This window comes from Mustela lutreola, chromosome 2 (genome assembly GCF_030435805.1).
Source record: "Mustela lutreola isolate mMusLut2 chromosome 2, mMusLut2.pri, whole genome shotgun sequence".
NCBI classification, from domain to species: domain Eukaryota; kingdom Metazoa; phylum Chordata; class Mammalia; order Carnivora; family Mustelidae; genus Mustela; species Mustela lutreola.
The window spans coordinates 197199199-197343377 of NC_081291.1; the positions used below are offsets into that span (position 1 = coordinate 197199199).

Genomic DNA, 144179 nt, shown 5'->3' on the forward strand with positions numbered 1-144179 from the left:
CTTCTCCCCTCCAGATACCCTCAGTTTGTCCCCTATGATTAAGAGTCTCTTATGGTTTGTCTCCCTCTCTGATTTTGTCTCTCTTTATTTTCTCCTTTCTTAAATTTCACATACAAGTGAAACCGTATGATAATTGTCTTTCTCTGACAATTATTTTGCTTAGCATAATACCTTCTAGTTCCATCCACCAAATACTTATGTTTAAATAGCATATTTGAGAGTCCGAATCCATGGAAGCAGGAACAAGAGAGAGGCAGAGAAATATATGGAAGGAAAAATGACCCAAGCTGAGTTCTTCAGTTGGCCACTGCTATGACTGATGAGTTGCTCTGTACTATGGAATGGCCTGAGAATCCACATGACACATGTCTTGGAATCATCTGCTTAAAGGGAAAAAAAAAAGGAAATAGTAACACATCGGGTTCGGTCTCCAAATAGCCAAGAACTGTTCCATGTACCCTGCAGTTCTTGTTACTCGGCTTCTCTTTCTGTTAGAGGAGCTCTAGAATAGGATCAAGGGACACCTATCTCAGGCCTGAAGGGAGGTACTGTGGGTCGCCTCCGTAAGAAATTCATCAAAGCCCATGACTAGATGTTTTGGCAAGTTTTTGATATTCACGAATTTCCCTTCAGGTGGAGGACTAAGCATTTTGGCCTCAGCCACTAGCAGGTTAATTGCCAGCTGTTACAGCTCGGCTCCTAGAGACTTAAAAACCAATGGAAAGTCGTTACATCTGCTCAGTGAGGGGATACACTCCTGGAAATTGGGGCTTAAAGTGCAGCTTTTCCTGCTGCAGTGAATGGGGAACCCCAATGCAGTATATCCAATGTCAAGTAGTGACGAAAGTGTGCCCAGGAGTGCCTTTGGAAGTTCTGCTTGGCACTTCATGATCAGATCTAGATATTTAGTATGTAAATTCATTCTAAAATCATTTTTTTTAAGTGATGAGCACTTGTTAAAACATGTTAAGGCAAAGATTAGAAATAAAAGACTGATCTGGTTTGCCTGATAATGTTTACACTGAACCTAGTTCTACATTTTATGTTCATCAATTGTAAAGGAAAGTTTATTCTTTTTTTAATTTTTTTTAAGATTGTATTTATTAGAGAGAGAGAGAGAGAGTGTGTGTGTGTGTGTGTGTGTGTGTGTGCACAAGGCAGGGAAGGGCAGGTGGAGGGAGACACAGACTCCTTGCTGAGCAGGGAGCCCTATGCAGACTCAATCCTGGGACTTCAGGATCCTGACCTGAGGCGAAGGCAGTCGCTCAACCAACCGAGCCACCCATGCACCCCTAAAGGAAAGTTTAAATGGAGGGAAGATTCTCCATAACCTGCTTTGCAGATGGGGATACAGATGTGGGCCAAAGGGGGCTGTTGAAAGCCTTCTTTCCTCTCATATATTATGAAATTATGCTTTGAATTTTTGATATCTCAAATGAGAAGAATATGTCAATTGTGAGCATTTTCTATTTAAGGAGTTTTGTTTTGTAAAGAGGATTGTCTATTCCTGATTAATAACATCTTGTATGATTTTTAGGTTTTCTCCGGACTGTGACCATGTACTTGATTTACTGTAACACTGAGCAATGATTTGATGGCCATAGTTCCATCTTGCTTTTTTCAAAAGAACCCTAACATCCTTTTCTATTCTTGTACTTCGAATCACTTGGCTTAAAGCACTTTCTGGTATGTTCTTGCGGTGTTAGAGTCAGTCCAATTTTTCTTTGTTCAACATGGCTTTATATAAAATACCTTGTTTCCCCACTTACTCTGCTCCCCTTTTTCAATTATTATGGATAATATGACTCAATCTAGGCCCTTTCAAACCCTGCTTCTGTTCAACAGGAAATATATAAGGTGATGGAGTCCAAACATTTTGTTCAATGAAGGCAGGGTCATTTCTATTGAATGCCATGTATGGGAGTCAAAAAAAGGAGGCTTCCATCCTTCCATGGCTTCTTTCAACAGATTGTTGAATCATAGCATGCATAGAATGCTATTATTCTGGGATGCCTGTGTGGCTCTACTGGGTAAACTTCCAGTTCCTGATTTGAGCTCAAGTCATGATCTCAGGGGATTGAGAGGAGCAGGCTCCGCGCTCAGCAGGGTGTCTGCTTGAGATTCACTCTCTTTAAATTTTAAAAAATTTAAAAATTTAAAAATATATATATATATTTTTTAAATTAGATCAATCTTAAAAAAAAAAAAAAAAAGAATGCTATTATTCTCTGTGTGTGGGATATTATAAAATGTAAAAGACTTGAGTCCTGGGAAGTAAGCAAACTGATGTTGCTAACCCCATTTTGTCAAGGAATTTGGGTGTGGGAAATAACCAGCGGGAAAGCAAGTAGGGAAAGAAAAATAAGTAGGAAGACTCCAAACAGATGTTCAACACAGCAGGAGCTAGCATTGCAGACCTGGGATCCAGCCTGTAAAAAGAAAGTGTGCAGTGGCTTGCATTTTGAAAAGAATCCCAGACAGGAAAAGATTATACTTTGTGGCAAAGACACAACAGGGAGACCTAAATGAGATCATGACTATGTTCCTTGTGGAACCGCAGAGAAGAATTTGGGGTTAGGAAGCCCATTAGCCAATGACATGCCTGGCAGCGGTACTTAGCTACTGCCTGGGCATTCGTGGTGGACTGTGTTTGTGTAGGTAGCTTATAAAACTCTGAATTGCCCTTTTCATTTAGCATCTTTTATGTAGAAAATTATTTACACTGCAGTCTCCTTTTCTCACATTTCAGACACCAGCTATTTCTTAGGTTATAGTAATTGTATAAGAACAGAAAATTAACTGGTACAACTCATTTTCAGGATTTCCTCACTTTTAATTAAACCTAGCATCAATATTAGAAAACCCACAAGAATAAAATAAAATAAAATTCCTTTTGCTAGTAAAATGGATTTTCAAAGACTTTCAAGTCCCTTGAGGATTGGAAGCCCGGAAGACATGAAGTCTTATCGTCCTGTATGCTAGAAAGGGCCAAATACCATGTGGGAAATTTGAGAGTGTTCTGAACCAGCAAAGGAAAGCAGCACCCCTCAACAAAAATAAATAAATAAATAAATAATAAAAATAAAAACAACCTCTCATCTACTTTGCAGTGAGAAAACTATCAGTCTCCCACTCAGAGTGCACTTCTTTGTGGTCATACAGAAATACAATTCCAGGTCCCAAAGGAATTGAGTTCCAAAAAGGGGTTTTACAGGAATCATATCACATGTGAGTTAGGTTCAAAATCAGGAGGTTGATGTCTAGGTAAAGAATGTGGAAAAATAAGGTCTAGATGAAAACAAACAAGCAGTTCAGATTATCAGAGGAGAAAGTCCAGAGAACAGGGGAAGAAATGCTTTCTATGTTGGACCATGGGGATAAAATGATAACTTGTCAAACTGCTTACTAGGTGATCAAAAAAAAAAAAAAAAAAAAAAAAAAAAAAAAAAAAAAAAAAAAAGAAAAAGGAAATTCTCTGGCCAAGGGCAAGGAACCTATCAGACCTATTACTAGACCAAGGGATGCTATGGGTTTCTCATTGCTCTGAGCATGTTCTTGACCCACTCCATTTTAATCAGCATCTTCCTTCTCTGTGTTGTATTTTATTTATAGAGATTATCTCTGTTGGAAGATTTTGAGGATATTCACTTACTGCTTTATAGATTCTTTGTTTCTTCATCTTTGAATGTGAGTTTCATAGTGGTTACCATGGAATGCTTATGAACAGGGCCCTATACATTGTAGTGGTCCAAAAATGTTCAATAAATGGACAAAACGTGAAATGAATATTTTGCAGGAACAGTCATGCCATAGCATCATTGTTGCATCATGTTCACAAGTGAAACATAATGTAAGATGCTATTGTTGATTAAAGCTCAGATGCGTTCAGTAGACAGAGAGCTTGGGAATGGAAGCCCTCTGACAACAGCCCTGTTTATGGTCATGCACAGTGAATTTCAATTCATTTTGTGAATATAATAAGGATGGGGTATTAAATATAACTTTGGCATAGCCTTCCTCAGTTGACACATTATGACTTTTGGTGGTTCTTTTTCTCCCAGAAGAGAATTCATTATGGTTAGGGCTAAAGTTAAGGAAAAGTTGTCCCACAATGTTTGACACAAAAGTGTTTGAACTTTATGTCTAACTTTTCAGAAACAGTAGCATGCATTCTTTCCTTCCCCAGTGAAATTACCATGGAATTGATATGGTATATTACAAAACATACAACCTGGGACACGTAGGTGGCTCAGTTGGTTAAGGGTCTGCCTTTGGCTCAGGTCATGATCTCAGGGTCCTGGGATTGAGCCCCACATCAGGCTCCCTGCTCAGCAGAGACTATGCTTCTCCCTCTCTCTCGGTGACCCTCCTCCCTGCTTGTTTGTTCTCCCTCTCTCAAGAAAATATGAAAATAAAAAACCAAAAAACCCCAAAACAAAACAAAAAAACAACCTTTCTCCAAAAACTTGGATATTTCTATATAACTCATTTTAAAAATGTGTTCAACATGAAGGGATTATTTGGATCTTGAAAGTGTTTTCAACCCAAACTCATTTGTTCCATCAGTCCCTTGGATTCCTTCAAGAACTCTCTCTCTCACCCTTTCCCTCCTTGAATTAGAACCAATGTTTTATATCTAATGTCTTCCAGATGAGATATACATTGCATGAGGGCAAGGACACTTTCTAGTTCATTCCCTACTTCGCCTTCAGTGACATGGTGAATGCACAACAATGACAAATTCCAGATAAATGAAGGAGGAGCTAATGGGCTGTTTAAAGCTATACTTCCTGGAACATCTGGAGTATGGTAGGGCTCAGAGTCTGTGTCTTCATTGTGTGTTTGGAAATCAGTTTTTATTAGTTGTTTTAGTGGGGTCATAAGCTTTTTAAAAATTTAATTCTAATTTGATTCTTTATTTCCAAAGTAAACTATTGCTGAAAGCTTATAGTAGTGTCTATCCTCCTTTCCCATTACCAAAAGCTTATTCGACACAGAGATCTTCCTTTGGAGATAAGAAATACCACCTTTCTTAGCTTTTCTGGTACTGGTATTTTTCTTCCTAAGTAGTATACAATATTGTTTGATTTTGATTATTAACTTTTTTTTTTAAGATTTTATTTATTTATTTAATAGAGCAAGTGAGCAGAAGCAAGGGGAGCGGCAGGAGGGAGAGGGAGAAGCAGCCTCCCCACTGGGCAGGGAGCCCAACTTGGGCCTTGATCCCAGGAACCTGGGATCATGAACAGAGTTGAAGGCAGACGCTTAACTGACTGAGCCACCCAGGTGCCCCTAATTATTAACTTTAACCATTATCCAACTCTTTCACAGTTTGGCAATAAAGCCACAGTCAATGTTATCTTTAGTGTGACTAAGGCAAACACTATTCGCTGTTGAACCAAGTAGCATGTTGTATTTATACTGCATTCCTATAGAATTTTCCCTGGAATTAATAATCTTTTTCTACTGTTTTCTCAGTTTATCTTAAAATTATAGCTAAGTCATCATATACTTTCTAGTAGCTATCTAAAATATTGCCTCATTCAAATCCCCATGAATCCAAATCTGTTAATCTATCAATTTCTTCTTCATCTTTATTTCCACCGGAAACTTCTCTTCTGGGGTCTTCTGTCCAGTCTGGAAGTGCTCTGCTCTGTGAGCAGGCTTCTGCCCAACTATCATCTTGGATACTTTGCAGTCTTTGGAGAATTCCTTTTGCTCCTCTCCATTTTTGATCCCTCCATTCTGGATTGGTTTCCTGATTATGGGTCTTCTACCTTCTTGGTTTATCCCTGGTTACAGATGGAATCTACCATAGCTTCTGGAGAAACAGAGTATGAGAGATGAACATTTTTGAGACACAGCATTTCTTAAAATGCTTATGTCATTTTTAATATTATATGTGGGTGATAATGTGTTTGGATGGAGACTACCATGTTGGCTATCATACACATTAAAAATTAGAGAGCCACCTGGGTGGCTCCGTGGATTAGGCACCTGACTCTTGGTTTTAGCTCAGGTCATGAACTCAGGGTCATGAGATCAAGTCCCAAGTGTGACTCTGCACTCAGTGGTGAGCCTGCTTGAAATTTCTCAACCTCTGCTCTTCTCTCCATTTGATCATGTGCTCTCTCTTTTTAAAAAAAAATTTGAAATTCATCACACTGCTCTCCTCTCCCATTCTATGTTGCTTTTAGAAAGCAAAAGCAATTTTTATTCCTGATATTTTTGTGTGTACCCCCTTTTACTCTAGAGGGTCTCTTCTTTATTCCTCCCCCTTTTCATGTATAGCTTCAGGTACTTGATGGTAGATCTTTTCAAAATGGAGACTTACATCCTTCAGAGGTGGGAATTTTCTGGTTTTCTCTATGGAACTCCTGTTAGTCAGATGTTGGGCCTCTTTGCTTAATTATTTTTCTTTCATCTTTTCACTCTTATTGGTTATGTGTTTGCATTTTTGATCTTCCAATTCTTTTGTTGAATTTTTATTCAATTTTTATTTATCTATTTCTTGTTCCATGAATGTTTCTTTTTATGCCTGTTGGTTTTGTTCCATGGGTTCAATACTTCTCTTATCTCTCCAAGGATATTAATTACAGTATTTTTTCTTCTTCCTGAATTTGTTTTGGTTCTCTTCTCAGTTTAATTTTAGAAGCTTTCAGTTCTTTGGTTTTGTGTCTAATTAAGATCAAGGCCTTAAAAATTGAATAGGAAGTTCTGTGGGTGTGGCTTGTGTTTCTGCACTGCTGAACCTCCTGTGTTAATAACCATGACTGACTGGTCAGCTTCTACGTTGTAAAATCCCCAAATGTCTGTTCCTCCTGGGATTTTCTGCGAAGCCGTATAGTACAGTATATTTTCTGTTACACCTACTGGTGGAAATTGACATGGCTACCAGCTTTCTGGAATTTGGTGAAATGGGAAGTCTCAGATCGAAAATTTATTAATCCAACTTTAACTTAATTCTACATTTTCCCCTAGTATGGTATCTTGCTCTCTGCTGTGGCCTATGCCTGCAGGTGTGCTAGAAGAGGGATAGTCATTTGAAGGCTCTCAGAGGGAATGTGGACCAGGGATGTGGGATTAACTGATCCCTCGGTGTTTATTCAAATACTTTCCTCAATCTCTTCAAATTATTCTTAGTAATTCCAATTTCTAAGGCTTTCTGGGTTGTCAGGGACCAATGAGTTCGTAGATGCACATGCAAGATTTTACTCCTTCCATTCATCTAAGATAGTCCTCTGTGTCCTTCAGTCTTTAAGCATGATGGCTTGGGATTACAGATATCTGACTGATTTTTTAAAAAAAAAGATATCCAATTTTCTTGTTTTAATCTATTTGTTTTTGTTTTGTCTTCATGGATTTTAGGGAGTTGGATTTTGAGAGGAGAGGTGATAAAAGATTCTCCCAACTCGAAATCATAAATCTGGTGATCAAATTTTGAGGCATACATTCTCTTTATTATAAAACTTATCAAAATGTGTCTTTAAACAGAAACAAGAAAACAAGAGAAGGAGACAAACCATAAGAGAGTCTTAATCATAGGAAAGAAATAAACTGAGGGTTGCTGGAGGGAGGTGGGGTGGAGGGAATGGGATAACGGGGTGATGGACACTGGGGAGGGTATGTGTTGTAATGAGCCCTGGGCATTATGTAAGACTGATGAATCACAGACCTGTACCTCTGAAACAAATAATACGTTATATGTTAATTTAGAAAGAAAATTACTATTAATTGGTACTTGGCAAAAATATCATAAAGTAAATTAGAATATTTCTAGTGTTTGCCAAAAGCAAACTTGTCCTATTAGGAAAGTCAAGAAAAAAAACTGATGTCCAAACATTTCTGGTGGGTATTGAGTCCGTGTAGAGAAAGTTAAATAATCTTTCTGGTTAATGTTATCACATTATCCTGCACTAATGCCAGGTTCCCCATATAAGTAAGTGCCTGCCAAGATAAACAGAATGTTTACATAGGGCAGCTAGGCAACTCTCACCATTGGATATTTCTGGTAATACTCAGAAAGAGGCTTTTTTTTTTTCCCCTCTATTCTTCATACAGACTACTGACACCTATCCTTAAAACATTACATTTTATAATTATTTGGGTGAGGAAGGAACAAACATTCAGTGCCATGTATAGTACTGTGGCTTATGCATTATTATTGTTATTATTATTATTATCTCCTTATTTGTCAGATCTTTGTTACATTTAAATTTATGCATTTTTAATGAGCTTTGAGGGAAGTACCTAGTTTCTGGATGAAATTAAAGAGCTTCCCATTATTTACTTGAATTATTTCTGGAAAGAGTTTCACCTGTGGCTGCCCACATTCATTTTATGATTTCTATATTTTATATTTTTATTTTTTTCTGAATTTGTTCATAATTCTGCACATAAATCTTTTTTTACCCATATTCTATGGTAACTGCACACTCAGCATTGTGCAAAATCCCCATTGCTCATCTTCCTACAAAAACAAGGAATCTTTGTATCTAAAGGGGTCTTAAAAGAGCTGGTCAGAGTTCAAAACTAAGCACAAGCCCTCACTGGACTTTGATGAAAAGCCCGAAAACCCCCATTTTTGTCTAAGCCGCAACGTGAAAACACACACATACACATACACCGCAACAAATGCACGTTTCTAATCACTGCACGTTCTCCGACTTTTGGAACAGAGCTGCAGGAACAATGATGAGTTCTTCTGAGGCTCGTTGGGGCTCTATCTTTAGCACCTGCTCCTGAGGTGAGCCTGCCAGGCAAGAAGAGAAGGTAGGACTGATTCCAAAGTGTTAGTCCTTGGCCAGTCACTAAAGTTGCAAACCCTCAGGGTGAGCTGGAACCACAGATGCACGTTAGAGGTTCATCCCTGCGTTAAAAAAAGATTCTGTGAAAATAGTGGCTGGTCCTGAGTCCAGCAAGCATGGAGAGCAAGAATGATAAGTTCTCCATTTCTAGCGACTTTATAAATATAGGACTTGCTTACCACAGACTGCTGACCTTGAATTCCCTTCTTATGAGTATGTTTGTAATTCTGAAAGCAGCCTCACGAGGCTGGGGGACTACTCACAGGGTGGCTATTAATAAGCCGTGCTCTGAAAGTTGCAGTAGTCCAGAGCGTGCAGACAGGTGTTTCATTGCAATACAGTCACAGACTGCTGAAGAGGTCAGGTGCATAACGTCCACAGCTTTGTGTGAGCGCGGTGGAGTGTGGGTCTGTGTCCCTGTGAGCACACACACTTGTGTCCACATGCACAATCCCTTCACACATGCTTTGAAAGTACTTGCAAGATGTGCATTTTGTAGTAAGTGATGCTCATTTAAGAGTATGGTACAAAGGAAACCAAAACTTGGTTTCCAAAATCATTCAAATTTTCCTGTGTTTTCAGCAATGTCAATGATGCTACTGAATAAAATAACGTTAGGCCAGTGTATTTTTGTGGCTGATGTTAGAGTCAAGACCAGCTGTCTGGAGGGAAACAACATTTGGGTTGCTATTTAGACTGAGTTTATCTCAAAATGTAGGAAAAATAATATAAACTCAGTTTACCTCCTAAAGAAAGTCGGTCAATAGCATCTTCACACCTAGAGAGGTGGGTTTTCAATATTTAAAAAACTGTTGTCCAAATTGCACATTTCATAATCAAATAGAGACGGAGGACCAAATATTTTGACATAATGCAAACATTCGCAGTAAGGATAAATGGGTGAGTTTTGTTTTTTACCCCGATTTCATGTCTGGATTTATAACATTGCCTTCCATTTTATTTTTCATTTCTTTTATCTCTGTTTTTTTTTTCTCCTTCTCTCTCCTGCCCACCATTGCCTCTCAGTCATATTATGTAATTAAATTCTAATGTGAAGAGCATCTTCAAGAAATTATATCCTATGGCCTTTCTTAAGGTAATTCAAACTTTTCAGTGGCCAAAAAAGAATCGTAGGCTAAATTTATGTATGTTCCCAGAGACAGGGAGAAACTATTTTTTTCTCTGTCCCCTTCATGAGACATTTAAACGAGTGGGTAACAGGTGCTACACGCCAGGAACACACTGTACCCTGAATATTTTTGTAAGAAGCTGTTCACTCTGGGGAAAGCATTTCATTTCTAAGTCCTAGCAAATACCACCTGTGCTTGGTCAGTCACTGGTGCCATAGATACATCCTCGGTGATGAAAAGGGATTTTATTGGACTGTGGGTAGAATTGTTTCTTCAAATACTTGGTGGGGGGGAGCTGATAAATTACACCTACCATGTTGGATAATCACCACACGTCCTTGGGGACAAGACATCACACACGCACTGTGAGCAGCAGGAACAATGCAAGATGGAACAGTGTATGAAACTTGTGTCTTCTTTTCTTCTGGAAAAAAGTCTTTGCTTCTACTCTTATGAGATGTGAAAGTTGGTTGTGCCAAGATGATGGTGCTCAAGGAGGAAAAGAAAATAAAATTTGAGATAGAAAGAAGAGAATATTGTTTAAGAGGATCAAGGGAGGCAAACCGACCTGTTTCTTGCATTAACCTCAGAATTAGCAGATAACATCTCATGGACTTGGCTTAATAAAGGCAATTTACACAGCACTATGGATAAGAAAAGAGCCTCAGAGACAATATTTGTAAGCCATAAATTACTAATACATATGTACTTATGATGAATAAATTATTTTCCAGTATGATGAGCAGGATCTTGTTTTAAAAAGAAAAATAAAATCCGGGTTTTTGAAGGAGGATTAACTCCATCTGCCCCTGAGGTTACATATTTTTTCTTAAGTCATTTTCATGGCCTCGAGTCTTAAGTACACTAATGGTTAGAACTAATGTGCTCGGCCATACCCAGCATCATTGTACCCCCCCCCCAGACCGAGCTGGACTGTGATTCATATCAGTACTTGAAGAATTTCCCAAGCCTGGCAAGGTCCTATTCTCCTGCTCTACCGTCTCTGTCTCCCACCACCCTGGGTGTGTGAATTGCTCTCCCGGTCCAAAAAGCACCGTGCTGGGTTTATCAATTGAAAGATCAAATCACTTCTCAAGAAGAACTCTACCGAATACCACCTGTGATTTAATGCTCTCTCTATCTACATGCTAGCTTTTTAACAAAATTATGCCAGTTGACCACCGCCGCATAGATTCTGACTCGGAAATTATTGGGGTAAACTCGATGGTGGGGAGGAGTTTGGGTTAGTGACAGCGGGTTCACACATAATACTGAGACCTAAAATCAGAACACTCCAGGCCTGACCCCCAAATTGTTCAGCTTATATTTTAAAATGTGTATTTCCTGGAGCCTTGAGGAAATTCCTACTTACATGTTTCATCGTAACTAACATTAAATTCGTCTCCCTCTCCACTTGGACCTGTTTTCCTTTTTACCTAATCCACTTTGTCAAGGATATTGTTATCCTTCTAGTTTTCAGGGCAAGAGGCCAGAAGTAGGATCATTTTTGCTGCTTCTTGCCAATACTCTCTATGTCCCAACTTCTATCAAGCCTCACATTCTCACCTTTTTCAAAGATTAGCTTAGATGTACTCCCCCGTGCGCGTGCCATTCGCTTCTAAGCTCCACTGGGCTTTCAAATCCCACCAGCTGTCCACCTCCAATCCCCAGCACACATTCTCTGCTTTCAAGGGGCCTCTTTGCACTGGCATTACACTCTGTGAAGGCTTATCCTGCTTCTGGAGCTTTCTTTATACTTTTCTTCTTGCCTGAATTGTCCTCCCAAATCTGACCCTAGATCCGACTTCCCAGATCTCTACCCAGATCTGACTGTTGCTTTTTTTTTTCCTTTTTTCGTTTTCTTCTTTTTAAGAGACAGCTTGTGTTTCAAGGGAAAGCTTAGTACACTCCAACACCAGACACGGCCTGAAGTCAGGGCAGCCGGGATGGGTGGGTGATTCCCAGGGAGCCTCGCATGGAGAAGAGGATGAGGAAGGCCACCATCAAACAGAAGGGCCCCCTGGCCTCAGAAAGGGCAAAGCCCAAAATGGCTTAGAAGAGTTGCTGCTTAAGAGATGGGCTCCAGGCATCGCCAACAATCAAGCTGCCGAACACTGTTCCAATGCCAGCCCTGAACCAGCCACACCAACTGTGGCAGCTCCAGCACCCATAAACTTGGCAACTGGGTCAATGTCCCAGGAGACAATACCAGACTGGGTGTCGGGCCATTGGAGTGGAGAGCTGCTGTTTAGATGGGATCGCTGGTCTACTCAAGAGGCAAGCAAACACAGGCCTGATTGCACCCCTGGTACAATGGCGGATCAGAGCCAGAGGCTTGATGGAGCTGTTGATCTGCCCGTCTGGGTCTGCATTCCTGCCGCCCCATGCCCCTGCTTGGACCCTGGAACTTGCCCAGCTCAAGATGACTCTGACAACTTCCTGTTGTTACCAATTCCTTTTCCACTCAACCTAAACACCGTGGTTGAATCACTTAAATGCCCCTTTACCAGCCCTCTCAATTTCTTTCTTATTTTGTCTTTTTTCTTTTTTTAAGGCATTATCCACCCCAGCCACCCTCATGACGATATGCAACCAAAGATTAATCTACCCTTCTACCCATTCTTTTTATTTATAATCATTCTTTCTCTTTACTAGTTGTCTCTGAACATTGACATTCATTGAAATGGGGTTGAAGAGGACAACGGCACTTGAAGCCAACAGGCCTTCCATACCGCTGGGTAATTCTTTCTCTTGCCTCTGATTATGACTCTTACATTTCTTGTTGCTGCTCTGCAGGTTTTTTACATCCTTCTTCATAGCACTCATGCCATTTGCATCTTCCTGACCCCCAGGAGTTCACTCTATTCTTCAAACTGAAGAGCGACTGTTCCAAGCAGCTGCCCTTTCTCCCTGGCACCCTAGCCTGACCATGGAACCCATCCTGAACCATCTTCCCTCCTGTCTCCGAGCAACGTATCCCTTTGCCTTCTCTCTATGGCATTCTTCCCCATCCTCTAGGATATTGGTTATCTTGTTGTAGTTATTTTGCATTTCTTTTGCTTTTTTTTCCCCTGAATCCTTCCTCCAGAGTATATCGATGTGATCCAGTCTCCCTCACCCTCAAAAATGTTTTATCTTATGCCTATGATCTGGCTTCCTCTCTCATTAACCTACTGAGATTTTTCTTTCTCTGACCACAAATGACCTTCTAATGGCCAAATCACATTTTGCTCTCACATTACTGGATTTTTTTCTGCAGATGCTGATGCTTGATAATGTGTCTCCATGGATTCTGAGTACTATTGTCTCTTGGTTTCTATTGATGTACTGTCCTTCTTCCTTCCCTTTAGCCCACCCATTGCACTGTAGGGTTTGTTTCCTCAGTATTTAATGGATACTCTTCTGACATCCATTTATTTTCTTTAGAGTCCCATCTTTACCCCAAATTGTATCTTCTATTCCAAGCTGTATTTCCGTATGTAACTGACTGCCCAATCTGTATATCCAAGCCTCTCCCCATGTCGTTCCCTTCAGTCTGTTAGAACCTCGTCTTAAAAAAAAATTTTTTTTTTTTGGTCTCATATCATTACCTCATTTAAATATCTCTGGTGTTTATAGGATTAAGGTCAAATTCCAGCGGGATGGGAAGCCCATCAGTATCTGGGCTCATATTCTCTTCAGGACTGTATAGTGTTCTTTAGCCATACTAGAATTCTTATCATAATCTTTCTTTCTGCTGTATTTGTGTTATTAGATTTTTCCCTTCATGAAACATATTTCATGACTATGTATAAGACTATATAACCCAGATTGAGAAATACTAATATCTGACTTTTTTCAAGATTATTTTGTTGGTATCCTGGAACAAAGATATACCCTAAGAGAATCAGTTTTTGTGGGTTTTTTTTTTCCCTCTAAAAAAAAAAAAAAGTGATCATTGTCAAACATCCTGAAAACTTCAATATGAAGTAAGCAATAAGGTGCATCTTTGAACCGAGTATTGGAGAAAAGTTTTACCTTCTCAGGCCTGGCAACTTCCAGGAGTGGGTTTGACCCGGCATCCTAGGTTGGGTTTCCACAGTTCAAACTCTGATGTGAGAGGATTTGGGTGAAAGTGGTTTATTGAGGGGAAACTGGAAAGGACACAGGAAAAGCAGGATGTGTGAACAGGAAAAGCTGAGCAAAGGTATGATTTCAAGTGAAGTGCAAGCCAGGACTTGATCCTGTGGGTAAAATGTCCCTCACACAATGTCCTTCCTGGAGGCAAGGGATCTGAAACTATGTCTACTTGCAGCAGCCTCCAGTCACTGGCTGCAAGCTGGATGAAAGTGGGAGCACTGAGGATTTGTGAATTCCAATTCTGCTTCCGTAGCCAAAGAACAATTGTCTGGGAAACCTGCAAGTGCAGGTGGTTAGGAGTAAAAGGCAGAGCTGTGAATGCACATTTAGAACTGGCAACAGAAACATGGAGAACATGAATAATCTCCACTATTCCTCGTTATAGAGAAGCAGAAAAGGAGTTAATAATCACAGAGCTTGCCCTTTCCACTGCAAGCAGCAGGAGTAGAAGAACAGAGAAGTGACAGCTTTTGGAACAAGCATCTTTTAAGATTCCTGGACTCGATTCCAACATGTGTAAGGAGGTATGTGTGTGTTGGAGAGGGGGTGTTTCCCACACACAAGACACCAAGCAGTTTCCCGGCGCTAGAAAGGATATCCACGAATTCAACTCAATTCCAGCACTTTCTACTCAGACACAGCATCAGATTTCATAGGTTAAAGTTCAGTCCTATAAGACTGACCCTTCTTCCCAAATCAAATGCCGGTCACAAGCCCCAGGCGTTTACCTGTGCTTCTAACTAACTGGCTATAGACTGGCTGTTCCAGTGACTTTGCTAGAGTTCCATTAATTTGTTAGAGTAGTGCATAGAACTCAGGGAAACAAGTTTCCATTAGGTTCCATTAATTTGCTAGAGTGGTTCACAGAACTCTGAGAAACAAGTGTACCAGTTTATTAAAGGATAGGATACAGAATACAAACCAACAGCCAGATGAAGAAATACATAAGATGAGATCCTAAACAAAGGGGTTTCTGTATTCTGGAGCTTGGGACCCCCAAGAGTAGAAGATCTCTGAAAAAGAAAAAGAAAAAAACAACCTGAACTGTTGGGTTTCTATGGAGGCTTCATTACATAGTCATGTTTGACTAAGTCATTAGTCATTGACTGATTCAAGCTCTAACTCTTCTTTCCTCCCAGGGACCTAGGGGGTTGAGTTTGTTGGAAAGTTCCAACCCTCTAATCGCATGGTTAGTCCTTCTTACAACTAGTCCCCCACCTTGGGTGGGATATGGAAGTCACCTTCATTTGTAACAAGATCCCCACCGAAGACCAAATATACCTGAGAAATATCTTTTTGGCTATCAGATTACCGATATAAATACAGTGGTCATAAAACAGTATGTTGCAAACCAACTTCTGGAATGTAGCAAATTCTCCCAGCCACATGTGGTCATGCCTAGTCCCACTAGCAACTGAAAAGATGTATAAGACCTTGGTCTCAAATAGAGGAAGCATCGTGGTCACTGGCAGGCCAATGTGTTCAGCAGAACAGAGACTTTCTGAAGGTCATTAGTAGTAGAGCAAGAGCACTGGGACAAAATGAGCAAGCCTGAGATGAATGGCCCAGCAGAATCATTTCAAAATGCGTGCAGAACACTATCATGGGAAACTTACAAATACTAAGATATGGAAAAGACATTTTGAGTAAGATCAGTCAGTAGAATCTCTGGAACAGGTTAGAATTTTGGCTGCATTCTTTTAAAGTCCTGGTGACAGATGAGGATCACTGGGCTCTAAACCTCCAACAACTGTGGGTAGTTAATCCACCAATGATCCAGGAGATGGAGCAATATTAGCTCATCTTCTCCTTGGGCTTTAAGACCCATGAACAATTTCCCAATTTGAATGAACTCTTTCCGACCTCCCCTAACTTCATTTTCTCCCTGAGTACAAAGAGTACTCAGTTACTTTAAAAAAAAAAAAAAAGATTTATTTATTTCTTTCAGTGGTGGGGGGAGCGTGCATGAAGGGGGAAGGGGCAGAAGAAGAGGGAGAGAGAAACTCAAGCAGACTCTGAGCTGAGCAGGGAACCAGACATGGGATTCGATCTCATGACCCTGAGATCACACCTGAGCCCAAACCCAGAATCAGATGCTTAACTAACCGCATAACATGAAGGTGCCCCTCAGCTAATTTTATCACAGAATTTGCTGCACCTACTGTGGTGGTCTGTGTCTGTCTGACCCAATAAATGCCTTCAGGAAAAGACCTATTACTCATTTCTGGTCCCCAGTATTTAGTGTAATATGTGGCAAATATTACAGTCTTAATAAATGTTAGCTGAATGTATAAAGTATGTAGACCCCTGTTTTTCATCCTTTTGGGTGGCAAAAAAAAAAAATCAGTGAGGGGCTGATAAAAGCTATGAAACTTTTTCCCATAAATATGCACAAAAACAGAGAATTTTATATACACTAATCTAGGAGAACTGTCTTAAACAGAAAAGAAAAATCATAGGTTCTAGGGGAACCCATGTCCTTCAAACTCAAGACCAATAGTAGAGGTCCTCCAAATTTTTTTAAATCCTGGTGTGTTCTCTTACAGTAAATCAATGGAAAACTTAAAATCAGTGTGAGCATTAAGGATTTAGGAGCTCGCTTCCAAATTACATGCACCAGCTACTTTGGAGGAAGTTGATAGGAATTGCAATTAGTGTGAAGTGAAGCATTGATGGGAGCCAAGCAAGAAAACAGAAGAGAAGGAAATGAACAGACCTTTTAATGAACAGAGAAAACAGGCAGAACAGGCACATTTGGCCCTGAAAATGAATAGTGGAGGGTGACAGTATTTTCCCTCAGTTTTAAGTCACATTCTAGGCCACCATTTGACTATTGAATGAATCATATCTAAGATAAACTTAGTAGATGGAGGCAAAACCTCCTTCTTAGAGATTCAAGCTTTTTTATGTACCCCTGGGAGCTCTGAATCCCCATTTCATTCCTCTAGGCTTAAAATGTTTTTACTTTCTAGGTGTTGGCTGCAGAGCCATGAGATTGACATCATTTATATAAAGAAATAACTTCCAATATTCATGTTCAATGCATTCACATTGCCGATTTTTGAGTCACTGGGTGGTCTGTTAAACCACCCACTTTATCATTACACTTTGATGAAAGCGTAATGAGATATTTTGCACATGTTAAGTTCTGGTGAGTAATTATCGATGAGCTGATTGTTGATTGAAAGCAAATTTAATGAAAGAGGTATCACTTTATATACTTTATTTCTAATTTTGAGAAAGCTTAAATCTTACCTTGTCTATGTCTCTCAGTAGACCACCCTGTAGTTTTTCTATGCAATCTGAGATTTTACCCTGCAGTTTAAAATGCACCCTCAGCTAAATCCCTCAGGCAGAATTAGGCAGCATCCAGTTAGCCAGATAGAAGCAAATTTCAGTAAACAATTATTTAATGGTAAATTGAAAATATAATCTACCAAATAATAACTATACTTCTCCTGGCCACAGAAATTCATTCCTTCTGTTTCACCATGTCCTTAAAATTTCTAAATATATGGAAAAAGTGGAAGTAAAAAATATTCAGGTGGGCAATAATAATCTCCTTGACAGTTTATTTAAACTTACCTGCAAAGATGAATTGAATAAAAATCAATTTCTTACCATCAGTTGTCATTTAATTGTTGTTAATGTGCTTTTCATATATATTTGTTTGAAGTATAATAACGTTTTAAGTTTCTGATTGTTTATGATAAAGTAGTACATTTCCTTGATTCAAGGACTCAAATATTTCTGAAATTGGGATGCAGTTTACCATCTATATGGATGCATAAATGTGAAAGTTGTCTTTAAATTGATGATGCGTTGTTCAGTTGATGAAATCTTAGAATGGAGGAGATGTGGTAAAAGAAGACTGTGGGTCTTCTAAAAACATTTCTCAGAGATGGTTTCTTTTAGCAGTTAGTCCACAGCTTCTATGTTCTTGATCCACTTTCTTCTTTTATTTCCCATCAAAATTAATTGGGGGACCTGGATGGCTCAGTTGGTTAAGTGTCTGCCTTCAGCTCAGGTGCTGACCCTGGGGTCCTGGATCAAGCCCCACATTGGGCTGCTGCTTTTCCCTCTCTTCCTGTCCCTCCCCACTGCTCCTGCATTCTCTCTTTCCATCAAATAAATAAATAAATTCTTAGAAAAAAAGAACTCACTTGTTCAGGAAACAATTAAGCAAAGCTTTCTGAGAATGGGGTCAGAATGAGATATATTTGGCTTTCTAATTCTGTAAGAAATACATGCATTATCAATTGAATCAATGTGAGGAGATGTTCCATTGTCACTAATTTACAAATTTGCTTTAGGAAATCACCTTCATACCTGGCAATGTTGCCAAATGGAGTCAGACTGAAGTACTCATATAAAACTTTAAACTTTCAAACAAGATCAAGACCAGAAAGCTTCGTTTTAGCACCTGGTCACACTTTTCCTCCAAACATAAATCTATTTGTGTTAGAATTGGCCAATTGTGTTACAATTGGCTTTGTCTCATTAAACTGTATTCAAGTGAAAGTATTTTATCAGTGATGAAAAATAAAATGTTATGTCAAAGTTACTTAAAAGGTGATGGGTGGAATGAAAGTCATTTCATGAAACAATGTGAAAAATGAAAAAGCTCTCTTTGATCATAGTTCATAATTGAAGGTTATTTCCATTTCCTAGGTAGTTATTTTGGCAATTAAATCAACTCCAAAGTTTTATCTCTAAAAAAATTAATTGTATGTTGAAAAAGTGAATTGGGATAATGTACTCTAGAAAGGTTAAAAGAGGTTATTCCAAATGTTATTTCAGTAACATTAGATTTGTTATCATATGCAGAGAAGTTTAAGGTATTAAAAAAGTATAAGATGCTAAAAATGTTCTCTGTATGGAAAAAAATACTTTTTAGTTTTATTAGTAACAATTCTTCTGAGTGAATAAATTTATTACTCCAAACTACTTATTTAAATTCGTGTTTATGAGGGTGATACCAGTCAATATTGCAATGTATCACATTGTTCATAAATCTCTTTTGATTTATAGATCCCTCGGGTACCGATATTTATATTGTTAATGCTTTCTTGGAGTATAACTGATAAAAAATTGCATAATTTAAAATTCACCAGTTGATAGATTGTACCACAACTCGATGATGCTCTGTTCACTTTTTTTCCCAGTCTTTTTTTTCTCTCCCTGCTTCATTTTGAATAGTTTCTATTGCTGTGTCTCCAAGTTCACTAGGCTTTTCTTCCATAGCATTTAATCTGCAGGAAACCAACTAGTGTATTTTTCATCTCACACATTGTAGTTTTCTAGAAAGTGTCTCTGTACATTCAGTTTGGGTCTTTTTAAAATAATTTTTGGGCCTTAATTCAACATTTTGAACTAAGGAATATAATCCTAATTGTCTTAATACCTGTGTAAGTTAATGCTAACATCTGTATCAGTTCTGGGCGGGTTCAATTGATTGAACTTTATCACTGATTGTATTTTCCTGCTTTCTGTGCTAATCATCTTTGATGAGTGGCAGACATTGTGGATTTTATCTTATATGATGCTGGTTATTTTTGTATTCCTATAAAAGTTCTTGAGTTTTGTGCTAGGGCATGGTTAAGTTCCTTGGAAGTGGCTTGACTTCATCAGGTCTTGCTTTTAAGAATCATTAGGTGGGACCAGAGTAATGTTTACTAGGACTAATTATTCCCCATGACTGAGGAAGGGGTCTTCTGAGCTACCCATGCCCTGTGACTTATGAGGTTTGCCAGTATGGCTGATGGGAACATGTGCCATTCCAGGCCCTATGTGAGCACCAAATGCCATTCAAATCTTTTCAGATGATTTTTTCCGAGCCTCAGGTAGCTTCCTTGCATGCCTGTGCTGGTTAATACTATGTTGAATGCTACTTGGGATGAACCCTCTGCAGACTTTTGGTTTATTTTCCTGATACATCTCTATCCTCTCCTGTCTTATGGCTAGTGAATTCAGGCTGCCTTTGTCCCTCCAGACTCTATCCCTCTGCCAGGTCCTCCTGGGCCCTCTCCCCTATCCTGCAGCCTGAGAACTTTCCCAAATCAGTAAGTTGGGGTCTGTTATGAAGCTCATCTCTCCAGGATCACTTCCTTTGTTGCCTGATGTCCATTGTTAATTCACATATTTTGTCCCCTCTTCTTCTCCTTTGGTTGTTTTGGGTAGGAGAGTGAATTCAGTCCTTGTGACTTCATCTTAGCCAGAGGTAGAAATCTACATGTCCATATCATATACACACACACATCTGTATATATGAATTCACATATATACACATATATATGAATTACTGTATTCATTTTATATATATATATATGTACATATATTATATGCATGTATATCTGAGTACTGTATTATGTTTTAATCCAAGCAAATATCAACTATGAAATTTTTAGGGGAAAGTACTATTATAGACTTTCTAATCTTATAGGAAATATGATCATGTATTATCTTTTTTTTTAAAGATTTTATTTATTTATTTGACAGACAAAGATCACAAGTAGGCAGAGAAGCAGGCAGAGAGAGGAGGAAGCAGGCTCCCTGCTGAGCAGAAAGCCTGATGCAGGGCTGGATCCCAGGAACCTGGGATCATGACCTGAGCCGAAAGCAGGGGCTTTAACCCACTGAGCCACCCAGGTGCCCTTTATCATGTATTATCTTGTTCAAAAGTTTTGTTTGGATGTTTCAGTATGACCTTCAATATGAGGCCTTCAATATGCTTTCAATATGAGGCAATATTGAAAAGCATGAAGGTGGTTTACTATATTATGATATAAAAAATTACTACTCTTTTTCTGTGCCAAGCCCCTATCCCAGTGTGATGGGATAAAAATTGGTATATTATTTTGACCAGAAGAACTTTAGTGATTTTGAAATTTTTTCAGTTTCTTTCCTATCCTCTCAATCACCTTTTTGTTCAATTCTCTTCTTCAAAGGTACCAAGTCTCCTTTATAATAATTTGTTATAGTTATGCAAGAGAATTTGTTAAACCTTGCCCATTTTAGGACATGGTTTCATAGGTCCTCAATAGACTTTTTCTAAGAACGTAAGGACTACTGGAAGAAAAAAGAAATTATTGAAAATAAATTGGAAAACATTTCAGTTATTTTAGAAATGGCCTCTTTATATAAATCATTTCTCTGTGCCACACACAAAAGATATCTTTAATAAGGTGCTTGTTCTTGAGAATCACTGTTAGAGGATACAAAAAAGATTCTTTCTCAAGAGTGGTTAAGTGGGCTTCTAGGGTTTGATAATAAAAGCAGGACTATTCATGCATAATAGAATCAGACTTTTTTTTTTTTTTTAACTTGCCTTCCTTTGCTATTCTGGACAGGTGTTTCCATAGTGCAATTTAAACTACAAAAATGGCTCATAATTGCCAACACCTAATTTAACATTCTGAAGCTAATCATAAAACAACCTCCCCTTTCACAGGAAAGACAAAGTCTCAGCTGGGCTTTAAATCCTGATTATATGACAAGGTTCCAATTGAAATTTTAGCTATCAACCAAGTGACCTTCAATGACCACAAGCTGGGAAGCTTGGTAACTAATCTAAACACATCTCGAGGCAAAAACCCCCACCTCAGCGTTAGTTTCCAGACTCTTGCATTATTCACTTCATGAAGAAAGCAGAATATGAAAAGCAAATGATTGTAGCAACCTTCAACCCTCAATTCTTGAAAGGCCAACAGCAAGCTGTGAAAATATTCCCATAACCCTACTTCCTGTGTGGGAGTTTAGGACACTGATAAAATGTTTATGTTGTCAGCCCACGTGTAGCAGTCAGTAATTCCTTCTGCTTTTAAGAAAGAGTTATTTGAAAAAAAAAATCTTGCTCATATGAAAATAAAAGAAATCCTGCACTCATAGCCACTTTCAGATCATAATAAAGTCACACTTAGTTTTTTTTTTTACTTCCAATAATCCTCTTCAGCAACTTTCAATTCGAGAGCAGCTTTATTAATAATAATTTTATGTAAAGTTTTTCTTTTCTTCATAAAAAAATTCTCCCATCACAGAGTTTTCATCTTTTTTTTTTTTTTTTTAAGATTTTAGTTTTTTATTTGACAGACAGGGATCACAAGTAGGCAGAGAGGCAGGCAGACAGAGAGGAGGAAGCAGGCTCCCTGCTGAGCACAGAGCCTGATGCTTGGCTCCACCCCTGGACCCTGGGAACATGACCTGAGCCAAAGGCAGGGGCTTTAACCCACTGAGCCACCCAGGTGCCCCCAGAGTTTCATCTTTATGACTTCTTTTTCAATTACATTAAAAAGCAGAATCCTGGCATAGTGACCTACAGTCCTGCTGGACAAGAAATACTTTACTCCTATTTTTAAGTAAGATTGGTAAACCCGCTGGCTCTTAATTGCTAAACTATAAATTTCTTGAGGGTGATCCATTTTTTAAACCAAGTTTGTATTCTCCAAAGCAACCAGCGGGCTGCTTTGAACAAAGCTAACACTATTAAACATTTGTTGAATAAATGCTGGGCTTTACTAATACAATGAATGAACGAATTGATTTTCTCTATGGCTACAGTGATTATGTCCCTGAGATTTTTTTCCCCTGATTTGTAACTTTATGTCTATAAAATTTTGCCAAAGGCTTATGATTAAATCACACTTAATTATACACTGAACAAGGTGTCTATCCTTAAACTGAATTCAGTTTTGCATTCAATTGCTTTTATATTGAATTCAATAACATTTTGTAAAACAAAACAGGAAATACCTCAAAAAAATCTGTATCAAGTAAAGCAGTGCATCTGTAGGTTTTATTTGGGTATGCTCAGCCTTTTTCTAATATAGATTTTGGCTGACTTACATAAAAAGACTTATACAGTAGTTTTATTGGAATAAATTAGAAGACAGAAGGTTAAGAATAAAAGAAGATACCAACATGCCAACCACAAAGGCCAACACGGTGGGTATGATCATACACAAAAATTGTCTGTATGTTTCTTGGCAGTTAAGCCAATAAATAAATAAATAAATAAAAATAATAAAACCTAGAGAGAAGAAGAAGGAGGAGGAGGAGGAAAAATACAATGGGTTACATAACTCACTAAGAGAAAAGAAGAAAATTTACTACTGTCTCAAAGAAGGCACATTTTTTCTTGGTACTAAACTCAGAGCAAGTTCTCATGTGGGTCTTAGGTAGGGAACATTGAGTAATTTAATGGACAATGTCCTTATACCAATTTCACAGCAAATGCAGAAATGGGCCTCATGTGGCTCTTTCTTGTAAAGGCCTTCAATAAAAGTTGAAGGCATAATATTAAAGCACCAGGGAGGAAGACAGTTCTGGGAGGGACCCAGCGAATGAGATGCCAGCATGTGTTCAATCCTGATCCAAAGGTAGAACTTAGGATGCCGGCAGTTGTAAAAGGCTTAAACTGGTTCTTTGCTGAAGTTTCATATTTGTTAGGAGCTGGAAGCAGTGGATTCTTTGAAATAACCCTCAGTGAGGGTTTTGAGGTTTTGCTGTTTATGGTTAAAAATAGTCTTGTAAGATTTAGAATCTATACAAGGAAATGAAAGACTAATATATAATAAAAAAATTCCAAAACCTGAACCAGTGTTGGGGTCTGAGTCTCCTCACGCCACAAGATGGTGGGATATGAAGGGGTTACTCGATATGGCAAGCTTCTTAGTCTTTTTCATCCTTGTAATGGCAGGGTCAAGTTAAACTCTTTGCACTAAGACTTGGGATAAATTCCCAAAGATTTGTTCCATAAGTCAACAATCTCTTTAAATTCTCAACTTGAGATTTCAAAATATGTACACATTATTATTCCATTAAATGTTTGTTTTATTTTAATATGAAAATAATGACAGTATCAAATGCTGATGAAGATGTGGAGAAATAGGACTCTTATTCACAACTGGGGGGAACATAAAATGGTACAGACATTTTGGAAGACAGTTTGGAATTTACTAATAAAACTAAACACATTCTTATCATATAAACCAGCAATCACACTTCTAGATATTAACCTCAAAGGAGTTGAAAAGAACAAAAAGTTCCACATGGATATTTACAGCAACTTTATTCATAATTGCCAAAACTTGGAAGTATCTAAGATATCCTTTAGTAGATGAATAGGTAAATGAACCACGGTGCATCCAGACGATGGAATGTGATTTGGCATTAAAAACAAATGAGCAATCAAACCATGAGAAGACATGGAGGAATCCCAAATGCATATTACTATGAAAGAATCCAAGGACTATATACTGTATGATTTCAATTGTATGATTTCAATTGTATGATTATTCTGGAAAAAATGAAAGTATGGGGATGGTAATAAAATTAGTGGTTGCTAGGGGTCAAGGGGAGAGAGGAATGATTAGGATTTTTAGGGTACCAACAATGCTCTGTATGATACTGTAATAGTGGATACATTAGCCCAAACTCGTAGAATGTACAACACCAAGAGTGAACCCTAACGTTAACTATGGGCTTTGGGTGATAATGATTGGTTTATTTATTTATTTATAAATATTTTATTAATGTACTTTAGAGAGAGAGAGAGAGTTTGTGGTAAAGTGGGGGACCCTCCCCCATAGGGAGAGGGAAAGAATCTTAAGCTGACTCCCTGTCAAGTACAGACCCTGATGTGGGGCTCAATCCCACAATCCTGAGGCCACGATCCGAGCCTAAATTAAGAGTCAGATGTTCAATCAACTGAGCCACCCAGGTGTCCTGAGAATGATGTGTTTAAATGTAGATTCATCAGGTATGACAAATGTACCACATTGGTGGTAGATGTTGATAATAGGGGAGACTATGTTTGTGTGAAGGAAAGGGATATATGGAAAATTTCTGTACTTTCCATTCATATTTGCCATAAACCTAAAGCTCTTCTAAAAAAGTGTATTTTAAGAAGTGTGTTAAATAAACTGTAAGAAGAGATAAGCCTTGTTTATAGACCAGCTTCGAGTACTGCCTGCCCACTTCTCCAATCTGAGTAGCACAGCCAGAGACAAGCCAGTAGTTGTACCCTGAAAAAATGTCAATGCACGCTTCCACGCATCCACTACAGCCCTAAGTGAAACCAGTTAATGTTGTGAAGAGCTGAATTCTGAGTATCATCATCTCCCAAAGTATTTTGCCCGGAAATATCAGTAGAAAATAACTTAAACAATTGACCTGCTGTGGGGATTTGAATGAGTCCCACAGCTTGAATGTCCATGAAGATAAATAGCTTCACTTTTTTCAGATACGACATTGAGTCCCTCTTGCTGATAATAGTGGATGAGCAGGGATCTGAACCAGTCAGCTTGACTTTAGAATCTTTCTTTTAATGTGTATGCTAAATTGATTTGAGATTATTCTATTTAAAATCCTTTGGTTCTATAATCTTGAGTTACTTCAAGTCTCTATGTGGCCTAGAACCTTCTTTGTAAATGTATCTGGGCCAAAGCTGTCTCAGGGTCAGACTGTAAATGTGCAGCCATTCTTGTTCTCCTTTAACACTCTGTTTTATTCTCTCCACTTCAGTGACTTTCTCCAGAGCTCATGGGCTTTTTTTTTTCTCCTGACAACTTTACCTCAGGTCTGTGGCATCATGTCCTCTGAGACACGTCTTGTGTTTCCATGATACCTTTCCTGCTTTTACTCCTCACTCAGGGCTTTACCATATATGTTCTGAGAGGAAATCGTGGACTAGCTCCTTTTTTACCACAGGCCATGCCATAATTTCTAACCAGCCTTGTGGTCAGTGCCCTGATCTGGTCTTGTCAGCAGTGGCTGGGAGAACTGGCGTTCAGTGGGTGGAAAGCAGGGTTATTCAAGAAATAATGATGCAGGCGAGATGTTTCCCTCTAAGGGGAATGTGTGTGACAGGCTTTCTCAGACTTGGCATGTCCACTACAAAGCTGAAGCAGATGTTCTATCATTCTTTTTTTTTTTTTTTTTAAGATTTTATTTATTTATTTGACAGAGAGAGATCACAGTAGGAGAGAGGAAGGGAAGAGATCAGAGAGAGAGGAAGGGAAGCAGGCCCCCTGCTGAGCAGAGAGCCCGATGCGGGACTCGATCCCAGGACCCTGAGATCATGACCTGAGCCGAAGGCAGAGGCTTTAACCCACTGAGCCACCCAGGCGCCCCGAGATGTTCTATCATTCTTTTGAATTTCTTTGAAGAGCCTGGTTTGTTCCATTACTGTGTGTCCCTTTTCAAATTTATCTTGTCAAGTCACTATTAACTTATTTATATGGGAGGTGACACTGCTTCAGTGGGTATCTTCAGTGGCTTGTCCAGGTCCCGAAAGTTCTTAATCGGTATCAAAAAAAAAAAAAAAAAAAAAAAAACCCTCTGGATTTCAATGAATGAACACTTGAAAGCATTTTCAACTGTTAGAATGCTAGCGTTAGTATGAGTTTTCATGCTGGCTTACTCCTTATATACTCAGTTTCTAATTTAAAAAAAAAAAAACAAAAGAGAAAAAAAACCTCTTTGTTGTGTGAACTTTTCCCATTTTCCAGACAGCTATAATTTTACATTTTTTCTCTCTGGTTATATTCTGAGTTCACAAGGACCATCCCTACACTCTTATCTCAGATGGTCTTTGTTTCTGTTCTGTGACACACCATCACTGTCACCCCTTCCTCCCTCCGCTGCCATCTCTACTGGTTTCAAATGCCTGCTGTCCTTCTAGTTTTTCCATTTTAGTGTTTCACATCCACTGAGGTATGTGTTAATTTTGTATAGAAATAACATTGAGGGCGCCTGGGTGGCTCAGTGGGTTAGGCCGCTGTCTTCGGCTCAGGTCATGATCTCAGGGTCCTGGGATCGAGTCCCGCGTCGGGATCTCTGCTCAACAGGGAGCCTGCTTCCCTCTCTCTCTCTCTGCCTGCCTCTCTATCTACTTGTGATTTCTCTCTGTCAAATAAATAAATAAAATTTAAAAAAAAAAAAAAAAAAAGAAAGAACATTGAATTTGCACACAGACAAGTCAGTCATAAGAATGAGATGAGTGGTTTTGTCTAATACCTATTAGACAAGTCTTCTGTGTTTTGGAAGCAATAGTTTTTTTTCACAGTTGCTTTGCTTTTGTTTGTGCTGACAGAATTTTACTTTCAAGCAATGAAAAAAATAAGATTAAATGTGTATGCTTAAATCTGAAACTGTTTTTCAGAAAATGATATACAATTATAGTGTGTTTTTTTAAACCAAAACCTCATGTTAAGAGGATTATCTTTTACAAAAAAAAAGTTGTTGATAAAAGTTCTAGAGGCTACATACTTGGGAAGCAAATACTACTTCTTTCATGGGAAGAACAATGTATAAACTTATGTCAGCTTTCCAGTAAAAACAATGGTTATCTTGCTGATATATTGGGTGTAAAAGACTCTATGGAAATACTATATTTCTTCTGGAAACATACTTATTTCCTTGAAAAGTTTCTTTACAAGTGTTCTCTGTCTTGTCACTTGAGATAACTTTTTATTATACTAAACACTTTAAGTTGTGCAATTTTGACACAGCAAACTCTAAGAACAATAACCAAATGATGTGTGATATTTGCTTGATTAGTTGGTTATCTTGTATTGCTACCTTGCTGGAACATTTAAAACTACTCTTTTACTCTCAAGACTTCAATTGCCATGGTGTCTTACAATGAATCTTCAACACCTATCTTAAAATATATTTATAGTACATATTTATTTAAACTAATTACTTATATAACTATATATATAATTATATTATAACCAAAATATTCATCTTTCCTCTTTTTTGTGAGGTGGAATATATTTTTTTGTATGTCTGTATCTTAAGACTTACTAGTTTGTATAACTAAATCATTATTTGCCAAAAGATTACAATTTCAAGGGCATTACTGATATTTCATATGGTCAATTTTATATAAAAATGTGGTCAATTTTAATTTAAAATTAAAACCACTTTGGAAATTCTGTCATATGTAATACATTTTAACAGTGAATTAAAAAGTAAGAGTTTAAAAAACACATTCTTTTTGAAATAGGAAGCTATAAGTGAAATCACACACATCACAGCACTAGTTTATAATAGGATGCCCTCATTTTAATTATTTTCAGAATATGAATTAAGCCATTATAGGTGATCCTTTTAAAAGTGGGCTCAGGAAAGATGGGAAACATTTTTATAGACTTAGAGAAAAGGGATGTGGTCATTTGGAAACACACCATTAAAGACTTAATCCTAGTCACAATATGGAAAAGGCAATTGTACAGACCTTTCCAGAAGAAATACAGAGGATGTGAGGTCAGGAAGGAGAAGAGAAAGAGGTTCAAAGCAAGGCACATCTGGGATTGTTAAGAACAATCAGAACCCATAACATAAAGAAGACAAAAGGTGAATGTGCCTCAGTGCGTTCCACAGCCATCTGGCTCAACAGACTTTAAATATTGAGCAAGCATTGTTTCAAAGACTTCTTTTTTCTCTTTCTGACCTCAGCTACTAGAAAACCAGTTTATACAAAGTCAACCTTTTTGTGGCATCCCCATTAATTCAGGAGTAGTACATTTAAAAAAAAAATTTCCAGCCTGGGATAGTCTTAACTTCCTACTCACTGGCTTCTCTATGTCCAAGACAATTGTCCAAGACAATTTTAGTTCCCTAAAATTACAGATTGTCATCCTACAGTTGACTTCACTGAGAAAATGTGGCGATTGTCCCATAAACAGTAGGCATTTTAACCCCTGAACAAATGATTAAAACAAATACACAACTAATTTTTTTTTTTGATATTCAGGATGAAAACTGAAGTATGTTCTTTTTCTTTTTCTTTTTCTTTTTTTTTTAATTTTTTATTTTTTATAAACATATATTTTTATCCCCAGGGGTACAGGTCTATGAATCACCAGGTTTGACGTATGTTCTTTTTCTAAATCTATGAAGAAAAATGGTCCATTTTCCATGAGAAGAAAAATGCAAATTCTTCTTTTAGTAAAAGAAAAGGTGAATCAAATGTATGAGAGTATCATACATAATTAATAATTAATAGATTTATATTTAAAATAATTAATAAATTTATTTATAGCATAGTTTCAGATTTACAGAATAACTGAGCAGATAATACAAATAATTTGATACACCCTTTTCACCCCTCACAATGTTCCCTGTTATTAACATCTTGCATTAGTGTAGTTCATTTGTTACAGTCGATACCTATTGATGCTTTATTATTAACTATAGTTTATTATTTACATTAAGATTCACACTTTGTATTGCTTAGTTCTGTGGTTTTAACAAGTACATAATAATATGAATCCACCATTACAATTTTTTCCCCTCATGTCACTCTTTTATTTTTATTTTTTTTATTAACATATAATGTATTATTTCACCACCCTACAAACTCCGTATTTCACCTACCTATTCATCATCTTCCTCTATCCCTTCAAAACCGTGATGACCGCTGACTCTATAGTTCTACCTTTTCCAGAATATCATTTAGTTGATATCATAGTTACAATCTTTTCAGACTGAATTCTTTCACTTACCAATATGCTTTTAAGGCTACTTTATGTCTTCATAGTTTTATAGTTCATTTCTTTTTATCACCAAAGAATTCTTTAAATATGCAAAATTTCTGAGACCAAATATAGCACTGGAAAATAAGGATACTTAAGTATGTATCTTTAAGGAAAATTGAGTATCAAAAAGTTGTTTATTTCAGATGCACAAGTAATTTTCAAAGATCATTAGGCTCAACAAAATTATTTTTTGTCTGCAAAATGTATTAGCCTCATTAGATTTTCCAGTACCACTAACATGTTTCTAAGTCATATTCAATTCCTTTCTTACCCATCTGTAATACTTGGACTATCTGGTAGGTTCCATAGGCTGTTATACCCCATTCATCAGAAGGATTGGCCAATAATCAATATTCCATGTATCCCCAAAGCCATGAGAATTGGTCCGCCTCTTCTCTGTCCTTCTGTATCACTTCCTTCCCTCCTCTTCACACCCCTGACTTAGACATTAATACTCTAATACATAAGAGAATTTTGGGGGTGGGGGATGAATAACTATGAATAACCATGAAACAGTAAGACATTTCTCTATGGCTGTTTTCCCTTCATCTCATCTTATCTGTGGTTGATGATCAGTTGTTTTTAGAGTTCTCCACAAATATAAATTTCCACTGAAATGGAACACACAGGAAACTAAACAGAAAGAATTAGAAAAACTGAATTTTTCACTGAATCTGATGTCTCCTATTTATAGATACTCTGGCATAATCACTTAAATGAGCATTTTTTAAGGCCAGTGTACTTATCATAAAAACTTATCTGACTTGTAATAGAAAAGCATTAAAAATAATCTGATTTTCATGTGCTTATGATCGAAACTATATACAGTAGTAGTTTTCGTTTTCATTAATGGGAACCAGGTCGTTATACAAGTGTTTCTTGAACATATGTTTGAGAAAACCATTGTAATGATCTAGGCAAGGCTGCTTTATAACCACCAGACTGGAATAAATTTAGTATCCTAGAAAATATAATTGAATAGTGTAATTAAAAGTTCATCTTTCTTCTAAATAACTTGCTTAAATAGAAAGACATCTTGTAAAATGGCTTAGATCCAGTATTTTTGCTCTGCTTCCTTTTTCTAGGAACCATATTGATTGTAATTTTAGAAATAAAGCTATTTAAACAAAATGAATTAAAACAATATTAAGAAGGTCATGCACCTATTTATAAAAATCAAATAATCTGTTAATTAAAAAGCACAACCCATTAGTAACGTTGAAGCTTGAAATTTCCATGGTAACAGTTAAAAAAAAAAAAATTAACAGCACACATTTTATTTACTTTGAAAAGAGATAGATCCAATAAAACAGGCTGATGACCCAAAACAGGGTGGGTTTAGAGTCATATGTTTGGGTTAGTAAATTGAGATGTGTCAGCAAGATTGACAGGGAAAGTAGACTTGAAGTTCCGGTACATCCCTCTACCAGTCATGGCTACTGCATTGAGAAAATATACGTAATGTTAAGTAATCTACTTACGTTTGTTACAGTCGTAGTTTTCGACATTGCTACACAGGCAAACACTCATTAATTCACAAATACAGCATTGCCTCCATAGTATCACACCTGTTTCCCCTCTGCAGGAGTTGATTGTTAGGAATGTTGCATTTTCTCTCATCTTTAGCATTACTTTTAAAGACATAATTCCCCTGGCCACCCAGGGCGTTTTCAAATTTTCCTTGTCCCTTCCCTTTTTATTTTTTTTTTTATTTTTATTTTTTTTTTTAAAGATTTTATTTATTTATTTGACAGAGAGAAATCACAAGTAGGCAGAGAGGCAGGCAGAGAGAGAGAGGAGGAAGCAGGCTCCCCGCTGAGCAGAGAGCCCGATGCGGGACTCGATCCCAGGATCCCGAGATCATGACCTGAGCTGAAGGCAGCGGCTTAACCCACTGAGCCACCCAGGCGCCCCGTCCCTTCCCTTTTTAATCCCTTTATGCATTATAAATAGTGAATAATAGTTTCCTCTATTCATCTATCCTTTCCCCCCCTTATTTCCGGTTGGGCCGGATACGAAATCATTGTCCTCCTCCCCTTGATACCTGCAAACTCTGCTCGTATTCTGATCTGATCTGACCCAAATTCTTGACAGTCAAGTGTACAAATAATTCAACATATATATGTCTATCACATGTATTCTCAATGTTTGTTTATCAGTAATATAAATGAATATCAACAAATCAATGATGCCTTATTGTGGAAAAGTCATAAATGTAAAGAGATGTAAGTTCCTTCGTAATCTGGGCTCTCAGGAGGCATATGAGTTATGGGGGAGATGTTATGAATGTAGATGAAATTAGAGCAAACAACATGGGCTCTGAATAATCAATGTTTAGAGTGTGGTGCAGAGCAAAAGAAGAGAAGCAGAGAAGGGCAGAAGAGGGAGAGGCTGTTCAGCACTGGACGATTGGGGTAAGTCCCGCCGAAGGAGGTGGGCTTTCCTTTGGGTCCTAGAGAATGGGTGAGATTTAAATAGCAGGAAAACAGGAGGAAAAGGAGTTCTCAGAATAAGCACAGAGGGAGCCTGGACAGAGAGAGTGTGGAAGTTCAAGATGTCTTGGGGACACTGAAGAGATGGGAACAGAAAGTTCATGTCAGGCCTGGGTGAGAGATGAGCTTGCAAAAACAGACTGAGACTGGATTCTGCCAGATTCTCTACATCAGGCTACATAGTCCTAGTGATGAGCCTCAGACGATCATTTTGTTGGGTTCTTGGCAGGAGAATGGGTTATCCTTAGGTAGGTTAATCAGACAGTAGTATGAAGGGGGCTTTGCCAGGGAAAGATTGGGGAACTATGAAGAGGGAATTGCTGAGAAGCGGTGAGGAGGGGACGGTCTTAGCACTGATTAGTCTTAGTGATGTTGAATTCCAGGTGAATGACTAAGCAGTCAATTCAGGTGGAAATATCCACTTGAAAACTGTTTTAGGAGAGAATTTAGATTTAGAATTCATTCCAATTAGGAAAGTTTGACCAAGTTCCTCTCCTGCCTTCAAGGTCTAAAATTAAGCCATTAAAGGTAATGGCCAATTGAACAGATGACAGCTTTGAGGGTGAAAAAATGTAAAGGACAAAAATTGGAGAGAGGACTGAATCCTGAATCTAATGTTCTCGTGGGAAGAGGAATCATTAAACGAAAGAATGAAGTTGTGAGAGAAATAGGTGGACTAGAAGAATGTAGCCTTGTTGAAGTTATGCAAAAAAGGGATTGATTGACCCAGTAATACTAACATCCACCTGTCAGAGACTAAGGTAGCACATTTGTTTCATCATGATTTTTCACTACATAGTTCACACATCGCTAGGAAATGCTTCATGTAACTGAATATACTTCTCCTCTGCCAACAAGTATCAACATACCCTGTGAACTGTTGCAGAGTGATTTATAATGTGAATAAGACGAGGAAAATGTGTTTTCCTCATGCTTGTGGATACCCGTCAGTCAAAATATTCAAAAGCGTACCCTCAATGGCATGAAAAACTCTGGAGCCATGTTTTCTTCTCTTTCGTATTTTGCTAATTTCAGAAATCAGCTATTAATCACAGAGAATACCACAAAACGTGATCATATCTTTTTTAATCCCTGAGTCCAAAATGAGAATTTGCTGAGGCAATGCTCTGTCCATGCATGCCCGGATGTAGATTTGCTCATGATAAGAGTAAGGAGTCAGTTCTGCAGAAGGGCTGCTCTTGGTACTTTAGCTGGATGCACCTGTGCAAACTAGAACAGAGGGAAAAGGTAGGAAAAGTAAGTAGATTTGGATTCTGCAGTACTGGAGAGTGTGCAGCATGATAACTGGAGTTGGCTCCATTCATTGTCGTCCAGAATAGAAACCACTGTAGTAATCCATCAACCCTGGGAGTGCAATGTACAATCCTAGCTAAGGAGTAGTGGCTTCTCGGAATAATGTATTCATCCCTTAGGTTAAAGGTAAGAATGAAAAAATTGCTGAGGTTAAATTACCATCACCTTGCCCTGATGACTTAAAATACTAGAGGAGGGCTGTTATTAGGCATCTCTCCTGCTAACATTGCTGAATCCAGTTGAGAATTTGGGAGGCTTGTTACATAGCTAAAGCTATCAGTTCAGCTCAGTTGGGAGAATCCTGGACCAGTTCCAGTCTTTCTTCTGCCTCTGGCTTAGCTGCATGATCCTGAGCAAGTCACTGGACTTGCTACTTTCCACCGATGTTCTCGGGAAAGAAAGAGATGTGTCTATTCTACGGTGAGATACAGGAAGATTCTTTTAAAAAGTAGAAAACACAGTAGGAACAAGTCATTTTCAAAAGTGTTCCTGGGTTTAGGAAATACATACTTACTTTCCTCCAAGTTTATTTAAGATCAGTAATTAAGAATATATATTTTTTAAATTTTGTAAGAGCTCTTCAAGGAGAAATTTGCCATTTCTGGAAAATGAATGTGGTTCCAAACTTGGAATCATATTTTTAGACACTGCAACCTGGTTTCTCACCAAATGTCCACAGCTTCCTACTGGACTTTTCATGCTTTTCACTTTTCTGTTGTTGTTGTCTTTTTTCTTCCTTTTGGATTCTCTTTCTCTCCCTCACTCCCTCTCTCACTCTCTCCCTTTCCCCTCCACCATCCCATTGCCTCTGCCTCCCCATCTCTATTGTAGAATAGTTCTTATTTTCAGACTACAGAGGTTCCTTGTCTTATCTTTTTTTTTTTTTTTAGATTTTTATTTATTTATTTATTTGACAGAGAGAGAGATCACAAGTAGGCTGAGAGGCAGGCAGAGAGAGAGAGGGAAGCAGGCTCCTGCTGAGCAGAGAGCCCGATGCGGAGCTCGATCCCAGGACCCTGAGATCATGACCTGAGCCGAAGGCAGTGGCTTAATCCACTGAGCCACCCAGGCGCCCCCTTGTTTTATCTTTAATGATATGTAAAAAAGTACCCTTTGGAATTAATTCTGAAGAGCAGAAATCACTGTACAATTTTATGAACGGCAGGTCCAGCAAAGACTAGTTCAGATGAAGTGAATATCACACTTAAATTACCTAGAATTTAGTTTAGGACTGAAAACTAGTAGGAATAGCATCATTTTGTAGTACATCCAGATTTGGAAAGGATTTTTTCCTTTTTTAATCAGGCGATAGTTACTAATGACACTGATCATAGAAAATGAGATTTTGGCATAGAATATAATAAATAGTAGAAAATGTCAAAACTTCTGAAAATCTGCATCAGTCTGCTAACTACAGAGAGTTCATCAGAGTTAGCAGAGATTTGGAAACTTTGGAAGAAAGTGTATTCTTTCCTAAGCAGTACAAGCTATACCCCTGAGGGAGAATATTGGTTAAAGAGATTTAAAATTGTATGATTTGTGGAATATTAAGCAAACCTGACTACAAGGTGATCTGTTTTCCAAAGAGAAGATCCTAAAAAAGGCTTTTGTTTTATTTTGTTGTGCTTGGTTTTCCAAATCACATACATACATTTGGGGATGTAGCTTAAAAAGCTATTTATAAAATTTAAAATTGTATTTGGACACACAATTTTAAAATTGCATATTATTTAAATGATACAGTAATGAACAAATGCTACTTTTTTCCATGTTCTCATTCCCTGAAGTAGCTATATTAAAACTTATCACTTGCATGAGTAATGCCTGAATATAAATAAAAGGGTTTTTTGGAAATTATCCTTCAGAAACCAGTGTCTTTATTATAAGTGCAACCACTTGGTAGGTCATCTAAACCAAAGAATTTATCACCTTTCTATCCAAGTTGTTGGAGATATCTCTTCTACATCTTATGCAGAAGGTGGCCATTGGAAATTTTACCCTAAGCCACAAATATCCATTTGATAGTCATCATTTCAACAACTTAATCATTAATACTTTACTTTTGAAAGTAAGAATAATTATCAAGTATGCATACATTTGTTTGCCATATTTTACGAAGTTAATTCCATCATTAATTGAGTTATTTTGGGTCAGTGTACCTTTCCCAAATAGAATTTTATTGTTAAAATAAGAGAATTCCATTTAATATTTAAGATTCTATTAGATGACTTTCTTGTTTCTGAGGAATAATTTAAAAAAAAAAAAAAAAAACAAAAAACACCTCATCCTATATTCAAGTATACATGTTACTTGTGTTTTTAAGTGACTGGGTCTATTGAGGGTAATATAATCAGGATAACATATTTGAAAAAGCATATATTCTCTTCTTGTTAGGCAATTTCAATCCCTGTGGTTAACATTGCCATGGAGAAGGTAAGGGTAATTACTCAGACCTAAAGCAGCAGCAGCATAGGGAAGCTCCACCAACTGGAAGAGGAAGTGGGATGACCTGACTCCACAGGAAGGTGAAGAAGAAGGTTAAGAGTGAGAGGAGGAAGGTAACAGCTGGAGTAAGCAAGGAGAGCTCTCTTACTCCTCTCATTTGCATAAAACCCAAAGACAGAAGGGCATAGAAACATTCATATAAGTTTTGTGGAGTCCTAGACATGTCCTAGGGATGTTCTCTTTCAGAGAAGTTGTCTCTTGGGAGCCACAGTCAACATGGCATCAGGCAGTAGAATAGAAAAAGCCAAGGAAGGTGATCTGAAGAAAAGCTTCACAGAGATCTGTGCACTTCAGGTGAGAGTGAGAGAAAGGAACTCAGAACTCTACATGGAAAGGAAGAGCCAAGAGAACCCAAAAATCTGGGGTCAAATTTTATTGGCTAAAGCATGTCACATGGTCATATCTAACATCAAGGGTACATAGAAGTGTCCACAAGAAGATGTAGGAACAGTTGGTGAACAGTGCTAATGGCCTCCATAATTTGTAAGCCCTCTGTAACTCTGCATTATGGTTTCAACATGGACAGGATGTGAGAAATAGAAAAGATATCAGTGGCTAAAATTTCAGCATAATTAATGTTTACAGTTTGTGCCACCATATTCTTACATTTTTAAATAGAACAGCATCGATTATTCAAAGTTCAATTAAACTAAGAGAATTCATTTTAGATCAGGAGTTGGTGAACTTTCTATGTGAAAGGCCAGACAATACATTTTTTTTCAAGTTTTGATTTAAATTCCCGTTAGTTAACACACAATGTAATATTAGTGTCAAGTATAGAATTTAGTGATTCATCACTCACATATAACAGTCAATGCTCGTCACAGCCAGTACCCTCTTTAAAACCTATGACCCATTTAACCCATCCCCCCAGAAACTCCCCTTCCTTTCTTACATCCTATACAAAAATAAACAGATAATAAATATTTTAAACTTCGCAGATCACGTGGTCTCTGTTGCAATGACTTGATTCTGCTATTGGAGTGTAGAATCCAGGACAGCTGATAGGCAAATGTATGGGAGTGGTACGTTCCCATACATCTTTACTTAAGGACACTAAGTTTGAAACTCATAAAATTTTCATACATCACAGAATATTATTCTTCTTTTCGTTTTTCTTCCAATCCGGTAAAAATATAAAAACCATTTGTAGCTTGCAGACTATACCAAAGCAAGATGGTGGGTGACACTTGGCATCAAAGGGATCTTATATTGAGAATTGAAATCATACAAAACTATTGGAAGGAATGGAGGAACAGTCCTAGCTTCAACGACCAGGAACAATAAGCAGCTCCAGAAATTACTCTACCTTTGCCATGAGCAGGAAAACCACTATCACAAATGCAGAGAGCCGAAAAATCACGAATCTGCTGCTAATTGTGCTGACTTCCTAGGCTGGAGTCTCAAGCTCCTGGGCCAGGAACCAGAAATCTGCCACTGCTGTTCTAGGAAGCTGCTGAATCAGGAATTCACCCACCATGTTGGGAAGTCTCTGCCATAGCTTCCACCTTGGCTTAATCCTTGCCAGCAAAACATAGGCCTCAGACTTGGCTTTTGCTTACACTTGATTCTATTTCTAAACATTCCTATATGCGCATGGGGGAACCCAAATCATATCCTAGCGCCCAAAGAGTCTGAGAAATGGTTTTAACCTTCCAGCTACTGCGTGTTAGCAGTGGGTTTAAATGGATGTTTGACAAAACAATTAAAGGTATGGAATACAGCCCAATGACAGGGAGGTGGACTCAATTAAGATGACTTCTCTGGCATTTCCGAAACCTTCCATGAGCTCTTAGGAAGACAAAGTCCTCTGTAGAACTCTCCCAAAATAGCATAATGGTAAAAATGATTGTATACATCCTTTCCCCACCAGTACCACCACCCCCGAACAATCACTTACTCCCTCCCACTGAACTGTGAATTTTCCACAGTTGCACAGAGATTTGTGTCATCATGCTTATGGTGGCCCTGTTTGAAATAGCAAAAAAAAGGGGCTTTTTAATACAGAAAAGGGGAAAGATTTTGGTGTAGACATGTTATAAAACAATTAAAAGAGGCGCCTTTGGGAGGCTCAGCCAGTTAAGTGTCTGCCTTCAGCTCAGGTCATGATCTCAGGGTCCTGGGATTGAGCCCCACATTGGACTCTCCAGCTCTACACCGGGCTCCTGGGAGCCTGCTTCATCCTCTCCCTCTGCCACTGGCCCTGCTTGTGCTCTCTTGCTCTCTCAAATAAATAAATAAAATCTTAAAAAGAAATTAAAATATGGTTATAGATACTGGCATGGAAAGAGGTCCCAGACAGATTATAAACAAAGAGTTCAAGAACAGTTTATGAAGTAGGATCCTACTTTAGGAAAGATAATTTTTAAAGTGCATTATTATCTTTATGGATTAATTCTCATCTTAAATATAATCCAAAGGTATAAATAGAGTTGATAGAAGAATAGAAAATAGGAAGCCAACGTTCTCTATAATCCTCATCTCCTGAGATAACCTGGATCAGTTTTTTTTTAATGTATATCACTTTTTTTTTTTTGTACACATACAAAGTTTGGATTACATTTTTAAGCCAATTCAGTTTTGTTTGAGATGCACATTTTTATTTTTAGGAATAAAATTTGTTGTGTCAGGGCTATACTACTTAGGGATTTTGTGGCACTCTGAATTTCATTTTTCTACCGAAAACAGCCATAGGAGGCCACTGATTCCTTCATAGATTTCCTTTCTCTTGGCTCACATATAGGACTGACTTGTTTCATAAATGTGGGTTCAGTTTTACACAATTTTATTTTTTTTATTTTAATTTTTTTAAAGATTTTATTATTTACTTCATACAGAGAGAAAGAGCATAAGCAGAGAGAGTGGAAGAGGGAGAAGCAGGCTCACTGCTGAGCAGGGGGGGCAGGACTTGATGCCAGGACCTGAGATCATGACCTGAGCAAAGGCAGTCGCTTAACCAACGGAGACACCCAGGCTCCCGTACACAATTTTAAATTGTAACATGTTTCGGAGGCTATTGTTTTCCACAAGAACTGCAAAGTGCTATTATTTGCAGTGCAAATATGACATTTAATCAATCCAAGACAGGCAAAGTACTTGTAAACATTAAGCAAAAAATTTATGATATATCTCTGGGAAGCACTATATTCTGCTAGGTCCTGCTCGAACACTTGCGTAGTTCTCAAAATATAAGACTTCTAGACAAAACACTTCAATTTCCTATTGTTGAACAAAAAGAGAATCTACATAAAATAAGTGTAGGAGCTATTTCCATCATCACTTAATACCTTCCTGAGAATATCTCCATCATATCTCTCCCTGTGTGCATGGGTCCGTCATTGCTTTACATGAAGCAAACTATAAAACATATGATAGGTTTATCAGTTCTGCTACTTGAGCAAAAAATACATAGATGAATAACCTGTCTGTAACTAACTATAAAAAGTATAACGTCCAATAGCAAGTAAGTCTAGAGGTAATAAGACAGTTAAAGTAATTATAGCTAAACCCGACTAATTTTGAGTAAGTGAAAGGAAAAGAAAGCAAAATGGAAAAAGGCTGAACAGTCAAAAGCATCTAAGCAGTGGTTTTCAAACCATTGGGCCTTAGAACTTCTTTATACTAAAAAAAGCATTGAGAGGGGCCCCTGGGCCGTTCAGTGCGTTAAGCCTCTGCTTCAGCTTGGGTCATGGTCTCAGGGTCCTGGGATCGAGCCCCATATGGGGCTCTCTGCTCAGCGGGGAGCCTGCTTCCTCCTCTCTCTCTCTGCCTGCTTCTCTGCCTACTTGTAATCTCTCTCTCTGTCAAATAAATAAATAAAATCTTTAAAAAAAGAAAAATAAAAAGCATTGAGAATGCCCAAGTAGGCCTGCCAGATAAAATATAGGATGCCTAGTGAAATTTGAATTTCAGATAAACAATGAATAATTTATTAGCATAAGTTCATCTCAAATATTACATGGGACATATGTATATTAACAGTTATTGATTGCTTATCTGAAATTCAAATTTACTGGGTGTCCTGTAGCTTTATTTACTAAATCTGACAACCTTACCCCATTTGGTTATATTTGTCAGTGCTTTCCATATTATAAATTAAAACTGAGAATTTTTTTTAAAATCTGCATTCATTAATTCATTTTAAGATAATAGCAAAAGACCTATTGCTGAAACCACAATTTTATGAAAAATAATTACACTTTCCCTAAAAAACAGTGAAAGGGTTGGAATGGTTTTACATTTCTGCCTATCTCTCTGACATCTAGCTTAGTAGAAGACAGCTAGACTCTCGTACTAATTCTCTATTGAATCTCTTGCACTATGTTGCCCCATTTAAAGTATTCAAACAGGGGCACCTGGGTGGCTCAGTGGATTAAGCTTCTGCCTTTGGCTCAGGTCATGATCTCAGGGTCCTGGGATCAAGCCCCGCATCAGGCTCTCTGCTCAGCAGGGAGCCTGCTTCCCCCCTCTCTCTCTGCCTGCCTCTCTGCCTACTTGTGATCTCTCTCTGTGTGTCAATTAAATAAATAAAATCTTTTTTTAAAAAAAAAGAAAGTATCTGAATAAAACATGGCCTCATTCAGATATATAGTTTAGAAAAAGGAATAGTATTTTAATGCCTCTTTGGATAACTATGGATATTCTCCTTTGATCTATACCCCAAATCCATAACTGATCATTTCCTAGAGGTTGGTTGCAATAAGGAATCAGAAACTACAAGAGTTTTTCATATTGTCACAGTAAAATCCATTTATCTGTCTAGCTCTCTGAATGGATATTCTATCCTTGCCATGTGACATTATGGGGCATTAACCATTTGGGAAATGATTGGCTTACCGATATATGTAGTTCTTTCAAATGATCTTTGTACAGTATCAAGAGACAACATTGGTTAATATTACCACCAATCACCTCAGAAGAATCTTAAACATTGAGAAGCTATTGGGTTCAAGATGGTAGATTTATGTTTTCCCAAATACTAATTATAACTTGAAAATTCAAATTGTGTCATTGACAATAGATCCTAATAGTTTTTTTTCCCCTAAAGTTAACGGACACATTTTGTTTCTTTTCAAGAAGATGTTTGCCAGAGACCCAAGTCTGAACAATCACAGTCAGTCATTTTCTCATGTAGAGATGGTACTCTTGTTAAAAAAGCATCTCGTTCAGTTTGCAACACAAACATTTTCCTTAAGACCACCATCAGACTTAGGCAGAAGTACTTTTGTGTATACTTCAATTTTCACATCATGATATTAAAAAATACGTTTTTAGGGTAGAGATTTAATTGAAGTAATGCTTAATCAAAGTGATTCTTAAGGGAAATTGGCTTTCTTTCTTTCCCGCACGGGTATGTGATGGTAAAGACTACAACAATCCCTTGTGCAATTTGGTGCCTTGATTCATGCCAAGGTGCCAGGACCATCGCTTTCTCACCAGGTGTTCTGATGTCAGCCCAGTGAAATGGCAAATGGCTTCCTGGTATTATTATAAATATAGTTATGACTTTGTGAACTTCCTGAAAAAGTCTTGGGAACCTGTAAAGTTGTGCATACCAGGATTTGAGAACCACTGCTTAAAACAACAGCAACAAAACTGTTCTGTTTTTAAGACTACTTTAAAGAGTAGGTAGTTATAATACACAACACTAGTATTTCTATAGACAATAAGTAATGACCAAGCCAACATAGTTTCTTTAACATTGACCACCCAGTCATTTTCTTCTTTTCATAAGAAGATGCCCTTCTTCTCTTTTACTTTTATAAAGATTTACTTTTTTTTTTTTTTTTTTGAGAGAGGGAGAGCATGCGCACATGCACGCAGAATGGAGGGAGAGGGCAGAAGGAGAGACAGAAAGAGAACCCCAAGCAGACTCCTGCAGAGCCCCAGGCGGTAGGCTAGATCTCATGACCCTGAGATCATGACCTGAGCGGAGCCCAAGAGGCGGACGCTCAACCAACTGCCCCACCCAGGTGTCCCCAAGGTGCCCTTATTTTCTGTAGCTTCAGTTTACCCTCTCCGTCTGTTAAAGTACCACCTTCTCATTTGGTCCTCTTACATGTCAAAAATTCCTCTCATTGGCATCTATGTCCAAAATAAAATCACATATGAGTGCGAGGAAAACCTACAATGATTCAGGAAGGTCTTTCTTTGCTTGGAGTTGCATACAATTTAATGCTAGCCATGCCCCAAGGCCATAGTGATGTCGCAGCAGCCAACCGACTCTATGGTTAAGTCTCATCATCCCCTTGCTTCAAAACTTGTCCAGTAGCCTTATTGTCCTGATGAAGTACAAATTCCTTAGCCCAGTGAATATGTTTCTCACATCTTGGTCTCAATCCAGCCTTTCTTTTACTTTTCTTGTTAACTTTCAAAGGGCACATGTGTATGCGCGTGCGTGCGCGCACACACACACAGACACACACACACACACACAACTTGGCCCAAGTACTTTCTATTTCCTAAACGTAGTTTGACTTATAAGCTTCCATGTCTTTGCACATGTTCTCTTTTCTGTCTCAGATGTTCCCTCCAAATCCTCATTTGCCTGGCAAATTTCTCCCCAACCAAGTATTTACTTAGAACTTGTCTTCTCAAGGAGGCTCTTCATGAACACTTTTTCAAAAAATATCATCCCCTTCAACATTTCATTTCCTTCTTCTTTGTTTTGTCCTTCATTCTCACTTCTGACATGCAATACAGAGTACTTACCTTGATCAATTGCTGCCTTATACACTAGAATGCATGTACCACAAAGGCAGAGATTTTTGCCTGTATTGTCTGCCATTATATTTTCTGCCCCTACTGGTACTTTCCAAATATTTGTAGGTGCTTGATAAATATTTATGGAATGAATGAATGATTTCAAACTGCATCTCCTCTGTTAGCCCCCTCCGCCTCAGTAAGGCAATTGAATTGCACTTTTCCCTCACTCTTTTCATGATACATACAGCATTCTACTATGCATCACTTGGTTTTGACCTTACTTATTTTTAAAATGTGGTGTTTCTACCAGATTGGGAAACCCATGCCATATATTACTTGATTCATTCATCCTCAGCTGTTGGCACATGCTGACACATAGTAGGTGTTTTACAAACATTTGTTGAAATGAAACTAAGTGGAGCTCCATGAGGCAGTTAAAACGAAAAATGTAGAATAAATTGAAGTTTGCATAAAACGGCATGTTTGATACAAGCAGCTATTTTAAGTTTAAAAAAAAAAAAAAAAAAAAAGGTACTGAACGGCTCTAAAAATATGGCCAGAACTACTATTTCCACCGAAACTAATGGCACATGCAAATACTCCTTTTTGTGTTAAACATGGTTGATACTAAACTGGGCTTTCATGAATCAAAAGTTTTCCAGAGATCCTGTCTCTCAGTGCCAGGGGTCTCCTCTGCTTCAGAAGCCTTCTATCCCTCTTGTTCTCTTACTCCCTCCAGGAAAGAAATTCTGATCTGACTCAGTTGTCTTGTTGCTTCATAGAGCTGTTTTCAGTCTTCGATTTCTAATTTCTTTAAGGGATAGCTTTCTCGCTTTTAAAGAATTCAGATAGCAGCCACCTTGGGAAGGAGATATCTGTCAGGATCTTTCTTCTATTAACCCACAAAGTCATACCATACAAAGGTTCTTTTTAAGGGTGAATCTGATTTATTCCATTGATCAGTCATGACGAAATGTTTATATCTTCTCATGGCATTATCCACATTATAATGAAAAAGTAGACTTGAGAATGTTACCCCAAGGTTCAAAAAGCACCCTCGTGGTTCAGTTACATGGTTAACCCACGTCCTTCAGAAGGTAGAGAATAGATTGCGGGAGTGAAAGTAGGGGTGTGGGGAGATTGGAGTGCAGAAGGAGTAGCTGAATGAGCCCTTTGAGGACCCAGAATGTTCCGGAAGTTTGAGAAGATGGAAGAGTACTGGAAAGAGTTCAGAGCCCAGCAGCCTGGGGCCAAAGTTCAAACCCCTGACCTTTTATTTTCACATGTGTCTGTGGGAAAGCATCTACAATGAAGATTGAAATAAATAGTTTGACCCCCGTCTTGATCCTGATTATGGAAACAGGAGAAATATAGTGAAAAAAAAAAAAAGAGGAAAGTGAAAATTTAAGGTTTGACAGTATAAAATTAACAGTCATTTGAGTAAACTCTGTGTAGTTTGTTGGCTTTTCATATGATAATAACAATGTGCCTATTACTAAATGTGATTTATTAACCACTATAAACTTTAATTTGATTAGAATTGCTCATGCTTGCAGAGTCTACCATTAATAAACAATGTTGTAATTGGCCCACAACTTTAAAGAACAGGCAAATTGTCACAAAAGGATTCGTACTTAATCACCCACACCAGATAAAATTTTAATCTTTTGTGGGAAATGTTACCAGTAGAAGAGGGCATGTATGCTACATATAGAACTTCCATATGTTGTCTGCATTTTATGATGCCTGGTAAAGTATTTCTGGCTGACCTTACTGATCTGGCTGATCCTTAGGTTTCTGTGACTCAAGTCCTTGAGAATACATACCTATGTCTAAAGTGGTTTTCTAAGACATCCTCGTCAGAGTCAAAATATGGTCTGTAATATGACCTTTGTTATCCACTTCATTAATCTGAAATTGAAGATGGGAGGCTTCAACTTCCAAATATTTCTCATGTATCTTTTGATAACTTTTACCATCAGAAATGTGTGGTGTAAAATGTAAGTTCTGTAGTCAGTGCTAATATTGGCATGGTGTGTGACAGCGCTATTTAAATTCCTTATCAAGAGAGTAAATGCAGCTTTTAGAGAACATTAAAAAGGTGTTCACATTTTCAGAGACTAGTTTTCAACTGTGAACATGTCTGCTGGTACAATAATGCTCGAGTTCATTGGTCCATCAAGCTGTATCCTTCTGTCTGAGGCAGCTTTTCATTTGCATATTGACAGAAAGGATGACCTTCTCTTCTGACCTTTTAACCCCAGTGAAGCTAATCCTGCCTTTACTTAGAAAAAGGGGGTGGGAGGGGTCCTCTTGCTTCAATTGTTTTCCAAATTTAAGAACAGGGCTCTTGTTATTTTCACAAAAAATAAGATAATTAGCACAATTAATAATCACCAATTTGGAATTCCACAAAATATCTAACTGCTTTGCTGGGCTGTATAAATGTTATTAAAATCAATTGTCATGGAAGTAAAAGAAATACATGAACAGAATTAATTGCCCATCAAATCAATAAACTAAAATGCAGTGGTTAAATAAGGCATTGCCTTTTACTAAATCAAACAACTTGATTTTTCCCCAACAGCCTTGGAAGACTATTGAAACCAGACATAAACTAGCTGGAAAGCTTACTTGTGGTTTAGAATAAAAGGCCAAAATCCTTCCCATCTATCCCTGGTGATTTAACCTTTGGAGCTCATAATCTGAAAGAAGACAAAATGCCCCAGAAGAGACATAGCTGCTGTCATCTTTGGTGTATAGTCAAGCAAGATGAACTAGATATAATGGAAAAGCTTGGAATCTTTTCATCTATAATAAGAGAAACATAGCCACTGAATGTTACTGCTTCTCTGAGCATCATTGTGGAGTTTGGCAAATGTCCACAAAAGCTGAGTTTACTTAATATAACTAATAACAAATTTATGCATTAACAATGCATTGATTTACAAAAAGGGAAAAGAGAGTTGTTTTATTATCTATCATTGGAAAAGATATGTTTTTACAAAACTGCTGTAAACTTCTCTCATTATTTTGATTAATTTGACTTTCTGGTGGCTCTACTGAGAACAATTCTTTTATTTTTAAGGAACTAGGGTGCTGTTATTAAATATATCAATCAATATCAGAGAGCATGGAAATAGGTAAAGTGAATTTTAATTTATTCAATTCAACACTCTTATTAGGAACAAAAATACACATTGCTTCAAAAAAAAGTCTTACATTGTTTCTAGGTTTGGATATTTTATAAATGCAAATCAGACATTTATATGTGTTGACAATTTATAGATTTGACTGGAAATACTTGGTTTGGAAAAATTCAAAGAAAAGCTCTGAATTAAAAGATGGTTAAAATATTTGTAACATAGATCACTCATATAAGCAAACTCAATAGATAACTATATTTTCTTTTTTCTTCTTAACACTAAATGTCCGAAATTTAAACAAACTTTAAATTAAATTCTGTCTTAACTTCTGCCAAAACCTCACTCAAAATTAAATTTCTGGAAAGGCTTTAATGGCAAATATTGATTGATTAAGCATCCCCTTCCCCAATTTTCACAGTGCTATTTTATATTTATTAATATAAATTAATTGTCGTCTCTTCTTGCCCTCCCTGAGATAGTTCGTATCTTCCCTTCCTTCTTTTTTTTACTGAGGCATCTACTTAAATAAGTCTTTGGAGCACTTTGGTTATTTACTTATTTATTTATTTTTAGCACTTTGGTTATTCCTAGATATTTTTGGAGACCACATTAACAGATTAAGACTAAAAAAAGTGGCATTTACTAAATTATGCCTCAAGACAGCAAACCAATTCTGTCTGAAAGAGAATAAAATCATTTTTGCATATAACATTCAAAACTGATTTTGACTGCTATTGCCACTTTAAATTTGATGATTAACAAGTTCATTTTTGTTCTTGAACTTTCTAGAAAGTAGATGAATCATGTGAACTTTTAAGTGTTCTTTAACTTTTATTTGGAAGTTACCACTTAGTACAATCGTGGAAAGAGAACATTTTTGTGTTGGTAATTATGCTCATTTACCACTGAATCTAATCTCTGGGAATTGAAAATAATTTTTTTCAATGAATATTGTATTTGTTCAAGATATTAGAATTTGAGAAGAGCAAAATTCTGTGAAATGTTCTAATGTATGGGTACATATTTATTATTCTGCTGATAATGGAAGATAGATGTGTTTGCACTTCTTGCTAAAATTTTGAGAATTCTAATCATATACCCTGCTTATTATGTTCCTTCATTATTAAACTATGATCACTGAAGAACTTGAACTTGAAACAAGGCACTTACAAAGTGAATAACAATTGGTATTACACATATCCTGTCTTTGCTTTTGATCCTAATCACTCTGAGCTTGGGGTTGCATTATGAACAAGTAGATTCAGAATTCAAAATCCTAATGCGGTAAAAACTAAATCACATTCATGTAAAATGGAGATGTTCCCAGAACTTTATGACCAGACATGTGGAAGTTTGCATTCTTGGCTCTGATATGCAGAGCTCTCTGTAGAACGAGCAGCAGACAGATGATCTCTCTGTAGAATTCATTGTCAGAAAATTATTAGTTGGATAGATGATACTGTTCCCAATCTTCCACAAAACTGAAGCAATTTCCTCAGTGCAATGTGCATTTTCATGAGTCTGCTTTAAGTTTCATTCTGCAGCATCAAGGAGAAACCTTATGAGGTATTTCATGTAAATCAAGAAAACTTTGTGTTTTACAATATTGCAATACATACCAATAGTCGGTATAGGAATATAGCTCTTGGAATAAGAGTTCCATTTATTTAATATATTTGAAAATCAACTGAAAGAAATCTCTTTAATCATGTCTTGCAAACTGTGTTAAAATCTATTGTTTTTATTTCTTAATAAAAAAGCAACGAGGTTCTCATTCTTAAAAGTTTAGAAAACACAGAAAAGAACCAAGATAATAAAATTCAACCATCATCTGTGACTTAAAGATCACTACTATTAATATTATGTTACTATATTCTGGAATTTTTCTCTATATGTACAGTCTATAGACCCTCACGCATCCATATTTGAAGAGGAAACTGTAAAAACTGGATATTTGTGATGAGTTGGATTCATTTAGCATTTATTCTCCTTTCTAATAACTCCTGATTCCTTATTTCAATATTACCTCACTATTGTGTATAGTCTTGGCGGGATCATAAATCAAAAAGCCTTTTCCTCCCCCAACCAAGGACTGGCAGTTGGCCCAAAATGGAACAATTAATCTCTTCCTTCCAGGACTTTGGATCTTAAGTGAAGTGACAGAAATATGGGTGGGATGGGGCTGGGCATAGAAAACATTGGCACTCCTTTGTCTTGATAGACAAGTTGGAAAGATAGCTAAGTAAATCCCTGCTCTATTTCCAGTCCTATCTGTATCTTTCCCTGTTTCCTGGACTCCTCTGTCTGGTCGTTCTTACCTGTGCCATCTGTAAGTGCCTGAGACAAAGCTGGTTTTTGTGTTTGTAGCCAAAGAACCTGATCCACGGAGTACACAATTTTATAAACTGTTAATTTTGCATCCATATATTATGACTATAAGAAGTGCATATATACTTGCCATAGTAAACTCTGTGGTGGTACACATCTTCAGACATAAATATTTATGTGCATTTCTTTTTCTTTTTTTCTTTTTCTTTTTTCTTTAAGATTTATTTTATTTTATTTTATTTATTTAACAGACAGAGATCACAAGTAGGCAGAGAGGCAGGCAGAGAGAGAGAGAGAGAGAGGAGGAAGCAGCCTCCCTGCTGAACAGAGAGCCAGATGCGGGGCTCGATCCCAGGACGCTGGGATGGTGACCTGAGCCGAAGACAGAGGCTTTAACCCACTGAGCCACCCAGGCGCCCCTAAAGTCTTCTTATTTCTATTGATCAATAATCCCAAAGAATGGTTATGCCAGGGTTGGTTGCCTGGTGGCTCAGTCAGTTAAACATCTGCTTTCAACTCAGGTTATGATCATAGGGTTCTGGGATGAAGCCCGCATTGGGCTCCCTGATCAGCTGAGAGCCTTCTCCTCCCTTTCCTCCTATTGTTCCCCCTGCTTATACTTTCTCTCTTTCTATCAAATAAATAAATAAAATCCTAAAAAAAAAAAAAAAAGAATGGTTAACCCAGTTATGAGAATGCCACTTCCCTATACTCCTTCCAAAACTATCCTTATTTAATATTGCAAATTTAATAAGAAAAATATTTTATATTTTAAATTTGCTGTTCTTAATTATCAGTAAATTGAGATTTTTGCATCTGTTGTTTGGCCATTAAAATGTCTTTGTTGAATCATTACTTGCACATATTCTTTACTTATGTTTCTTCCATTACTAAATATGTTTGTACCTTATTTATTTGTAGGAGCTTTCTATATATTAAATACATGAGCCTTTAGATTAAGCATGCTGCAAATATTTTCATAATTTGTTATTTGACTTAATATTTTAAGTATTTTTTGGCATACAGAAATTAAATTTTTAAATACCTTTCTTAATCTTATTTCTTTATGTTTCTATCTTAAGAGCTGATCGTAAGCCTTCTTCACACCCAAATATATAAATATTCACCTTTATCTAGTTGAAACAAGGCTAGCTTATTTTAAAAGATTTTATTTATTTATTTGATAGAGATCACAAATAGGCAGAGAGGCAGGCAAAGAGAGAGAGAGAGGAGGAAGCAGGCTCTCCGCTGAGCAGAGAGCCCGATGCGGGGCTTGATTTCAGGACCCTGAGATCATGACCTCAGCCAAAGGCAGAGGCTTAACCCACTGAGCCACCCAGGTGCCCCAAGGCTAGCTTATTTTAAACGTAACTATATTTTATACACATTTTAAACCTACCTTATTTTAAAACTTTATTGTACTTGCAGTAATTTTTATATATTATATGAAGTAAGAAATTTTTTTATCTGTTATGTTTGTTCTTTTTTTTTTTTAAGATTTTATTTATTTAATTGATAGAGATCACAAGTAGGCAGAGAAGCAGGCAGAGAGAGAGGAGGAAGCAGGCTCCCCACCTAGCAGAGAGCCCGATGCAGGGCTCATGACCTGAGCCGGAGGCAGAGGCTTTAACCCATTGAGCCACCCAGGCGCCCCTGAAGTAAGAATTTGATTGGGTGGTTCAGTTGATTGAATGGCTACCTTTGGCTCAGGTCATGATCCTGGCGACCCGGAATGGAGTCCAGAGTCAGGCTCCCTGCCTGCTCAGTGGGCTGGAGGGGAGGGTCTGCTTCTCCCTTTGACCTTCCCCCCCAATGCTTGCTCACTTTCATTCTCTCTCTCTCTCTCAAATAAATAAATAAAATCTTTAAAAAAAAAAAAGATTTTATTCTTTCTAGATGGTAATAGAATATCCCAGTATATATCCATTGATCAAATGTCGATCATATGATTTAAATAATCATATTTTAAATACCTCCTTTATCATATAATGCTTTATTACATGAAGTGTGATTCACAGAGGAGGAGCATTAGAATCACCTGGGAGTTTTCTAGAAATGCAGGATCATAGACTCTACCTCAGATCTACTGAATCAGAATTTGCATTTAAATAAGATCTCCAAGATTTGCAGGTACCTTGTTTTTTTTTTTTTTTTTAAAGATTTTATTTATTTATTTGAGAGAGAGACAGTGAGAGAGAGCATGAGCAAGGAGAAGGTCAGAGGGAGAAGCAGACTCCGCATGGAGCTGGGAGCCCAAAGCGGGACCCGATCCCAGGACTCTGGGATCATGACCTGAGCCAAAGGCAGTCGTCCAACCAACTGAGCCACCCAGGCATCCCGTGGTACCTTGTTAAGAAGCACTGGTTTCACTTTCATTCATTCTCGAGTCATTCACCAAGTAATTCATTTCCTTTTAGTACAACCTCATTATTTTGTTTTAATGACTATTTTTTTCTTCTTCGGTCTTGAGATAAAATGTCTAATCACATGGTCAAATTCCAGAAAGGATTTCTTTGTTTGTTTGTTTGTTTTTTGGAGCTGCATTGACATGTCATAGATTTGTAAAAAACGTGTTCAAGAAGTATACTTCTATTCCTAATATGCTGAAACTTTTTTTGTTTCCACTAGGATTAGATCTAAACTTATTGAGAGCCATTTCAAGATCCATTGCGATGATTACAAAATTTTTCTTTGACTCTGATGAGACATATTACACTAAGAGATTTACAAATAGTAAACAACCAATACATTCCTAAGATAAAATCTGACCATAGTTTTTTAAAAATAAATTTTTATAGCCCCTAGTTTTTTTAAGATTAAAAGAATTATAGACAAGTAAGATGGTTTTGTGGAACTTTTGTGGGGTGTGTGTGTGTGTGTACATTCATGTGTATGCCATTATTGCCAGATTTCATTGTCAGAGTTATTATGGCTTGGTAACATACATTGCAACAATTTTCATGTTTTAATATGCTTTCTCCAGCATTTTATTATGAAAAAATTCAAACATACACAAAAGTATATAAAAATTGCACTTGAATGCTTGTACAGTAACTACCTAGGTCCTGCAATTAATATTTTTATAGTTGCTTTATTCTCTATCCATTCATATTCCTATCCTTTTACCTATATTTTAATTTGTTACTTTTCTGCTTTTTGAAATAAGTTTCACATATCAGTACACTTCCCACTAGCTATACCAACATCCATTTTACTAAGGTTCAATATTTGTCTCTTTCTCCTTCTGTAAAATTTACACACAATAAAATCCACAAATATTTTCTTCTCCTTCTCCTCCTCCTTCTTCTTTTTTAAATTAGGCTCCATACCCAGTGTGGAGCCCAACAAGGGGCTTGAACTCATGACCCTGAGATCAAGACCTGAGCTGAAATCAAGACTTAGACACTTAACTAAGTCACATAGGTGCCCCAAGATGCATAAATCTTTCTCATTCCATTCAGTGGGTTCTGACAAATCCATACAACTATGTAACCAAATCCCTCATCAAGATACAGAAGATTACCATCACCTCAGAAAGTTAACTCTAGTGTCTCTTTTAAGTCATTCTCTGCCTGTCCACAAGAGGCAACTGCTACTCTAATTTTCTTTCCAACACAGATTTGTTTTACCTGTTTTAGAATGTCACATAAATGCAGTCATATAATATGTACTCTTCTTTTTAAGTCTCCCTCATTCAGCAAACATTTTAGAGTTTCATTCTTGTTGTTTTTTTATCAGTAGTTTAATTTGTAAAATTCCTAGCTAATATTTTGGTTTTTTGGATATGGTACAGTCTGTCCGTTCTTCCGTGGAGAAACACATGTTCTCTTTCTACATTTTCACTAATATGAATAAAACTTCCATAAACATTCTTGCAAAGTTTCTTTGTGGACCTGTGTTTTCAATTTCTCTTGTGAAATACTCAATATTTCTGTTGTGAAATACATTCTGAGTGGAACAACTGGGTGATAACGTTTAATTTTATAAGAAACTGCCAGGTTTGGGTTTGTTTGTTTGTTTTTTTTTTACCCCAAAATAGTTTTTTTATATTTTATCTTAGTAGTTGTTTTAATATTTATTTCCTTGCTAGCAATATATAAGAGTTCTAGAAACAAATCTTCACTGACACTTGGTGTGGCCAGTCTTTTTAACCATTCTGGTTAATCTGTAGTGTTAAACTGTTTAAGGAATTAGTATTGGATATGAATTATATGTCCCTTGGAAGTTTGAGGAGTAAATTTCCCCAGTAATGACTTGATCTAACATTTTTTAAGTCAATTTTGGAGACAATTTGGACATTCTTGCGTAGGTGTTGTTTTCTTAACTCTTGTTGAGATATATTTTGGTAATTTTTCTTTTCATGGAAAATTATAGTTTCAATCAATTTTTTTAGTTTATTGGTATGATTTGTACATTTTATACTCACAGTTTAATCTTTATTGTATTTACCCTATGTAAATTTTCAATTTTTCCTTTCCATAGCTAAAGCCAACTAGATTTTTTTCTCTTTTCAAACATAATTTTAAAATACTCAGTTTTTTCCTTCATTAAAAGCTTTGTTTCACCTTCATCGTGTTTGTTTTACTAAACCCAGAGTATGTATACTCTTACCTTTTGTGGAACAAAATATCCTTCAAATTTAGAAAATAAAATAAAATACTCAGTTTTATACTCATATATCCATTATACATTATAAATTAGTGGCTATGACCACTTGTTTCCCCGTTAAGAGACCAAGTTTGTGTCTATACTATTCCTAAATATATGACCTGGAAAAATTTAAACTTTATAAATCTATCTTTCATCATCTATGATGAGAACATAGCTCTCATGTAAAAGCACTATTGTATTACGTGAGATCAATCTCATAAAATAGAGTGCTTTGCAGGGTTCAGTAAATATTAATTTCGTTGTGACTATTTTTGTTTTCTTGTTCATATGTTATTTATTTTGTCTTTAGCTTCATATAGTTTCTCCTGGTTTATTTTTTCTAGAATTTTGAACTGGGTGCTTTGTACATTTATTTTTTGTTTGTTACTAAAAACATTTAAGTCTACAATTTTATCTCATCTTATACATTCTGGTTGCCACTCATTTTTTTAACTACAATACCTATTTTAATAACCTCCTTGAGAAAGACTGGGGAAGAGATGGTATGAATTATAACCTTTATTAAAGTAAAATAATGCACTTCCTTTATTGTTTACCTAATATTACTTCATACATTTTCCTTTCAACTCTTTACTATATTTTTTGTAGGTATGCTTTTGAAAACATCTTATATTTGGACACTTTTACTCCTTTTACTTAAAACTTCTAAACCAAGCATTTATCTTTTAATAGTTGAGTTTAATTCATTTATATTTTTGCCACAATAATGTATTTATTCTTTCTGCTGTTCTTTATGCTTCTTATTGATTCCCTTAATTTTCTTTCTATTTTTTTAAAAAGACTTATTTGTTTATTTATTTGTCAGAGAGAGAGAGAGAGAGAGAGAGCACAACCAGGGGGAGCAGGAGGCAAAGGGAAAAGCAGGCTCCCCACTGAGCAAGCAAGGAGTCTGATGCTGGACTTGATTCTAGGACTCTGCGACCATGACCTGAGCCGAAGACAGATGCTTAACTGACTAAACCACCCAGGTGTCCCTCTTTCTTTTTTAATCTTTTACTGAAGATCTTTCTTTAGTTGAGCATATCAGATGCCTCAACTAATGGTATATTTATTCATTGCTCTTTGAGGGGTTCTATTTGATTTATTTTATTTTCCCTTTGAAACTTTAATCACTAATCCCCACTTGGTCTTTATAACCCAACAATGACTCTCATGTCCACATTATATGTTTTTGCAAAAGCATGTGTTTGTAAATTAGAAAGGGATGTTTTTGGCTTAACAAGGTTTAGGTAGTGTGCTGTATATTTTATGTGCATGTATGGGCTTTAATTTATAAGAATAGTAGATCTTACTCTCTTTCCTACCTTTTTTTAAACACATTTTTAAACACATGTATTCATCCTGCTCTCTGTATATTTAGTTCATGGCTTCTGAAAACTACATATTATTCCATCATGGTCACCAAAATTTAAATATCTGTCACCTAGTGATGGATACAAACAAATCCACTAACAGTTTTTGCTTTGTTTTTTTTTTTTTTTCATCGACTTATTAGAGAGCCTTTGGAATATGCTTCCAAGAGTGAAATGCTATGTCATAGTGAATACATATTCTTAATTTTAGTGAGTAAGATCATATTGTTCTCCAGGGGGCCTATACTTGTTAACACTTCAAGCAATAGCACAATAGTTTTCCCACATCCTGAACCAATGTTTGGTATTTATTTGTGTTTTATTGCCAATCAGAAAATCATTAGCTGTCTTTTCTTTTTTATTTAATTTGCATCTTTAAAAAAATTTATTTATTGTTTTAGAGAGAGAGAACACAAATGAGGGGGAGGGTGGGGAGCAGGAGAGAATCCCTAAGCAGACTCCCCACTGAATGCAGACCTATTTTGGCATTTGATCCCACGACCCATGAGATCTGAACCAAAATCAGAAGTCAGAAGTTTGACCAACTTAGCCATCCGGGTACCCCATAAATTTGCATTCTTGTGAACACTAAAAAGTTTGAGAATTTCTTCAAACATTTGTTAGCTACTTAGGTTTATCCTTTTGTGCATATTCTATATTTTTTGTCCATCTTAAAAAAAAAAAAGGTTTCCTATCTTTTTATTGTCAATCTGTAGAAATGCCTTCTTTAGTTAAGATTAGATAATAATCACTTAATAGTTTAGGATTCTAAGTATGTCTTCTCCTGGTCTATCACTGGTATGTGGAATGCTAATTTCTTCTTCCATGTATTTCATTGCACAGAATTCATCAGTTTGGGGTGTCATGATTTTGTGGTTTGTGGTTTTTGGCTCTAGTTTAAGAAACTTTCCTCCACAATCATAATTTCTTTCAGGTCACAATCATAATTTCTTAATCTACTATTTGTGTTCTGGCTGACCTATTACATGTAAGTTTTTATTTCTGTGAAGTTTGTTTTTCTCTCTGAGTTGGTTTTCCGACTAAAGCAGTTACTAAATAAGCCACACTTCCCTTCCTGGCTGACAATGCCACCTTTTCTGGGCATTTCTGCTCTCTATTCTGTTTCACTGGTTGCCTGTTCTAAGCCAGTATTTCAGTTGTCATCACTATGTCTTACTATCTGGGAATGCAATAAATCCTAGTTTGCTGCTTCTTTCCCCCTAATATTGCCTGAGTTCCTAATTTGCATTTAGAATTACATATACATGTAGAATAAGTTTGTTTAATTTCTCAAAAAATTTTGGTCATGTTTTGATTGAAAATTTGGGGGGACTTGTAGGTGGGGAGAACTCACACCTTTAACAAATGAAATCCTTCTATACAGAAACATGTCATCCTCTTCATATAATCATCTTCTTTATGTTCTTCTACAGTTTAACTCATTTCTTCTTTGAAAGAGTATGGACTCTTTTTGATTTCATTCCTTGATAGATCCTGTTAATATTAGGAATTGCATCTTCCTTCTTTCTCTTTCTCCCTCCCCCATCCTTCCTTCCTCCCTTCTCTCCTTTTTTTCTTGCTTGCTTCCCCACTAGTTATTTCTAATTTAGATTAATGTTATGGAATTTTGAAAACTGCTCATTCATTTGGCCCGTTACTTAATTTTAATCCCTGGATTTTATAATTTATTGATTCTTTGGGGTTTTCCATGTAGTTGATGACATATCTTTTGTAAAGAATGATATTTTTACCTCTTCCCTACCAATACTCACAGTCTAGTCTGTGTGCATAGGACTAAATGCAGTGGAGAATTATCTAGTGCTATATGAAACAGTAGAAATGTAATGATCTTCCTTCTCTTGTTTTGGTCTCCCAGAGATGGCATCTAAAGTTTCTGTCTTAATGTGATGTTTTCTCTTGGATTTGTTACATTGTCTGTATCATGTTAATCATACTTCATTTTATATGTGATTTTCTGAGTCTATGTCAAACATAGTGAAATTTCTGTAATAATCTTTCTGCATCTATGAAATAATCACATGACTCTTTCTTCTGTAACATATTAATGGGCTGAATTAGACTGACAGATTTTTTCCTGAGGTTAAAATAGTCCTGTCTTCTTAGGGTGAGCCTTCTTTATCATGATAGGTTAATGTTGTTATTATTTAACTCTGGATTATATTTAGCTATTATTTTAATTAGAGCTTTGTATTTTTGTTTAGAGGAGTTATGGGCCCATATCTTTCTTTTTTATGTACTATCATTATCTGCTTTTGAAATCAAGGTTACAGTAGTCTGTCAAAATGACTTGGTCACTGTTTCCTCCTTCTTTATTTTCTGAAAGAATTTGTAATAAAATATGGATTATTTGTGCCTTAAAATTTTGATCAAATTTGCCTGTAGAATTCTCTTGGCCAGGGTTTCTTTATTTTAATGGGAAGAAAGGGAAATTGATTATTGTTCAATTCGTTATTAATTTATTCAAGATTGTATTACTTTTCTGCTAGTTTTCACATGTTATAATATGCAAAAGTCTGTTTACTATGTGATTCCAAATGTATTAGTTTATAATTCTTTCTGGCATTTTATCATATTGTAAATTTCTTTTTTGATTTGTAGTTGTTTATCCTCTTTCAATCTTTATTTTAACATGCAGTATAGCACTAGTTTCATGTGTATCTTATTTTGATTTTTAACCTCTCCATCATACCATTGTCTATAGTTTAAATGCAAGTAAAAAAACCACTTCTGGTTTTATTTTCCTCTTCATTTTTCCTTCATTCTTTTGGTTTGTTTCAATGTCATAGTTTTCTGTCCCTTTCTCCTTATTTTTTTTTTTAAGATTGTATTTATTTATTTGACACACAGAGATCACAAGTAGGCAGAGAGGCAGGCAGAGAGTGGGGGAAGCAGGCTCCCTGCTGAGCTGAGAGCCTGATGCGGGGCTCCATCCCAGGACTCTGAGATCATGACCTGAGCCCAAGGCAGAAGCTTAACCCCCTGAGCCACCCAGGCACCCCCCTTTCTTCCTATTTTATGGGTATGATCTGTTGCTCTTTTTATTTTTCCAAATTGTTCAGCTAGTCATTTGCCTATTCGGTTTTTAGTGACTATTATTTTATGATAGCTTACTTAGCATTAAATTTTCTGCTAATTACTGCTCTGTCGTTGTTCTGTATTTTTATTAACATTTTCTTCTTTGCATTAAAAAAATTCCTTATAGGTTATTCTTTAACCTATGGATTATTTATTGGTGTCTTTCAGCTTTGCAGATATGTGGTTTTATTTTTATTTTTATTTATTTATTTTTTTTTAAAGATTTTATTTATTTATTTGAGAGAGAGACAGTGAGAGAGAACATGAGAGGCGAGAAGGTCAGAGGGAGAAGCAGACTCCCCATGGAGCTGGGAGCCCGATGCGGGACTCGATCCCGCGACTCCAGGACGGTGACCTGAGCCGAAGGCAGTTGCTCAACCAACTGAGCCACCCAAGCGCCCCGCAGATATGTGGTTTTAAAAAATATTCGTTTTTTTGTTAGTTAGTTAGTTTGTTTGTTTGTTTTGTTTTGTTTTTAAAGATTTTATTTATTTATTTGACAGAGAGAGATCACAAGTAGGCAGAGAGAGAGAGAGAGAGAGGAGGAAGCAGGCTCCCTGCTGAGCAGAAAGCCCGATGTGGGACTCGATCCCAGGACCCTGAGATCATGACCTGAGCCGAAGGCAGCGGCTTAACCCACTGAGCCACCCAGGCACCCAAAAAGATATTCTTCAATTACATATTTTTAATGTATTACATTGTGATCAGGGAATATAACATCTGAAGTGGTGGTTAATCAGAACTAAATGATACAGTTTTTCTTTTTTTTTTTAAAGCATTTTTATTTATTTGACCGAGAGAGAAAGAGAGTACAAGCAGGTGGAGTAGCAGGCAGAGAGAGAGGGAGAACCAGGTTCGCCACTGACCAAGGATCCCGATGCAGAGATAGGTCCCAGGACCCTGGGATCATGACCTGAGCCAAAGGCAGACACTTAACTGACTGAGCCATCCAGGCGCCCCAAAGATACCCTTTTCTTGGAAAATAATGCATGGACTATTTTTCTATTTGAAGAGAACTGTGCATTTTTCTTATTTTAAAAAGTTTAATTTAATTTAATTTCTTTTCAGTGTTCCAGAATTCACTGTTTATGCACCTCAGCCAGTGCTCCATGCAATACATGCCCTTAATACCCACCACCAGGCTCATCCAACCCCCCCACCCGCCTCCCCTCCAAAACCCTCAGTTTGTTTCTCAGAGTCCAAAATCTTTCATGGATGTTACCCACAAACAGTGGAAGAGGGTTCCCCTTTCTGCAAATCCTCTCCAACACACTTGTTTATTGTCTTGTTAATTTTGGCCATTCTAACTGGTGTAAGGTGGTATCTCAATGTGGTTTTGATTTGAATCTCTCTGATGGCTAATGATGATGAATATTTTTCATGTGTCTGTTAGCAATTTCTATGTCTTCTTTGGCGAAGTGTCTGTTCATGTCCTCTGCCCAATTTTTTTTTTTATGTGATTATCCTCTTTGTGTGTGTTTGTGAGTTTGAGGAGTTTTTTTTAGATTTTGGATATCAGCCCTTTGTCGATAGTGTCATTTGCGAATACCTTCTCCCATTCCCTGGGTTGCCGCTTTGTTTTGTTGACTGTTTCCTTTGCTGTGCAGAAACTTTTGATCTTGATGAAGTCCCAAAAGTTCATTTTCCCTTTTGTTTCCTTTGTCTTTGGGGACATGTCTTGAAAAAGTTGCTGTGACCAATGTCAAAGAGGCTACTGCCAATGTTGTTCTTTAAGATTTTGATAGGTTCCTGCCTCACATTGAGGTCTTTCATCCATGTCTTTATCCATGTATCCATTATCTTTGTGTCTGGTGTAAGAGAACAGTCAAGTTTCATTCTTCTACACATAGCTGTCCAATTTTCCCAACACCATTTATTGAAGAGACTGTCTTTTTTCCACTGCACATTTTTTCCTGCTTTGTTGAAGATATTTTGACCATAGAGTTGAGGGTCCATATCTGGGCTCTGTACTCTGTTACCCCGGTCTATGTGTCTGTTTTTGTGCCAGTATCATGCTGTCTTGGTGATCACAGATTTGTAGTAAAGCTTGAAATCAGGCAACGTGATGCCCCAGTTTTGTTTTTCTTTTTCAACATTTCCTTAGCAATTCCAAGTCTCTTCTGGTTCCATACAAATTTTAAGATTGCTTGTTAAAATATCTATACTGTCTAGAGCAATCTATACTTTCAAAGCCATCCCAATCAAAATTCCACCGGCATTGTTCATTTGTGTGAACCTTTTACATATTTTGCACAATATATTTTAGCTCATAGATTATTTAGTTTAAATCCTTTATAAATTGTTTATTTTTACCTATAGATCTATGCATTTCTGAGTGAGACATTAATTTCTAACTGCAATTGCTCATTTATCTACTTCAGTATATCGGACTTCTATACTATATATATATATATATATACATATATATATACACTCATATAAATTATATTAGGTATATAGAAGGGGGCAGTATGTTTATATTGTTAGGTACATATATTTTGATGATCATTATATGTTCTTAACTACTTTTCCTTTGCCAGTATCTTTGTGATTTAGTTGAAATTTTTTATTAAATTATATCTTTATATACACCTTTTTTAATTAAAATTTGTTATCTTTACTTTTTGTTCATATTTGACCATTATATCTGTTCCAATCCCTTTATTTTCAGTCTTTTTTGCATATTTTTCCAAGTATATCTCTTATTGATAGCATTTTACTGAATATGCTTTTTAAAAATACAATCTGAGAATCTGCCTTTTGATTTGAGAGTTTCAACTTCTTATACGTCTTTTTTACTCTATTAATATCCACTGATCCTATCTCTCTCAATCTCTATCAAAATCTATCATTTGATTACATCTGTCTGTCTTGTCTTACAAGTAAAAATGGGTATAAATTTACATCACCTTGGATTAGGCTATGGTTTCTTAGATAGGCCACCAAAAGTATGAGCAGCAACAATACAATAGATAAATTGTACTTCATTAAATTAAATACTTTTGAGGCTGAAGTGACACTACCAAGAATGTGAAAAAACAATCCACAGGTTGGAAGAAAATATCTGCAAATCATATATCTGATAAAGGTCTAGTAATTAGAATATATAAAGAATGCTTATAATTAACAATAAAAAAGACAAAGAATTCAACCAAAAATGGGCAAAGCATCTGCATAGACATTTGTAGAAAGAATATATGAAAGGAATGAATAAGCACATGAAAAGATACTCAGTATAATTCATCACTAATCAAAACACAATGAGATACTACTCCACACACTCTAGGATTGGCAATGATAATTTTTTTAAAAAGAAAAAAAACCACAAGTGTTAATAAAAATTTAGAGAAAGTCAAATGTTAATACACTGCTGGCAGGAATATAAAATAATGCAGTTATTGTGGAAAATAATTTTGTAGTTGCTCAGAAAGTTAAACACAGAATTAGCAGATGCTCCAACATTTCCACTCCTAAGTATATACCCAAGGAAAGTGAAAACATATGTTCTCCCCAAAACTTGTGTACAATGTTTGTAGCATTGTTCATAATAACCACAAAGTAAAAATAGCCTAAGTGTTTATCGGCTGATGAACGAATCAACAAATATAATATGTGTCTACGATGGAATATTATTCAACCACAAAAAAGGAACACGGTACTATTAAATGGTACAATACAGATGAACCTTGAAAACTTTATGCAAAGCAGAATCCGCTAGGTGCAAAAGGCCACATGTGAGAACAAACAAATCCTCACACATGGAAAATAGATTAATGGTTGTCAGAGAATTGTTTATGTGTGGGTGAGGTGTGATTGGGATGGAAGTCTAATAGATATAGGGTTTTGGGGGGCTGTTAAAAATGTTCTGGAATTAGATAATGGTGATTATACAATGTAGGGATTGGGCTGAAAATATTTAAATTGTGAATTTTGTGTTATGTGATTTATATCAATTTAAAAAACTTTTAAAATATGATTAATTTGTGTTGTACAATTATTTACACCTTCCTTCACTATGTCTATTACTATTATAAGTTACTTAAGAGCTAGAGTACCCTTTTATTTTTAAGAATGGCCCTTTCTCAAACACACTACTTAAAACCAACTCCCTACAGTCTCATTTTTCATTTTCAGAGAACAGCTTTTCAATCTCCTTCTCATATAGACTCCTAGTTCTTTAAAGATGCCACAGATATATGTACGCTTCCTTTTAAAAATTAAGTGATTCTAAGTATCTAAGTATTTATTTTTCTGAACTGTTATTGATAAGTGCCTAAATGATTTGCAGTAAAATGTTTCTTATCTAGTTAGTTACCAAAGGTGCTATGAAAATAAGAGTCCTACATAGTGATGGGATGACAGGAAGCCTGTCATTTTCTCCCATTTGATTAAGAAAGAGATTCACATTTTGAATTCCTAAAGATATTATAAAAAGAAAAGAAAAAAGTTTTAAACAATTAAGATGTAAAAGATAAATATTGATTAGTAATAGTAACTCAACTTTACTCATTTTAACTAAGGTAGAGTTTCTTACTTAGAGACATCAATAGTTAAATGTATTGGGGTAAAAGTTGGAAGATGGTAAAACTTAGCTCAAATTCTGACCCAAGGGTATCTACCTACCTGTCCACATATTGGTTCTTTCCTTTACCCAGAAAAGACCTAAGGCCAATGAGATGCATCACTTTTCCAGGAAGGAGCATGCCACAGTTACCCCTCATTGTCTTGCTCCCTTCTACTAACTCTATTCAGTCCAGCAGTTTAGGGTGCAAGCTCCCCACTGAGCAGAGAGCCCGATGTGGGGCTGGATCCCAGGACCTGAGATCATGACCCCAGCTGAAGGCAGAGGCTTTAACCCACTGAACAACCCAGGCGCCCCTCTTTCTAACTTTTTAGCATAGTCAAGCCTTTTGGACTCCATTTTCCATACTGTGGCTGGAGGGAACTCTTGAAATCATAAACTGATCATTTCACTCTGCTCACAGCCTCCAAAGGCTTCTTCTTCTTCTTGAGTTAAAGACCAAATCCCAGCATAGTTTGTTCTCTAACCTACTTCTCCTGCACCAATTTAACACTTTACTCTCTGTGTTCCAACCTCCCTGACTTTCAGTTTTTAGGTGAATCATGCTGCCTCCTGCCACAGGACAATTACCTGGAATTTATTCTCATTCACTCAATAAATATTTGAGAGTGCCCTTTTCCCCTAGTTAATTTCTACTCAACCTTAAAATCAAACATTCTTTCACTCCTCAGTGCAAGCCAGTTTTCTTTGTCATAAACCCCTGTTCTTTTTCTTGAGAGCCTATAGGCAACATTTGTAATTGTACACTCTCCAGTGTGATTTTATGATGGTCTGTCACCTTCACTGGTCTGTAAAGCTTTGGATGATCAACAGTCATGTCTATTTTTACCTCCTCTGTGTGTCCGTGTGTCCAGTATCCAGCACAGTGCGTGGAAACTAATAAATGGTCTATTACTACAGCTTACATAAAATGTTCATCAAACAATACTTTGAATATGACTTAGATTTTAGAGGGCCATTATTATATTTCTAAAGTCATATCTATGGTATATATATATAGTATGGTATTCCTTTGTGAGAGGATTCTCCTTTAATAAGTTTCGTGGCTTATTGTTAGATTTCTAGAAGTAAATGTTTTCCTGTCATCTGTGCTCTCATTCATGCTTCCTTTGCCACACTAAATCTTGCACTGTGGGTTTCTCACAGAATGCAATGTTTGAGATCATGTATTTTCACTTTATGTTTCTCATTTTAAAGCCAATCATCTTAAATTTCTTCTATAGATTTCTAACCTGAACTTTCACTAAGAAAAAAAAGTGCATATCTGAAGAAAAAGAAAAAATGGCAGTCTTCCTATTGAAGATTCTTCATCCAAGCTAGACATATAGAAATATCCTCTCTCCCTCTGAATTTTACTTAGTCATAAGTTTTTAGCTTGAGTTTCGATTATAAGAGCTGACAAACATTTAATGCTGAGAAAAATATGAATGGCTGTTTCCAAATAGCACACTGTTCTTTGGGAAAGATCACTTAAAATATCAAATTTATTTCAGCTCCATTATCAGTGGATCTGAAAGTCTCCTTTGAGTCATTCATCTTTGGGATCATTGCTTTGATCTATATATTGGCATTTAGACAGGTGCGAGAGATGGACAATATCTTAAAAAAAATACACATGTATAAAAATGCACCCATTATATACCTACTAAAACATTAATGATAAGGGAAGTAAATTTAATGTGTTCATTTTTATAAAAACTTTAAAGAATTCATGTTTAATTAAAAGTGATATATAAATCATGCTGTTTGCTAGCAGTATTGACTGTGCCATTCCCATTCTGCCAAACTTAATATAAAATTAATTGTTAATTTTCAGGCCAGTGGCCTGCTCTTCAGCAAGATATATGCTGATTGTTTAGACATGAGTCAGTGAAATACTAAACTTCATAATTGAGGTCTCTCTGTGATGCCCTGAAGTAATTCTCAAGATTTGATACTACTCTCAGTATATAAGTTTACTCTTTTAAACACTGAAAAGAATGTTTTGAAATATAACTTTCAAGACATGTTAGGCATCAAGTCTATTTCACATTCAGTTGAATGGTTACTATTTCAGTAAAGTGCACTCAGCATTTAAGAGTAGTGTGACCTCGTAGGGTGGCAACGAATGGCTTATCTTTTGCACAATCACACACAACTGTGGACCAATCTAAACTTTTCTCACTTCATAATACTCTGGGTTAGTCTGACCTTACATAAATAAATATAGCATTTCAACAGCCTTTCACACGCCTCTTCTGGACAGAACCTCAAGCTGAAACAGCCACCAAACTCCAAAGTAAGTGATGATTAACTTAGGGAGTGCTTGGCTTTATCTTCAAGGAGGTTAACATGACCTCGAATAGCAAAACGATATTACTTACTGATATTGTATGCATTTCATGCACTGTTAGGATAATGGCTATTTCATTTATGAAGGAGGCTAGACTGAAAAACCTGACCAGTAAATGTTTCTCTGACATTGTCCTCCTTGAACCAGAATCTCCCACCTTACCGAATTGCTTTTTATTTCTATTATTTCTATTTCTATTATGTTTTTGCTTGGTAATAAGGCACACTGAATCTTTCATTACGTAGAAATACAATTCCTTTTCTCCAGATAAAGGAAAAGCATTATTTTCTGATATTTTTACCCAGTGAGGGACAGTACAGAGACCTTATCTTCTCATATCTCGACAGGATCTCCACAGAACATTTCAACTCACTTAACGAGGCTAGTGTCCGACCTTCTCTTATGCCAAGCACATTCTGGCCTCTGGGCTCCTATCATTCTCTATCCTAGGATATCTTCTTTCCCCCTGACATTTTCCTCTCTGCTATCTGTAGATATTCAACAGTTTTCCTGATTTTCTTTGTACCTCATTATCATGATGGACAAAGCCTATATTGGGAAACACCACCATAGCTGCATGTAAACAGAGTTTCTTATGCTTCCAGAAATTCAGCTCTCAACCTCCTCATTTATCTTTTACTCAGGAAATCAAGTCGGAATATGAATGAGAATGTAGTTATTACACACCATAAATTCAATCTATTGTTTTTGATGAAACAACTGGCAAGGTTTTGTAAATTATTTTTAACAGCAAATCATTTGTAGCCCATGTCATAAGTAGTGCATCATGACGTTGGTTGGCTGGAAAGCACTGACCCAGTCAAATTCAATCCTGCTTACTTATTGAGACCCAAGTCAAATCCACTGTAATGCAGAATATATCCATTCATTTGTGTATTCATTCACTGACGATTTATTCATTGCTTAGACCAGACAGTGTATAGGGTTTTAGGTCTATAAAGGCAGATGGAAAAATTCCCATTCTCAACACAAGCAGGCTGCACTCCCAATTCCCCTTCTGGGACAGATACTTTTCAACTTTTGAGTCGAGCTTATATAATACCTCAGAATCCTTCTGAACACAGATCTTCAAACAACTACTAGCAATCTATTAGAGAGGGCTTAGAGGTAGATATTTCCACTATAATTAAACAGACAGACATGTAAACAAATAATTAGTAAAATGTCAGTTGTAGAGTCAGGTAAATAGTATCAGAGCAAAACTTTAATGCCTACTCATTAATTTAAAACATACAGTTTTTGAAGAGCACCATTAGATTCTGTGCGCGAGTCAAAGAAATAGTCTCTGGCTAGAAAGATGAAGAATTTAGAAAAGGAGATAAAATGCTTATCTGAGCAACAGGAGTACACAATGAATACCCTTGTAGGTACAGTCTCCATTTATTACTTCCATTTTCTCTTTTCCAAGTCATTATTTAATGCTACCACACTCTGACTTGTGACTTATACTTGGATCTCAGTCTTGCTGGCACCAGCAATCACCTACTATTTCCAGGTACCAAAAAATAAATAAATAAAATCTTTAAATCCTGCATTTTATTGGATCTTTTTCACAGAATTTCATATTGTAGATTATGTTCTTTTTGAAAATGGTTCCTCTGTTTCTAAACACTGTACTTCTGGTTTCCCTATTAATCTCTCTGACAATTTCCATTCAGTCCTATGTTTTGATTTTTTTTTTTCTTTCTGCTCCGGATATTTGGTGTTCTTTGTGATTTTCCTGTGCCCTCCCCCTCCTCTTGAAATATTATACTTGGTATATTTTCTCCAGTGTCAGGGTAGCTCCCCGAATAACTCCAGTAGGCACCATTCATTTCACAGTCCAAGTGAATGATGTCTCTAGCATTGTACAGGGCAAAGTCTGTGTGGCTGAACACCTACTAGCAATATGTCTCTGGTCTAGGGACTCCAGTCTTCTTTCCTGATTTCTTGCCATGGTGGATTTCTTCAGTTGCATGAATTAGCCACACGTTCAGTTTTACCTATATAATCACACTCAAACCTATTTCTCCAGTCCTGAAAACTCCAAAGTTCCAGATTTGTGTTTCTAGTTTTCTACCAGACACCTCCACCTGGAAATTGTAGAGCTTCTCATTTAGATCATATTCCAAGCTGTCCCCACCATCTAAGTCTTCATACTTGATCCTCATACTCTATTAATATTTTATCAATGAATGCCATCATTCATTTAGTTCCTCAAGCTAGAAATTTAGGAGCCAGCTTTGACTTCTCTCATTTTCTCCATCCAAATCCAATCAATCATTACGTCTTGTCAAGTCTAACTCTGAAATCTTTCAAATCTGTCACTTTTTACCCATTCCTCCATATTTTTATGTATAGAACACAAATGACCTTCTCCATCTTTCATGTGAGTCAGGCTAGCCTTAATGAGCCTCAATGCCACTTATTTTTTTATGCCTATCCACTCTTTTGCTTATTCTCACTATTTTCTGAAAACCCATTTTTGCATCCATTGTTTTCTCTACCTGAGTGATGTTTCTTAACAAAGTCTGAACACAAAAATAATTTCCAAGTTTCAATTAAAATGTTTCTTCCTTTAAAACTTTCACTGATCTTTTCCTAGTCTGATTCTCCTTCATGAAATATTATTATCAATTCTCTTCTGGTTTCCAAGGTGTTTTATTCATGTTATTAGTAAACCTTTGTTAATAATCACTATTTGCAAAATACTTGTTATTTTTTATTAGACCATAAAATCCTTCAGATCAGGAACCAGAAATCTTACTCATCTATGTATCTTTAGAATATAGATAAGTGAGTAACACATAGAAGATACTCAATAAATTTGGGAAGGGATTAAACTGCTCTCTTTTATTTTTTTAAATTCAATTTATTTTATTTTATTCTTTTCTCTTTTATTTTTCTAGAGAGAGAGAGAGAGCATACACAAGTGCTGGGGGTTGGTGGAGAGCAGAGGGAGAGAGAAGAGAGAATCTTAAGCAGTCTCCATGCCCCCTGCAGAGCCCTACACAGGGCTCTGTCTCACAACCCTGAGATCACGACCTAAGCTGCAATCAAGAGTAAGGGACTTACGCAACTGAGTCACCCAGGTATCCCGAAACTGTAGTCTTAATATTTAAAGACCTGAACAGTTTTTTTTTTTTTTAATAATACTAGGTAATTCTTATTCATCCCCTCAATTTCAATTTTAATGCAAAAATGTTTGGGAATGCTATTTATAAAAGTAAGGGGAAATTGACAAAAAAAAAAAAAAATTCATGTATAGTTCCTGAAACTCACAACTGCCATTAAGCTACACAGTGATTTGAGGTGGCATTGCTCATTTTGTCTGTTTGTAACTCTTAATAATTATAAGGACAGAAAGGTGGTTTTGGCTCTTGCAACTTGACTGACTTCTATTTTATGCTCTCTCTTCTTTGGCTCCACAATTTTGAAAACAAACTACTCAATAAACACTATTTATGTCTTAAATATACTTTGTAATGAATAAATAATATTTATGAACACACATATCTTTTGTTTATCAATCCAGCCTATTATTTTGTCCCTGAAAATGGATGAGGAAAAATGGATCAGTTATCAATTCCAGGTGTTTCTGGAGCACAATGCTTTTCTTCTGCTAAATCTAGATTTGCCCTCATTCTGCTTGTCAAATTCTGCTACTTGAACTTTCAGCCTTTCTCAACTCAAATTTTGTTTGTCTAGGTCTTCGACTTGATTCAGTTCTCATTCTACCTTTAAGCAATATTTATACCTTTCGCAGTTTTTTCTTTCATTTCTTTTATGCAAGTAGAGTTCAAGGAGATGTAGAAGAAAGATTGAAGAGAGATACCTGTCTCTTTGGGCACAGAGTAGAGGGGAGAAATGTAAAGAGTGGATCTGGAGGATCAATGGAAGGTAGGCAGCACAACAAGTTTGAAGGACCCAAGGAGGCCAGTGTGTCTGGAATTTGTAGTGTAAATGGGGAAACAGCAGGAAATAAGAACAGTGAAGTACAGCACCAAATCATGTAGGGTCTTGTATCCATAATATGGATGTTGTAGTTTCTTCTGAGTGATCTGTGAAGCCACAGCATGCTTCTGAGCAGAGGAGATGGCAAGGATACAAACAGGAAGACCATTGGGGAACTGTTGCAATAATCCAGGTGAGAGATGGTGGTGGCTTACACTAGAGGAACTGTGAACGTGGTGGTATGACTCGGGTCAGACTCTGCATGCATTTGGAAAGTTGAACTGTCATAGTTTATTTATGTTGATTGTGAGAGGAAGAGAGGATCATCAAGGAGGACTCCAGAGTTGGTGACAGATAGAATAGAGTTGCCATTTATCAAGATGTGAAAGACTTCAGAAGTTGTAGGTTTCAGAAGGTTCTTAGGCATCTCAATAGAAATGTCATATGGGAACTTGAAGGAGGTTGGATCTAGGAATATAATGTTGTCATTGGTCAGAAATAGAAGTTATATAAAGCTATGGGACCAGGTGTGATCAGCCTCTTTGTTGATTAAGCATAACTGAATAACAGTACCCTAGCGCTGACTCCTAGGTAATACTAGCATTTAAATTTTAGTAATGCAGGGAGCATCCAGCAAAGAACACTGAGAAGAATATGTTACAAAAGGATTCCATTGTGCATTGAGTATAATTGGATGGTATAAGTTGAAAACAATTTGAGTCGAAAAAAAAGCCTACACTTATAGTGAGAAAAAATCAGAATATGAGAGTCACTGATATATTTCATTATTGTGGGAAAATTTAAAAGGGGTAGAAATATATCTGATGACATTTGGGTGGTGATTAGGACATAACTTTGGTATTATTATTTTTGAATAGTATACTCAAGTTAGTTGTTATTACTACATTATATTATATTACATTATTTGTTGATTATTCAACACTTTTTACGTAATTTTTGAAAAACAGTTTGATCAAGAAAATATCTTAAACATAACCTGACTCCAAAACTGTATGTATGTATTTACTTTCATTTACTAATTAATTTACGTTCATATTACTTACCACTTTTGACAATAGGAAACTATTCAGAGGACTAGTTCTAAAATTGTTCACGTGTATCCTTAAAACAGAATAAAGGTTGCAAAGATATTTTCTTGTAAGTAACAAAGAGCATTTATAAGATTCTGCCACTTCCCAGGATATGATAAGCAGAATAATAGCCTTTAAAGATATTCACGCTGTACTCCTAGGAAACTATGAACAGACTACCTTACATAATAGCAAAAGGGACTTTTCAGATATGAATAAGTTAAGGACTTTGAGATGAGGGGGGATATCCTGAATTATCCAAGTGAACTCAGTGGAATCATTATGAGTCCTTAAAAATCACAGAACTTTTCTGGCTATAGTCAGAGAGACGTAAAGTTGCTGACTTTGAAGTAAAACCCCAGGTTGGGCTCCATGCTAGGTATGGAGCTTACTAAAACAAACAAACAAACAAACAAAAAAAACTTGCTGACTATGAACATGGAGAAAGTGGGTCCTGAGTCAGGGAGTGTAGAAGCTAGAAAAGGGAAGGAAATAGATTCTTTCCTAGAGTCTTCAGAAAGTAATAAAGCCATACCAACAACTTGTTTTATCTTAATGATATCTGTGTCAAACTTTTAACCTAATGTAAGATATTTACATTATGTAAATATGTAATATGTAATATAGAAATGTAAGATATTTAATTTGCATCATCTCAAGTTATGAAGTTGGTGGCAATTTGTTACAGCAGTAATAGAAAATCTAATACATAATGTCATGATTTAAATAAATTTTATCATGTCATTTGAATGAAGAAACAACCACAATGGTGAATTTTAAGATTTTTTTTTAAATTGAGAAGCAGTTTCCTTCCTCATGTTCAAGTGCAGATGTGTCAGCAACAGCCTGAACTCTTATCCACTATACCCTACTGTCCTAAGACAGAGATATTTATCTTGTAGAAGAAGGAACAGAAGCTCAGAGATGAAATACATTCATAAACTCACCCAAGTAATCAGAATGTTCCCAGTCCTAAAACCCATCTGCAACCCACCCCTGCACATTGCTTTAAAGGCTTTTCAATATTCCCTTGTCCATATATGCTTATAAAATTCAAATAAGCCTGGAAGTGGAATGGTTATTCACAATTTCTTTTTGACTGCCTGATTTCCTCTTGGCCTTCTGCAATTAGGAAGTGGGTACATTTGCATGGTCATCTTAACACAAGAAAGGAACAAACAAATATAGTCTAATCATAGTAGCCTGCTGAAGTCAAAAAAAATTGTTTGGCTTCTGAGAGCTTCTGCATTTCATAAGCAAAAAATTTTAAGGAAAGAGTAAAACCAATGATTTGCTGTTAAAAAAAAAAAAAAACCACATATCAGCCATGTTGAAAGATGACAATCAAAACAATCTTCTATATTTCCTGTCCCTTTATTTTTTGCTAGTGGGGGAGGGGAAATGATCAAGGCATCAGGTGTAAGTTTCTCATAAAACTAATTAACAGTCCTTCAGAGAGCCATACTCTCTGAGTATGAAGAAGACAGAAGCCTCTGTCTTCTGTCCAGTTACTGGAAGGAAACTGGGTGACCAGGTGGTTTTCTGGTACTATCCCTTTGCCAAGGGCTGCTGGAACTTGGAAAAAGACTTTAATTCCCCTCTCTTCCAGATCCTCAACCTTTCAACCCATGTTTCTTTTAGTCCTCCTAAGCCTCCTTCCCAAGGCTAGATCTAGATCATGGAGAATCAAGTATAAGGCAGCATGTTAATACTACCTCTTGAGTTCTCAGGTTCAAATTTGGTAAGTTGTAGTACAACCTGGCTATCTTGCTTTTGTAGTAAGAAGCCTAGCTCATTTTTATTAATGGATAATGGACTTACCTAGGAGATGTTTGAGGAATTGCAAAGATCAACCAGGGTCCATCTCTCTTGGCTGTGTCGTTTACTGTTCTCCCTGGTGGAAGTGGCTTGTATTTCAGCAGGATTGTTAATTTCCTGCATCTCAGGAGCATCCAAAGTTCAATGAAAGTAGCTGGAAGTGAGGCATTTGACAATAAGGAAATGAGAATATTTGTTTGTTTGGGCTACAAGGCAAGTTCAAAGATGGAGGCTTTTGTTTTCTCTAACCATGATGAGTCGCTCTGGTTTCATGTCGAACATCAGGGTTCCATGCAGGATGTAAACATTTCCTGCTGGCCAAGTCTGTTTCTATAATGGTAACCCCATAGGTTCTGTGCTACTTGCACTGTAATTGTGCCAAGAGTTCTTGTATTCAACAGGGGAGGTTAGAAGTCAGTCTGGCTTCGCAGCTGTTTTGGTAAGAACTGGCTTTCCAGCAGCTCTGGAAACGTGCAGTGGCGCTCCTCAGACAAACATTAATCAGTTGGTCATCACCTCCTGGGGGCATTGTGGAGTTGTCTGGAAAGAAGCTGCAAACATGCCTCTCTGTGTTTGTATGTAATGGTGGGTGTGTAGGGGTGCTTATGAACATTAATTTTAAGAAGGCCATTATGGAGTATAAGGTCACTATAGAATTTCATTTCATAATTTGTGCAGATAGCCATTAAGGGGCAAGTAAACAGAAACTGAAGCTTTAAACGGTAAGCCTTATTTTCCCCTTAGAAATGGTTTATCTTCATTTTTGATGGCTCTCAATTTGGCACTGGTCCCCAACACTTATTCTTCATTTTCTCATTTCTCCTGTCTCTCTTTCAAGTAGTTATTGATTTATAAACAAATACATAAGTGCAAGGAAGATGGAGAGACTTTGGTTGAAAGCAATCCTGTGGTAAAAAGAAGAAACATTTTGCCTCTAGAGAAAGCCCCTCTAATGGAGCTGTGTAATGGGTTTGGGTTTTCATACTCCAGGCCTTCTTAAATGGGGGTTCTGTCCATTCCCTTAGAGTTTCCCTAACTTGTGTCCAACAGATAGTATGAGCTGTCATTGATGAACCAACTTTAGACTTTGTTCTGTGATCTAGATCACAGAGTTGACATTGAGAATTATGTTCTCTCCCTTGATAAAGGTAGCCAGAAATGCCAGAACAAAAGTAGGAGATTTTTTAAAAGTACTTGAAAGAGAAGATATCCCATGGGCTTTTCTGCCTAATAAGGTGTGCTGTGCACATCTCTTCTCAGGAGACAGAAGAGAGCTTTGAAAAGAAGACAGGGTATGGGTAGCACCATATTTTAGAACTATCACAACATTCTAAGCATAGACAAAACTGAATTTTTTAACCTATAATGAAATGCACCATATAAATGGTGAAAGTTGCTTTTTTTTTTCTTAAATTTTTTTCAGGATGAATTGTCCCAGTCCCTTGATTTCTCTGGGAGAACATACATGAGAAGTTGTGTGTACAGGAGCCTTTTGAGAGAAGTAAAGCCAATAAAGCAGCTTCAATGTATTCTGAAACTATCCTCACCCCAAAAATGAATGAGGAACAAAATATATAGTTGTATCTACACAATTGTGTCTTTGGAATAAGAGATAGTAAGAAAAAGCTTCCACCAAAAAATAGCTTTTCCATTGACAGTCATTCAGCATATACACTAACATCCTGCGTGTTACAGTCATTGATGAAAATCGTTGAAGATGGCTCTTCCCTGGGCCTGAAATGCAAACTTGTTTGTAAATAGCAATTCTCATTCATGGCAAAAAAGTTTAAGTCTCTCGCTTTGACATAACGTTTAACATCTGATGATAGTGATAGTCCCCAGTTACATGTGGCTACTGACCATTGGAAATGTGGCTAGTCTGAATTGAGAGATGCTGTAAATCTAAAATAGGCAGAGGACTTCAAATTGCAAAAAAATATATTTTTATATGGATTCCATGTTACAATGGCAGTAATTCGGGCATATTGGGTTAGTACAAATATTATTAAAATAAATTTGTTTCACTTTTTAACTCAGCTATTAGAAAATGTCAGATGACAATTAAATTTAAAATTACAGGGGTGGCTCACATGACCCTTGTACTGAGCAGCCCTGACCTAGAGGCCTGTCCTGGATATTTGTATCCCTACAACTGCACACACTGAAGTGGCTTTAAAAAAAAAAAAATAAAGGAAACAAAAGAAATTTCAACCCTCAAGGTGAAACAAAGATGAATAGAGTTTAACTTGGATATGTGGGGACGAAAATCAAGAGAGAAGTGGGAAAGTAGAGTTAGGGGATCCAGAAAGTTTGGAGGAGTCAGGGGAACTGGGGAAGGTGATGAAACACGAATATGAAATACCAAAATATACCGCAGCATGTGAGGACACACACACACACACACACTCACACACACACACACACATGGATATATATAGACACTCCACACAGAGGGCTGCCATCCTCAGGCTTTGTCCCCTTGGTCTGCCCACCTGTCTCTTACCTGATTTCCAGGCAAGTTCATCAAGGTCATGGACTTTGGCACCCTTGCTCATGAAATGTCTTCCTGAAACTCCAGGTGGGCACCCACTTGAATGATATAAGCTGTTATTAAACGTATTTCCAGCGTTTTATATCTACTGAAGTGGTCACTGCCTACATGTTCATTATTCTTCTCTGTCGGCTTCCTCCATGTGCTGTGTATCAGCCAAAAAAATCCAAGTCTGAAAAATCAAAGTGATGTGACAAATCTATGGTCCCATATCTTATCTCAGTCTGAACCTTCAAAGTTATGTGGAAGAAATAGCATAAAAATTGATTCTACAAAGATACTCAAGCCCTCATCTATCCTTACATGGGCAGGATCATAAAAATATATATACCATCCAAATATAAATTTCCATGGCTCCCCTGGCCTTGGAGGAGAGAAAAACCATAGTTTTTAGTTTTATGGATCTGCTCGCCTTCATGAGCACCAATCCTGAGGAAATTAAACAATTAATCTTTTAATTGTACAGGAATGTCAGTCAGTGGAGTAAATACAGCTCATTCCACTCATGCTCAATGAAAGTTATCTACTGTGAAGGATTAGCTGCCACGTTCAACAATAACGAAGCCCTTGTTTTCCAATAAAGAGGTTAATTGGCTTCAGAGAAAATACATGTACAGAGCACATAGGCCTAATATTGGTTTTGCAAAGGCCCTGTGCGAGGGAAGTTAATGTTTCCTGTTTATTAGCTGTTTTACAACAATCTGCCCTTGACCAATAATTATGCTTACATAGCTGATGCTAATACGTGTCAGTGTGATAGCTACTTAACGTGTCCTCTCCACCTGTGTGCAGCTGTCTTTGTCATCATGCCACACGGTCCTTAGTCCCTGCTCTCCGGGTTTTTCTTTCTTTTCTTTCTCTTTCTCTTTCTTTTCTTTCTTCCTTCCTTCCTTCTTTCCTTTCCTTCCTTCCTCCCCCCCCCTTCGTCCTTCCCTCTCTTTCTTTCTTCCTTTTCTTTCCCTCTCTCTCTTTCCTTTCCATCCATCCTTCCTTCCTCTTTCCTTGTTTTCTAAATGTAACCATCTGTTCTGTATGTTTAACTATGTGGTTAAAAACTAGAATAATTGAAGTCAGGGATACTTTCCTAAATTTTTGAAGGAAATTCACTAGGTGTCCTTCACCTATCCATTGGGGAGATGCTTCTGGAATTTTCAGAGCATCCAAATCACTGTGTGTGTGTGTGTGTGTGTGTGTGTGTGGCACGTGCGCGTGCGTAGCGGGGGCGGGAGAGGGTGTCTTGTTAAACTGAAGATTCTGACTCCATCAATCTGAGGAGGGGTCTGATGATCCACATTTCCAACAGGCGCCCCCGTCATGCTGATGATGTTGGTTCATGGAAGAAGATTTGAGCAGCAAGGCATTGGGTTCCTTGGCATCTCATTCATCATAATTACTCACTGATATTTGCTGAAAATCCAGGCAAGTTACTGTTCTCCCGCTAGCAGCCATGCTTTCTATTTACCTTGAATGAGCTCACAGAGATTGCATATAGTGTGGCTCTGACCACAGAAATCGCCTATTAATTTTGTGAAGGAATTTTGATCATTAGATGATAATTTACTAAGACCTCTTTTGTCCATAAAGACTCAAAATCACATGTACCTGTGTTAAAAACAAGAAAACAGGGCCCAAGCGGAGTTACTTATGCTAGTCCCACATTACCCAACAGAGACTCACAGAAATGGAATCTTAAACCAGCCAATCAGGACTTGCCTGAGCAGCCTAGTAGGCAAACTGCGCGCTAGACCCTTGTTTTTCCTGTTGTAAAATTAGTTGCAACAACCAACTCGTTGTATGGCCTGCCGTAACTTCCTGTTCCCATCTGCCTCTACAAGTCTTTAATTTGGGGCAGCAACCCCTTTCTATCTGCTAGACTGGAAGCTGTCCGATTTGAATTCATTTTTGCTCAAATAAACCCTTAACATTTTTAATATGCCTCCGCTTATCTTTTAACAGTAGTGTATATTGAAATAGAAATTTAGGGAAAATAAATGCGTTAACTCCAATATTTGCAGCCTTTCAAACCTTAGCTTCCATTATCTGACTGTCCCACAGAATATTCATTCCAGTTTGCGCAGCTCACCTCGTTAAGACTGCAAGTTAACTAGGCTTCACACAGTTTTTAAAAAATCCTCCTCTAGGGGCGCCTGGGTGGCTCCGTGGGTTAAAGCCCCTGTCTTCAGTTCAGGTCATGATCCCAGGGTCCTGGGATCCAGCCCTGCATCAGGCTTTCTGCTCAGCAGGGAGCCTGCTTCCCCCTCTCCCTCTGCCTACTTGTGATCTCTGTCTGTCAAATGAATAAATAAAATCTTAAAAAAAAAAAAATCCTCCTCTATTATAAACAGGGCACACGAAGTTCATTAATGAGGGGGGCAAGATAAAGGAACAGTAAAAATCTTTGAGACTTTGAACTTCAAGAAAAGAAGAGAGTACTTCCCATCGTTCAAGATTTTTGATGGCTTTAGGAAATATTCATACTGGGTTCTTAAAAGAAAAAAAAAAAAAAAAAAAAAAACGATGACCGGGATAAAGAAGATACATAAAAAAAGACTGAAGGACCATCACCAGGCTGTTTTCATTTCACCATGCAAGTTTTCAGCGACAGCTCTAAACTAGCAACTTTTCAATTAAATCCAATCTGTCATGGTGGGGAAAACAGTGCAGCCGACAGGCCCTGCAAAGAGATTTGGCTGTGAACGGCCAACTTAGCACTTTTCCCTGACAATAAGCTATATTTGTTTAAACCATTGCTTAAATAGCGCTGCATATTTTTATTCCTTTGTAGGAACTGATGCCATTAACTTAGACGGACACAATTAAGCACGGCAAACTGAGTCTTGGAATCTCCACTTTTTAGTCTTTTTCGGGGCTCTGGGTTTGCCTTGGTGGTAGTAATGCACAATGACAAAATTCTCTTTTCTTCCCTTCCCGTTCTCCCTACCACGTTGGGAGAAATTTGTGTCCTTGAGGCTGTTGAGTGTCCAAATCATGCCAGTGCCCAGTTCATGGTCAGGGCTTGAAGGGAACAATTCGAGACAGCGGGAGCCGCTTCAACCATGCCACCACACATCTATCACAATATAAAAAGACAGGAAATCATGCATCCCTCCCTGCTTCCAACGCTAGCAACGCAACACCATTGCTGTACTAGAGACACCTTCTTTTCAAGGTTGTTCTTAAGAGCTGTGGAATTATACCTTACGAGAGATTTTGCATTGTTAACAAGGTTCGTATTATTAAAAAACATAGTGGTCATAAATTGATGGCATCGATATCTCCTGGAACTAGACATGAGCTGTGTTTTGGTTAGAGACCATCTTATTTGTATTGGTCTAATAATCAGGACTTTCTCCACTCATCGCGCTTCAGCAACTCGGATGGACTCGATCATCAGTCCAGGAGCGTGGAGTACCAGAACCCAGCCCCTGGGGTTCACCACTCATCTCCTGTCCTATTTCACTTCTCTCCCTCTGTCTCTCTGTCTTTCTCTTCCTCTTATTGTGATTTCATTGACCTGAGGTTTTCTGGCAGATAAAGCTGCACACAAACCTAAGCCTGCAGGTAGAACTCACTTCCTTTCCGTTTCATTGACTCAGTGTAATGCAATCCGTGTTAGGAGGGGCGGGAGCCTACCTACTAGTATTTTATTGAGGGCAACTGCCCTGTATTCCTTCAACTGCTGGCTGTCCCTTGATTTAATTCAGAAGTGAATCAGAGGCTTGCCTCCCTTCCATTTATGGGTTTTCAGCTTCGGGAAAGGCTTTCAGGAGTCAACAAGATTTTCTTACTGTTCATGTGCTGATTATAGAGTGTGTATCTGTTGAAGGTTTACATTTTCATTATGGGACTCTCAGTGTGTGCTCTCAATCCATTGTGCTCAGACAATGACTGGAATTTTTTTTTTTTTTAATTTGTTTGACAGAGATCACAAGTAGGCAGAGAGAGAGAGAGAGGAGGAAGTAGGTTCCCTGCTGAGCAGAGAGCCCGATGCGGGGCTCCATCCCAGAACCCTGGGACCATGACCTGAGCCAAAGGCAGAGGGTTCAACCCACTGAGCCACCCAGGCGCCCCAATGACTGGAATTTTTAAAAACAAAATCTTAACCAGCTAGCCCAAGGGGATGAATTCCGCTCTTTGGAGCACGACGTTGCTTGTGAGTTCAATGCCTAACGCAGAGGGTAGAAAGAGAGAACTTCACATCGGTGGTGCTGAATTTTGTTGGAGAACAGACAGGTTACCTCAGCAAGGCGGGCCTGTAAACATGGGAAGCAAGGAAAATGCATGATTTCGGGGTCTATTTCCTATAAGGCACCAGAAGGGCTATTTTAAGAAACTAACATACCAGTGGGTGATGCTAAATGCTATGGAGGAACTTGCAATAGTTTGCACATATGGACTGACTGTGTGGCAGCATATATAAATATTTCATTTGCTAATTGTAGTGAGTTTTCAGATTGCACATGAACAGACAGAACGACATATGAGAAGTTCCAAGAACACTGTGTAACAGGACATACAGCTGAGATATAGTTCTTTCACACTTGGCGAGCATTCCGGCTCAGCAAACACAACTTTTTCTTTATTCTGTAATTAAGCTTAAAATATGTAAAAATCACCCAGTTGAGAAAGTCATGATATTGGCATGTTCAAAGACCAGTGCCAACTAGAAAGTTAAAAACTGGAGCCTGAAAGTCATCAGTCTCCTAAGTGGCTTGATATTATTTGGACTCGGTTGGCCATTCAATGTCTGACTTCCCCGGACTAGCTGCCCAATACCTCTCATTTTTATTTTGGAACTTAACTGATGAGCTGCTTAGAAAGGAGACAAAATGGAAAGCAAAATCATAATTTAGAAAGTTACAGAATCTCCGAAACTTGAACTATTAAGTCAACTGTTTATAATTTTTGAAGCAAAAATAATAGGATTAGAAATGTTTATAACTGGAAGGGAAGAGATCATAAAAATAATGTAACACATCTTCCCCTTTACAGAGGATTTATACATAAATCTCTTACAAATAAAGTGTCTTCTGCAAAATCATAAGTCTAGTTTGTCAGCGCCAGGACTAGAACCCTTACTTTCCAGCTTGTTAAACTGTCCTGATCATTAGGTGACCTTTCTCGTTTGTCCTTAAGATGGAATTTGGGAGGCAGCATAGTTGAGTGAAATGAGTCTCGGTTTTTGAATCAGTGGTAATTCAAGTTTAAATTCTGAGTTAGTCTCATTTTCTTCATCTAGAAAATAAATAACATCATATCTCATCTCCAGATTAGCCATGACAGGTGTCTACTGCCACAAACCTAAGAAGTTGAGGTACTGGTAGCTCTTATTGTTCCTCTCATATCCTCAAGGCGAGGGCACGTTCCACACACTCAGTAAATATTTGTCAATTTGCCAACAAATGAAGGAATAAATGGATAGGTGAATAAACGACAGAACACAGAAGAATGAGAAAGGGAATGAATGGCCACGGTAAGAATCGCCAGTGAAAGATAAATGAAAAGAAACCTTGAATGTTTCTTGGGGTTCTTGCAATCTGTTAGGAATGCTTTGTTTCCCCTTTGATGTCACTCATTCATCAAGTTTGTTCTTTTGCCTTCTGTAGCACTTGAAAACATGACCCAGAAAATTGAAAATCAAAATGCACTAAATCACTCAAAAATGTGTATCAGCTCAGTGCAACCTCAATAGGAAAATCTAATTGAGCACTTATCCAAACAGACCTTTGTCTGCCTTCCTTGGACCATCTTTCCAAACTCAAGCACAAAATATCTCCTAGGAATGACCAATTTCAATTTACCAAGTAGTGAAGGGCAACATGGCCCTGTGCCTGGATATTCTTTTTTTAATTTTTGAAATTAATGTACCCAAAATTATTCTTGCACCATTTCAACAATTTACTGAATCAGCCTGCCTATAAAAGTTGGTCTTCAAATATTAACCTTGCTAAAGTGTCCTTTAGACCAGAGGAACAAAGAGAACAAGGAGAGGTCAGCAGTTCCCTGTGGAAATGCTAAAAAGAAACAGTATCCCTTATGTTCCAAAGACACTGAACTTTCATTAGGAGAGGTCAGGATGAGCCCGCTGAGTGATGGTAAACAATTTTTCTGCTGAGCCCTCCAGCTCGGACCATTCTCTAGCGAGTAATGTATCCAGGGGACCTTGTGTGGGAGGGATTGTTTTTTACTTTCCCAGTCTAAAGATGGGAAAGATGTTGAATATTCTCTCTAATATTCTGTTAGAGCTCCAGTTTTTTAAAGCAAAGTAATTATAGGCAGAATAAAATGACATAGAGTAAGTCTGTATGGAAATTTGTATAAAAGATTTAGAATCTATTGATCCTTTTCTATCATAGAAGAAATACTTGGAGATATATATATGTATAAACATATATATATGAATGAGAAGAACAAATATATAAACTCCGCATACTCTAGCCCATCAACATAAAATCAGTCTTGGTGATTTTTTTGTTTTGGTCACTTTCTTAAAAAATCGATATTATGGAGGCTTAATTTGCATACAATAAAATGCACCCTTATTAAGTGTACAATTCAGTGAGTTTTGAGAAACATATGCACCAAAGCAAACACCATCAAGTCAAAAAGTTCCCTTAAATTTCTCGGAATTCAACTCATCATACTCATCCTGGCCCTGGGCAATCACCAGTGTGGTTTCTGTCATAAACTGGTTTCCCTTTTGCAGAATTTCATATAAATAGCATCATAGAGTACATATTTTTTTATGTATGCATCTTTTACTCAGCATGTTTTTGATACTCACTTACGTTGTAGCAAATATCAGAGACATGTTCCTTCTTGCTTCTAAGAAGTATTCTGTGGCATGGATATACTATAATATATTTATTCGCCTCCTGATAGATGTTTGTTTTTTAGTTTCCTGCTATCACAAACACTCATCACCAGTCTTCAGGTAGACATGTATTTTCATTTCTTTTGGAAAAAATACTTAGGAGCTGAGTTGCAGGCTTGTATGATAATGGATGTTGAACCTTATTAAAAAAAACAGAAAAACTGCCAAATTGTTTTTTCAAAGTGATTGTAAATTTTACTTTTCCTATAATGATGATAACAGTTTCAGTTGTTCCAAATCCTTGGCAACATTCGGCACTGCCATTATTTCAATTTTAGCTATTCTATTAGGTGTATACTATTTTATTGCTGCTTTTTAATTTGCATTTCTCTGATGACTAATGATGCTGAACATCTTTTCATGGGCTTATTGGCCATTTATACATTTTCTTTGGTGAGTTTTAAGTTTGTATCTTTTTTCATTTTAAAAATTGTTTGTCTTATTGAGTTGTAAGAGTTCTTTATGTATTCTGGATATAAATTATTTGTCAGAAATATGTGTTGTCAATATTTTTGTCCAATCTGTGGCTTGCCTTTTAATTTCTAAATGGTGTCTTTAAAGACCAAGTTTTTAATTTGGTGAAGTCTAATTCATCATTTTTTTCCTCTTAAAACTCATGTTCTTCATGTCCTAAGAATTTTTGCTTACCCAATGATATAAAGATTGTGTGTCCTATATTTATTCTAGAAGTTTTGGCAAAAACTCTAAGCAACACTTAAGCTATATCTCTTAAAAGTTGATGTTTTCTTTTTATTTATTTATTTATTTCGTTAGTTAGTTAATGCTTAATTTCTTCTTTGACTCATAGCTTCTGTAATGGTTAATTTTTTTAGGTCCCCAGGTATTTGGGGATAATTCCAGAGATCTTTTTCATCTAGATTTCTAGTTTAATTTTGTTATAGTTGAAAAACACACCCAAATGGGATTAATCGTTTGAAATATTAAGCCATTTTATGCTCCTATATATAATCTATTTGGTGAATGCTATCCTAGAACGAAAAGGCTAACAGAAACAGAGAAATCTCAATACTTCTTTAACTTTACAGGATGTTTACTTGTTTCAATCTTAAATACCAGTTATCAAATAAGAGTATGAAGTTAAAATTTCTTCAGAAGCATACATAATAATTCTAGGAATAAGAAATTCGTCTGTAAATAGCATCACATGATAAATATTTGGAGATTTATCTCATAATTTTAAGAAATTAACAAAATTGACTTCCTATGTCTAATCTCATATTCGAATGTATTGACTATTTTTCTGTAGGCTATATAATTTCGTTCTCACATCTTTAAGTAATATTATTACTTTACCAAATAACCTGTCTTTCCTATAACTCTTTCTAAAAAGTATTCCGAACATTAGGCAGAAAGTTCAGACATATAAGCCCAAGAGGAAGCTAATCAAACCAGAAAAGTTGGGAGTTGACCAAATATGTTTATTTCATATAATCTCCACCAAGATTCTTTCCTTGTCAAGAAAAATTTTTAGCAAAATCATCAATCATGTAACTGAAAATTCCTACTTTGCCAAAATGACCAAAAAGTAACAACAGTTGGAGGTTGAGTGAACATTCTAGTAGACTCCCAAAAACTTCAAGGATAAAATGGGAGATATGGGAAGAAATGATGAATAGTAAATGAAAGGATATTTTTTCTTGAGCAGATTGGAGTCCTCAGTGGACCCCAGAGGACTGACAGAACAACAGAACAGTCTGTTACTCAAAACCATAGGTAACCACCATGGGAGACGGGATGAAGCAGTGGAAGCAGAAAAGGAAGTGTGGGTGCCATGTTGGAAGAGGAACAATCTTTGGGCTTGGGAACCCATCATACCTCATCTGTTTTCCTGATGTGTCAGTCAGTCAGGGAGTCTTCCTCACACTACTGGTAGATTTTCCCCTCTTTGAATATTTCTTTGGGGTGTTCCATTGATGCCATGCAATTATATCTGTTAGGAATCAGCAGTATTAAAAGGTTTGTATGGCAAGAGGGAAATGAGAAAGGACTTTGCTCTACTTTTAAATTCAAATTAGCTTCCTCAAACCACAGCTGGAATTATTATTTTTGACCTTTCTTTAAATCATAATTGATATCTTTGCAAATTGCCATCATCAAAGTTGTCAGGGCAGCAAGAAAAACATTTCTGTTTTACATGGCAGAAGACATGATGCCATGATGACGGTTTGCAATGATTTGGGGGCTTCTTTACTCATGGTTTTTTCAATACCATTCAATTTTTTAAAAAATTTCAGGCTGATCACAAATATGTTTAACTGGCAAAATGCCTTGGTTTTTGTCTTCTACTCTTTTCTCTCCTGACTACCTGTGAATTCTATATTTCTTTTGTAATCCAAGTATTACTGGAAGTAACGCCTATGAACCTATAATCTAGAGTGGCTTTTAATGTTGCCTCTTTTCCAGGAAGTGTGTTCTTTTAACCCTCACTGCAACATCAGCAAACCCCTGTAACTGGTGAGAAAAAAGTTTAGATATACTGCATTAGATACACAGTCACACAAATAGTAAAGAATCATGTCTTGGATCCAGATCCTATTTGACTCCAGTCAAGACAAAACGTGACTAATTCAGTCTTTCATTCAATCATTTGTTTACTCATTCATTCACATTGAGCCCTGTTGTAGGCTAGGCATTATTCAAGATATTCAAGGTATTCTGGATATAGAAATATGAATTAAAAATCAGACCTTTCCAATAAAGAGTTTGTAATCTTTGATTAATTAAATTTAAAAGAGGCAGCCTTGTAATTGATTGAATTACTTCCTCTTACCATTTAATATGCCTGAGTACATTTATTTAAGTATGTTTTATAAAATTGCACTCTCTTCTTTGGCTTGTCTTTGCAACTAAGATAATAGTTACTTTTTAAAACTGGAGAGCAATTGTACCTAAGTCTGTGTATATTTAGTATGGGAATGGTTTCAAATAAATTTCAGCATATCTAGTTAAGCTAATAATTAGATGGATTGGAGAGATACTAAGAGCCATTTCCTTAATAAAATAGAAAAAGAAAAGAGGAGGAGTCAAATAAATAGCACTTATAGTGTTTTTCAATCCACCAATCAGGTGGCCTGGAGTTGAAGTCATGAATTGCTTGTGGGATGATGTGGCACAAGAATCCAGGTAAGAGGACAAAAATAAAATAAATTCTACTTTTATGTAAAAGGATTGTGTCCAAAGCCCTTATGTCAATATGGTGTTGAAAACTTAGAATACTCTGACCCATCAAAGTTCCATCTGGATTTAGATGGAAATGATGGAAAGTCAGGTAAATGATGGAAATCTTTTGAACTTTCCAAATCACTCTTCAAAATAACCTGAGTTCCAGGTCCTAAGAACTGGGAAGATCAACTATAAAACAAGTAAAGGAGATGGAAGAGATTTTCTCCTGTCTCTTCAGGATGCATAAATGATCCTAGACTGATCACGCAAAACAAAGTATGCTTGTTTGTTTTTGTTTGTTTGTTTTTGTTTTGTTTTGTTTTGCTTGTTTGGTTTTTAAACAGCTTTATTGAGATATAATTCACCTACTTGCAGTCTATTAATTGAAAGTATACAATTCAATGGTTTTTAGTATATTCACAGAGTTGTGCAACCAGAACCACAATCAATTTTAGAACATTTTCATCACCACAAAAAGAAACACGGCATCTCTTAGCCATTACTCCCCAATCCCTTGGTATTCCCCAGACCTAGTTAACCACCAATCTACTTTCTATCTCTATAGATTTGCCTATCATGGACGTTTCTTATAAATGGTATCAGAAAGTTATGTGGTCTTTTATGGCTTCTTTTAATGTTTTCAAATTTCATCCATGTTATAACATGTATCAGTACTTCATTTCTTTTTATTGCCAAAAAATATTCCATTGTATGGATGTAACACATTTTATAAACATATATATATATCATCATTGATTTGAGTTGTTTCCCTTTCCAGGCTATTATGAGTATTGCTGCTATGAACAATCATGTACAAGGTTTTATGTGGTCATAGATTTTCATTTCTCTTGTATCTATACCTAGAATGGAGTTGCTGGTTCATATGGTAATTCTATGTTCAAACTTTTAAGGAGCTATCAGATTGTTTTTCAAAATGGCTACATCATTTTACATTCCAAGAAGACATGTATGAGGGTTCAAACCTCCACATCCTCACCAATTTCTTATTATCTGTCTGTTGTTGTTTTGTTTTGCTTTATTAACAGTCATCCTAGTGAGAGTAAAGTGCTACCTCATTGTGGTTTTAATTTGCATTTCTATGATAGCTAATAATGTTGAGCATCTTTTCAGATGTTTATAAGTCACTGCATATCTTCTTTGGAGAAATGTCTATTTAGATCCTTTGCCAATTTTTTTTTTAAAGATTTTGTTTATTTATTTGACAGACGAAGATCACAAGTAGGCAGAGAGGTAGGCAGAGAGAGAGAGAGAGAGACAGGGAAGCAGGCTCCCTACTGAGCAGAGAGCCTGATGCGGGGCTCGATCCCAGGACCCTGGGATCATTACCTGAGCTGAAGGCAGAGGCTTTAACCCACTGAGCCACCCAGGTGCCCCCTTTTGCCCATTTTTTAATTGGGGTATTTGAAAGCCTTTACATTTTTTTTTTTTTTTTTTTTTTTTTTTTTTTTTTTAGCCCTCTGTTGCTTCACGGAACCCAGGGTACTTGACTTTCAAAGTGTTGCAGGCTCCAGAGTGAATGGTCAAACAGCATTCCCCTTTGTCTTGAAGGAGATTGGCTTATAAAATTTTACAGTAGAGATAATTTTATCAACCTATTAACCTTCATGTATATGTATAATAGACAGAACTTTGACACAGCCCAATAAATAATTCTAAGTAATTTTTCTTATTTTTAACATGAATTTTTCTAATTGACTACTACAGAATCCTTCTCTTGCTGAGGACCACCCTCACTACCCCGTCCCCCAGGCCTTTGTACCTCATCTCTATAAGTCTTCTGCTTGAAATGCTCTCCTCCCAGTGATATGCACCCAGCTACCTCCTTCATGCCCTCTAGTTTTATGTCAAATGTCACCTTCTCAGAGGATCCTTACCTGACCCTCATCTAATTTTTTTTAAGATTTTATTTATTTATTTGACAGAGAGAGATCACAAGTAGGCAGAGAGGCAGGCAGAGAGAGAGGAGGAAGCAGGTTCCCCACCGAGCAGAGAGCTCGACACGGAACTTGATCCCAGGACCCTGAGATCATGACCTGAGCCGAAGGCAGAGGCTTAACCCACTGAGCCACCCAGGCGTCCCACACATCTAATTTGATTCTCAAGTTCCTCCCCTATCATTCACTATTACATTTCTAAATTATAATATTAGCATTATATTTTCTTCAAAGCTTTATCATGATCTCTAATTATATGTTTGTTTGTTTCCTCCTTTAGTCTTAAGAATGTGACAAGAGAATTGAACCCTCATCTCTTTTGTTAACGCTTCTATCTGTGGCATGGAGAACCTTGCCCTGGAGGTAGGAGATTCTCAATAAATAGCTGTTGAATCAAACAAAGCCTCATTTGAGACCCAGAAACATTCATGTTAAATCTTGATTATAAATGTGAGTTAATAGAATATGAAAAAGTTTAGTCAAGTCAGAAAAAAAATGACTACTGAATGTGAGAGTAAATGCTGCTATGTGTCAGGCATTTACAAAGTGCTTTATTTGCATTATCTTTAAGTGGTTTATTTTAATCACCTTTTGGGGAAAATTAATTGGAATGCAGAATTGATGAAGTCCCAGAACCTGGGTCGGGTTCGGTGGGGTGAGGTTCAGAGCCGAGGGCTAAAGAAAGAATTCTTAAGAAGTCTCTGGTGCAAAAAGGTGGTTTATTAGAACACGGGGACAGGCCCCGTGTTGTGAGGGATGGCAGGTTATGTACCCTGGGGTTGGGGGAAGGTGAGGGGAAGGGAGGTGTCAGTGGAGTTTTCATATGCTAAAGAGGGCCTACCAGGTGCCAGGATGTCCCAGGCCTGCCGGAAGCCTTGCCCTTGCGGCTTGATCAATGTTGTCTTCAGACCAGCCATTAACATTAATATACTTGGGAGACTTTTTGGTGGGGTGTCACAATCCTGCTATCAATTGTCTTTGTTAGTGAGATTTAGGATGAGATTTAGGACATTTGTAAGCCAAGGGAGACTCCTGTCTAGCAGGATTGTGAGCTCTGCAAGTTAACTGTTTGCTTATTGTTCATGGCAGGGATGCTACACATATGACAGAGGGGGAGCGGATGGAGGGGGGGTACAAGGCGCCAGCTTTTGCTTTGTCCTCAGCCAGCCTCGTGCTCCCTCATCAGAACAGTGTCTACAGTTTGAGATCTACTTCTATATTCTGACACTATCTTCAGAAAAGAGATGACTAATGCCGGGATTTAGAATATGTGTTTTCAAGTCTCAGTTACAATACCAACAAGCTTTTTTTGACTTTAATACATACTTAACTTCTCCTGGCCCCAGTTTATACATGTCAATGTTGTGTATCTACCTGATTCACATGGTTATTTTAATGATAAAACAAGATATTTGGAAATGTAAATGTGCTGTGCAATTGTAGGGTACCACAATTATTATTATTATATGTATTTGTTTATTTAAAGAATCATGAAAACTTTCTTACTCATCTAAATTTCCTTGCATTTTACTCCTTGTTTTCTAAGATATGTATTATTTATTCTTCCAAATATTTTTTATGGAATTTTCTTATATCCCAAAGGAACTCAATGTAAAATGTCCATGATTAATTAAGTGCAGTGGTGTAATAGAGTACTTCAGGATGGAGAGCTCTTTCATTTAATAACCTGACCTTAATATACAAACAAAACATAGAGGCTTGACTGAGCAAAATTCCTGACTTCAAATTTCAAGTCTACTAGTATATATGTGTTAATATAAAAGGTGTCAATCTCACTGGCCTGTTTGAAAATATCCTCCTCCTGGCTGCCCTGTCCACATTTTGGTCCCCTGAATAAAGTCTCTGTATAATTAAAAACTAGAGTCATGGAGCCAGTTGTTTTTTGTATTTTTTTACAAAATCCTTTTTTTTGTTGTTTAAACTCTTCTTGGATTGAGCAGCCCTTACCTTCCCATCATAATCCGCCTTTGGAAGGAAGAGGAAAGATTTCCATCTGCCTCATGCTTTTCAGCCACGCCCCTCGCCTCTCTCTGATTTGTTTACCTCTAAGACCACTGCCAGTGGTCCAGAGAATCATTTGTGGAATAATCGGACAACTGGGATGTGCTAGGGACCTGCCATGTAGAAGTCAGTGCACTCAATGTTTCAGCTACCCTTTTACATTCTCCAGAGTAAGTAGGTGGAAAAAAAGCAAAAAAGGGAAGCAAAAGCATGAATCGTTTTTTAAGGGTTTTTTTGTTTGTTTGTTTGTTTGTTTGTTTAAACTGTCTTTATACCTGTTGGAGATGACAAGGGAGGGTTGATCTAGGGAGAACTGTTATTTCTGTTATTTCTGTAATTAAAGATGCAGAATCAAAAGAGAAGAGCTATTGCTCAGACTGGGTCTGAATTACATATCATCTTTAATTATTGGTCTTTCTTCCTAGTTATTTTAATATTTTATTAATCCTGTTCCTCCAAATACCTTCTTCCCTTTACAACCACTGAAGGAATAAAATATGACAATTTGTTTCCTTTTGTGCTTAGTGGATGGCCATTCTTTCACACTATGGGTCAACATGACCTTAACTTAGTTTTATTATATGATATCTATAATTGTGTCTTATCAGTGCCTCCTACTCTTTGGTGTTTATACAATTTTTAAAGAATTAATGTGGATTAGTGGACCTTAACCCTTGCTAGCAGAAAATCAAATTATGAATTCTTAGCAATTATTTATTTAGATTCTTCTGAACTGAAATTATGAAATAATTAATCACTCTTCTGAAAGGGGGTTAGGATAGAAAGTGAAGAAATTAACAAGTAGGGTAAATATGGATTCACTGATCATGTCAACTTTAAATAGCCTCTTAACTGCAAAAAGCTAAAACCTGATTGTATCACAATATTGCTAAGGAAACCAGTTAGAGGGACACCTGATGAGGGAGCACGAGGCTGGCTGAGGACAAAGCAAAAGCTGGCGCCTTGTACACCCCCCCCTCCATCCACTTCCCCTCAGTCCTATGTGTAGCATCCCTCAAGCAGCCCTGACTGCCATGAACAATAAGCAAATAGTTAACTTGCAGAGCTCACAATCCTGCTAGACAGGAGTCTCCCTTGGCTTACAAATGTCCTAAATCTCACTAACAAAGACGATTGATCGCAGGATTCTGACATCCCACCAAAAAGTCTCCCAAGTATCTTAATGTTAATGGCTGGTCTGAAGACAACATTGATCAAGCCGCAAGGGCAAGGCCTGCAAGGGCAAGGCCTCCGGTAGGCCTCCGACATCCTGGCACCTTGTAGGCCCTCTTTAGCATATGAAAACTCCCGTTGAAACCTCCCTTCTCCTCACCTTCCCCCAACTGCAAGGTATATAACATGCCTACCCTCACAACCCGGGGCAGCAGCTCTTCCTGCCCACGGGTCCTGTCCCTGTGTTTTAATAAACCACCATTTTGCACCAAAGAGATCTCAAGAATTCTTTCTTGGTCATCGGCTCCGGACCCCAGCCCACCAAACCTCACCTAGGTTCTAGAACTTCATCACACCTGGGTGCCTCAGTTGGTTAAATGACTGCCTTCAACTCGGGTCATGATCCCAGGGTCCTAGGATGAAGGAGTCCCTCATCCTGCTCCGTGCTCAGCAGGGAGCTGCTTCTCCCTCTGTCTACTCCCCCCCCCCATTCACTTATGCACACACCCAAGTGCGTGCTCTCTCTCTCTCTCAAATAAGTAAATATAAAGTCTTCTAAAAAAGAGAGGAAAGCAGTTAGATTATATGAGGGCAAGACAGAAGTTATTAGAACATATTTATAAACATATTATATAATCTTCTGCTTAGAGATACATATTTTTTAAGTTTTAATTTAAACCCAGTTAGTTAACATAAAGTGTAATTAATAGTAGTTACAGGTGTACAATATAATGATCCGCACCTCTATACACCACCAGTGCTCATCCTAACACTTGCCCTCCTTAGTCCCCGTTGCCTATTTAACCAAACCCCACCCAACAAACCCTGCCCCCATAACTGCTTGGAGATACTTTTAACATGAGTAACTTTTGCTTCAGTGTTTCTTTACGTGTGATCAGCAGCAACCTAACCTGGGAACTTACTAGGCACGTAAATTCTCTGTCCCCACCCACGCCTACTGAGTCAGTCTCTGGGGATGGGCTCCAGCAACTTTTTGTCAACAACCTCTCCAAAGGATTCTGAGGTTTGAGAGCCACAGATCAGCCCATTGATGCTCAAGCTGGTTTTACATAAGAATCACCTGCAGAGCTTTTGAATTTCCAAAGGCCTGGGTTCCACCCAAAAGCACTTAATTGAGAATCTTGAGAGTTGAATTCAGGCATTGGTGTTTTTGACCCTCCTGGAGGCTATCTCTAAAATCTGACTGCACTTGATAGTGATCCTGGAGAAACTTCAAAACATTATGGATAGCAGGGACCCCACTATATAACATTAAATATACAAACCTCCAATTATAAAATAAGTTCTGAGGATGTAATGTACAGCGTGGTGACTATAGTTAATAATACAGTATTATATATTTAGACGTTGCTAAGAGATCTTACAAGTTCTCATCACAAGGAAAAATTTTTTTAGGAAAAAAAAATCTATGGGAACGAGATCTGGCAATTGGTATCTTTTAGAAGTTCCCCCACATAACTGTCGTATACAGTCAAGGTCAAGAACCATTGCTCTACCAGAAGCCATTCGAATGGATTAAATGATCTCTCTAGGTCTGTTCTCTTGATGCAATTTATTTTTTAAAGGTTGTGCTAAAAGATGTAATTTTATGTGCACACTTTCCCACTTACCACGTTTTTATTTTTATTTTATTTTTTTTAAGATTTTTAAAAAATTTATTTGACAGAGATCACAAGTAGGCAGAGGCAGGCATGGAGAGAGGAGGAAGCAGGCTCCCTGCTGAGCAGAGAGCCACTCAGGCGCCCCCTTACTACGTTTTTAATTCAGTTCAATTTTTTGTGACCTTGTGTTACTTTTACTTCCTCATTGGGGTGCATCCCCTAATGTGATCCTGTTGTCAATGATGAGGAGTGAATGCATTAACCACCATCGAGGAAAGGGAAAGAGTAAAGTCAGATATGCACAAGGGGTGAAAGCCAACCGCAGGAGGAACTTTCAGGTCACAGGATAATTGACACAGTCCAACAAGCTGTTTCTTGTTAGAGAAGCCATAGCCACATTTGGAGAAGAGCAGGAACTCTTAGGATCTCTGCTAAGTTTGACTCCACCATCCAAAAGAGCATAAGGTGCAAATAAGACACAAGGTATCTTTGTCTTCCCATTTTAATTCTGTAGGTTATTGGGTATCGGGCAAAGCATACTGGCATTGATATTTACTTGGTCTCTCTGGATAAACCAGTCAACACATAGGTTACTTAAAAATAACATACTATTTTGTTTTGTCTCATTGGTCATTCAGATTTCAGTGAATGCTTTCCCAAAGGACATTTTCAAAGATTTCTTTGGTGAATGGAATAAACCTTCTGGGTTTGATGAATAAATGCTTATGTAGATCATCTTTGACAGTTACCTCTTGTTAATTTCCTGCTTGGAATCTACCACCAGTGCTCTACTGAGAGTGGCTCCAGGGAACGCCATTTCTCTTCTATTCACATTTGCCACTACACTGGTCTCACAAACCGTGTCACTGCCATCATCTAACAAGCTGCTTTGCCCCAGTGTTTCCTACATCTGATGTCATCCTGCATACACAACAGCCAGAAATAATCAGACTAAAGCCTTGTCCCATCACATCATTAACCTGCCAGTTCTCCAAAATTCCATTAGGATAAAGTAAAAGTAACTTTGCATATTTTAAATCTTCCCCAAATAGATGTAACCTATCTCACCAAATTTTTTATGCTGGTCCCTGAGCAAACTTTCAGTTCTAGTCAGTTGATTATCTCATTCCTTCCCAGATAGATAAAAAATTATTCCTATTGCTATAATATAGCAGCTCATGCCATCCCTTCCACTGCTCGCCTAATAGGGATCTACCCAAGTTAGATCCCTAGCTCAGAGTTCAGATGAAATCTCAAATCCTTCATTGTAGTGTTGATTACTCTTTTAAGGTTCTCTGAGTGATAAAGCTCACTACAAAGGCACTCACTGATCTTTCCTCTTCTGCCCTCCTGGTAAAACTTAAGTCCTTATCACAGATGTCAGCCCTTATCTTTTTCCTTGAGTAAAGGTGCTCACTCAAGCTCCGTTCTCCAGAAATCTTTCTTCAGCTTTAAATATGTTCATTTATCTCCTAAGTAAATTGTAACTTCCATGATGGCAGGGACTCACACTTTAATGTAGAACTAACTTCAAAGTAGGCACATTGTTTTACATGGATTATTTAGATCACTTAATTATACAATTTTAGGATGCAAACATTATTATTATCTGAGCTTATCAGACAAGGACAGTGAGATACAGAGGTTTTAAAGCACTGGATATACCCAAAGAAAAGAGCCACTGAGTAGAAGAGCTGGAATTCAAATCCACCTGTCATTCCAAAGCCTATGTTTTCCTGACATCCAAATTCTTCCACTCTTTAAATCTTTATGACTGAGTTGAAATGATTTAGACTTTGAAATCAAAATTCCTATTTTAAGAAGTGAGATTTTTATGTTGAATCTTTCTCAGGCAAACAGAGCAACAGAACTCAATTAAGAAAAAAAAAAAACGTGAATTTCTTAAGTAGATAAATTAATTTCCTACTCACTAGAAATGGTTAATGTTGATGACCATGGCATATCGCCAGCCGGTAATGAGTCTGAGAAATCAAAACCTTAGACGTTGATCAAGCCACAACTCTGAGCTGGCAAAATGATTATTAGGAAGGATAGAGAGAAGTAAAGATGGAGAGGGGACTTTTCCAAGGTTAATTACAGAACAAACACGTAGGAACAAGGCAGTGAGAACAAGGAGGTCTGGAATGTGCCATATGTTGAAGGGTTGGGACCGACACATTGCAGATATTGTGCAAATACAGCTCATTATTTAAGACACATTACCCTCTACATTCTCTAAAGGTCAGGGTCAACTTGATACTAGGACTTTATTTTCATTCTTTGTGAACTTACAAATGGTCTCTTGAGTACCTCTCTTAGTCTCTTGTTGCATAGTCTATAGGTACTCTATTGAAAATATTCAGATTAATCATCCAAATTTGTCCAGGCTCTGGCATTTTCTTGGCATTGTGCCAAGTGGTAAAGAAAGTGCATAAATATAGGATAAATATGGGTGTATATATCCATATCTAGATATATCCATGTCTAGATATATCCATGTCTAGATATGGATATATACACCCATATATATCCTTATATATCCATATCTAGATATACCTATATCTAGATATGGATATATCTCTAGATATGGGTATATCTAGATATGGATATATACACCCATATATAGATATGTGTATGAGGTACATATCCATATATATGTGTATGTATACATATACAATATACATATACCTATGATATACATATGTATATATGCACTCTATATACTTCTCTCTATATATATAACTCAAAAAGATCACAAGCTCTCTAGGAAATGATACTATTTATCATTATATGATAATATATATTATATATATTATATATTTATCTATTATATGGTAAGTAGGTGTATATTTTCTATAACCTAATAACTCTGCAAGATAGGTAGTAGCAACTTTAAGACATTTATATTGATTTTTGGAGGATAAGAATTTACTTCAGAAATGCAAAAAAGAGAGTCTTAGTTAAAGAAAGAAAAGACATGAAAGTGTACTGGGATGTTTTGTCCATGGTAAAGCTATTCCTGCTTAGTAATTTAAGACATCTTCACTCTCCACAGGCAAAGGGAACTCCTTTATTGCAATGGGAGGGGACAGCCATTCCAGTGGTGGCCGAGCCACAAGCCTGTAAGAAGTCACTGCACTTGGACTATCTGCTAGGTATGGTTCCTGCTTTCACGCTGCTTCCATGAACATATTTTTATCATAGTCTCCCCAAAGTACATTTCAACTTCTTTTTTTTTTTAAATCTAAAAGGTAGATGAAACAATTGTATGTCTAGCAAACTTTGAAACACAAGGCCCCAAACCAGGCCAAAGGCAGAAAGGACAATAACGACTGATAGAAAATTCACTCTAAGGGAATACAGATTGTGGATCAAAAGACTGGATTCATCACCAAGACACAGATGAGACACTTTCCAGGTAGGTACTCAGCTGCTGTGGAAATTCTCCCTACTCAGGCCCCAGGATGATTATAGAACCTGGGAGAAGTCAGGTGTGTACTTTGAAAGTGCAAAGGCCAGAACTCAGCAACACTGATAGTGTCCCACAGAATTTGTGCACCTGTTTGAGGGAGGAGACCTTCACAAAAAGAGCTGTGAATCAACCACAACCCCCATCCATCCAGCTCAAGTGGTCAGGCTTGCAACGCCTTGGAGCCACAGGTCCCTCCCATCTATCAGCCCCATGTCTCTTTCTCTTCAGGGCAATTTCAGTTGAGATTGCACAGGCCCCATTACACTTATCCCCTTACCGAGCCTTCCGCGCAAACTGAAGCCCTGTATATTTGTCTAGAAACTCAGGACCCTCTCTCCCTCACTACAGGTAACAATTCAAGCTCCTCATTCCTATGTATGGCTTTATATTATTACTACTTACACATGTGTACCTAATAATAGGTACCATCATTCTTCATTTTAGAACATGAGGCAGTATCAAGACTTCAGATTTTATTCTGGAGAGACAGAAAACTTTTCAAACATTTTAAGCCAAAATGTGGTATGAAATGACAGACATATTTTAAAGTCTCCCTCAGGTCGCCATATCCTTATCAGACAATAGGAGGGTAACAGTACAACCCAGGGGGCCCCAAAGAAATTGCAGTGATCTGGGTGAGAGATTGCGCACTTGGGCCAAGGGAGCCATTGTGGAGATAATGAGAGGTGGTCATATTTTGGATATGTTTCAAAAGCAGAGAAGTCAGGATTTGCTGGCAGATGGGATGTGGGCTCAGAGAAAGAGAAGAGCAAAAGATCACACCAAAGGTTTCAGTCTCCATGTTGAAAAGGACAGATTTGCCATTAAACCAGATGGGGAATACCGTGAGTAGAACACGGTTTAGGGGGAAATGAGGAGTTCTGTTTTGAAATATCCAGATAGAGATAACAAGCAGGCAACTAGATATGTGAATCTGAAGTAAAGGGTAGTGTCCAAGCTGACAGTGTAGACTTGGGAGTCACCAGGACATGGATGGTATTTTAAAATATGAACATGACCAGGTCATCAGAATAAATGCTTCTGGACAAGAGGTTGGAAGACTGGGCCCTGGGGCACTCCAGTGTTTGGAGGTTCACCTAGCTCCTGCAAGTCAGTCCAGAGCTGGGTTTTACAGTGGTAGACAGGATTTTCTATTTCATAATAAGATACTGGTTTAACCTTAGTCACTTATTCAACTTAGGTGTCCTTAAACCACCCTAGATTAAATGCTTAATATGTCAGAGTCTCAGACTATGTGAGTGAGTAACATTTCCAGCCCCACCCCTGCTCCTGACTTAAGTGAGCCTGATAAATCTTCCAAAACTTCAGACATTTCATATAAGCTCTCTTAGACTTCTAGCCCATTTGCTTCCTCACGGCTTTTTTCCCACTCATCACTTGGCATTGTCTTTCACTTGTACATATTTGCCTTGTTTGTGAGCCTGGCTCTGTATTTAGCTTTCATCTTATATTTTATCTCCGTATGCATTTGGATCAGAAGAGATATGCCAAAGAGTAAGCTTACTCTCTACCTTGATCTCTTGGCTTGTACCTTTTGTAAGCATTCAATACATTTGGCTTTTCCCTTCTTGAATACTTCTCTGACAGTGGTTTTTATTACACTCACTTTCCTGATTTCTTTCTGCCTGTCTGGATATTTCTTTGGCCCCTTGCAAGTTATCTTCCTCTCCTAGAACTCTAAATGTGTGAATTTCTTGGGGCTTAATCCCAAACCCAGATCTTTACGATCTACACTCTTTCCCTAGTCCATCTCATCGATATCTCCAGTTTAAAATAACATTTTAAGATGTCATGATGCTGATGACTTCCATACTTATCATCTCTCTGCCTGATCCGTCTTTTAAACAGTAGATTTTTATATTTAGCTGCATGTACACTCAGTTCCTGGAAGCATCTTAAACTTAAATTCTCAAAAGTTAAATTTTTGATAGTGTCCTTCAATATGGTTTCCTTCCAGTGTTTCTGATTTCAACATCCCCCCAGTGGTTTATACCAGAAACATAAACATTGTGGACATGCATCTCTGATGTTTCCTTCTCCTTCCTGCCCACAGTCAGAACACCAACAAATCTTGCCAAATCAATCTCCAAAATATATGTCAAACCCATCCTTTTATAAATTAACTAGATAAGAAAACCCCCTAAGTCCGTGAAACAACATGAAGTTAATGGAACCCCCTAAGCGTTGCAAGGTAAGTGGGTGTCATTTGATGTTGGATGTAGCAAAATAGAAGTGTCATACCTAAATCCCTTCCTTTTGGATCAGAAATGTAAACATTTAAGGTTAGAATGGATCCCAGGGACATCTTGCCTAGTCAGTGTCTTTGTCATAAAAAACAAAAACCCAGAAGGTGAATATCTGTTCCAACTTCCTACAGTTAGAGTTGAAAGACTCGATACTAGCACCTACCTCTCCTAATTCACTATAGTGTTCTTTCATGGAGCTATACTGACCGGAAGTCATGTCTAGGCTCTGATAAGTATGAGGCTAGTGCCATACAAATATTTTTTGTTGCTATTTTCTAAAAAGTAATTCAAAGCTGGTTTTGTAGAAATTTTCAGCTCTGTAGTAGTAGTATAAATTTAACTTTTGTCTTAGCATAAACATGATTTAATTTATGAAACACTGATCCGAAAATGAACAAGCAAATTAGCAAATAACTTGGCTGAAATACAGCTCAGACTGCAAATAATCCAATTGCTTGTGGTTAATGGTATTTGGATATCTGTGCAAGGTCTAAGATATTGGAAGAAAACTTCTGGGAAAGCAATGGCCTTTTGCCATCACCACCTCACCCCGCCCTAGACTCTATTACTGCTTTCAGAACTATTCTTCCAGAACTACACACTTCAAAGATCTGAGATTAGCACCCTTTATTTGATAGGGAAGATAATCCTGTTGATGTTTCCTGCAACCAAATTGTCTACAAACCTGATCTACTTAAAATAAAATATGATAACAAAATTGTGCCTTTCAGTCTCTGAAGAACCCAATAATAGAATGAACAAAATGTAATTGAGGTAATCTGAGAAAAGATTAAGGCAGTTGATGACAAAATTATTTCCTTACAGAATAGAGTTGTATTGATGAGTGAAAGCTCAAATTCTCCATTCTTTACTTGAGTTGAATCCTATTATTACTCTAGTTTAAGTAGATCCTTGCAATTAAACTGTCATTGATATAAAACTGAGTGAGACCTTTTATTATTTTTAAATGCTAAGCATGAAATTTTAGACAAATAATACTTTTTATAGGAATGAAAGTAAAAAACTTTGTAATAAACAGCAAAATTAAGCCTACTTCTCCAAGATGAAATTGCCTGAGACAATTTGCAAAAGAAGATCCATTGAGACAATAATAAACTTTATATTACCAAATATCTAATTGTGGCTGTATGCTTTTAAATCTTATGGTATGGATAGCCATGGTTAAAAACAGATTTTAGATTCAGGAAGATACGGTTTAAACCCAGCCTCAGTCACCACCTCAGGACACCGAACAAACCACTTAAAATGTACGTGCAAATGCCCAGTGGCCCCGCCACACAAAACCACTCAGCATTACCTGAGCTCATCTTATTTCTTTGGATTTCCACATGCTTGTACCTGATGCCTCCTTTCTCACTCTTCTGAAGCCTACACCAGTGGCGTTGCCTGCTAATTGTCCATCTGTTAAGATTCAGTGCACGTAGTACCTCTTTCAGGAGCTCTCTGATGCAACAAAATTTAGGTTTGGACCCAGTATAGCTCAATTCTAAGGCTTATTAAACTCTGTTTCAACTCCCAGTTGTATTGTCTTATGAGCTCTTTCAAGGCAGGGATTTTGACATTTATCTTTGCATCTTCCACACCTACCATGGGGTTTGGCCCACGGTAGGAATACAATATATTTTGCAAGTTGAAAAAGGAAAAGCTGAAAGTAGAACGGAGCCAGAGAAGCTAATGAAAATTCACTGAACTTAGAAAGCTCTTGAACTCTAGCTGGTGATGGTAAGTGCCTGTGGATTCACAGTCACTTACAGTCAGCCAGTATTAGGAAAATAAGGCAAAGATCAGAGGATAGAAGTTGCAGGTTACTCCTTGCTGTTCATTTTCTGGTCCCTTGCAGTTGAAACCTGTAGTATCTAGCCAAGTTCTCTTTCAGGATAACTCCCCGGCCCATCTTGTGATCAATTGTTTTGTGTGTGTGTGCTTGTGTGCTTAAATCCATTCATGGCTTGCAGTGACAAGAAAATATAACAGGTTGCAAAATATCAGACACTTCAAATCTTCTCTCTCCTTTTCTTCACCATAAGCCACTGAAAAATGTTTCTTCTCTATGGGTAGTAAAGCTGAATAACCAAAGATCGGACTCCAACATCAGATCTAATCCTGAAGCCTAATCATTACATAAAGAAGCAGTGAGTTTATGAGACAAGTTTAATTGGGCAAATAAAGAGCCCGTGAAGAGAAAGCAAGGATCAGCCATCAACTATTCTGTCTTAGAAAACAGAGTATGTGTATGGGTTCTAGTCAGTTGCAGAATCCATTGCAGTCATGTAAACATCCCATGCTAATAAGGAGACACTTGGGCAGAACTGCTATGTGTGATTTAAAAAAAAATTTTTTTTTAAAGTGCCTGAGGTAAAGTTACTTACTAAGGTTTTCCTACACTTTAGCCCTTGGGAAATCATTTTTTAAAAGTTAAATAAGATAAAGTAGATTGAAGGAAGTCACTGTTTCAAAATGTAAATGTGTGACATTTAGCATCTGCATTTCTTTAATGAGTGAGAATTATGTTTCACAATGTTCTGTTAATGCTGTTATGCAGATTAGTACAGACCTAGGGACCAAAAGAAATAAGGCGTAGCCTAAAGAAATGAATTAGAAACCAATTAAAACCACTGTCAGGTTTGGGCTATGAAGCCCACTGCCCCCAGACACGTCCTTATTAGAAATGAAGAGAAGCAGGTGAACATGTTTTGCAAGACAATGTATTTTTTCAACTTGACTATGAGACATTTATTAAGTAAGATTAATCCTAATTTCAGAATAAAATCAAAGTGCTGAAATCTCAATATTAGGATAAACTAAAGCAACAAATAACATTAGAATCATTAAGTATCACTCCTCTTTGTTTACTGACTTTTAGAGGCCTGAAATTTTATCTCCAATTTTATTCTTAAGTTATCATTTAGGAAACAGAAACCTATACTTCAATAGAATTATAATTTCTTCCTGTTCCTCAAGTTCCCAATTCTTAGTTAAGGAAGCAGTTATTTCCTTGTTCTGTAGCTCCATTTGAAAGCTTGGTCAGGAGTGGTTCTTCTGGGTCACACAGCTAAGAAAGGGCTCTTTTCACATGGTCCTCGGAGATGCTGAAAGATGCTAAGGACACAGCGTGTTTGCAACAGCTGAGGGATCTGTAGATCAAGTTAGGCATCTCCGATTCAAGTTAAGAGTGCAAGAGGGCTTCGGAGGGCATTTTCTCCTGAGATTTCAAAAGTTTTGGGGCCTAGACTTAAGGGCAAGGAGGAGAATAATGAACAGTTGGCTTTCCATCTTACCTGCTCAATCTGGAAGCATGTGGAAGAAACCAGGCAGGCTTAGTCTTGGAGAAGTGTTGGCCTTGCAGGGACATGGTACTATTGCCAACTGTGTGCAGGACTGTTTGGTGGAAGACAGGGTAGACCCTCTGTGTGCACGCTTGAGAAATAAAACAGGAATGATGGAGGAGTTACAGAGAGACAGAGTTCTTATGATGCAGAAGACTTTCCTACAACCTGAGATGTAAGCTTCCTTTGGAAATTGTGGTCTCCTCATTACTGGAGGGGATTCAATATTGTCTAAACAGCCACTTATTGAATATTTCAAAAAGGAAACTCCTATGGGAGTAGGGCATGTTGACCTATTGTTCCTTAGACTTTTTTCCTAACAATAATAGTCTCTATTTCTTTGAAGAGTAAAGTGCTAGGCAGAAAACTTTTGCTTCAGGTCATGGTGGAGTAACTAGTACTGGATCAGCCCTTCTGATATGAACTATTTATTTATTTATTTATTTTTAAAGATCTTATTTATTTATTTGATAGAGAGACAGAGATCACAAGTAGGCAGAGAGGCAGGCAGAGGGAAAAGGGGGGGAAGCAGGATCCCTGCTGAGCAAGGAGCCCGATGCGGGGCTCTATCCCAGGACCCTGGGATCATTACCTGAGTCGAAGACAGAGGCTTAACCCACTGAACCACCCAGGTGCCCCAAGATTCGAATAATTTAGAGTGAACAAAATACACAAACCAACTAATTTTAGACTTTGGACAAAAACAAACAAACAAGCAAATAAACAACAACAGCAAAAAAACATTGCAAGACTGTGATTTCTGAAAGGAGTGAAATGATGAGATGAGCCCTGTGATTTCCCCAGGTTTCTCCTTGGAGGCATTCTCTAGGCTGTGGTGCAAAGGGGGGGAATCCAATGAGAACCACAGCAGCCTCCCTAAATTGAGGAAACATAAAGCAGCACTTGGGGAAGGTTAGGTAACTAGAATCTGTGGAGCTAAGTGGAAAGAAAAAAAAAAAAAACTATTCAGAGAAATTTCCCCCCAAATCTGCAAGAAGTGTCAAGTTTTTGGTAAATGTTAAAAGAAAAAAAAAAAAAGTTTGCACTGTGTACAGTGAGATGCTACAGTCAAAACAAAGAACTCCTGGAGAAAGAAAACTCATTAGGTAATGATAAACTGAAAGTCTTCGTCCATTTGGGGAATGATAACAAAACTAGGAACTAGGTAGCTTATAAATAAAAGAAACTTATTTTCTATGGTTTCTAGAAACTTATTTCTTACTGTTCTAATAGTTTTGAGTGTCTCAACTTACACCAGCATCAAATCAAAAGTCTAAGTCAAAGTCTTATCTGAATATTATCTAAGTCAGATACCAGTAATAGGATTCATCCTGAAGCAAATTGCTTTCCAGTTGTGAAGGTATGAAGTCAAAAAAGTTGTGTGCTTCCAAAATACAGGTGCAGCAAAGACACAGGATAAATACTCCTATTCTATTCCAAAGGGGAACATTAGAAAAGAAGAAAGAGGTAACAGGTCCTTAGCAAATCCTAAACTTTATGGTCCACTGGGACAAAGGTTCAGCCTTTTAAACCCATTAGACAGACTGTCCTGCCCCAACAGCTTTCCAGGGCACAACTTCTATTGCACTTTGCAGCTCTCATGGATTGATCACATGCCTATGGCTCTCCCAGGTGGGATTCCGGGGGTGGCCCCATCCCAGAGTATCGCCTCTGTGCAGTGGTCTCCCCCTTACCCACAGTTCCAAGCAGACATGTCTTTCAAAAGCTAGGTGGAGATAGTCATTGTCCCGATGACTCTGCTGGGTGGGTGTTTTACCCCCACAACTTTGGGCGTGATTTCTCTGGTCTGTTGAAACCCAGGCAATGACCCCCATTTTTGAAATTGATGAGGCAGCTCTAATGACCTCTAATTCACCTTTGGGATCCTTCTTCCTCTGTCATAAAGAATTTTGCACATTCACAGCTCAGTAGCTTTGTGGTTCTGTCCTATAAAACCTAATGAGTCTGACAACGTTCCTTCAATCCTTTCTGTCTCCTTTCTCCTGAGTTTATATTGGCTGTTTTTCTGCTGGGGTGACTGATTAAGTTTGCTGTTCACACACATATGCATCTCCTTATCAGAGGGTCACTTGGTCACACTTTTAGTGTCCTCTTCCAAATACACTTTCTTATTTCATGCAATAGGGATAGGCTGAAAAATTTCTAAAATTTTAAATTCTGCTTCCTTTTTGGTAATTCCATCTTCAAGTCATTTTTTGTCCTCATTTTACTATTAGCATTCAAGAGAAGCCAAGCTGCACCTTCAACACTTTGCTTAAAAAATAGCTTCAGCCAAATATCCAATTTCATCCCTCACAAGTTCTATCTTCTACAAGACACTAGGACACCAACACAATTAAACCAAGCCCTTTGTCACTTTGTAACAAGGATGGCATTTCTGCCATGTTCAATAACATGTTCCTCATTTCTGTCTGAGACCTCATTAGAATGACCTTTACCATCTATACTTCTACCAACATTTTGTTCACAACCACTTACATATTCTTTAAGAAAATTTGGGCTTTCTCTATATGTCTCTTTTCCTTTTGGGCTCTGAAGAGAATTGAATTTAGGGTTCCATTCATGACAACAAGGGTTTGCTCCAGCTTGTACCTCCAAACCCATCCAGCCTCTATCCATTACCCAGTCCAAAGCCACTTCCCCATTATTAGATATTTGTTACAGAAGCAACCCCACTTCTTGATACCAATTTTCTTTCTTAGTCCATTTGAAATACTATCACAAAATACCTCAGACTGAGTGGTTTACAAACAACAGATATTTATTTCTTGCAGTCCCAGAGGCTAGGCAAGTCCAAGATCAAGGTACCAGCATGGTCATATTCCAGTGAAGGCTTTCTTCCTAATTCATGGGCAATGACTTCTCATTGAGTCCTTTCATGACGGAAAGGGCAAAGGATCTCTCTAGAGCCTCTTTTAATAAGGCATTAATCTCATTCATGAGGGCTCTGTTCCCATGACCCAGAAAACTCCCAAAGTCCCACATCCTAATACCATTATATTGGCTATTAGGATTTCAACATATGAATTTGAGGGGACACAAGCATTAACACCATAGCACTGAATGACAATTGAAACTTGCAGACCAGAAGCACATGGAGACATTGGAGTTCCAACCAGCCAGAGTGGTGCAAGCTCACTGAATATGCTGGGCATCCAGTAGGGATACCAGAAAGCTTATGTGTTAGACATAGAATTAAAGGAGTACGTTAGTAAAAACTATACTAGACTCACCATAGCAAAGCATTCTTTTAAAGCTTGAAAAGGTCAAGCTGTTCTATAAGTGAATTGCCTGCTGAAGTTGAAATAGATTTTATATGTATAATCAAGCCTTAAAGGAAAAGAAGGCAGAAATTGAAATTGTATATTAAAATTAGAACATCTAGAGCTGAAAAGTTCATTTCAGATATTGAAATGAAATGAAAATATTTTTCTGAAATGAAAATATTTCTAGATAGTAAAAACAAGCTACATACTGTGAGAGAAAAGAGGAGGGCATTTGATGATAGAACAATAGAAACTAATCTAAGAAAATAGAAAAAGAAATGCTGAAACAAACAACTGAACAAGCAAAAGCAGAGACTTATGCCCTGTAGGATAATATGAAGCAAACTAACAAGCATGTAATCAGATCATGAAGTATTCAGGGGTCAGAAAACATAAAGACTGAGCAAACATTTTTTGTATTTGATGAAAAATATCAATATATCGAACCAAGAATATCATTGAATCACAAGAAAATAAACACAAGAAAAGCCACAAGCCATATCAAAATAAAATTTCTTAAAAACACTGACAAAGAGAAAATCTTAAAAGTAGCCAGAGGCAGGGTAGCAGGGAGGTTGGGAGGGTGAGGAAGAGATTACAAACAGAGGGAAACAGAAAAAATTTCTTACCGGAAACACAGCAAACTAAGAAATGACAAAATGATATTTTTAAAATGCTGAAAGGAAAAAAATGTATCATTATAATTAAATACTATATCCAGCAATCAAATATAGTCCTCAATAATTAAAATTTAAAAGATTTTCAGAAAAAAATAGCTAAATGAATTCTAAATAACTCATGAGTCAAAAAAAAATAACAAGAGAAATTTTTAAAAATTCTAAACAGAAAGATAATGAAAATACAACATACAAACTTTATAAGATGCATCTAGTACAGGACCTAGAGGTAAATTTATAGCTTAAATATCTACATAAATAAAGTAGAAAAGTTTAAATGATCTAAGCTTCTAACTTAAATTGGAAAAAGAAGATCAAAAGAAACATAAGGTAAGTACAATGAAGAAAATGAAATCATAAAGATAACAATAAAATCAAAGAAATGTAAAAAAGAATACAATATAGTAAGTCATCAAAAGCAAAAGTTGGTTCTCTGCAAAGATCAATCAAGTTAACAAACGTCTAGCTGGACTGATGAACAAAATAACAGAAAACAGAAGTTATATATACTAGTAGTGAAAGCAGAGGAATCACTAAAATCCTATACTCATGGGAAAAAATTTAAAAAATATTATGAACAATTTTATTCATTGCCCATAGAACACCATCTTAAGGAATATTAAAAACAAATTCTTCAGGCTGGAGAAAAATAATAATAGGTGGAAAACTAAATAACCCAAAGAGAAGTACACCAGAAATGTTAAATATGCTTGTATATACGGTATTTTTTTTTCTTTTTAAATTTCTTTAAAAGGTAACTGACTATTCATACCAAAATAAGGACAAATAGCACAACTAAGAACAAATCATAGGACCTGTGGGAAAATTACATTAAAGACAACCTAAATTAAGGGAGGGATTGACCATATTCATGGATAAGATAAGCTCATACAGTTGAGATGTTTATTTTGCACAAATTAATATATAAAAACAAGAAAATTCAAATACAAAGCCCAACAAGTGTTTTTATGTCTTGACAAGTTGCTAAAATTTACATGAAAAGTAATAAATAGTCAATAGCCAAGAAAAGTGAAATAAATTTCCCAACAGAAATCAGGCTTTATTATAAAGCAATAAAATATAACACTCTATAATTTTAAGATAGGCTAAAACAAAGAAGCCAATAAAGCAAAATAGAAAGTGCATAAACAAACCATTAAAGGAAATTTAATATAAAAGAGAAGTGCAATTTTAGATCAGTAGACAAAATATTGATTATTAAGTACAGAGTGCAGGAAAAACTGGTTAGTCTTATAGGAAAACATTAAAGTTTATGCCTATTCCACACCATGCAAAAAAAGTCAATCCCAGATCTACCAAAAACTTAAAAGCAGAAAGAAACTGCAAAATTTCAGAAGAAAATATTGGAGATTATCTTTAAGAACCTCAGGGAAGGATTTTTAAACAAGATATAAAAAAGCATAAGCCAAAACAAACAAACAAACAAACAAAAACATAAGCCATAAAAGAAAAGATTGATGAAAAAATAAAATGGAACCCAAAAACTGGTAGAAAATATTCCTGATGAATAGGATTAGCAAAGAACTACCATCTAGGATATTTCAAGAGGTCTTAAATATTAATAAGGAAAATAGAAACAAGTCTCTGAACAAGTTGTTTGCAGAAGTGAAAGACATACATATTCCCAAGAAAATATTAAAAAATGTGTTCAAAAATGAAAGAAAAAAACCAAAACCCCTCACAATGAGAATCTATTTAATGGTCATCAGATGGGAATAAATTATAGAGTTTTATAAAAACATGATACACTTGGAGCTATCCTTGGTTGCTGGTAGGAATAAACACTACATCCACCTTGGGGAAAAAAATTTAGTGATAGCTATTAAGTTTGAAAACATGTAGTAAAATTATATGATAGCCACAAAAATAAATGTATCCTTAGAAGAAAAATACTTAAAACAAATAATAAGTGGAGAACTTAAACAAAAAAGTGCAAAAATTTGTTTATTGAAACAAAAATTAAATTAGAATGGTAACCTTATTTGAGAAAAAATATGAACCATGTATTCACCTTGACAACAATACAGTGCACAATGAAGTTTCAGTAGAGACAAATTATTATGTGCCAAATAACAGATTCAAAGTACCAGAAGAAAATTCATTTTAAAAAAGGAGGAAATTTAGAGAAATATAATTTCTTAGTTTGGGAAATATTAAAAGAGATCAATAGGCTTTGTCCATTCAAATACAGAGAAATTAACATAGATCATTGACTATTAGAATTATTAAACATCAGTTTATAGGTATATTGAAATTTCTACTTTAAAAAATTGAACATGCCTCTCTCTTTTTCTAACATATATTTTTTACCAAATTTACTCATGAGCTATATCTCAAAGAAAGCTTTAAAAATTCAAAATCTAAACAAAACTAACACAAACAACATTGGTAGAGAATATAAAATTTACCTACAAACCGATAATCTCTATATGTATAGACAATGACTAATAGCAGTTGCCATAGGAAATTTCTCTTACAATTTTTCCCCCTCTGTCCCAATATTTAGGAATAAACTTAACAAGACATGGGCAGAATGTATATGATAAAAACTTAAAAACATTTCTGATAAAGACAGAGATTTAAATAAATGGGAGGAGGTACTTGTCCTTGGATAGAATGCTTTCCATTATCATAAAGATATCATTTTTTTCAATTGAATGTATAAATTCTGCGCAATTCCCCCCATTCCTCCACAAACACACTCCTCATCAAGATGTTTTTGAAGATCATATGAAAAAATAAACATGAAAGAATAGCTTGGAAAGTTCTGGAAAAGAAGAAAAATAAAGAAAAAGTCACCAGGATGGCCATTTGGAAAAAAGATAAAAATGGATTCCTACCTCCCACAATGCACCAGGAAAAATACCAAATGAATCTGAAATGGAAGTGTACATAATGAGACCATGTAACTATTAACAGAAAACACGGGTGAATTTTTTATAATCTTGGAGCAGAGGAAGCCTTTTCAACTAGATTCACAATCCAGTTGCAATAAAAGAAAAGACTGGTAAATCTTACTAAGCAGAAACAAATCACATATCAAAGAAACCATAAGCCAAACCTAAAATAAACAAACAAACAAAAGAAAACACTGCAAAAGAAAAAAAACAAACTCAGGTGTCACAGAGATACAGAACACATGTTTCACTAAAAAGGAAAAAATATCAAAAGCTTAGAGATAAATGGACAAAAAACCACAGAAACATAATTCCGGAAAAAGGACTTAACTCTGGTGTTAATAAGTATTCAACTTTACTTACAATAAGAGAAACGCTAATTAAGTCTGATGTGTGACACAATTTCTTAAGTATCAGACTGGCACAATTTTTAAAGACTACCACCCCATTCTTGGTGAGGCTGTGGAGAAACTGGCATTCACAAATTGCTCGTGGGAGTGCAACACTGTACAATCTCACTTGAAGGACTTTGGCAATGTCTTGCAAAACTACACACGTGTTTACCCTTTGACACAACCACCCCACTTCTAGGAATTTGCCTGAAGCTGCTGTCCCACAGATACAAAACCAAAGTTACATATTCATCATTATACATGATAGCAATATAGGAAATGACCCAAAAGACCATTCATTCATAGGAGACTGAGTAATGACAGTAGAACCATGAAACAATGGAGTGTGAAATCACACACAGTGAGAGAGAGAGAGAGAGAGAAACTGATAGGGAGTTATTAAAAGCTATGTAGACAAAAAGCAAAGCATAGGGTAACATGCTTCCTTTTTCGGTGAGAGAGAACAGACAATAAGGATACAAATCCATTTGCTTATTTTTGCTACAAGAAATTTAGGAAGAATAAACCATAAATTAATGAACTGGGTGGCTGTGGGGCAAGAGAAAGGTCTAGTAGGGACAGCACTCTAGATAGAACTGGGACAAAGGTTGATATTCTTACCATGGATCAAGCTAGCCCTTGTGTGTTGTTTGCATGTTTGTTTGTTTTTCCTATGATGCTTTTCGTTTAATTGCTCTTTGCTGCCTCTGGTTCTCCAGTTGCTATTTAACTCCGTTTTTCATCCTGGCCTCCCTGCCACCACAGCAAAGGATACATTTCTTTTTATTTGAATTTGAAAAATAAGGTTGTGACTCTTTTTTCCCCCTCAAGCTGAATTACCCTACAGGATTACCAAAGCAATTTTCCCCTTTCCTTTCCGCTCTTTCTATGCCAGGTTTATATGTGTTGAGAAACACAGAGAATTTCTCCGGTTGTGAAGAGCAGAAACTTAAAATAGAGTTTCTTGAAACATAGTTGAAATTGGAGTCCAGGAGAGCCGGGAAGTCATCCGTGCTTTTTTATTGGGTAGTGAAAAGAAACTAATACCAAATCATTCAGCTAAAAGATAACACACCTAATTTTCTCTTTTTCTGTGAATATTCAGGGGTTATTTCCACACAAGTAAAACACATTTGAAAAAGGATCAGCGAATTCAGATATTTATATGTAAGCTCAAAGAGTTGTTGCTCTCTGCTTAAGTTTTGCCCGTGTACTGATTGTGGCAAACTGCTGGTGTGGTTAAGAAATATTCTCTGGGAAAAAGTAAAATTGCTATCAGGGATAAGGTGCTGAAGAGAAGATTTTTGACCAATTTTTCCTCAGCCAGAAAAGAGTCACTGACAGCTCACCTGGTGAGCAGGTCCTTCTTGGTATCATGTTTCTCTACCAAGGAACATTCTGTGAGGGAAGACATGTTGCCTGCTGAGGCCTTTAGTAAATCCGAACTCCTTGCCCCTGCCCTACAGGACCTGTCTCTACTTCTATCTGGACACTCTCTTGTATCGTGCTTTCCCTATGCACTAGCATGACGTTTTTCTCAAACATACCACATGTATTACTAACTGAGGCCTGTGCCATGGCTCTTTTCTCCACCTGAGATGTTCTCACATATCTTGGCGTGGCTGGCAGCTTCTTATATTTTAAGTTGCAGCTCAAAAACTTGCACCTCAGAAATCATCCAGCCAACCTCTAGACATCCCATTGCTCCATATTATTATTTTTCTTTTTTCTTTCTTTTTGCAGGTTCTTATCCGTATTTAAAATTGCCTGATTATATGTGCTTATTTTCATATCTGTGTGTGTCAGGGCCTACTAGGTATGGTCTCCAACAGGGTGAAAACCGCATCTATCTTGTGTACTGCTGGCTGAAATTCCAACTTCCAGAACAGCACAAAGTTGTCCCAGATCACAGCCTGTAGTAGGCCTTCAGTAAGTACTTGTTGAATGGGTGACTGGAGGCATCCCAAAATGCCAATCTTTTTTTAAGAGCTGTGGTAGGTAGAATAATGATTCTCTAAAATGTCCATGTCCTTCTCCCCAGAACCTGTGAGTGTGTCATTTATGGCAAAGGGGACTTTGCAGGTGTGATTAAATGAAGGATTTTGAGGGAGATATGGTGGGGCCAAGGTGATCACAAGGGTCTCTATAAGATAGAGTCGGGCGAATCAAACTCAAAGAGATTGGAAGATACCTCACCATAGGCTTTGCAGATGGAGGAAGTTGCTACCAACCAAAGAATTCAAGTCACTTCTAGGGCTGAAAAAGGCAAGGAGACCGATTCTTTCCTAGAGCCTCCAGAGGGAATGAAGGCCTACCGACACCTTGATTTAGCCACACAAGACCTGTGTCAGACTTCTGACCTCTGAAACTACATGTATGCAGTTGGAAGTTATTAAATTGAGGGTCGTTTGTTACAGCAGCGATAGGAAACTGAGTTGACCCTGCCCAATGTATTAGTACCATACCTACATTAGCTCTACGTAGTAGGATTCTCTGTAGTAGGATTCTCCAAAGAAATAGAACTAGCAGAGTGTGTGTCTGTGTGTGTGTGTGTGTGTGTGTGTGTGTGTGTGTGTGTGTGTAAGAAGAATGACAGAGACAAAAAGAAAAAGTTATTTTAAGGAACAGGCTCATGTGATTGTGGAGACTGGCATGCCCAGAATCTGTAGGGTTGACGAGCAAGTTGGAGACCCTGGGGAAGAACTGATGCAGCAACTTGATTCTAAAGACTTTCTGTAGGTAGAATTCCCTCTTCCTAGGGGATCCTGAGTCTTTTTTTTCCCCTAAGGCCTTCACGTGATTGGATGAGGCCCACCCACATTATGACATGAATCTGTTTGACTCAAAGTCTATGGATTTAAATGTTAATCTCATCTAAATAAAAACTTTCAGGCAACATTCAAAGCCATGTTTAGAAAGAATACCTAGGTATATGGCCTAACCAAGTTGACACAAATTAACCATCAGGTCAGAAAGAATGCTACATAGCTACTATCATCTCAGTCACTATGTTATTGTTGCTGCCCTGATGTAAATGTTTGTTCTTCAGGAGTCTCAGGGACAAAAAGTACTTAGAACAACAAAATCAAAAATAACAAATTATTTAAGCAACTTTTCTCACACGGCATTCTCCACCGGGCTGGTGACATCTAGGTTAAACGACATGTTTTCTAAGACTCAGTCCCCCATGTAGAGAATCCAGGCTTTCAGATTTCTTCTCAAATGGGGAATATGAGGAAAGACCAGTAAGCTCCACATTTCCACCCACATTTTAAGTAGATTTGTATGGTGGGGTTTTGTGTGCATGCAAGTGTCTATGTTACTCAGAATCTGTTCCTTTTTTATTTAGCCAAATTATCTTAATTGGCTTGGAAGGAGAAAGACCTCCAAGATATTCTGGTATGATTTTGAAGCTGTTGGAAGCCCCCATATGAAGTCTGAGAATGGAATGGACCTAGAAGAAGTAGATGGATAGATAAGTGTACATCTGAACATAATAAGTTCTACCTGAAGCCAATGCTATTCCTGGACTTCTCAATTATCTACATCAATAAATTTATCCTTTTGCTTAAACCAGTTTGAGTTGAGCTTCTAATCATTTTCAAGTAAAAGAGTAATGTTATATTAAAGTTAATTCCTTCAATGATGTTTTGCAAAAGCTAGTAGCTAGAATGTGACATTGACTGAGGTAAGGAGATAGGTGAATAAAAATTTCTGGCTAACATGTAAAATAATTCCCAGACCTCTGAAAATACGAAAATGAAGTGGGTTCCAAAAAAGCATCTTGAAAGAGCATCTTCCCCAGTACCCAATTCTTGAGCAAGACAAGGCACAAAGGAGATCCTTCCACAGACTGGAAACAGGAGCAATAAGAAAAAAAAAAAAAAATGATGATGGGCAATGATGTCAGAGAATAAAACCAAGGTCAACCAGACCGAGTGAACAAAATTTTCCCTGTCAAGGCAATGAGTCACTGCTTTCCCTGCCCCTAGACTAAGATGCATGCATACCATGACCTGGAATTCAGTGTGCATTGTTTTCCACCCACCCTGCTTTCTAAATAAACGTTTTGGTTACAGTTACCTTGTCCTTTTTCCACCATTGTTCACTGCATGTGTTGAGATGGTTAAACTTACTAGTTAGTCATGGACAACAGACTACCATTGTGCACTGAGTATCTTGGGCTAGTTAAACTTACTCATTAACCATGGGTCAACCAACCACGAGCACCAACATCTTAACATGACTTGGGAGGGCTGTACATTACTCAGAGATGTTGCACTTGAAGATGGAAAACATTAACTAGATGAGACCTTGAACTCTGTCCCTTTGAAGTTTCACGTCTGGGACAAAAATGAAAGGAATGTATGGAGTTCTTGACACTCACTATTCTATTTTCTCTTCTTATGGCCACAATGCCCTGACTGTCCCACATTCAGCTTGTGTGCTTGGCTTCAAGCTTACTCTGCCTGTCCTTCAGGGGTGCAGTGTGGAAACAAAGCTAAGTCATCTGTTCGTTCCACTTTCCTGGTCATAGTGCGTGGGCCATAGACAGGGATACAAACCAAGGCTGCCTAATCAGGGCAGTGAGACTCAATTCTCAAACTACTGAATGGGGAGGCAGACTCTCTCTTTTGTGTGGTTGTAAACCCGAATCTTCTAGGGAAGGAGGTGTGGTGATGAGAGAGACCGAGAGAGAGTTTGAGAGAGACAGAAAGAGAGAAGCCAACTCCAAAGAAACAGAACCAAGAAATATATCTGGTGACATCATCTGAACCAGGACTCAAGCTCTCCTCGAAATAATTCTCTCCCCAAACAAATATATCTCCAGATAACATCAGTCATATCTTATTAAATCCTTTTGGCTAACGTTTTCAGTCGCTTTCAAACAAAAGTGTTCTCACTAATATAACCCCCTTATCCTGTGGGAGTGACTTTTGCTAGGAAGGCTGAGAAGATGAAGCCTTCTAGAACAAGAGACTCTCCAACCTGATATTCTAACTGCTATTCTTCACCGTAGTTGAAAATCTTCCATCCACATCCTCCATCAGTGAAAGACTTATCCTTTCCAGCTTCTGGTGGAATCAGCTCGCAGCCATGCTTGCCTTCTCACCTTCACACAAACGAGCTTACCGTGGGCCCCTCTGCAAGTGACTGCTACAATGCCATAGGGTGGGGGGAAAAATTAAATGCTTGTTTTTTAACCTGTAAGTTGTTCATTAAGAACATTGGGAAAGAAAGGATTGATGATTCTTAGAATTTTAGAGCTGGAATGTAATGTAGCATTTATCTACCAATCCAAATATATGATTTACAGATAAGAAGTTCATTGAATAAACCATGAAATGAGAAAAGAGAGTATCGATTAAGATTATGTACAACTGCGAAAAACAAAAGCCCCAAATGCATCTTAAACAAGATGGATGATATTTTTCTACTATCTGGACAGAATATGAGGATTAGCGGTCTTAGTGGAGACTGTAATTTGCTCACTAAAACACTATACCCTTCTTCTATTGTAATAAAATGGTCGCTGGGCACAGGAGCTGATTGTCCAGCTGAGAATTTCTTAGCTTTCCCGGCATGCAGGTGTGGCTGAAAGGCTATAGTCTCACCCAAACCACCGGAGCAGAAGTGATATGTGCCTTCTGTCACTGGGTGTGTGCTCCTTGTGCTCTTTTCTTTCCACTGGCTTGAAATAATAAAAATTAAGCAAGCTAGAAACCGCATATTTAGAACGGCAGAGTGCCCTAACAGTCTGGGTCCCTGGGTGATTTTTGAGGCGCTCTGTCTTTTCCAAACCAGGAAAAGGAAATCAATTTCTAATTTGTTTTAGTCATCAGAGTGAGGGGCTCTTTTTTCTAAAGAAGCATGGCTTTTATCACAATTAATACAGCAGTCCAAAGCTAGCATAGTACTAGTCGGGTATCTGAAATCACAAACCTTTCAATACTGTTGATTTACTTCACTTGATTTCCATTAAAGACATGACTTGTGACCCAAAATGGTTCTATAAGCACCCACCATTAGATGTAAATTTCACGCAGCAGGAAGGGGTGGAGGAAAAATATATAAAAGATGATACTTTCCCTTTTTAAAAGAGAATTTTCCAAAATACCACGCTGGGACTCTTCTTGACCCAATCAGAAATGATCAGCAAGGGCTTGTCAGAAAAAAGGCAGTATTCAAGGTCTGAACATGGTAGCCTTGCCTTAAACATCATCACAAATTCTTAGGCATAGCCTGCGTACCCACTGGTTTTTGTGGGCATGAGAGAATATTCTGATTTATTTTTCTCTAAACATGAATTGCCTCTCATGACAAAAGGCGGAAGTGTCACTTTTTTTTTCATTTTAAATGGATCTTTTTCTTTATATGAGAATCTCATGTGCAATAACAAATACAAATTATGCTCCAAAATAATTTCCTAATAATAACACTTGAACTTTTACTTCCATATTAATCATCCACTATGTATAGCCCTCCTGCCAGGTGTCAGGTGCCGCTCTAACCCTGGCATCATTCACTCATTTCTTCGTCACAAGTACCTTATAAGGTAAGTCTTAGTGATTCCATGTGACTCATGAGAAAGTCGAAAATCATAAAGCATAAGTATGGAATGGGAGTAAACCCAGCGTTTACTGCAACCTCGTGTTCCTTCCCACTTCTGTGTTCTGTGAGGCCATAAGATGACTTGCACCTCCTTCCCTCAAGTCCCTCTGGGATCTCTCTAGCTGCCCCGTTTCTCTCAGCCCAGGGCATCTCAAAGAGTACAAATCCATTATCAGTACCCAGCTTCAGTTTTAGGGTACTGTAAATTTTAAACTCAGTTCTGCTTCACTTTGACCCATACTCGGTCATCCTTTTTCTTGAGAAAAGCCTAGGTAAAACATTTCTTACTGACGGCACCCTCTCCTACCCCATGAGGTGCAAACCTCCCAGATCCAACAGAGACAAATTATTCAGTTGAGTACAGGGAAGCTGACAACAGCATTGTTCTCAGTTTCCCAGGACTGCCCTCCATCGTGTGCTGATGCCGTATTCTGGGGCTGTCCTGGTAGGGGTATAAATTTTACTACCCTCAGGAGCTGCCATGAGAGCTTGTTAAACAAGACAAGAATTATCATTTTCATTCAATATGTCTTCCCTTTGGAAATGCTTTATGGCTGACTTGGGCATTTCCCCTAGCAACCCGTTCTCTCTTTTAGGGAAATGGAGATAAAATACTTGACATTTATTTCATGGAGTGATTCGGAATAATATCACGGAAAATTCTGAGACATTTCTCAAGCTAGTTGGAGGGAACATGGAGTGGACATATTTCTGAACCCCCAGTGGGTAGTCTAAATGCAGGCTTCACCCTGACATATTGGCCAGATCAGTACCATGTGGCCATACTCTGTATTTGCTGAGTAGACACACCAAACATATATGATCTGGAGAAGAATAGAAAACGCTGGTTAAGATTGAGTAGAAGACACAGATTCCATACTATGACAAACTTCATTTCTCTTACCTGGGTTGGTTTTTGTTTTGTTTTTGTTTTTGTTTTCCTATGCTCTGGTAGACCTTTGACCCCTGTATGATTTTTACTACTTTAAATGACAGCACCTCTTCAGGCTAAAAAAAAAGAGGGGGGGGGGGAGAAAAGCAGTTCCAGGGACATTTTGTGTACATTTAATTTACAAATATGATGCAAACTAAGATCTCCTATTTTCTCCAGTTACAAAAACGTTTGAATTTTAAAACAAAAAAACTTAAGACTGACTTCAAAAAACAAATGAAAGCTATCTAGATGGTCATGAGATAATACTGACTAGATTAGATGTCAGGTTACATTAAGCATGGGCATCCCCAATTTAACATCAGTACTTAAATATTTTAGAAGCACTGTAAACTCAAACGCACCAAAGCCAACTCATGACCTGCTCCATCACATCTGAAATATCCCCATTCTTCCTTGTCTTTGAAAATGCCATACCACCCATCTGGTTGCATGCCCAGAAATCCTCTCTCCCCAGTATTCAAGCCACCATCAAGTCCTTTGATTTGACATCCAAAGTATTGCTGGGATTTACACACTTTGCTTAATTCCATCAGCCTGCCTTAGGCCAAGGTAGTCTCCTGCACTCCTTCAATAGCTTCTGTCTTCTTTCTCTGTTTGAAATCTGTTACCCATACTGCAGTCAAAATGACCTTTGAAGAGTACAAATATGATTGTGTATTTTCTGGCTTAAAATCCACTAAGGACTTCCCAACGGTCTTAGGACAAATGTCAAAGGCCTTATCATAGTGTGTTATGGCCCAGCAAGTCTAGACTTACTCTAAAGCTATTCCTTTCTTTCTTTTCTCTTCTTTCTTTTCTTTTTCAAAGCTGTTTCTTAAGCCAATGTTTCTGTTGGTCTGTTAGGATGTGTGTGTGTGTGTGTGTGTGTGTGTGTTCATAGGTGTGTATGTGTTTGTGTATTTTATGGAAGTGTTATAGTAGAAGTAGGGAATTATCATCTTTTTCCTTACCCCCAAACTTGTGTTACCCCATTGGCTTATGTCTTGATACCAGAGAAGCCTTAATGTTGCCGAGAATTAACAATTGTTCCCTGGAGCCCAGCCAGGATTCTACATGTCAATGATCCAGCAACACCAAGTTCCAGCCCAGTGGTGGCACACAAGCCATTTTTGCTTCCACTGTCCACTGTGCCCCTTTTTGAGGAGCAACCTTCTCGCTGGGAACGTTAGCTTCAGGAAAGCACTTATTAATCATTGCACTTGAGTTTCTGGACCGGTGCTTGTTGTTGGGTGCTGAGGGCTATTTCTCAAGTGTAATGGCCCTCAACCTGTTAAGGAATCCCCCTCCCCCCTTTTTAATATCTTGTCATAAGATTAATAGTTTAAACGTGATGCCACATGCAAACACCCTGATAAGATCTTACTTAATGAAAAGAAGCAGAGACTTTCTTTTGAGAACATATGTCTTTTGAGAAATTCAAAGCAAATTGGAGATAGCATGTAAAATGTCTCAGGAAAAGAAAAAGTTCTAAATGAGAACATTTATCATCATCATAGATTCATGTGGGCTGTCAAGACACAATAAAGATTTTAACTCATTTTGTCTCCGGCAGCCTTTTCCACAAGGACCTTCATTAACAATACTCCCTGCTTGACCTGTTTCTGCTCAGCCACATCTCCCACTGTGGAGGACAGGGTGTGAAATATATCTTTTCAAATGGATGTCATTGATTTTAATATACCTTTAATAATATTGCTGCTCAGTGTTTTAATTACTCATACTTTTTGGTACTTCCGCCCTCCGGCAATTCCATCTAATAAATCTGGTAAGTGCAGTAGACTCTGACACCCAGATATTAGATGTACAGCGTATGCTGTGGGGAGACCATTTGCTCTGTGGTGGACTCGGAGCCAAGTCAAAGGTGTGCCCTGAGGAGCCCAGCCACTCTGGCCTGCTGCCCACAGAAGCGGGAGGCTTTCATATGCTCAGCTGCAGCTGGACATTCTTCTCTGCTCTGTGGCAGCACCACCAGGAGAATCCTTGGTCATACTGCTCAAATGACAGCTTCATTCTGCCGTGAGCCATCTCTGGCAGAGAGATGGTCGACCAGTCAATCCCAGTCACAATGTACACCTCTCCTCTGTGCTTTGCTAGCACGTAGCCCTTATCATTACTCCTCAGTTTCTCAGGCTTTATTTCAGTTAATTTCATTTGTGTGCATTTTTCCTACTGTTACAGGTTGCATCGTGGCCCCCCAAAATCCATGTGTTGAAATACTAACCTCTACTGTCTCTCACTATGACCTTATTTAGAAATAGGGTTGTCTTGATGTGATTAGCTAAGTTAGGATGAAGTAACTTAGCCTAGCTAAGTTAAGACAAGTAGGTTAGGGACTGAATCCGATATGATGGGTTTCCTTATAAATGGGAAAATTTGGACACAGGCAGATATAGAGGGAGGGCAAAGTGAAGACAGAGGGAATGCCATCTACAAACCAAGAAATGTCCGCGCTGTCAGAAACTAGAAGAGAGATAAAGAACAGATGCTCCCCCACAGCCCCGAGACAGACCCATCTCTGTCAACGCTGTGAAGTAGCCACCAGAACTGTGCAACAATAAATTTCTATTTTTCTAAGCTACCCAGTTTGGGGGGACTTTGTTAAGGCAGCCCTAGGAAGCTATTACACCTGCTAAAGTCTAAATCTCTCAGGAGCGAAGTTCTAATTCTAATCTTTGTATACCTAAAGTAGCACTCACATGAGGGTGTTACTCAAGAAATGGTTTATTGAACTTAATTATATGAGAGGTGAGAATCACAAGACACAAAACTGATTTGAGTGTTGGAGTGCAGAGAGATAAGGGTAGAAGGAAGGAATCTTTCATTACCAAAACAGATGGAATAGGAGGAGATACCAAGGGCAAGATATTTTAGCAGACAGGGTCCAGGTTCATGGCCATGTTTGGCAAGCACATACCCAAGCAAACCTCTAAGGTCTGTCTGGCAGGTTGGGGAAGCAGGCTAGTAGGCTCAAAGAAATGACACAAAGCTGAGCAGTGGGACCCAGTTTGTATGTATGCAGCTAGCTTACAAGGAGACAATAAACTTAAAAACACCAGCATGGCTCAATGGGAAACAGTGCTCTGGAGAGAAGTTCTTGCAAACACTGGAAGGTAAATTATAGGTGAGACTATGTGACCCAGAAGAATGTATTGGTAACAAACAACTGGAATCTTTCCGACAATCTCAGATACATGAAATCAGTGTAGGGAGCACCTGGGAAGCCTGACCTTGACCTGGTGCTGATCTGAGGCACAAGGATCCAGTTTGCATTTGGGGGTCTGGCTAAAGATGGATCTGTCTCAAGATGGTCTTTTAAAACTCACTAGTTTCTAGAGCTTTATAATAGACTTGCTAAAGTCTGGGATAAAGTAACTTGACACAGTGTGTTTATTTTTAGCATCAGTTCACATCTAATTGAAGTGAATAACTATAACTGTAAACCAGTTGATTGACTCAAGAAGTTGCAAAGTGGTTTCTCCCATTATGCAAGCAGCCTTAGAGGTTTTCTCTTAGAGCGGTATACTTGGCCCAATTTCCCTTTTTTTAGAAGTTTGGATTAGATGCCAAAATAAACACTCAGGAGTATTAGTTGAAGTGTTGCTTCTCTCATTCATGACACTGGCCTGGCCCCTGCCATCACTTATGTGCCTGATCCTAGACTTAAAGTTTCATGTGGAGCAAACTGATTAAATCCCTCTAGTTTTCCTCAACACTTTAAAAATTCTTTTCAAGTAGGATATAGAATAATGTTGGCCTAAATTGCTTTAATTTACATATATCTAAATGCAAATTCTAGGACTGGATCTTAGAGAAAAATCCTAGCTGTCCTACTTGTAACAAACATTTGCAGTGTAAAAATGTCTAGATGAAAATAAAGCATGACTAAGCCAGATGGACGGGGAAGTGACATAATTAATAAGAGTTTAAAAAAAGTAATTGGTTTTATGAGTTTGTAAGTAACAAGTGAGAATCATAGAAAACTTGAAAATACAGAAAATTATAAAGAAAAAAGTCACCAACAGTTCCACTACCCAAAGACAACTGTTGAGGTTTTCCTGTTTCTTTTCTCTGTGTAAAATCTCATGCTCCTTTTTGTCTTCAAGTCAAATTTAATCTAAGGCCCCATCAGCAAAGTCGGAGGAAAATCTCAGTGATTATTAACCCCTATACTATGTGTGGAAGCTAGGTGGAGAGATGTCTTCCAAAGAAGTTTTATGTAATCTTTTGCAGTCAAGAATATTCTGGAAAGGTATTCTTTTAGTCATTCTATACTGGTGACTATAGTTATTCAACTTTTTAAAGCCAGGAACAGAGATCTTTGATATGGCCTCCTTGTCCACAGTTCTTAATGCTTAAACCCCAACCCCCATCTTTTCCCCCCCGCCCCTCACCATGCACTTGCACTATCCTTCCAGTCATGTTATTGGTGGGTTGGGTGTCACCATGGATGTGAGGACTGGGCTCCACCCAGAAAACAAAACAAAAGGAAAAACAGCTGCTTTCCAGTGATGAGAAGTTCTGCCAATTCTCCTATTTCCACCTCCTCTCCTTTCCAAAAACTTGCCTTTCAGCGACCCCACAACCTGGCATCATCTCCTCTAGGAGGGTGAGTGGAAAGTGGGTGTGGGAGCTGCTGAGTGTCTAGCAACTTTGTTTTTGGCCCATAAAATCTAAGCTGAGTAAAGAGAGCACAGAGACTTGGTGACCTTTTTGAAATTGCAAGGAAAAAAACAAAACAAAACACCCATAAGCAGGAGGAACCCAAACAGATTAATTTCTTGCTTAATTTTTAGGCCATATATGTTTGATATCATTAGGATCACACTGTGCATGCACTTCTGAATTCTATTATTTTATTTACATTACAACTAAGCATTTTTCCATGTTGTTTAAAACTCTAAGCAAACATGATTAAGAGCCACATAGTGTGTAAACATGAGTCTGCCTCTGTGCACAAAATATTGGGATTGGTGCCATAACGAAGGATCGGAAGCCACGCAACCAGGCAATCTGGATTCCAATCCCAGGTCTACCACTTATCACTGACATGATCTAGGGAAGTTAATTAACTTCGCTGATTCTCATCTGTAAAATGGGGGTGATAACAGTCTGTACTCATGTCATTGTGGAAATTGAATGAGCCAATATAAGGTAAACCCTGAGAAGTGTGCCTTGCACACTGAAGGAATGCCAACTCCCATTTCAGAGCACTGTCGTGTTACGTTAAGGTACGGATTCGAAACAGCCAGTGCTAGTTTGAATCTGAACTCTGTCATCTGGGATCTCGGATGCATTACCTAGCTTCTCTGAACTTCAGTTTTCTCACTTAAAAGACAAATGATAGTACATTTTTTCAGGAGGTCTTGTGCTGATTAAATCCAACACCAAATGTAAATTCCTGCCATAAGGTAATTAAGGGTTTAATACATTATGACTCAATTTTTCCACATCTCCTGTGCCTACACAAAGCCTTCTAAAGAGTAAGTGATTTAAAAAAAAAAAAACAAAACAAAACAAACCCTGTTGAATAGATGTTCATTGATTAAAGAGCTGGGGCACAATGTACTTACGTCAGTGCAAATGTTTATAAAAGACCCAGAAGGATACACACTAACTTGGTTATAGACAATGCTTGTGTGGGCATGAGACGGAGTTAAGAAGGATTCATTTTTTTCTCTACGTAAAGTTTACAGTGAAAATAAACTCACATTTTACTTTTCTTATTTAAAAGTAATTTAAAAATACTTAAACCTGAAAAAAAAGGGGGGGGGGTGAGAACAGAGTCGTGGCAGAGTCCTGGGTTTTATGCTACAAGTAGCACAAAGAAAGAAATTGTGGGGCATACGTATTCCGCATCTTTCCAAGAAGCTTCAGATCTCACTTTCTTTTGACCTTCCCTTTGAGCCCAAATCTATAACCTACGCAACTTGTTCAGAATTTTTTTTTTCCTAAATGGGTAGTTTTAAAATATACAAAAAGACTTTCTCATAAATTGGGTCATTTTTCTTTTAAGTTTATTTTTACATAATCATTCAAAGGACACAAATCCATTTTGGAGTACTCCCCTCCAGGTGAAATGCTTCCATTGTAATATATCCCATTAAAAGCTTCTTTGTGTTGAGAGGAATTGGTAAAAACTGCATTGTGTTTCTATAGGAAAAGAGCTTAGCATAATGGGCCAGATTTTCCCAGGGTTCAAGGCATTTCTCTGTGTGGTAATGGGCTGCTTCAGCCTTGCTAACAGCCAACACCCACACAGGGACCTGTGTAGAAGTGATTGGTTAGCTCTGCAGTGAACTCTCTCGGGTAGGGTGGGCCCCTCCTAAGAGGCCTTTGGCAGTCGCTATTCACAGATGAGGGCCCTATGCCCAGAGCAGGGTATGATATCACTCAAAGGTGTTGATCATTCATTCCACTTATCAGATCATGGATGGAATGCCTGGCCGTTGGACACTTCTCCTATCTCCCTCTGTCAGGCCCCAGTTCAGATTAGCCTGAAGTGCAGCCTGTCTCTTCTGCGTTATACCTCACTCCTCTCTTTGGAGGAATCTGCCATTTGGCCGGAAGCATATTTGAAATAGCAGTATGAGGCCTGGGACATTCACAGGTCCCAGAGAAATGAGAGAACCTCAGGTGCCAGGTTGGCAGGAAGACCTGTGTTCTTTGAAAGTATTTTGTGTGTCTAAGATTCCAGAGAAAATGGTGCAAGTTAGAAAGATGCCACAGTATGGACATGGAAAGAAAGGAAAAGTCTTGGCTTAATGGAACAAAATTTGGACAAGAAAAAGTGATGTGCGTAAAATTATAGCAGGTAAAATGTAACCAATTAACTTCTGTCCCCTGTTGGCGGCCTCCACCCCTCCAAGGCCCGATTATGGTGAAAAATGCATAGAACCAGAAGTCAACTAGATATTGATTCAAAATCTGGTGCTGCCATTTACTAACGGTCTGATTGTTGCTATGTTCTTTATCCTAGAAGGCCCTCAGTTCTCTCCTTTATAAAAAGGGGAATAAAAATATTTATCTCACAGTACTATGTACTTTACATAAAGCAGTAAACATTTGGTAAACATTCAATAATTATAACCATAATTATGAGTGGCTTTCATGTACATTCAGAAGACAGGTCTGCCCAGTCCGTGCCCCTGAGGGCTAAGAGTCTTACAAGCTGTCAACCAACTTTTAGACTTAATAACACAATTGAGGTGGTGTTTTTCATTGTTATTATACTTTAGTAGAAGACTTTGATGAAACAGTTTTCTCATTAATTTAAAATTTTAATCAGGTCAAATCCCAATGAGATATAACTTCATACCTACTAACATGGCTACAATGAAAATAATGGAAAATAACAAGTGTTGGCATGTTGAGAAGCGGGAACACTTGTACATTACTGGTAGGAATTTTAAAGGATGCAGCCATTAAGAAAAAACTTTATTAATTCCCTGAAAAGATAAATACAGAATTCCCATATGACCCAGCTATTGCACTTGCAGTTATATAGCCAAAACGATTGAAAACAGGGACTCAGATACTCACATGCTAACATTCATTGCAGTGTTACACACAACAGCCAATAGGTGGAAAGAACCTTAGTGTCTATCAACAGATGAACGGGTAAATAAAATGTTACATATATATTTATGGAATATTATTCAGGCATAACAGCAAATGAAATTATGATACATGGACCAATTTGGATAAACCTTGAAGACATTATGCTAAATGAAACAAACAGGACATAAAAGAACAAGTATTGTACAATTCCACTAATAAGAAATTTCCAGGGGTGCCTGGTTGGCTCAGTGGGTTAAAGCCTCTGCCTTCGGCTCAGGTCATGGTCCCAGGGTCCTGGGATCGAGCCCCGCATCGGGCTCTCTGCTCTGCGGGGAGCCTGCTTCCTCCTCTCTCTGCCTGCCTCTCTGCTTACTTGTGGTTTCTCTCTGTCAAATAAATAAATAAAATCTTTAAAAAAAAAAAAAAAAAAAAGAAATTTCCAGAATAGGAAAATTCATGGAAACAGAAAGAAAATTCGAGGTAACGAGAAAATGGGAGAAAGGAAGAACAGAAAGATACTGCACAATGGCTAACAGAGTTTCTGTTTGGGGTGATGACAAAGTTTTGGAAATTGATAGTACTGAGGGTGACCCAACATCATGAATGTAATGCTATTGACTCGGACACTTTAAAAATAGTGAAAATGGAAAATTTTGTGTTATCTGTATTTTACCACAATAAAAAATAAAATACAAAATAAATACTTAAGTACATAAATATAGGACCTCTAATTAAAAACGAAAATTTTAGTAGGTTACACATTCACATGGCCCAAAAACCGAATCAGTAAGCCCAGAATTCCTATTCCTCTCTCTGATCCCATCCATTGCTTTCCGTTTACCACTTTTGATAGATAACCTACTGGTATTTGTTTCTTGCATATGTTTTCAGTATATCTTTATGCAAATATCAAGCAAGAATAATAATGAATTTTTATTCCTCCCTTTCTATGCATACATATATTAACATATATGCATTGCTCTATGCCTTCATTTATCCATTTAAAAAGACATCCCTGGTTTATTTCCGCCCCAGTATACGAAGAGCTGTCCCATTCTTGTATCTTGTTCTATAAAATTCCATTGTGTAATACACCCTGATCAATCTAACTAGTCCCATAGTGATAGAATTTGAGTTGTTTTGAAATTTTGATATTTAGTGTTTCTCAATCTATAACTTTATACATTTTTCATTCATATGTGTGGTTTTTACTATGCAATCAGTTGCCAAGATTGGGATTGCTGGAATCAAAGGGTAACTCCATTTGTAAGTTTGATAACTGTTTTGGATTCTCCTTCACCAGGATTATACATATGAATAATGCTGTAAGAATGCCTATTTGTACAGATTCACCAAAGAAGTGCTAAATTTTGTTTTTGCAAATCTCATTGGTAAAAAATGTTACCTGAATATGTTTTTAATTAATATTACCTTTATTATGTGTACAGTTTGGCATCTTTTCATATACTTAGAGGTCATTAATTTTGTTTTTCTATTGATCCCAAAGTTTCCAGAATCCAAAGGAATGAATGGCTAAGGGCAGCTGTTCAGCCTGAAGCAAGTGGAAAAGAGATAATCAGGGAAAGGGGGTCCATCTAATGCTCCCTCTTTGATCCCCATGATAAGCAAACTAGGGAATTGCCTCTTCCTAGGGCAAAATCTGCTTTCAGATCTCCAGGGTTGGGGGTGCGGGGGGTTGTGGGAAGAGTGTTGCTATTGGTCAGAGGAGGACGAGGTGTGGGGTAGAGGGCAGTCTGCCTTCCGTGTGCCCTGGATCCCAATTTGTATGAAAAGCAGGCTGTGAGTCAAGAAGTCTAATAAAACCACTTTGTCTAATGTCCTACCAACATTTTCGTGCAATTTCCAATGAGCTGTCTGTGAAAATCTCCTCAAGAAAGATAATCACCTGAGCTTGCAGATTTCATACTCCATAACTCCACAATTTCTTGGGAGAAACCACAGAGCCATTCAATCATTCCCTTTGAGATGAGAATAAATAACAACAATGCCACATAAACAGCATCAGTTGGCTGTGGGGGCAAGCTGTCATTTCCAGGAGAGGGATGTGGTTTTATATCTGAGGGTACAGCATATGATCATGTTTTAAAAATTCCAAAGATAGCAGAAATTCAAATGGGTCGGTTTTGTCATTAAGCTGCCTGCAGGTGTTCCATTTAGATCAGATGCCACATTTGCAAGCCAGAACGGAAGAAGTGGGCTTTTGCTTAATTCACTGAGTCTCAGAAGAAAATGAACATTTTTTTTTTTTTCCCACGACAAACTGGAATTTGTCTCAGATGAGCTTGACATATTGCCGGCCTGTGGTCTAACTTTGTCTGAGAATGTCACTCCGTTCTTCCAAAGTTGCCAAGATCAGAGGCCAACAAGAAAAAGAATGGGGCTTTTCTAAGACTGCCGGATGATATCTTCCCCACAATCCGTTCTGATGTGTCACTGCAAGTGTCCGGGTGACTAAGGGAGAGAAAAAAACAAAAAGAGAGGCCTTCTTGTGCCCAGATGTGGCTTCTGGTTGAGATAACCAGGGGACGTGATGGGTTGAGGACTTCTGTAACCAACCTGGGTTGGATCAGCATTTCTAAGTTTTTAACCAAGAAATATTGATTTGTGTTTATTATGCTTTATGGCACTTTAGAGCAATTTATAACACTTACATTAAGAAATGGATGGGCCAGGAGAAAAGCCAATATGGGCATGGGAGGAGATGAAATGCTGTCAGAAAGAGCAACCTCCAAGTATCAGGTGCAATTTCTTTCTTTTGCATTTTCTCTGAACTTTTTTACCATGAAGCCAGAAAATGATGATCGGTTTTTATAGTTATACAAACAAACAAACAACAAAAAGGGATATGGTGAATAAATCTAAAGGAATCATTACAATACACACAGAAACACATTCAAATATATACTAACCTCAACCATGAAAACTAAAAAGCAAAAAATAAAATCTTTCTCTATAGACTTATTTTTAAAATACACTTACATGGTGTTCTTAGGTGAAATGAGGGTAACAAACAGTACTGTATAAAATAAGAGGTTTTATTTCAAATGTGAGTTGTTTTAACAACAACCACAAAAAAACCTCCAATCAAATACGGCACAATACTGTGGATCGTTGCCAATATAGTCACTTCTCTAATAAATTTTGATGAATCAGGAAAGACTTCAGAGACCAGAGACATTTTCCTTGTATGTGTCCCGCAAGAGCAATTCCAGGACTGTAGCATCAAGTAAACAGATGAAAATATGCAAAGTAGTATCAAGAGACCATGGTAATGTAATGTGCACTGAAAAATAAAGTTTTACAGATATAGAAGTTGCTCATTCTTTTCAGGATTATCTATTAATATCATCAATTGTTATTATTAAGAAACCCTCGGAACTAGAAAGTTGCCAAAAGCATTTACCTAATTACTACTATCATTAGCAATTTTTAAGAAGATTTTATTTATTTATTTGAAAGAAAGAGATAAAGGAAGAGAGAGAGAGTAGGGGGAGGGGCAGAGGGAGAAACAGACTCCCTGTTGAGCAGAAAGCCCTACTTTGGGGTTCCATCCAGGACCCCGGGATCCTGAACTGAGCCAAAGGCAGACGCTTAACCAACTGAGCCACCCAGGTACCCTTATTGTTAGCAATTTTAAATAATAAGACATTTGTTCAGGTATACTGTACATCCTCAAAACATAGCCCAATTTCATAGAAGAGCCCAGGCTGAGCTATGGAAAAAATAGCATTTGGGAGTGAGGTGGATCACAGCGAATTTTTTTAGAATGGTTGTAATTTTCAACAACTTTAATTTGGAATTTTTCCTTTGGGAGAATGTCCATATTTCTGCAGAAGCTTTACAGGCATCATAGGAGAACCAAGTTTTGAGTTGAGTTTGCAAAGGCTCAAGTAAGTTTTAAGAGAGTGAGGGTATCAGACAGGAAGTTTGGGTTGGTGGATGAGAGGTGGACAAGGAATCCCTGATAAAACTGATAATAGTATTGGAAAGTAGGTATGATTTCAGCAGGCAAAATAATGCGAACATCGGACACTGAAGACAAGATTAAATATGACTTCATTGCATATGAACAAACAAAATATTTGGAAGGGAGAAAGCTAAGTACAAGGATACAGGAAAAAATATTGAAGAGTAGACCTCAATAGAAACCAGTTCAGGTTTGGGGAAATCTGGTCCATAATAGGGAAATAAGTGGTTCTCAAGGAAGAATATGATCTACATTCAAACCTTTTCCACTCTAATAACTACTGAACGTCACTTACTGGTTTGTTCTGTGGATTCAAGCTGGCAGTCAGGGCTCTTCAAAGTGTGGTCCTAATATATAACACCCTCATGATTTTTCCCCAAACTCAACCATCATTCCAGGCCATGTATTCCACTCATCTTCAAACCACACTGAGGACCTCCACATATAGGGGTGTGTGTCTATCAACTGAATATTACTGGATACTTGGATGTTTTGGCTTATTGTCAGTTTCCCTTCCTCTCTTAGTTCCTGGACCCCAGCACTTCCTCACATACAGATTCTCTTTATTAATGATCCTTTGCTCTTTATTTGGGCAGTCCTCTTGGATGGAGACTCTTTCAGAATGGCTCAAGGCCAGCTTCACTTGCCCCATGGGGAAAGTAAGCCTGTTGGGTAAAGGGCATAGCCTTAGTCACTCTTGTCTAAATGTCTCAAGTTTGTGTCTGTTTCCTTTCCTCATTCCTCTGCTTCCCTCTACCTCCAGGGACATAAATCAAGCTCTCTACTCAAGGCTCAGACTTGGCTTGAGAAGGTTGGAGCAGGCTACTCTGATTATCTCTCCTTGATCAGCATTTCTCTTTTCCTGGCTGGCTGTGGTGATTCCATCTGCTGACCTAACCAGTTTCACTCCCTTAGCATGTCCTTTGCAAGTGGTCTGTCCTCTTGCCCCACTTTGGTCGGCTTACTCTCAGCCGTTGGTACCTCATAAAAAACTGAGTTTAATGCTCAGTTATACTTAAATATTTAAATGAATTTTTCTTATGTAGTATTAGAGTGCTCTCTAGTATATCTCTTTGATACTCTCTAGTGTATCTCTTTCTAAAGAAAGAACTTCCTGTTGTGTTAGTCATTCAGCCTAGACTTAAACATATTCATTGGTGATGAGTTCATCACTCTGCAACATCCACTATCATGGTAGGATACCCTACCTACATGGCTAGATTTTCCTTATGGTAACATGCCATTGTTTTTGCTACAGTTTTGCCTTATCTGTCCTGGGTTCTATCCTGTAGAGCAAACACTGAATTTTCAATATTGGTTCCTAGGATTGTCGCAGAATTCAGTGCTGTGTAAAGGTGGCCAGGGAGTCATCTGGGAGAAAATGATAGAAATGGGAAGAAGTTACCTAATTAACAAAACCTGGGAAAAACTGATGGCCAAAAATCATATCACCAAGATATGGCAAAGACAACACAGTGGCAAGAGGGAATTAAGGATGAAAAGCAGTGTGGTTTGTTTGTTTTTTTTTAAATTATGATTGTGTTTGCATATATTGAAGAATTGCTTAATTCAGGGCCAATAACATGAGGATGTGGCCACGGATGTACAGATAAGAGACTACAAGAGCACATCTAAATGAAGTCTCTGAAAACGAAGTGAGGTTAGTTCACAGCACTGTGTGCTTAGGTAGGGAGAGGGGGGATACAGTTAGAGCAAAAAGTAAAAAAGAATAAATTAAGATATTTTATGTTAATATGTTTTAGTAAATGTAGAATCATTCTTCTCTAGTAAGAAAAAAGAAGCCTAAGAGAGCTGATCAGTCCATAACGGGAGGACAGGAGTGGTAGTTGGCTCCCCATGAAGCCAAAACTCATAAAGAAATATTCTTGCTGAGATCCCGAGAGTTTGGGAGGAGCTTGAGGTTAAAAAAACATTAAAGAGGTCCCCATGGAGTACAGAAACAGCAAGAAGCCTTATAGTTTCGGGTTTTAGGAATCAGAAGTACCAGAAGATTGAAGAGCTGAGAATAGTGGGTCTAGTAGGAAAGCCTGAGGGTGATGGGAAAATATTTAAGATGGGTTTGATGCTCACAGGTGCTTTCTATGATTTCTGAACCAGGAGCGAGTGGATGTTTCACTTAAAAGGCTGGGACCAGCGGGGACAGAGCATAATGATCATTTGCTTTTACTGAGTCATTTTATTCATCTATAGCTTAAAGATGTAAGGATGGAAAATTTCTGGAATTGGAGTAACCTGTCCAGATAGTCCACCTAGATAGACATGCTATTTTCCTGGTTAGCTGCTTCTAATTTACCTGATGGAGAAATAAAGTTCCTTAAAGTGTTGACCTAATCCCTTGGAACCTGAGTTTCTAAGTCTGCTTTAACTCTTGTAAGAGGTGTCAGTCTAGGCGACCAAAGAGGGCTTGATCATTGGAAGTTTTACTCCAGGGTGAGGTGATTGACTTTGGCCATTGTTGCCTCCTCAAGACATTTAATGCTGGGAAGGAATTTCCTACCTCCTTCAGAGTCAGAAGCCTTGGTTTCTCTCTAGGTAGGGTAAAATAGACCAAGACCACAGTAGTGCTAACCCAGATTTTAAATGCCAGAAGCAGGACTGGGTAAACCCTTTGCTTTCCCAATCTATAGGCGATTGTTTCTCCTGTAGATATAGAAAAATAGAAAACAAGCCAATGGTAATCAAGAATGTACTGCACAGATTATTGTATATCTCTAATCATATTTAGAGTTATCCTGCCAATATCATGTCACCAACTTGCCACCACATTGGCCAGACAAAACACAGCCCAGAAACTCCATTTGAATTCTTGAACACACATTCTTGGGGGTTGGTCTTAGGGTTGCACCCTTGCTTGGACCTGAGATTCTTGTAAGACTAGATTCATTAAACAGATCAGGATCTTGTCTAGACAAATGAGCATAAGACCTTGATCTAATGTACCTTGCTGAAGGAAGGACACCAGTCTAATGACATTCAGAGTTGCTAAGGGATGTCTGAGTGTCTGCCTTTCATTCAGTACCCTTCCAGACCCAGACAAGGTTGTAGGTGCCCCGAATACCCAATAATTCATTTGCCAGAGAAACAAGAAGAGGTCATAGCACCTAGATGGTATACCTTCTGTGGTTTTGCCTAAGGGAATGGAGAAGATAGAAGAGGATGTTAACTTCTCCTGCCTGAAGGGTAATGATGCTGTCGATGCACTGAAAATCAGGTGTGGGGAAATCACAACCCATATCATGTGGCCAGAGCATGAGACCCTGGCAGAGTCCAAGGATCGTTCATCTGAGTGTGGCCACATGGGCTCAGGTCACAGAGGTGGGATGGCTTCCCTGAAGTGTTACTTGTGTGTAGCTGCTGCATAAATGGATAATGACACAAATGGATAATGACCAGAGAGAAGGTAGAGGACTATCCCACCAGACTCAGACAGCAAGGGTATAGGAGGTGACTCTAGCTGCCAACTGGGCTGAATGTGAGGCCCTGAGAACAGATGGGAAATACTAGGGGAACCTAGATTCCAGTGGTGATACTGTTGGGGTCCCAGCAACCAGAGAGGACAGCTTTCTTCTATCATCAGGAATGATTTCTATTTCCTCTTCTCCCCATGTGTAGCTTTCTCATGCTATCCGCAAAAGGAAATGTTGTCTTATAGTTTTTAATGATAAAAATTGTGTCTAATTTAAGCTAGTTAGTTATCTGTCTTATTGGTACACTTGGTTTATAAACATATGCTCGCCCCTCACAATAGTACTAGCAGCTTCTCCTTATTTTCATCTTTGTACCCAGAGACTCATTTTAGGCAAGATCTCAATTTATATTAAAGAATGCCAATTTCTGACTTCTTTGCCAAAGGAAATCTTGCCAAATGGAGATCAGTTTTGAAAAACCAAAGATAAATGTACACATCTTAAAGGTTTAATTGTATTATTTCCCTCTTTATACTTTGATTACTTTGACAGATGGGGCCTTCACAATATATTCATTGTTCAGCTGGAAACCCCATGAAGCTGTAACCTGAACCCCTTGTCCTGAGGCCACTCAAATGCATCTCCATCCAATGGTGTTTGTGGACCCCAGCAGAGGGGTGGGTAAAGAGTTATTAAGCCATTTGAAATTGCTTTTAGTGCTTTGAAGAGTGGTCAGGCCATTTCAGGCCATAGCAGTGTGGCAGAGTGCCCAACTGCCTACGTCAAGCAGTGTTTATAAATTAGAAATTACCAGCCATTTGGTTCCTTGCTGATCAGTCAGAGTCCTGGAAGACTGTGCCGACGTGCCTGGGGCAGAGTTGTTACTGGACCAAACAAAGCATAGCTCTTGGTTAATCAGTCATGATTTGTCTATCTGGCGGTGTTATTGGAAGAGACTTTGAAAGTGTATGTCTCTTCAATTGCAGTGCTATGAGGCTAATTATTCCAACTAAAAGCACCCAGGAAAATAGTTGTTTGAAAGTTCTGTTGCCAAGCACAGAAACTGACAATAAAATTCAAAGCCAAAGATGGTCCCATATGATTATCTTCAGACATATTTCACTTATTTAGTCAAAAAAGACTTGTTGAGGACCTGTTAATGTGTCAGACATGAAACATGACTGGATTAGCCCCACCCCCTCATTTTTTCTTGGATCATTGTTAAGTACCCGAAACTATTTTAAGCCCTTTATGTATATTAACAGATTTAATCTTCACAACAACCCTGGGAGGAGGGTATGGCTAATGATCCCGTCTCACAGTTGTAAAAACTGAGGCTCAGAGTTAAGCAAGTTTTCCAGGGTCTCTGCGACTAGCAGACCATGGAGCTCTGACGTGAATGTGGCAGACAGACTCTGGAGATCACTCTTGCTTTTTGTTGTTTTACGTGTCATGACAGCATGTCCACTGGTGGTGAACCCAGAGCTCTAGACCACCTCTGGATTTGCTTAGAGTTTTTGAGATGTTTCCCTGACCAGGTCCAGACGATCTCTAACCTGTTCCTGTCTAAGAAGGCTGGAGCAATCCCCAGCCTGGGGTCACCGTTGTTGACTAGCTACCTCCCATTCCCCACCCCAGTCCAGTATCTTCTCAGTGGAGATGTGTGTATCCTCCATACACACAGCCTCTCTGAGCACAGAATGATGTCCCTGAGCTCATGCCACCCTTCTCAGCTTCTCCCTCATTCCTTGCCATTTTGACAAGCCTGCCATGACTCTCCTATCCCCTACACAAACCTGTACCAGACCACAGCCACTGCTGTGGGGTAAGTGGATACTAGGAAGAATGGATACTAGGAAGAGAAAGTACTTTGGCCAAAGGGCCAATGGTTAGAAGGAAGCAATACAGCAGACATTAAATTAAATGTCAGATTGAACACATATCTTACCTCTCCAAAGCTCCCACATGATAAGAACAAAGAGAAGAGGAACAGACAAAAAAGCAGATGAGTCATGGGTAAGTGGTAACTCACATAGATTTGAGCTTTCTGGGAATTGAGATTTGAGAATTCTGAGAATTTCTGGGAATGCCTGGTGGAGAGAAGCCAACAGCGACCACAGACCCTGGGAAGTTTCAGGGACTGGAGGCATCAGGCAGCACAGAAGGAGGAGGAGATGAGAATGCAGCTGACCCCAGATGCATTAACGGAAACACTCTAAGAGATCGAATCCCCAGATGCCTTTTCTCATTCACACAACTGGTCAGTTGCCCCTCCCTTGCTCTGGAAGAAACTGAGAAGGTTGTCAAGAAGAGTCCCATCAAAATGAAGCTGGGAACTGGTGGACACCGGACACACTGGTCATGGAAGAGAGGCCAGCACTGAAAGAAGGCATTAGGTGACCATTTGCATGCTAAACAGTGAAATACCTGGGCCATGCCTTCCCCTAGAGGTCCCGGATTGCAGACTGCCAGAACTGTATTCTACCTGGCAGGAGAAGGGAGAACCAGCTTTAGAAGAATTCACCAGTCTGAGAGAAAACACTTTAAATCCACACACCTGGTCCCCATAGTTTGTTCTCAATGCTTTAGAACCTCACTCTGAAATTGAGTGATAGCCAGTGATTAGAGAAGCAGCTGTTATTAAATATGGAATCCAAAAAAAAAAAAAAAGAAAGAAAGAAAGAACTTAGAGGAGACAAGAAAAATGGGGGGAAAAAAACAACCTTAAAATTTTAAATTAATATAATCAGATAATTAAGAAAAGAAACTGCATTTGAAAATAATTTAAAACATCTCCTGACTAGGAGAGTAAACAAGAAAAAAAATATCGGAAACAGGAGAGAAAAGATAAGGCAATTAGAAAATTAAGTCAAACTTCCAATAGACAGATAATAGGAGCTCCAGAAATTGAAAAAATTAGAAAGTGGAAGGTAGGACATAGTTATGCATACTATTATAAAGGAAAAACCTCATAGAACTCCAGACATGAATTCTAAAATAGCTCCTGCACAGAGTGAGAACTTGATAAATGTTTGGAACACAAATTCTAAAGAATCCACTTACCTACAATGCAATGAATGAAAAGAACCTTCATCAGGAAAGCCTGAGATTAGAGAGTATCTTAAAAACTTACAGAAAAGGATCAGCATCCAAATAGTTTTGAGCTTTCCCATAGTCACCCCGGAAACTAGAATTCAGCAGGACCAAACCTTCACAATTTTAAGGGAAAATGATTTACAACATGGAATTCTATACCAAACCAAATCAATCAGGTATGAGGATAGAATAGACATTTTCAGGCATGCAACACAATTTCTAAATAATTATCCATGTCCCCCACCCACCACATACACACATACACGCACCAGACACACTCACTTTTTTGGGGAGGATACTGGCATATGTGTTCCAAATCCAGAACAAAAATCAAGAGAAACAAATGAATCAGCAACTAGGGTTCAATGTAGGAGAAAAGCTAAGGAAATTCCCAAGATGAGATGAAGGAAGTCCCAAGAAAAGAAGTGTGCTAAAGCTAATAGAGCAATCAGTTCAGTTCAGAACAGGAAAACAGAGGGTCCAGGAGGGGTTTCATCAAGAAAGCCATAAAACCAGTATGCCTGACTGCATTTATCGAGATTTAGAGTTCAATCAGACAGATTATGGATACATTAATGATAGATAAAAGCAAATAAATGAAACAATGATTAAATCCAGGAAAAACTAAACATTATACAAGAAAGGAAACGTGACCACGTTGTTTACAAGACTCAATGTGAACAAAAATTCATCTTAAACACGATAAAACACACTAAATATTGATTTTTAAAAATATCATGGAACTACAATGGCAAGATGGGGGAAAGGGAAGTATATACCTTTGCATTGACATAAAAGTACTAAGTCCTACTCTTTCTCAGAAGGAATGAAAGAAATAATTTATAAATTTGAAAAAGAAAGTCTAGAAGTAGCAGTGTAGACAGTATAAGCAAAAAGCATAGAAACATGGAAGGAAATGGCCAAAGAAACAAGCAAAGCAATAGGGATTTGTCACTGTGAATTGTAGAACTTGAAGGATGGAAGTATGAAACTATTCTTTGTAGTTAAGAGCATTATAACATGGGGTGCCTGGGTGGCTCAGTGGGTTAAAGCCTCTGCCTTCAGCTCAGGTCATGATCCCAGGGTCCTGGGATCAAGCCCCGCATGGGGCTCTCTGCTTAGCGGGAAGCTTGCTTTCCCCTCTATCTCGGCTTGCCTCTCTGCCTACTTGTGATCACTCTTTCTGTGTCAAATAAATAAATAAAATATATTTTAAAAAGAGAGTTATATTTAGTTTTAAACTAAGTATGTGTATTTAGATGGAAGTAAAAGTAGATTAAAAAGAGAGAGACAAAGGACAAGGGGGAAATCGAGACAGGAAAAAATTAGGAAGGGGAGAAGACAGAAGAAGGAAGAGGGAGGATGGGAAAGAGCTATCATCAGAAAAGTACTCAGTGCACTAGTACTGAGTGCTTTGGGTTTTCAAAGCCTGGAGGGAAGAAACCCCAGGGCAATCAGGAGATCTCACAAAGCAGGTGGAACGGGAAGTACAAACAGGATTTAGAGAAGCAGTGAGGATTGTAGAGGGAGGGTTTTCCGTAGCCAGAAGGCACAGGCTAAGACAGGCGCTGAAGCAAGATGCAGTTGTGTACAAGGCTTCCCATAGCCCATAGAATAATGCCTTCATATGAAATGAAAACACAGGGGCACCTGGGTGGCTCAGTGGGTTAAGCCTCTTCCTTCGGCTCAGGTCATGATCTCAGGGTCCTGGGATCAAGTCCTGATTTGAATTCTCTGCTCAGCAGGGAGCCTGCTTTCTCCCTTCTCTCCCTGCCTGCCTCTCTGCCTACTTGTGATCTCTGTCTGTCAAATAAATAAATAAATAAAGTCTTAAAAAAAAAAAAAGAAATGAAAACAAATCCTCCAAGATTTGGGAAGTACTTGAGTGATGGTATAGAGGAGTTCCAGATTCAGAACCATTCCCCATAGGGGAATGAGGTTAAAACTGTCACCAGCAACCCCCCTCCCCCACTGACCTCCCCTCTCTGCACAGGAATATTAACCTAATCTTTTAGAGGCAAACAACAGGAAGAGCTCTGGGGTGGTCTAGACCAGTTTGAACTCCACACCAACTCCCATCTGTGCAGATGGACCATGGAGTATCCAACAGTTAGCTCTACCTCATTATAATGTTAAAATCTCCACCCAAGGAGGAGCAAAAGGTTCATTAACATAAACTAGGATACACCTTTAGGCACGTTTTCTAAGTACATCTGTGCAACCTTGAATGTCTGCCTCCACATGCAATGATAAAACTCCCCTTTCTGAATATTGGTCCTAACCCTAAATAAAAGAAACCCGCTCACTGGCACTTGTGTAGTCAGAGCTTTGGAGGTTTTTCCCTGTGACCTCCATTATTTGCTGCAGATAAAGTCTCCTTTGTGTTACAACTCTCCTGGTGTAGTCTCTACCCAGAACTCACTAAGGAGTTGATGAAGTTCTAGAACCTAGGTGAGGTTCCGTGGGCTGAGGTCCGGAGCCAATGACCAAGAAAGAATTCCTAAGACATCTTTGGTGCAAAATGGTGGTTTATTAAAACACGGGGACAGGACCCGTGGGCAGGAAGAGGGATTGTGAGGGATTGTGAGGCCCGGGGTTGTGAGGGATGGCAGGTTACATACCCTGCGGTTGGGGGAAGGTGAGGGGAAGGGAGGTGTCAGTGGAGTTTCATATGCTAAAGAGGGCCTACAAGGTGCCAAGATGTCCTAGGCCTGCCGGAAGCCTTGCCTTTGCAGCTGGTTCAGTGTTGTCTTTAGACCAGCCATTAACATTAAGATAGTTGGGAGACTTTTTGGTGGGGTGTCACAATCCTGCGATCAATCGTCTTTGTTAGTGAGATTTAGGACATTTGTAAGCCAAGGGAGACTCCTGTCTAGCAGGATTGTGAGCTCAGCAAGTTAACTATTTGCTTATTGTTCATGGCAGTCAGGGCTGCCTGAGGGATGCTACACTTAGGACTGAGGGGGAGCGGATGGAGTGGGGGGGGGGTAAAAGGCGCCAGCTTTTGTTTTGTCTTCAGCCAGCCTCGTGCTCCCTCATCATGGTTACGTCTCTATGATGTTGAAAACTTCCTTAGTTTAAAAGGAATAGTAGATGGTATTCTTTTAAAGTAGATGCCACCCTACCTCATGGGCAAAAAGCTTATGAACAGATGGTAACCCTCTGCCAGTTCAAAGGGGACGTCTTTCCCCAGTGAATACAGCGCCAAGCCAGAGCACTTGGATTGGTGAGCAGACTCTGAGTGGAATTTCAGTCCACTCAGGCCCCCTTGGCTGAGTGATTCCACATACCCCCTTCCAGATTACTGAGGCACATTCCTTCATCAGAAGGCAGCGGTGGGGCAGCGGTGGGGCAGGGGTGGGGCAGGAATCAGAAACCACAGCTAGTAAGTAAGAAGGCTGGAGAGGACTGATGTGTCTGCCCTCTCTCTCCTTACTATGGGCTTCCGGGAAAAATGCATTGTTGATCTGTGACAGGGAATGAGGACTAACTAGCCCTGAGTTGAGAATTTTGATTATTTGCCTGAACTAGATATTTTAGTAGATAAAATGAGATTATATTTATAACTAAAAGTGACTAGATGATTTTTTATTATGTGAATATTCAGGATTTTATTGAAGGAAAAAATGAGTTTCCAGACCAGAACTGGAAAGATACTGGACAAGAAATCCAAGTTGTTTTCTGTGTCCAGCTGGTGCATTAAAATCATTATGAAATGATCTTAATTGTGTTAATGAAGGTATATCTATCACCATCAACTAAAAGAACAATAGAAGAATGGGATATCCATCAATTAAAGTAACTGCTGGATTTTATGCCTTAATACTTCAATATTGCCCTGTATAGCAGTACCACAATTTTACTCACCTAAAGAGCAATTAAGAAGAGGCTATAAAATTTAATATGATAAGTAGAGAAAATCAAGTTACTGCAATGATATCATATCACTTTGACAAACTTCATTTTGAGTGTACTCAATCTCATTTCATTTAAATAAAAAAAAGTTTGATTTGTACATCAGGATGTTTTGAATACATGCCTACACAAATTTCTTAAAATATATGTAACATCCTAAAAAACACCTCAGAAGTCTAGTAAATTTTGGAATTTCCCCCATCTCCTGACAGGGCTGCATGAGCCTTTGTATGGTTTTTCAAAAACATCTTTAATGAGCCATATACTATAAAATTCATGTACTACAAAAGTCACCAAATTAAATGATTTTAATATATTCAGAGAGTTGTGTTATGACCATCACAATCTATGTTTGAAACCTTGTCATCACTCCTCCCCACAAATCCTTCATCCATAGCAGCCCCTGCCCATTTCCCACCCCCACCCTGCCACCCAGAAGCACTCCAGTCTCCATTCAGGCACCATGATTTGCATGCTCTGGGCTTCCACAGAAAGGGAATCATATACTATATGATCTTCGGTGGTAGCCTGCTTTCATTTAGCATGATGTCTTCAAGGTTTATCCCTGTTGTAGCATGTAATAGTACTTCATTCCTTTTAACCACTGAATAATATCCTGTTGTATGGACATACCGTGTTTTTATCAGAAGACAGAGTATTATGCTATTTCCCCTTTTTAACCATTATGAATAATGCTGTTAAGAACATTCATGTACGTGTTTTTGTGAGAATGTAATGTTTTCATTTCTCTTGGGTATACATCTAGAAGTGAAATTGCTGGAACATGGTAAAGTGAAACATATTATCTCTATATTTAACTTTTGAGGAACTTCCAAACTATTTTCCAAAATGGCTGCATCATTTTATACTTCTACTTAACAACATGTGAGGGTTCCCACTTTTCCATATCCTTCCCAACATTCATTAGTTTTCTTACATTTTCTTTTCATCTTTCTTTCTTTTTTAATCTTTTTCTTTTTGTTTTTTTCTTATGGCCATTCCAGTGGGTATGGAGAGGTGTCTCATTGTGGTGTTCATTTGGATTTCCTTAATAGATTGTAATGTTGAACATTTTTCATGTGCTTATTAACCACTTGTATAGCTTTTTTGGAGAAATGGCTATTGAAATCCTTTTTAGACAGAATTTTGAAAACCAAAAAATAAATTATTTCCAATTTTTCAGAGTTAAAAAATTTCTTTCCAATAAATAATGCTTTTCAGAGTTAAAAAAATTTTTTTTGAAAACCTATTTTTAAATTGGTTAGTCTTTTCCTAATTTAGATGTAGGAGTTCTTTATACATTCCGAAAACCTGTCCTTTGTCAGATACATGATTTGCAAATACTTTATCCCATTCTGTTGGCTGGACTTTCGGCTTATTGATGGTATTTATAGCTCAAACCATTTTAACTTTGATGTAGTCCAACTTATCTGCTTTTTCTTTTATTGATTAGTCCTGTAAAGTTGTTTTTTTTTTTTTAATCAATAATCATTTCATTTTGGTCTTACTAGAGGTGCCCTCAAAGGAAAGCTATCTTGTAAAATAATAGTAATAGTGATGATGATGATGATGAAATAAAGAGATTAACTTCAAAAAAGAAAAAAGAAAGGTATTTTGTAATGACTAGCAGAAACTGCCCCTTAATTTGTCAGGATATCGCTATTCTGGTCTCCTCAGCACTCCTATTTACTGATATTGTACAATTACTCTTTCAGAGGATGTGTTCTTCTGCCTCTAAACAGAAAGGAAATAATAATGTCTGGACATAACACATAAAGCTCAACAGATATTTACTGACCTCCCTATTATGTGTGAAGAACTCTGCTAATACTGGACTTAGAAGAATAGGATGATGCTGGGGAAGTTGAATGCTAAATAAGAAGTAGTTTCAGACCTTACAGAAACGTAAAATATGATGTCACTAGTGCGATAGAAGTATAAAAAAAAGTTATTCATGTTTGCTCATTTCATTTAAGACATGTTTCCTCTATCATTCCCATTTGGATAACACTACATGACCTTCTCATTGCAGGTAATACATAATTTCTCTAGGAAGTCCTCTCCTCAAGGGAGGTATTCTCTCATGTGTTCTCATAGCACCCATATGTCACTCGTCATTTTGTTCTTACTGTAATCCAATTGCAGTGATGCAGTCACCCAATTTTATAGATGAAGAAATTCTTAACAACTATAGTTATGAACTGAGCAACTATTATGTGGCAGGGGGTGTATGATGTGCCCTACATGCATTCTATCATCAACTCACAATGCTGATAAGAAGTAGTAGCCTTACTAACCCAATCTTAACCCATGAGGAAGCTGAGGCTCTGAACCAGTAATTAATTTCTCCAAATTTTACACAAGCCGTGAGTTCAAGAGCCAGTATTTGAATCCAAGTCTGACTCAAAAGCCATGGATTTTGGTGTTCTTTACTGTGCTTCTGACAGGTTTATCAGCAGGTAATGATTTTTAAAAGGAGATGATAACCGTTTACGCAATACATCAATCACATGGTTTCATCCACAAAGTATCTCCCTATGATTGTTCAAGCTAATAAATTATACTTTATGTGTAATCAGTGTAATTGTTAAAGCTTCTCAGGATAGTCATTGGGAAATCATAATAAGAGTTGAGATAAGGAACGTCTTTTGGTTTATCTATATTCTTCTTGAATCCCGAATTAGAGGGCTTTACCATGTAACTTTTAAAAAATTATTACTATTTTTTAAATTAATTTAATTTTTGTTTTGTGTTCGAAAATTCACTGTTTATGCACCTCAGCCAGTGCTCCATGCAATGCATGCCCTCCTTTAATACTCACCACCAGGCTCATCAAATCTCCCACTCACCTCTCCTCCAAAACCCTCAGTTTGTTTCAGAGTCCACATTTTCTCATGGTTTGTCTCCCCCCACCCCCCGAATTTCCCCATCTCCTCCCCATCTCCCAATATCCCATGTGTTATTCCTTATGCCCCACAAGTAAATAAAACCATATGATAATTGACTCTCTTTGCTTGACTTCTTTCACACAGCATAATCTCCTACAGTCCCGTCCATGTTGATATAAAAGTTGAGTATTCATCTTTTCTGATGGAGGTGTAATACTCCATTATATAAATGGATCATATCTTCTTTATCCATTCATCTGTTGAAGGGCATCTTGGTTCTTTCCACAGTATGGCAACTGTGGCCATTGCTGCTATGAACATTGGGATACAGATGGCCCTTCTTTTTACTACATCTGTATCTTGGGAGTAAATCCCCAGTAGTGCAATTACAGGGTCATAGTGTAGCTCTGTTTTTAATTTCTTAAGGAATCTCCACACTGTTTTCCAAAGTAGCTGCACCAACTTGCATTCCCATAAACAGTGGAAGAGGGTTCCCCTTTCTTCACATACTTTCTAACACTTGATGTTTACTGTCTTGTTGATTTGGGCCATTCTAACTGAGGTAAGGTGGTATCTCAATGTGGTTTTAATTGGAGTCTCCCTGATGGCTAATAATGATGAACATTTTTTCATGTGTCTGTTAGCCATTTGTATGTCTTCTTTGGAGGAGTGTCTGTTCATGTCTTCTCCCCATTTTTTGATGTGATTATCTGTTTTGTGTGTGTTTGTGAGTTTGAGGAGTTCTTTATAGATCTTGGATATCAGCCCTTTGTCTGTAGTGTCATTTGTGAATATCTTCTCCCATTCTGTGCTTTGCCTCTTTGTTTTGTTGACTATTTCCTTTGCTGTGCAGAAACTTTTGATCTTGATGAAGTCCCAAAAGTTCATTTTCCCTTTTGTTTCCTTTGCCTTTGGGGACATGTCTTGAAAGAAGTTGTTATGGCTGATGTTGAAGAGGTTATTGGCACAAAAACAGACACATAGACCAGTGGAGCCGTGGAACAGAGTAGAAAGCCCAGATATGGACCCTCAACTTTATGCTCAAGTAATCTTTGACAAAGCAGGAAAAAAAATCTACAGTGGAAAAAAGACAGTCTCTTCAATAAATGGTGCTGGGAAAATTGGACAGCAATGTATAGAAGAATGAAACTCAACCATTCTCTTACACCATACACAAAGATAAGCTCGAAATGAATAAAAGACCTCAACATGAGGCAGGAATCTATCAAAATCATAGAAGAGAACATAGGCAATAACCTCTATCATGCAACTCTAACCAATTTTTATCAGAGGATTCCTCTTTGAGAATTAAATAGATAGAGGTTGCATATTGGCATAACATATCTTTAAGAAGATAGTGACTTATTATAAATAAGAGGCAAACATTAGAAAGAAGGAATATATCTCTGGATCTGGAATTAAAGGGTCAAAAATATTTTATATTTAACATATTTATTTTTGAAAATATAATTCATAAAGCAACATAAAAACATAAAACATATTACACAATATGAATCTAGAAATGAAATCTGGCATAAAAACAGCCACATATGTCAATGGAACAGAATAAAAAGCTCGGAAATAAAACTACACATATATGATTAATTAATTTACAATGAAGGAGCTAAGAAAATACAATAGAGAAAGAATATTCTCTTTAATAAATTATGTTAGGAAAACTGGAGAGCTACATGCAAAAGAATGAAACTACTATCTTACATCTTGAACAAAAATTAACTCAAAATTGTTTAAAGACTTGAATATAAGATCTAAAACCATAAAACTCTAAGAAGAAAACATAATCAGTAAGTTCCTTAACATTGGTCTTGGCAATGAGTCTTTGGATCTGACCTCAAAAGCAAGAATAAACAAGTGGGACTACATCAAACTAAAAACCTTCTGCACGGCAAAAGAAGCCATCAATGAAATGAAGAGGCAACCTACTGAATGGGAGAAAATATTTGTAAATCATATATCTGATAAGGGGTTATATCCAAAATATATAAATAATTTAACATTTCAATAGCAAAACAAACAAACAAAAATCCAGTTTAAAAATGGGCAAAAGATTTAAATAGATATTTTTCCAAAAAAGACACATCGATAACCAATTGGTACAGGAAAAGATGCTCAACATCCCTAATCATCAGGGCAATGCAAATCAAAACTACATTGAAATATTATGTCATACCCATTAGGTTGACTATTATAAAAAATACAAGCAATCACAAGCATTGGTAAAGATATGAAGAAAGGGGAGCCATTGAGCTCTGTTGGTGGAAATGTAAATTGGTGCAGCTATTCTGAAAACAATAGGGAAGTTTCTCAAAAAATTAAAAATGAAGCTACCATATGATCCAGCAATTCCACTTCTGTGGAAACAAACTAAGCTCATGGATACAGAGAACAGTTTGGTGGCACCAGAGGCAGCTGTTGGGGGTTAGGCAAAGTGGGTAAAGGAGATCAAAAGATATCAACTTCCAGTTATAAAAACAAGTAAGTGCTGAAGAAAATAGAGTATGGTGACTACAATTAATAACTATATTGCATAATTGAAAGTTGATATAAGTAAGTCTTAAGAGGTATCGTAAGAAAAAAAGATTCATAACTAAGTACGGTAACAGATTTAACCTAGACTTTTTGTGGTGACCATTTTGCAATATATACAATTATCAAATCATTATATTGTATGCCTGAAACCAATATATGCTCTATACCAGTTACAGCTCAAGGAAAAGATTTTATCAATGTCATAACAAGAAATTAGTATGCTACACTTATAAACCTGCTCACTCCAGATGAGACTATGAATGCCATGTTATTTCAGTTGTAAAGTATTCTCTGGGCAGGTGATAATAATGAGAAAACTACAATTTAATTATTAATTTCTCACTAGAAGCATCCATCAGATTCAGAAATGTGATTCTTGTGGAACAAGAACTTGTCCAAGATCATCAGCAGGCAGTAAGAGAAGCCCATTGTTTTTCAGGTCCAATATGTCCAAGTGCAGAGCACACACCATATTATGTAAAGTTCATGGTAAGTCTGCAGGGCAAAGGCTTCTACCCACCTTTTACAGAGAAGTCATTTTAGTGGCTCCAGGTTCAGAGCAAGATTCAAGTCTAAGTCATACCCTATCACACCTATGCTTTTTCTACTAGACTACTTCCAGTCTCTCTATTTCTGACCTCAAGCCCTTCACTTAAAACACAGGTTCAAGCTGACCGTAGGTGAGAATATAATGTTTTAAGACACTGACTGCTTATTTGGAGATTTCAGTACTCTGCAGTAAGAATCAATTTGTTAAGAACTGGAGTGAACTGAAAAACATAATTTTTGGATGATCCTGGCATAATCACCAAACGTGAGCCCTCCTTGAACAGTGGTAAGTGCCACAATAGCAAAACACTCTTGTTCTGATTATCTGTGTTTCTTTGGGAATATTCCACCCTGCATTTATTAAGAAGTTTTGTGACATTTCTAATGACATCTTGACCATCTCTAATGACATCTTGACCATCATCTAATAACCATGACCTTTCTGTGGACTATTCAGGGAGCACCTGCTGACATTAAGCATTTTTACTATATCATTCCATGTTCTATGGGTCTTAAACAAAAAATGATAGTGTATGTCCTTTTAAAAGCTTAAGAAATCAAATTATCATATTATTAATTTTGTCCTAAAAGAATTTACATGGTTTTATGTATGATGACAAGAAGCCAAACATAACTTGCAAAGTTTTCCATAAGAATCCACAGAAAAACTGCAATCTGGGAGTAATTTGGAGGCCAAGTTTATGGCCCTCAGTGTAGTATGTCACTCGATGAGAACTAAACATCTTCCCCAGGAGAGTCCTAAACAGAAACTTGGGAGGCCCAGAAGCCAGCCAGAGACTATCCTGAATTCGATGTTTCCTAAAGCCCTTCTGAATGAATCCCAGCCATTACCTCACTGTCTCTTAGGACTTCTGCATTTAGATATATTCTTCAGAAAACACCAACATGTCCTTGTTTTCCTGCTTTATCCGTTTCTTGCTGTGGTCCTTGTGACATGTGTTTCTTCACGCTTCAGCATCACACAAGGTCCTGAAATCAGATCACCCAGTACTTTGTCTTCCTCTGTAGCCCCTCCTCTCCTCAGCTCTACCCTCCCTCAGCACAGTCCAGACCCCCACTATCAGTCTGTGGTAAGAAATTAATCTGGGAGGGCAAACGCCAACCAGAATCTCAGCTGTCCTGAAACCTCCAAAGATTATCTGTCAGTGTTCCCCCTGCCCCTGTGTGACCCATGTGCTAAGCCTTCACACTTACACACAGACACAGACACACACACAGACACAGACATACACAGACACACACACATACACACTTTTGCTCATTACTGGATGCAGGTAACTGGGGAGGGTGGGACTTTGGGTGAAGAGGCTGCACACTCTTCAGCTGAGGCCAACCCTGAAGGGGCTGACGGTTGGAGGCTCCACACTGACCACCTGCCCCACAGCTGGGCAACATGGCCTTTCCTGAAAGGGAATAAGATGGTGCATTTGGGAGACTGCCATACTTGCTTTGCCATCTCACAAAATGTGCTCTTCTTTATCATGCACAAATTGAAGCCTACTGAAATTTCACCTTCCAGTTATTCATTTTAACGCATGCTCCTGAGAAGTAAGCCTTTAAGCTGATACCCGCTATTGGTTTCTTGGTGAACCAACTCCTTCCCTTCCCAGGAGACAGTTTCAAAAGAACCAAGAATATAGCACAGAACCAAAGAGCATGGTACAGTGTAGGGCAGGGGGCATAAACCAATGCAATGATTTTGTGTTGGGCCAGCTTCTTGTTTCATAGATGGGGAGACCAATGCCCCAACAAGTGAGGTGTCCTCAGCAGGGCCCTCCAACTGGCAAGGTTAGAACTGAGCCTCCTCCTCCAAGCTCTTCCTTTTACCTCCCTTTACCTAAGCACATTGAGGTTTTTAAGGAAATTTGCCAGTGAGACAGAATATTTCTCTTTAAT

The 144179-nt window shown here is 37.7% G+C and overlaps 1 long non-coding RNA gene across 2 annotated transcripts; it reads right to left on the minus strand.

Annotated features, from left to right (window-relative positions):
* Positions 1-7453: 7453 nt before the first annotated feature.
* On the minus strand, positions 7454-71429 carry LOC131825260 (uncharacterized). Of its 2 annotated transcripts, XR_009351176.1 has the most exons (5): positions 70988-71429; positions 14979-15069; positions 13955-14070; positions 10251-10426; positions 7454-8869 (listed from the first exon to the last, which is right to left on the minus strand). It is a non-coding gene; the product is annotated as an uncharacterized LOC131825260 (long non-coding RNA). The 2 variants fall into 2 exon arrangements; XR_009351177.1 differs by lacking the exon at positions 13955-14070.
* Between the last annotated feature and the right edge of the window lie 72750 nt (positions 71430-144179).